Source organism: Corvus hawaiiensis, chromosome 30 (genome assembly GCF_020740725.1).
Source record: "Corvus hawaiiensis isolate bCorHaw1 chromosome 30, bCorHaw1.pri.cur, whole genome shotgun sequence".
NCBI classification, from domain to species: Eukaryota; Metazoa; Chordata; class Aves; order Passeriformes; family Corvidae; genus Corvus; species Corvus hawaiiensis.
The window spans coordinates 20,679,908-20,824,086 of NC_063242.1; the positions used below are offsets into that span (position 1 = coordinate 20,679,908).

The 144,179-nt window shown below is 39.7% G+C and overlaps 1 protein-coding gene and 1 long non-coding RNA gene across 5 annotated transcripts; one reads left to right on the forward strand and one right to left on the reverse strand.

Annotated features, from left to right (window-relative positions):
* The first annotated feature begins 4,444 nt into the window (after nt 1–4,444).
* On the forward strand, nt 4,445–14,316 carry LOC125318629. The gene is made up of 4 exons (XR_007200457.1): nt 4,445–4,742; nt 6,526–6,740; nt 12,189–12,356; nt 13,290–14,316. It is a non-coding gene; the product is annotated as an uncharacterized LOC125318629 (long non-coding RNA).
* Nucleotides 11,173–99,788, reverse strand: CHST9 (carbohydrate sulfotransferase 9). 4 transcript variants are annotated; one of them, XM_048289562.1, is made up of 5 exons: nt 99,190–99,788; nt 98,992–99,088; nt 92,543–92,751; nt 27,804–27,841; nt 11,173–12,716 (listed from the first exon to the last, which is right to left on the reverse strand). In XM_048289562.1, exons 3-5 carry the CDS (start codon nt 92,640–92,642, stop codon nt 11,619–11,621), a joined length of 1,236 nt encoding a protein of 411 aa, XP_048145519.1. In that variant the 5' UTR covers nt 92,643–92,751; nt 98,992–99,088; nt 99,190–99,788; the 3' UTR covers nt 11,173–11,618. The 4 variants fall into 4 exon arrangements, with proteins under 4 accessions (XP_048145519.1, XP_048145518.1, XP_048145520.1 ...); XM_048289561.1 differs by having other exon boundaries at nt 98,992–99,092; XM_048289563.1 differs by lacking the exons at nt 92,543–92,751; nt 98,992–99,088; nt 99,190–99,788 and adding exons at nt 33,341–33,467; nt 34,878–38,364.
* Between the last annotated feature and the right edge of the window lie 44,391 nt (nt 99,789–144,179).

Here is a 144,179-nt window from a genome sequence, read left to right on the forward strand (position 1 = left end):
TTATAGTCCTTCTGCTGTTTCTAAGCTCCTCAGCTTGAAATGCTCAGCCTCTTCCCTCACCACCACTTCAGAATTGAACCTCAGTCAAAGAATTGTGGGGTTCAAGACTAGACAGTAACATAACATTTTCTTTTTAACTTCGTATCTTGGAGACCATTACACTTTACCTCAAGACACATTTCACGAGTTCAGTAACTTATAATTGGTTAAATATATTTTGCAGAAAACATCCTTGCTTATATTTGAAAACTCATGGGAGAGAAAATCCACCCATTCCCTTGGTAGCTTATTCCCAAGACTAATAATTTTCATCACCTGAAATGGTCTTTGTCTCTAAACTGAGTTTGTATGAAATCCTCTGCCATATGGTGCTTCATATTATGCTGTTATCTGCCAGATTAAAAAGCCTCTTGTACTTCTATTGTCTCCCCATGAGGATACTTATATAATGTGAGCAATTCATCTCTTCATCATCCTTTTGATAAGCTAAGCAGACTGAGCTCTCAGTCTTTCCCTCTAAAGAAAATTCACTAACTTTATTTTTTTTCAGCTGTTGTTTGTGCCTTCGCCACTTTTCCAACATGCTTTTTCAAATGCATATTTAATACTGGTCTCCCAGAAGGCATATTTTGAAGTAAAGGCATTTCTTTTAGCACACCTGGGAATTGAATTAGTCATTCTTGCCACAGTATTGCACTGAGGAAGCCTTCTTTCTTGCTCTTCCACAGTAACTCCTGAGACCTTCTGGGGATATAGCCCTCATTCTGTAGATAAGTCTTGTTTCACTCTGAGGCATGCAATTTTGCAGACATTCTGTCTGACAGGCATCACACTAGAGCACAATCCAGTCTGCTGTGCTTGGCCATCCTTTTCTCAATCTACTGATTTAAGACATGTTCAAGCTCTACTGGCAGTGATTCTATATTTACTTCCAAACCTACCTGCTGAGGAAAACCCTAAAGCACACAAGACCTCACAGTGATCCCTTCAGATCCCCCAACAGCTGTCGTGATTAGTATATTAAGTACTTTCAGAGATCTCTCATCCAAGTCTGAACCCATTTACTGTTCCATGGCTAATGTTCAGTGGTAATGCTGTCAGTAAATCTAACTTGGTATAGCAGCAAAGGCTCTAGAAACACTGAAACACACTGCTCTGTACTGCTACCTCTGTCAACAATTGTGTAATTTTAAGAATTAAATCTGTCCTGTGTTGTTGTCCATTTTCTTTCTTTTTTTTCTTTGGAAAGGCTGAATCTCAGTGGGGTAGTATATTTGACTTGTGGCCAAATGCTAGGAATTTGTTCTTTGTTCAAGGTATTTTTTGTATATAATATAATGAAAATATGTTTAATACATACATAGCTTCCTATTAATAGGATTTATATATCTAGTGGAAATGTATGCCATGAATGGGCTTATGCAGCACATTCTGAGAAATACAGTTTTGCTTCAGATCATTCAGGTTATCTTTGTAGATTACTATAGTAACTGTTGTCTTAATACTATGTATTTTACAGGGGTTATCTCCCCTCTCAACACTAATACCTTCTAAAAGCTAAAACCTCGGGGCACAGATGTGAAGATGTAGATCCTTTTCCTATGCAGTGGTGCATCTTTCATTGAACTAACCAAAAAGGAATGTCTGAATATGAGTATTTACAAGACCAAGCTCTTTTGTCCATAAGCTTCTAAAGAAAACCTGATAGCACATTTTTCTCAAAATCCTTTATAGAACAGTAACTTTATTTCTGACAGATTTTTGTGTTTACAGCTTGAAAAAACCCCAACATATTAAGCTAGTGATACAGGTGCTGCATTTTTACTGGACTAGGAGAAAGGTTTCAAACTCAGAAATGGCAACTGGAGCTATTCAACCCCTTAACTAAGAACAGCACAAAAATACATTTATTGCAGAAGACTTTGGGGATAAGATTTTTTTTTTCTTTTAGTCATTTGCAGACAATTTAGAATAACTAGTCTGAGATCATTCTTCATGGCTTACCTCTTTAAACTCATCACTCATCTCTTTTCTTGCATTCATGTTTTGGATACATAGCTTTGCCATATGTTGCTGTTTAGAGTGGATTTCATAATTTTGTGGAGAAAACTATTTTTGTGCAGACAGGTATTGTACTGAATTAGTATCTATAAAGGAGACAAGGCAGGTTGGGACTCCAAAGGAGGGGGTTGGAACTAGAAGATATTCAAGGACCACTTCCAACCCAAATTATTCTATGATTCTATGACACCTCACCAGGTCAAAATAGTCTGATCCCTGTTAAAAACAGATGTAACTTTGTAAGAATGCATGCAGAGAAAGGGAAATTTCTGAGGGTTTAATGTGGCCCCTATTGTACAGTTTAACATGTCCAATACCTATCTGATTTTCAGTGTCAGCCAGCACACTCGACTGCTGGGAGCACGTTTGTCTTACCCGCAGCGTGGCAGAACCAACACACCAGTGAAAGGGATTCTTTTCAGCTACACGCCTCACCGGCACCGTTATCCCCCGTGCTCCCACTGTGGCTTGGCTGCTTCTTGGGGTGTGGGAGGGGATGGAAAACCGCCCAGCCTGGGCCTCAGCGCTGCAGGGTGGAATTTGCAGGATGGTCTCTTCAAAAATTAGCTTTGACTTCCAAACCAAACCTGTTTAGCACAAAAGGCACAGAAGGTTGCTCCCGCACAGTGTCACAATGCAATTTTTGCTGTGCAATGTCAGAAATTTGTAACTCATTCTTAGAAGTTCACCCTGATCCCATGTGCATTGCCTCAAAGAGTTGACTGTATACCTGAGAAATTGTAGATACTTCCAAGTTTCCAAAATCATGAATAGGTATAAAATGCATATAAAGTCCCTGTAGTCTGTAGCCAAAAAAGCTATTTTCCCCTTGCCTTGCCTTGCCTTGCCTTGCCTTCCCTTCCCTTCCCTTTTCATTTATTTAGTTATTTATTACTTTTATTGTTTACTCAAGTGATGATGCTGAGACAGAACAAAAATCAAGTCTCAGAGGAGAAAATGATCGCCTGAGTTACGGGCAAGTGTAATTTATTGGGAAAAACAGAGATTTTAAGCCACACACAGAAAACAATGCAAATGTAAAACAGTAGGGATCATAGTGTAGCCCAAGTAATTGGAAAAATGTGTGAGAGATTTCTATCGTGATCCTGAGCAAGATATTTTTAGACAGTAGTCTGCCCTGATTAAGTAATGAATAAATAAAAGACAAATCTTTCCCCACTGTTTCTTTGTGTGTAGAAGATACTGAAAGTCCTAGACTATTTCAGAAGTTTGGGCACACCATTGATTCACTTGGGTTTTGTGATGGGGCCAAAAAGGGGAAAAAAAAAAAAAAAAAGCCTGTGAAACCCTATAACTGTCCAGTCTCAGTGGTTTTGTTACTGTGCCAAAATAAGGGGTCAAGGCATAATAGCACTAGAAAAGCTGTAGATTTTACATAACAAGTTCCCAGCTTCTCTCATTCAGCCTGTGCCTGTTTCTGCAACCAAGGCAGCACAAAGAACAGATTTTAGCTATAAATGTGTCAGTGGGTAGAGCTTGTTTTCCTTTGGTAAATTAAAGAAATGCCTTGGTGCTTCGGGGCCAGGGGCGGCACAGAAAGTAAAACTGAAAATGCTAGAAAGAATCTCTCAAAATGTACCAAAATATTCCCTCTTTTTCTCCACCTCATGCTCAGAAAGGTATGGGTTTGGCAAAACAGACTCTGCTTCTTCCAAATATAAGTATGTTTAAGGGTATATTTTTGTACTAAAAGTCTGTTAGGCATGGCTTCCTAAGAACTGGGTTCTTAGGAGTATCCCTTAGGGCCATCCTGCTTTTCAGAGGTGGCCTTTGCAAATCCCAGAGATGTGCCTGGCAGCAGCACTGGCTCAGCCTGCCTAAAAAGTTTTGCCTGCTAACTTGCAGGTTGAGTAGCCTACCATACATGAGCTTAAGCTGAAAATTTCAGTCTTAGCATAACTTTTAAATAAACCAAGGCAGAAAATAAATTTGGGCCAGATTCTGCTTGGTAAGAGTGCTTCCATTAGGGGAGTTTCTGTACTTGGAGGCAGCGCGTTGTCTTGGACCCACTGTAGCCACTAGGCTGGAGACAGACAAAAAGATACAGGGAGAAACAGGAGCCTTGTTGGCAGCAAGTCTGAGACAGAAAAAAATTTTATCTAACTTTGGTTCAGTGTTTGTGTTTTCCCTGCTATTCAGGAGGACCTGCAGGGATCACGAGGATTTTGAGAAACATCATCCTCCCTTGGAGCTGAGCTTTTGCTCTGCTGCAGACTGAGAACTTTGATCAGAGATACAATAGCAAAGCAGCAATTTATTATTGTGCATTGTCACCTCCAGCCACAATTAACATTTCCCCTTCTCATTAGAGGTTTTTCCTCTGTCCCTTTTCTCTTGTACTTTTTTTTTCTTTTTTAAGAGAATAGCAGAAGTCATAGCAAAGGTGACAGCTTGTGTCTATGGCTGGGAGTGCACTATAGGGGGTAATACCATAACTTCCTTGAAAGCAGACAGATGCTATAAACCCCTGCCTACTTCCCCCCCACCAAGTGTCCCACCAGGAAACCTCTTCCCAAAACCTGTAGCTGTACCCATGATGAGAAGCAGGCACAGCTGGCAAACTGCAGACCCATAGACCTGGCAGCATCCTGTCCCAAGCGAGCTAAAGAAGCAAAACAAAAAGGCTGTGCAAGAGGAAAACTCACAGTCCCTGCAAGTAGGTAAGGTTTGCTTGGAATAGCGTGGTTCTGCAACTTGCTAACAGAATGTTTATGTGCCTGTGTTTTCATGCACATTTAAGGTCTTTAAAGTCAAATGCAGAACTTAAGCTATGTAGCTCCCACTACTGTTTTTGCAAAACCTTTGTCTGGGTGTTATAAGACTGACATACATACACTGTGTGTGTGCACATGCATTTGTAAAACATGTGCAGGCATTTATGTTGCATTTATGAAAGTTCGTAGGGAGGGAACTATGTAGTTGAACTCAGCTTTCTGAACACACATTGTTTCTCAGATGAACTGTAACTTATTATTGTTCCTAGAACTTAAAAATCTGTCTGTGTGTGTCTGCTTTTTTCAAGAATGAGATACTTCAATATGCAGGTCCTACTCTGCAGACATCCAGCTTTTACATCCAAGTAACTACCCTCAGAAAATTAAACCTTTAGCATTTCATATCCTCCTGACATGTATTTACAATCCACTGAGTATTGATTTACCTCTCTGTGTGCTGAAATGCCCAGATAAACCTGCTCTGCTCCTACACCTTATGTCTCAGGATGCTCTTTCTTGAATGCAATTTATACAGGCCACTTCAAATTTACAAATCTTAGGAAACGAGCAGTATTGTAAGCTTTTGTGGAAACTGTGGCTTCTGGAAGGAATTTGAGAGAAAAAACCCAAACCCTGAGATAGAAGGAATTTCTACATGACAAGGTCAAGACAGATATGTGTGCACAGATGGTGGCTGACAGTACCATACTCTCAGGCAGGCTTATTAGTGCAGCCTCAGTGCCATGATAACATAGATGTGCTGGACTGGAGGTGGCTTACACTTGACAGCTGGGAGCAACCTGGCAATTGGTCTCACCCAGTTGTGCTGATATAATTAGAGAGGGAGGGAAATTCTATGTGAGGAGACAGAGGAAAGGAAGTGACAATTACATATATTTAAAAAAACCATCATGGTCACAGCCTTGAGATTTTCCCTTTCCTTTTGTAAGGACTCTTCCCTCTCTCACAGTTATTAATCACATCACTTTTTGAAGACAAAAAGAAGAAAGCAACATAGTCTGTCTCAATGCGATCCCCATGTTATTTGTAGCCTCCACAGGGTCACAAAAACAGTGGCTATGTTGGCAGGAGATACATCCTGAGATGTTATAGCATTCCAGGTAAACTGGAGACTGTCACAAGTGGTGGCAGGACCTCAAAAAGGGCTGGGGGAACATGGCCCTGGGTACTGGGTCATGCAGCTCTGGTGTTTAGGACAAGGCAGGATTTTGCATACCTGGATGGGATCCACTGCTTCTGCGGAACCCTCTAGCTGAGCATCACTTTATTTACAGCTACTGCACCAAAATACAACAGCTTCTCTTTCATCTGGGCTCAGAATAAATTGAGACAGCGAGATTCTCACCCTGTCTGCTCTCCCAAAGGAACCAGAGGGACACTTTCCTCTGGTCAGACATCCTGGCACTGGTTTTATGCTGAGGCAGTGCCTGGATAGGCTTGACAGATGCACAGTGTTTTGAAACAGAGCTTGCATTCTTAAGGCTGCCAACTGCCCAGAACAGAGCTGAATGATGTGTTTCTCAGCTGGAGCAAAGCTGGGAAGTCCCCAACTTCCTCCAAGCCATTGGAAGTAAAACATAAGGAAAGGCAATGAATATCCTATGATTTAAATTCCATACTAAAACCTAATTTCTAACCACTGCTCTTTAGACACATAGTTTAATGATTTTAGGAGAAGGCACATGTTATAATTTCCTTCCACTTACAGGACCACTTTACCAGTGCGGACCCCAACACAGAGAGCATTTCATGTTTGTCCAACAAGTGCATGAAGTTACAGAACCTGGATGAAGATCCAGATCTCTTAAGTCCAAGTCTGTCACTCCAGCCACAAGCAGAGCTACGTCTAACATAGAAGAAACATGTGGGACTCACTGCAGTTAGCTACACTGCCAAAAGCACAACTGTTCTCCCTTAAAACAGGTATTTTTATGATAACCAATCTAAGAGAGTCTTACAAAGCTAAGTAATATGACTGTTTCCTGCATGCACCCACTTGGACACATTTCAGAAGGAAAAGCAGTCCCAGGTATCTGGGGATATAAACAGATGTCCTTTGCTAAATCAGATAGTTCCACCTCCCAGTAGCGTGTGTGCCTGCCCTGCCCTCGGAACTGTGCATTAATTGGTTGATACAGGACAGGTGCATCCGTATTTTTAATGAAGTATAATGATTTACATTCAGATTTCAGACTTTATGTTCCAAGACCAAATTAATTTAGTTTTGAAGGCATCACAGGAGTTATAAAGTTGATAAACTGGTATTAGCATTACAGTTAAAAAGAGTTTTCTGATGTATTGTTAGCCTGAAGGCACATACAACAAAGATGTTTATACATAACCTACATATATAATACAAAGCTCTAGAAAAATATTTTCCTCTCAGACTTACCCAAAGTGTCATATTGCAATTTTCAGTTAAGTTTAAACTACTTTTAAAATTAAAGTGGTGATCTCCAATGACATATCACCAAGTTAGCTCAGCCTGAGGCATGAGTAGCTCCAATAAATTTGGCCTTTTGGGGGAGTTCCACCAGAGGAAATTTCAGGAGTATGTGCTGTGTTTGATTGCACTGGGGCTGCACACCTCTGACTTTCAGCAAGCAACAGTTTAGCAGCAGTTTTAGAAGAGATGGGCACAATGGCTATGTCTGAGCTTTGCAAGCCAAATACTACCTGGAAAAAAGAAGCTGCCTTTTGTTGATGTATATATCAGAATTTAAAAATGCACAACTATGCAGTTTAACTTACTTAGATTTTAATTATTTGTTTATTATTTTAAAAAAATTGTTATGACATAATTTTGTTTTATTGATACTGATTCATTTTAGAAGAAAGGCAGAACAGTAGGTTCCAAAAATCAAGTTTTAATTTCAGGAGGGAAGCATGGCTGTCTGCTGTTTGGAAGAGACACGAGCCAAGGGAGCACTCTCCAGCCTTCCCAAAGACTCCCTGTATTGCCTTTACAGCACATTTGACTTGCTCTGACAACTGACCTGCATTAGAGAAGTGCTTAGAGATCTTAAAATGAAGAAATGTTCATAACTAAAAACATTTACTGTAATGAAGCCCCTTAAAAGAGGCTCTGCGCGTCACAGCTGATCTCTAGTGTAGATGTAATTGTACTGAATGCTGTGGAGTGTATTTTCATTCCTCTTCTGCATAGGTTCAATATAATTTTCTGAGTAAAGCAAACATCTGTGCACAATTGTGGAGATGAGATTCTATGCTAGTTATAGTGGATGACCTTCAGTTTTTGTTTGCGCCCAGGATTCTTACAAAATATAAACGAAGTGACAATGCAGCCTCACACTTTGACCTTTTAAAATTTACTTTTAAAAATAGAGGTTATCTTTTATGCTGAAAATTATGCCTTTATCTCTTATAATCCCATAAGTCAGATATCACAGTCCCACTTCAATTATGCTAAACTCTTATGTTAATTTTAAATCATGTAACTTAATTCCTGGCAAAGCAGGCTGGTGATTTCCAAAATGTGGTTAATGAGGCAAAGTACAATCTAGATTCTGCTACTGAGATCATTTGAATCCCTTAGGTTGCTGAAGATGACTATGGAGAGGCTCTTCTTTACAAAAGTCTGGGTTAGATTCTCAAAAAATGAATTTTTAAGTGCAGTTTGGGGCTATGAAATTTGAAGTTGAGCATACAAAGAAGTTAAATTACTTTCACTAGAGCCATAGAACAACAGTGCAGCTAAAACAATTACACCTCTGTGCACATACATGCTTTTAAGACCTTAACTAGTGTCCTCCCTCCCCTGTTAAATCACAAATGCAAACCATACCAGATTTTTAGAATGACTGTCTAGGGACCTGATATCCATGTCCATGGATGTATCCAAATCAATGTCATTTTCCCTATCATTTGCAGAAACCAAATATTTGCTAATAATTTCTTGCAAGCCCCTCTTGACTCAAACAATAGCTTTATCTAAGACCAGCTAGTAGATGAAATCTTATGAGACTGTGCAGCTTTTTCAATTATAGCTGCCCCCCCAATCTGTCATTCTCTGATCAGAAAGGCAGAAAGTTTGCCACTAAAATGAGCTCAGTGTGAAGCTTAAGTTCTTCAGAGACTTTGTCATTTACTAATATTAATTTATTTTTCTGAATAAAAGTATTCATACCAAACTCATATATAAATTGGCCTCTATTCTTTATTAGCAAGTTGCATTTCTTTCCTCATGTGCTTTTTTGAAAATGCTAGTACCACTAGTGTGCTATTTTTTTGTCTCTAAATTAGCAATTAATTAACATGCATCCACAACAGACAAGACAAAGCAAATATATAGACACCTAAAGGTTGGTGGACATTTTTTAAAATTTAAATATATTACATTCAATGGTCTTCCTATAAGGCAAGAGAGATTCACTCAGGATTTGAGGTTGAATTCAGTACTTAAAAGAGCAGAGAATCTAGGGGTCAAACCAAGGTTAAATCCGAGGAAGTTTTCACATGAGTTAGAAGGTTGCATGGTACAAAATCAAAACTTTCAGGAGCTGTTGTTTGATGTCCTGATGCATAGTCACACTTGAGAGCAACAGCCATGGAAGTGCATGGTCAAGTTAAATAAAAAAAAAAAATCCTGAGGGGTAAAGACAAATGGGAACTCAGTAACACCATCCTGTATTAAAAGTGGGAGATTTTTGTTCACCTGAGGAGAAGCATGCATGGGGGCAGTTAAAGTGTCAGCTATCCCCTCCCTAACACGGCTGCTGTTAACACCTGTAGGTCCATCCAGGCACAGCAACAGCTCACACAAACAACTGTGTGCAGGTTTACCTGCCCAAGGCATCCTTGCAACTTCTCATTGGTGCTGAGCACATGCATCTCCCCACACCTCATGCTGATGGATGGCTTTTTCCTTCTCCTCTTTGCTCCATGGCCCCAGGGAACAGGGTGGTTTAAGCTATGGGTGCTGCTAGCCACAGACAGCACAACCTCTGACTTGGGCTGCCCAGTGTGCTGTTACCTTTTCCCCTTGGAGTGGCTTGTCCTGCCACAAGGAGAGATGTGCAGAGCCTGTTTGTTTACACTCTGGCACCACAGAGACTGGAGGTGGCTTTTTTCCCCTCTTCTGAGGAGAAAAATGAGGGAGAATCAAGCAGAGAGGATACCTAGGAAATGATCTGGCCTTTCAGTTGGGACCCACAATGACTCCTGGGGAAGGACTGAATCTGTACATTTGCCTGAGATGAAGGAAAAGAAAACAATAATAGCACTAGTTGTGACCAGTGGTTGGGAACAGAGGAAAAGGGCATTTTACTTGCATCACTATCCCATCAGGATGTTTCCTCACTCTACAACTTGCTATATCAAGACACTGGAGCAAGATGCTCCAAACCATTCCAGAAAGCAAGGCATAGGTGACATCTTTATTGTGGAAGGGCACAGAGATTTTTCCCCGTCCATTTTAGGGATTTAATCTAGTGATGGACTTGGTAGTGTTAGGTGAATGGTTGGACTCGGTGATCTAAGAGGTCTTTTTCCATGATCCTATGATTTTGCAGAGATTTCTCCTCGTCCTGGGACACCCTGGCCACCCATTGGGCAAGACAGGTTGCAGGAACAACTGCATGTGTTGGTCAGGCAGCACTTGTGGGAGGAGAGGAAAGGGAAGGGTAGAAGGCACCTTTTCCTTTTATAACCAGGACTGTGGGATTCTGGACACATCTTCCTCTAGGACAAATCACCAATACACATTACAGCACATAAAACTGCAGCACCCACCTCACTCCTGGGGCTTGGTGACTGCTGGCAAGGCAGGCAGGACAGCAAAACACAGGTGACTTCAGGAAGTTCTGGGGGCAGAACCAGTTTATAGCTTTGGGAGGTGATGGGCACACACGCCTTTTCTGTAGCAGATTGCTGGGAGCTGGGCTGGTAATTGGATCCCAGCAGACTGAGAATGATCACAGCAGTTTCATTGCAGTTGCTTCTCAGTACAGACCTTAGAATATCCCAGACCTACCATGCTGAAACTTCATCCATTTCACCAAAAATGAAGACTACCACGAATATTGGGACCACAGGATGCATGTATCACATGTAATGATGCATCCACTGTACATTAAAATCTTAATTTTGTTGAATGCAGCAGCTCTCTGAAAGGAAGGTCATACTTGTCAACTCCAGTGCCTCAATCAAAATGAGATAGTGGACTGGTCCTTCACAGGTTTACCCAAATTTACTCATCAATGGAGCTGCTGCGTTATTTTTAGTTTGATGCATTTGTATTCAAGAGCATCCTTCAATAAAAAAATCAGGTCTAAAGTTGGCTTCAGTCTAATAGTAATCAAAAAGCCAAGCCTTGCAACTGAGAACACCACAAACATTTTAGAAAATTAGCCCATGATTCTTTATTAATAAGTGACAGAAAGTAAAAATACATTCAAAAGTTTTTTCAAAACCAATTTCTAAAGCAAAGACACCAAAAAAAGAATCATGCCACTCTGAATGATTTTTCTTAAACCATTAAAAGAACATTAGGTAAGCTAATGCAACAGCTAGCTGAGCTACTGCTTCCATGGTATAATCCATAATGGTAAAAGCCACTTTTCCAGGCATTTTAGTACAATTTATGCTGTCTACAGGACTTTTTTTCTTTGCATTCTCCATAATTTACTATCAATTGATATCACTCTAGCTTATAAAATCCCCACTAAGTCAAGACAACTCTACTTAGCAGTAACTTCGTTTCCTTTCAGGGCTAATATCAAAGTAGTTGTTTTGAATCCCAGAATGATAAATATCTAATAGAAGCCTGAAGCTATTCTGGTGCTATACAAGTGGTGATGTATAATTGAACATTAAGTAATCCAAGTGATAGAAGTCATAGGTCAGCTGTCTCTCCTCCTTAGACAATTCCTTTAAATATTGCCTCACTACTTCTGCACTTGTTCTCTCATCAGAGGAATGTCTGTCTTTGAATTTAGGAAACTTCAGATGGGCTGGAGCACCTACCAGCTGCAAAAAGTAATTGGCATCTTCTTCCAGGGTTTCAAACCTTCCTATAAAATCGTAGTTGATAAGGCAGGGATAGCAGAGCTTACTGACTTGCTCCCAGTGAATGTCCATTCCTACTGGTCGATGGGAATCTAACAAATATTGGATAAACTCCTTGAACTTAACTCCCGATCCTGTTTTCAATGCTTCTTCATCTGCATTATGTCTATACTTCTTAATTATTGCCTTCCCAAATACTGGATGGTAATAGCTGTTTGGATGTTCAAACTTATCCCTGAAGGCAGATACCAGTCTTTCCATAGGATCCCGAACAAATATAAACTTGGTGTACGTGTTCAAGCGTGTATATATCCCTTTTAGGTCATAACTGTCCAGTTTTCTTAGATGCTTTCCATAGTGCACATCATCATGGGAGATGTTGTTTGCTGAAGCAGCGAGTCCACTGAGCACCATGAGGACCCTTTTCCAGTTGGAGCAGCCCGCTTTTGGCACTTCGCAGTACAGGACCTTGTGCCTGTCCTCCACATAAATTCTTGACACCAGGTGCACCAGGTGGGTTTGCAGCTTCTTTCTGCTGTTGTATGTCTTGCAGAAGTCCTGCAGGAAGGCCCTGCGCTTTTCCTGGATGCTGTCTATGTCCTGCCACTCGTCACCCTTGATGAATGTCTTGTTTAATGGGTGGAGAGCAGGAGGTAGATACACCCCTCTGAACCAGCTGAGAGGGGACTCGCTCGTCTTCTGCTGCTCAGGCAGTCGGCTCCCTGAGGAGGCAGCCACCACACTGAAAGGGTCAGCCCTGCCCTGCCAGTGCCTGCTGCTCGAGACAGCCATCTCACGGCTACTGAAGCCCACAGGAGCGCTTCTCCTCCACGCTGCCTTCCTTGGCATCCCCGGAGGCTCGAGTGAGAAATCCTGCAAACATGGAAAGGTTCAGAACTTAGAGTGCAGTGACAGTCCAGCCCAGCCCAGTCATGCTGCAGCAGCAGCAAGGATGGTGGGGTGTGCTCATAACCAAGCCACATCTGGTTCTACAAAGTCCCTTTTGAACCACTCGATCAATACACCTAATTTGGGAACAAGCTGGGCTAATTACTGAAATACGTGTTTCTGAAGATTACCTGTTAGCACACAGCAGGTCTTCCTACAAAAATAAATAGCTCAAGTCACACCTCTTAGGAAATAAAAAATGGTTCATGCAGGGGGGCTGATAGTCCTGGTAGGGGTGGCCAGGTGCTTTTCTCTACTGAAGACATTTCCCCCTGTGACAGCACTGGCACTGGTGGAGTTGCATGCTCATTCTCTGGAGTGCACTGGCACAATCACAGTAACAGGTGTTGGATCTACTCCCACCACTGTGACTTGGAGCAGCCCTTGTCCCCCAGTGGTGGTAGGGGACAAACAAAGGGCTTCTAAACAGTTGAGCAGGGTAGTTGGTAGTTGGTTTGAGCAGGGTATAATGACAGACAAAATTGTTTCTCCAAAAAGGTCCTACTCATGTCCACCTACAGAGAGATGATGGATGTGGATGCAATGGACTGAATGCACATTCAGGTGTCTGTGACACACATTCCTGCACCTGAGCTGCTTTCACAGCTGATAAGGAAAATTAGATGCCTTTGGAGCCTATTCCATCTGACTTACTTAAACATCAACATTAATGACACCAACTAACTAAACATCAACTAGTGACCCTGCAAAGAATGTGAAAAGATGAGACTTTCCTCCCAAACATCTCTTTGTAAGTCCCCAGCCACTGTGCAATCCATGAACTGCAGGAACAGCAAAGCTTGCATCTGTGTTTTGACATCAAATTATTCAGGGTCTTGTATCACGTAAGCTGACTGAAGAGTTTCTTGCAGTTTGGGTATTTCTGCTCGCTCATTCCTGAGTGGGTTCTCATGTGTCTGCTAAGGCTTGTAGTTTTTTTCTCCTGTTAGTAGGCAAACCTGCTGCATTGGGACACCTCCACAGCTGCTTATTTTCATTATATGTCTGGAGAGGGAAGATGCTGATTGACACATTTTTAAACATCTTCTTACAAGTAACAGACAGACAAATGGTTAGATGGGCAGACAAGCACAGACTGCCTGACTGCTTCTATAAGTCTAACTTTTTTGGAAATCTACATAAAAAGGCTTTTCTGCCATAAAATGATTAAACATATACTGGAAAGTTGATTTGTGGACTGGCAGATCATAAGTGTGGATTTGGGGGGATGGGAAAGTTCATAGGCTGAATCAAATAAAGCTGTTAAAAATTCAGAGGAGTAATGTAAGAAATGGTAATGAATGGAACACATTGGTAATGAATTCCAGTTTGAAATAAAGCCTATGAAAAAACAAGCAGTTCCAAGAAAAGTTAGCATATGTTGCAGTGTAATAATTTCCCATAACAAAAACAAACCCAGGGGATCAGGCTTTTCTGTACTGCTGCAAGCCACTGACAAGCAGGTTTTTATTCACCACACTGATTTTTGTATTGGTGAAAACAAATAAAAGAAGAGAGTCGCGCAGGACTTGTGTGTCTGTGAGAGAGAAGGCATGTTGGTGTTTTTAGAGATGCAAAAGGATACTTGAATTCATTTGATTTGATGTGGTCAAACTATATTTCTAATATAATTTAAAAAAAAATATTTCTGTCAAATATTTTATTCTTTAAAACAAATGAAATACACATGTCTAGAGATTTGTCCCTTCTGCCCCAGGGTGGAAATAATTCAGGAGCTAAGTCAGTGTGCAACAACAGAAAGCAGTGCTAGTACTAAACCAGGGTATGACTATGAGCCTAATGGGAGATTCAGCATCACAGTGAATGGCAAAGAGCCATTCTTACAACTGCTCCTGCAGAACCACAGACTTACAAATAGTTTAAACGTTTTTACCTTAAAAGGGAAACCAGGAACTTAAAAAGGTGAAATGAAAAATATGGGATACTCAGAGACCAACCACACAATGCAAGGCTCAACAGAAGCAGGAATAAAATTATAACAATGCTAAAGTTAACTAAAGATTGTAATTTTGTCAGTGAGGCTCTGGGGAATTTGAAAATTTAGAAGACAGTCTCCAGTGATACATGACTATACTGGTGTTCCCCAATGCAGAGAAAACTCAGGAGAGGGCAGTACCTCATGACTTCCTAAGGTATGTCAGCTGAATTTAGCAGTTTATTTCTGTGCAAAGAAGCTTAAACCATCTGAATTTCAAACTAAAGCCACTAAAATGAACCCTACACTTCAGAGAAAAGTTCAGCCTTCTCAAGCTGTCCTGAACTAGTGGAAGATGCCCTTGTTCCACTAGAACAGGAGGGAAAAGGACAGACTGAAAGGTGTGCGTGGTATTGATTTTGTTCCATTTCAAAGAGTCTGCCTGGGATCTAGGACCAGCCTGAGGGGGTAACCCAAGATGCTACCAGAGGAAGATTGTATTTTAGTTGCAGAAACTGTGAATGCAACTGTAGGAATCCCTACTGAAATATTTTTCGTGGAATTAAAATCTTCAGAGAAGGATGGACAGAACTATTCAGAGGAATCTCAGTAACACCATAAAGGAACAACATATGCATAGTTGGAGTCAACTGAAAGGGGCTCTTTCCTAGTGAGATGAGGCAAAAGATGTAAGAATCTATTAGGAAAAAAGGCCCAAACAGAAAGCAAAAGGAAAAAAAGTCCCCAAACCAAAACCAAACCAAAAATCCTACAAGCCCACCCCTCCCTCCATAAACCAAACAAAACCCCCTAAACAAAACCCAAAAACTAGGGGAAAAGCAATGATACAGGAAGATCTGAGGACCAAGAAATTATCTAAATATGTAAAAGATTATAAGTTGCTTCTCTTTTCCATTTCTCCTTCTCTTTGAGACACTTATCCCACTATTGGCTAATATAAGTTTTTATGGTCTGCATGGGGGATAGTGTCCTTGCAGTGAATGCTAGCTGTAACTTGTTCTGGCTAAGAATGGGAGTGGATAGTGATATTTTCCAAAGGCATAAACGGCTGGTGCATTGCCATGGAAGTTTTCTAACTTAAAAAAATTGAATGAATTAATGAATGAATGAATGAGAAAGAGGGAAAGAAAGAGACAGAAAGAGGGGAGGAAGAGAGAAAAAGAGAAAAAGAGAGAGAAAAGAAAGAAAGAAAGAAAGAAAGAAAAAGAAAGAAAGAAAGAGAAAGAAAGAAAGAAAGAGAAAAAGAAAGAAAGAAAGAGGAAAAGAAAGACAGAAAGAGCAAGAAAGAGAAAGAAAGAGAGAGATCAAACCTTTCTATACACTTGCCTGAGTAACTAGGTTAGTATCTAATACAGGTGAGATGAATGAAAAGATGAATCAAGCTTTATTTTTGGTGAGAAATGTTTAACTAGAGAGTTTTCTTAGGAAACTAAGAGAAATTGTTTAATAGATAGCGCCCTGTTCCTTAAGCAAAGTGGACTGCTATTCTGACATCTATCTGCATGAGAGAGCTGAAAGCCACACATTCTGAAAGGATTTAAATATTTTATGACACCAGTCTTACATAAAGTGAGGCACCTTCTTTGGGTTCCTCTTGGTGCCAGTGATTTTTCAATGTTCATTTTATGACACTTTAAAGATCTGAATACCTCTATATCTTTTTTTTCTCTTTTTTCACAGTGGGAACCAGTAAACAAAAAACTTGCAAAAGCAATAAACACTTTTTTAAAAAACCCATGTCTATCATATCTACATTCCTAACATTCCTAAGATTTCCATCCCACATGCTGCTGAGCATTGTTGTTTTGGAAAACACCTGAACATCCACCAACAGCAGGCAGCATGCAGGTAATATCAGACACTAACTCTGGATCCAGATCTTCCCACACAAACAGCCCTTACCAAAGTCTTTGAGCCAAGTGTCCAAGGACAGGAATGTCCATTTATGGCTTTCCAAAGAGCTGCTAAGTTTGGGAACCAGCTGCCTGACATGGGAGATGAACTCCATGGTTACCTTGGAAAGATGCAAGGCTGTCCTTGAGACATGCTGACAACCTGTGCAGCAGGTGTGTACATTTTATCTGAGAATTAAAACCCAGTGAAGTGTTGCACCTTTGCCAATAATTGTGCAGAGATCCCTGTCCTCTGTTTGCATGAACACATTTGAGAGGAAGCTAAGAATTGGCCATGAGCACAATTCAGAAGAGTGTGCACATTGCCTCTGTTTCAGTTTAGATAGGCTGGAACTGAAGACAGATATGAAAATTAGTTTAAATTTGAGGAATAAATGGAATTTAATACAATAGTTGTGTGGTGTTTGGCTACTCTGAAGCTGTTGAAACAAAAGACATTTTAGAGTCATTAATGAGTCCATGGATTTTTTTTTTTTTTTTTTTTTTTTTTTTTTTTTTTTTTGGCATTTTTATTGCTGGAGATGCCCTGCTTCTCCCCATCCACAACAGGATTTTTCCTCACTGTAAAAATAAGTAGCCAATACCTTCTTTTATACACATTGAAGCTGTCTTTTCCTTTAATACCTCCGCAAGCCACTGGGGTAGAAGAGATTGACTACTGCCAAGAATGGCTAAGACTCATCCAATTATGCTTTGTGGTGATTTTACAATGCATGGGTGGGATCTCATCTAGGCAGTTTGCAATTAGAGCAACTCACCATACAAAAAGATAATGATGTATTGGAAAGGCTGATATTCCCGGGCTGATTTACAAAGATTTAATGGCCTGCAGTGCAGACAGTGCTGTGTTTCCTAAATGCCTTAGTGCTGGATATCCAATTTTACTAACAAGAATAATAAAATTACATAAGCCCAACAGAAAACGTAGCACAAAGAACAGTAAAGGAAAGAAATATTCTGTTTTCTTGTGCTTTTCTCTGCTGCCAACTTACCTGTTTACCTAGGATGTCTCTGTAGAAAACTGACAAAGAGTCATTAGAGACAAGGTTCATTTTCCAGTTCACACTCTGACTCTGTAATGATCAGGCAGCACATGGAGATGAGTCTCTTAACTTAGGTTTTTAGTTAAAGGCAGCCTGAATACTGGAGGACCATAAAACAAATATCCTCTTACTTCGATGGTAGGTATCTGTGAGCCTTCTAAAACTTTTTCACATAATGGCTGGATGGGGCTCTGAGCAACCTGATCTGGTTCAAGATGTCCCTGCCCATTGCAGGGAGATTGAAGTAAGTAACCTTTGAAAGGTCCCTTCCAACTCAAACTGTTCAATGATTCTGTGGTAATTGGTCACACTTAGAAGAATCTCTTAATCAGAGGACCATGATTGTGGCAGATACCTCAGACTTGGTATGCAGTTTAAATATGAGGAAAAGTTTGCGTGATTCCTGTTTTCAGCAAGCTAGTGAAGCCTGCATCTGTTACTACCTCACTTTAGCTGTACAAACACGTAGAGCTGTACTTGTATGTGCAAGTTTTCTTAAGCCTGCCAAAAGGACAGATTATCCTAACTTCTTTTGTGCTAGAAGACTATTTGGGAAACATAATTCAGAATGGCCAGACTCCTCTACTACTGAGCTAACATGTAAATATGCTAAGAACTCTCTCATATCATAGCAGCTGTTTAGTGTAATGTTAGTGAGCTAAACAAACTCCCACAGGATCTCCCAGTTGAGAGACTATCCAGGCTGGCCACAAGTGACAGAAAATATTTGCTGATGAGGTGCTTCACCTTCCATGCAGAGGAGATAAACCTCTTGATTCATCACTTGTGCTTGAAACAGCTACTCCAAAGATAATAGGCACCACTAACCCCTCACCTCCCAGTGGAGTCATGAATTTTTGGCTTATCTAATTTATTCAGGGCATATCACTGATGCTACATTTCTCAAAAGCCAGAGGCAAGACCTTACTGTCACAGAAACCACATTTTCCTATAAGGTATGTATCCCTACACCACATGTACTTGAACCAAGCATCTCAAAGATTACTAAACAAGTTGAGGGAAAAAAAAAGAAGAAAGAAAAAAAAGAGTGTACAAGATACTCAGAACTTCCAGCAGAGACTAAGAGGGAGACTTCATAGTTTGTAGATGAATTACAATTAGGTTCAAAGGAGATCCTTGTGAACTCTGAGCCAGACACAATATAGAATAACTGATCATAGTAAGAAAAAAAAATACTGCAGGTAAATTTTAATTAACAGATACCAGTAATTTTAAATACTGCTTTTCAAAACACAGCTTTGTGAATCAGTGACTATTGCCCCTAGAATCTGTTAGCAGAAAGTCCAGCATCTCATTGCATGGTGACTTGGAGTTATGGCAAGAATACAGACCAAGAGAGTGAAGAAGGAACGGGCAGAGGGAAAGAGAGTTGTTTTTTCTTTTTCTATGGTGTGACCAAGTGTCAGTGATTGGTGTGGAAAAATTCGAATGGAGAGTACCAATCCAGAGATGGTTTTGGAGAACAACCCAGGCCCACAAGCAGTGGAGAAAGTGGAGAGGCCTAGTGGGGTAAGACAAACAGTAAAATGATCAGGAGTACAGAATAGTACCATCCCCACTTCATAAGGGGACAGGAGAAATCCATTTCAGTCTTTGGCTGAGACCTCATAGATACCTGACTCCTGGCTTTGCACCAGGCTCCCCTCTTCTCCCTGCCCTGTTTTCATCTGCAGAAAGCACAAAGCCACGCTAATGAGGCAAGACAGTCTGCACGAGCCACTTCCAGGAGCTGATTCACATGGCCAGTGACTTGGATGAAGGAAATTAAGCTCTAATTTACTTGCCAATTCCTGTTGAAATCTGGAACTCTCTCCTGTTTCCACCTTCACAGTCAAAGCATTTGGTTTCTCCAAAGCATGCTTTGAATGGGAGGGATAAAAAAGATCAAGGCATAATTAATAGAAAAAGTACCAATAAAGATGCTGTTATTATCAGAAACTAAGTAACTAGGTTTGCATGACAGATTGAAGATTCACCAATACAACTGCAACCAAGTATAGCAAATATAAAAAGCACTCCACTCCCTTATTACAAATAAATAAGTAATAGTGAAGGTCAATTGATAGCAATAATAAATTGGCTTCAGGATAGTGCAATGCTGCTTGTCTTGCTTTCTGGTAACAGTTTTATGGTGCTGGTTCTTTGCACTATAATTTACAGACTTGAAAATAAGCACAGGGCCGCTGCAGCCCAGACAGCTTGTGTTTGGGCAGAGTCTGCAGCCAGTTTGCATGGAGTGCATGTCTCTAGATGTGCAGCTAAGATGCACTGTTAATTAAAGGCAATTTTCAGGTCATGGACCTCTTAACACTTGGCCATATTTAGCCCAACCTCCTTCCTATGCAGCAACACTTGTTTTGGGTACAGGTAAACCAGTATGTTCAAACTGTTTAATTCTGAGCTCAGTCCTCTGTATTAGTAAAACCCAAGTTAGCTGACAGTGGCCAGAAATCTTCACTGACACTCACTCACATTTCTACACAGAACAATCTCACAGCAAAGCAACTTAACCAACCTGAAATTCAAAATGGACTCAAACTAAACATGGAATACTCATTTTATGAAGCATAGGACTAGTAGGTTTACCTTATGTATACAGGGAGCTTAAATCTGAAGGTGAGAGTTTCGGGTAATCTCTGTATATTACATATTGATCTCTTATTTTAATTCTTTAAGTAATGCTAATGTGCCTACTTTTTAATAACTTAAAGCACAGAAGCAAATCCAATGACCTAAACAGTTCCTGCTGTTGAAAAATGCAATTCCCAAAATTGCGATTTTCAAGTGCATTTCAAATACGTATTTGAAAACAAATAATGCCTCTTGCATGTTCATAATTCAAACCAGGAATTTTTGAGCACATTTCGTATTTCAGACAACATCTCTTTTCCTCTCTAAAGAAAAAGGACACCAGTATTTTTTATCCAAAGGCATTAGGGGCCATGTCTCAGCCCTCACTGATCAACATGAGCCTGTGCAGGAGAGACCCTGTCCCCATTTCCCTGTCTGCATGAGTGGACATGTTTTTCAGGAAGGGGACCAAACTGCTGGGCATTAATCCTGAAGGTTAACCCTGCATGCTTGGACTGAAACCCTGGCTCCCCTTTTCCAGCAAGTGCTTTGAGAATAGAGGCCTGAAATCTAACCGTGTGCAGAATTAGAAAGCAGAATTCCTCACATTAGTGGCTATGGTGAGATTCACAGGGTTTTTTTTTCTGGTAAACAGAATCCATCTCTATCTTGTCTGCAGGTAAACACACTTATCTTCCAGCATAAACAAGACATTTTGCTCTTTTAGAAATAATAAGAAAACTTTCAAACGAAAGTAAGTTCAGATGAAGAATATTAATGTATATTCAGGCATGAAGAATTCAATTTCTCCCAAATTGCTTTGGAAGAGATACTAAGATCTCTAGAGGTCTCAAAGCATTTTCTCTTCAATCACGATTAGCATTTAATTCAAATTAGATGACTTCATTGGTAAATAAAAAAGAAATAGAATATAAATGCACTGTAGGTTGGTAAATACGTCAAATATGTTTGCCTACATTTGTACACTTTTAAACAAATTCATGTGGTTTTTTCTAGACAGAAATATTAATACTTGAGAATTGATTGCATTCATAAATTACTGTGGAAAAAAAAAATGGCTGTGAATTGACAAAGGGCATGATCCACTGTACACTCCATCCTCGCACTGACCAACCCTATTTCACTGAAGGGGGCTAAGTCATGTCTTTCACAGGTAAAAGAAAATACACTAGTTTATTCTGTAGCAGGTTTCTGTGTGGCTATCCCTCCAGTATGCATTAATCTGCAAGCAGTGCCACAGCTGATCAGTGTGCCACCCAAACTCTAACTACTTCAAGCACCATCCCTCTTTGAAGCACAGGGATAAGAGCAGCGCTGTGTTTAAGGGTAGGTGCACCTGCCAGAGCCACAGTGTTTGGTTTCATGCAAGTACCTTGACCTTCACACTTCATTTTTCCATGTCTGTGAACCAAGGAAAGATAATAATTGCCTAGCCCATGTGAATATTGTGATTCCTATTTTCTGATTAACAGTGGTAGAAAAACCTTGCCATTTTACAGAGCAAGAAAGGACACAGAAATCTGATAAGCAGGACTGCAGCCCAACTTCCCAGTCCTTGCTGCCCTTAATTGCTCAAACCTCACACCATTTCTTTCAATACTTCTGTTGAGCATTCAATGTGTTGCTTATTCTAATGCTTGCGGGTTTTTGCACAAAAAGAATAATTCTTCATAAAATTTAAGATATTTTTGTCTTCAGACACTGCACTTATGTTCCTGTCTATACAGCCTGAGAAACTGTTTCCTCCAGAAGGGACTGAAAAGGTTCTCATATAAAAGTGTCTGCTGTACTTATTTGAATAATATTTCTTCCTGCATTTTTTTCTGAGACTCACCATCTTGGTATTATATATTATTCACCAATCATTGAAGGACTGTTACCTTATCTGAACTTGAAGGGGGCAGAGAATGTTATCAGAAGCAGCCCTTATCAGCTTGGAAGAAAGAAAATGTTGCGTGTAGGGAGAAACTGAGCATTTTTTCCCGACTGATTTTTGTCTGATAATATATCAGATAAAAAATTAAAAACTAATTTTAAAAAAGGCAGCTTCTGCTTACTGATAAACAAAATGTGCAGGGGGAGCAGGAAGGATCTTATATTTGACCAGACAGGGCTCAGAGCTGTCTACCTCAAACAAGTGAACAAGTGAGAACCTGCAGGACACGACCAGGTGACCCACCTAGTGGGTCAGGGAAAAGAGGAGTGGCTGGAAAGCTGTCCAGTGAAAAAGAACTGGAGGGTGCTGGTAAACAGCAGCTGGATTTGAGCCAGTGTGTGCCCAGGTGGCCAAGAAGGTCAATGAAATCGTGGTTTGTACCAAAAATCAAAGAACAGCCCAGTTTTACATCCTGTGACAGCTTCCTGAGGGTACACTCCATCCCATCATCCTGGTATGTAATGAAGAAGTTAAACAGTATTTTATTCAGCTGTAACCCCTGGGGTACTCCACTGGTGACTGTCCTCCAGCTAGATCTCATGCTTCATGGATTTGTGAAGGGGAAATTGTGCCTGACCAGTCTGATAGCCCTGTACAAGGAGATGACTGGATCAGTGGTAAGGGGAGAGTACTGGATCTTGTTTATCTCAAATTTCCTAAGGCTTTTGACACTGTCTCCCATAACACCCTCATGAAGTACAGGTTAGGTAAGTGCTCAGTGAGTTGGATTGAAAACTGGATGAACTGCTTAGGCTCAAACCATTGTGCACAAAATGTAGCTGGAGGCCAACCACTACTGCCCCAAGGTCGATGGTGAGTTCATAAGTGTCCCACATCTTTATTACTGACCTGGATGATGAGACAGAACATCCCCTCACCAAGTCTGCAGGCAATACAAAACTGGGAGGAGCGGCTGATACACCAAAGGGTTGTGCTGCCATTCACAAGGACCTCACCAGACTTGAGAAATGGCTAAACAGGAACTTTGTGAGATCTGACAAAATGGAATGCGAAGTCCTGCAGCTGGGGAAGAACAACTCCAGGAACCTGTACATGCTGGGGGCTGGACAGTGGGAAAGCAGCTTTGTAGGAATGGACCTGAGGGTGCTGGAGAAGAAGCTGACTGTGAGCCAGCAATGTGCTCTCGTGGCAAAAAAGGCCAACAGTCTCCTGGGCTGCATTAGGCAGAGCAATTCCAGCAGATCAGGAGAGGTGATTCTTCACATTTGCTCAGCCCTGGTGAGATACAGACACACTGGGAGTGCTGTGTCCAGTTCTGGACTTCCCAGTGCAAGAGACATGGACATACTGGGATGCGCCCAGTGTCTAAATGGACGTGGAGGTAGACACTCTGGAGTGAGTTCAGTGACGGGGCAGCAAGGTGTTTAAAGATTAGGAGCATGTGACATACAAGCAATGGGCAAGAGCTGGTGCTGTTTAGCTTGGAGGAGAGAAGGCTTGGAAAGATCTTATCAGTGTATATAACCTGGGAGGGAGGAGGTGGGGGGAGCAAAAAAAGATGGTGCCAGACTCCCCTCAGAGGTTTCCAGTGACAGGACAAGAGGCAGTGGGCACTAAGTGAAACACAAGGAATTCCACATAAATATAGCAAAATACATTTCTACTGTGTGAATATCAAGTGCAGGCATCCAGGAATATCCAGGAATATCCAGGAATATCCAGGAATAGAGGAATCACTATTCTTGGAGGTACTTGAAATCCAGCCAGATGTGATCCTGGGCAACCTGCTCTGTGAATAAGAGGGTTAGACAAGATGATCTCCAGAGATGCCTTCCAACCTCAACCATTATGTGATTCTATAGAACACATGAGGGTGAAACAATAGTTCAGTTTGTTTAGTGGGCTAAATGCATTAGCTCTCTCATAGATTTTCAAACTCTTAATTTTGGGGGAATAAAGTATATAACACCAAGGAATATGACCCCAAACTAGGAAAACAGAAGCAAGGGACATACCTATCAGATAACCTCAAAGTGGCAGGACTTGGAAGCTGGCATAAACGGACTGAAGTTTTTTTAGCTAGGTCATTTGAGACGGTGAAGGGGGTAGAGGAGAGAACTGGAGTAAACTACAGCAGTGCACAAGGGCAACCAAGGAGTTTGGTCTGAACTGTGAAGTTTTCGCTCATATTAATATAGATTTATTACACCATGTGCCTGAAGCGACCTTCAGGTCATAAGCTATTCCTCATCGTGGTCTGAACAACAAACTTATATTGCCATTTAACAGAGGTTTGAGTTGTCTTTGACTTCTTCTCTTTGGCACAAGGCGTACACGTACTGACAGTATGTCAGAGCTGCAGTTATCCATGGTCCAAGCCCAGCTCTAGCAAGTACATTGCCTCATCACTATCCTTTCTGTGCTCCTGCTTCCCCAACCCCATGTGCAGGAAGGGAAATGCTCCCTGACAGAGATCTTAAAAGACTGAGGGATGGATGTGCCACTTCACGAGAGCCTGCCTTGACAAAAACCTCCTCAGTGACAGAACAGGGGGAGAGATATTGTGGAGCACTCTTACCAGTCTCCCAACCTGACCTGCAGCTTCACTACAGAAGGGACAGGCTCAAGTCTGAGCTCAAACACAGCTGGGTTTTTAACCCAAAAGTCTGACTGTGCGAGCAACTTCAACTTCCAAATGCAATTACACCTATTCTTGTCAGTCCTTCAGAGATTCAGAGGCACGGGACAAAACTATATGTAGGAGTATACATTAAGACCACAACACAGACAAATTTGAGTGGTAAGGATGAAACACAAAGGATTTCCCCAGACACATTTTGATTGGTGGTCTGTAATGTGTTGTTTTGCCAGGACTGTTACACAGAAACACAAGGGTTCTTCTTGTTTCCTTGCATTTTCCTCAGCAGTGGTCAACATGCTCAGTAAACAGGCTGTACATTGGTGCCAGGATTTACCCTTGAGGTGGCAAATGTTGTTAAAAACAGGTATTGAAAAGCAGAGTGTGTGCTGTTTCTGATTGACTGGTGGTGGTAGATGACCACTGCTGTTAAATGAACATACATATTTATATACATAAATGACAAAAAAAGGTGTTTGAGGAAAACCAGCAAATGTCTTATGATCAAATGTAGCAAAAGCTAGTGAAGACGGTAACTGTAGTGAAGGTTTCTGGAAGCAGATACTACCTTAGTGTTCTATCTATGGCATGTTTCACTAATCTTTGCTTAGGCTTTAGAAGAGCTAAGAACCACACAGAAGCCACAGTGGTCTTCAAGATTAGAGAGGTCCCAGATGCACACAGACAGTCAGGGGTTTATCCAGCAGGAGATCACTGGGACAGCAGCTTTATAATTTCTCCATCCCCTCTCTGTTTCACTCACCTGTCAACAAGATATTTCCTGCTATTTGCCCCTTTGCACTCTTGCTCCTGTCAAGTGGTAACATCATCCATCTTCTGCAGAGAACTTCTCCCTCACTTAAATTTCTGGCAGCCAGTTTAACTCCCCATTGCTGAACTGACTTAAAGGGAACTAAAGGATCTTACCCTGCCTCTAAAATTTTAAGTTCAGTATTGAAAACAAAAAGAATCCTTCCATGACAGATATTCCATCAGGATCAACCCCAGTACAAATTTTTTTGTTGAAGCAATAAAAGTACAATTCAAATATGAAGTGCCTCTGTAATCATTCCCTAAATGACAGTCTTGGAAATGAAATTGATTTCTGTTGCGAAACACTCTTTCAGTTCTTGGAAGTCCAAAGGAAATCTATATGAAAGGGAACATCACCAGCTTAAGTAGTATGCATTTAAATGGGAATGTGTACTATTTGTCTCCAAATCAACTTTTTACAGCTTTATTTATATATACCCCCAGCATATCAAGACAGGGCAATATTCCTTCAAAATTAGATGTTCTTAAGTTAACTGCAGAGAGACAGAGCAGGTGAGCTACTCAGTGAAGGCAAGACAGTGGCATGCAGGAAAAGACTAAGACTGCACACACAAAATACAGTACATGATCCACCTTTTGAAAATGAGGCAAATACAGTCTTCCTCAGAAAAGGGTAATGGCATCCACAGAGCTGATTTTGTCACACAGAAAATGTGCAGAATTAGGTCTCCAATCAACCATTCACACGCTGCCAGCGTTGCCTCAAGTTGTGGTTTAAAAATACAAGTGCCCCCCCTTCTGGCCAACAAGAACTCCCAAAAGTGGATTTGCAAGACATTTCTGGCTAAATTTAAAAGGCAGTTTTGGTTATAAAAGTTAATTAGACTTGTTCTAGGATATAAATTCTCAGTCAAAGCACAAAACTTCCATTAAATTCCAAAATATTTCTATAGTTATTTAAAAAAGTGAAAGATTTCCTTTGGTTATGCAGTGCCATATTCTGGAGAATGATAAATATCTATCCATCAGTTTCTCAACATAATGAGAATGTTGTAACAACTCTGAATATTACATTATGTCACAGGACCAGGCTTCCCGTAAGTGTCCAGACATGCAAGGGTTTACTTGGTGAAGAGCGGTGCCAGCTCAGGCTACCGAAAATGACCCACTGACATCTTTGCCATGCTCAGCCATGGCAGGGGAATTGCTGTTAGACCCAAACCAGGCTGCTTTAGGTGCTCAGTCCCTGTCAGGTTAGTCCTTCACCTTGGTGATTAGTTCGCAGGTAACAGTGATGTAATTACGCCAATGCCTTGATATATAGCTTAGAAGGAAGATGGCTTAAGGGAGGGTAATTGCTGGACTGCAAATATTTTAATGACTGCTTTTTAAGCAGCATTTCAAAATAAATCTCACGAACAATCCAGATGCCCATTTCTATGGCATCTGGATAACAGTATTCCACAAGAGGACAAGAAGCCAAAGATTGACAAGCAAGCACACTGCTTCTGTGGAGTTGGACCTTTTCAATCCACAAGAGCATGCAATTGAGGAAAGCAAACTCTGGGTTTCCTCCTCTTTTTCTGGTTAGAAATTTTTTCAGTTTCATTTCTGTATGCTTTTTCTGATGCGGAAATGACAAATTACAATATATAAAGGTTTTTTCCTAAGTAATTACTCTTGATACAGTAATAAAGACAAGGCAGAAAATGCCTCTGCAAGCAATGTCACAGTTTAGTGCAGCCTCAATGAAAATTCATGGCAGAAATAACCTAAGAAATACTGAAATACACTGCTTACATGTGCTCTTCAGGTATTTGTATCACTAGCTTTCTGCCTTTTAAAATGAATGCTAGCAAACAGAAGAAAAAAAAATATAATGTGCCACAAAATTTGATACCAATGAACAAATTACCTCTGGGCTTTGTCCTCAGCACCAACACGTTGGGAAGTAGATGAACTGAATTGCTTAAATGGCAGATCTTAGTGTTAAGTCAAAATGATGGCTACTTTTGTGAATTCAACACATCTGCAGAGTGAGCCAGTTGTCTGACACGTGCTCCTGAGCACACCTGTTCATTAGTATTAGCGTGTCCCATGAAGTTCTCCCTTTTACTTGCCACAACTCTTCTGCATGAAAAATTAAGTTAACAAAAAGTATGAAAGTTTCTAAATACCTGATTAATTGTCTCTTGTTGCAGCTTTTTTCCAGACTCTGAAAGGGAAAGAAAATAGTTGGTTTGTACATATTTTAATGAACATGACGGGACACGTAGAGCAGCAAACAGCGAATTAGTAAAAAAGTAATCAAAACCTATAATTAAGAAACAGAATTTAACATTTAAAAATTACTTGATAGTTTGAAATGGAAATACACCTAAAATAAAAGAAACAGAAGCCTCTCTTATAAAAAAAGATGTCATAGAAAGAAGATTGAGATAGGCAGCCAATCTAACCTGGAACCCCACAAGAAATTACAACCTCCAAAGGGGAGAAAACAAATTTCTAATATGTAGTATGAAGCCCTTAATGTTGCAAGATGTACTACGTGACCAAGAGACTGGTAGCATCCAGCTCAGGATTTGACCACTGGAGGAGAAAAGCAACTTCTGCCACTACCTTAAAATAAAATTACATGCCTGTGTCAAAACTGAGGCTTGGCACCAGCTGGCCCAAGGGAGAAATTCTATCCTGATAGTATCCACAAAGTGGCAAGTTGAATTATGGTCTTGTTTCCTTATTCTGGCCTTCTTCTGCAGCGTCCTTCAGTGTGCACCTGGAGATAAAATCAAAACCTAGACCAAACACTGCTTTTCTACACTCTGGGACTCTAACAGCAAGGACACCTCACACCTGTTTTTCCCTTTTCGACCAAAAGGGACAGTAATTTGCCTCATTTACTGCTCCCATGCACTAGGTGCCAAAAGGGCAGCTGGTATCAGTTTGCTGCTGGAGACCGTCCACACATATTGGGGAAAGTCAGGAATTTCACACTTGCCTATCCAGCTAGGCTACGTGCACCCCGAAGGTTTTTAAAAATAATAATGATGGGACAGGACTTACAACCTGTCAGTATCACTATTAACTGTCAGGGGAGCCTGCCTAGCTCAGGTGGCTGCCACCTCCAGCCCTGGAAATGATACTCCATTTCAACAAAACTTTTCCATATTGATATGTGTGGCACAAACAGAATTTTTAGAACGAGGTGAAAATATTTAAAGTGTTAAAATACAGTATAAAGACTCTACTCAAAGGAAAATGATCCTCCCTACCCATCCCTGAGACTACTCCTCTTTACAAAGAAAGCATTATAGATTATTCAGATGAAGATAATTACTTTAGGCTATATTATAAGATTGTCTCTTATGGTAATTACTTCCTGCATGCTTGTGTTGTGTTTTTATTTGCTAAATATAAAAATTATGCTTTTAAAAAACTCCACAGAGTTATCATTTAGGGGGGACTTAAAATGTATTCCCTTGCTCACCGAGTTCATCTTTAGGAGAAATAAGATTTATTCGTGTAACAAATATTTTAGCCAAATAGATTGTTGGTAATAGAAGATTAAAGGTGTATGTGTTTTTAGCATTCTCTAATGATATACAAGATGCTAGGAAAGCAGAGTGTTTGAAATCTCTGGTTAGATCAACACTATTTTGCTCAAAGGTTTGTGGACTTTGAATACTGATGCTTTCCTGTTTCCCAGTACATTTGTTTTTAGGCTATTTTGATTCACTTTAAAGGAATTTTAATAACTTTCTGTTGACAGCACGGACAGCTGGTCTTGAGAATTAGTGAAAATTCACTTGCTGACTGAGGAAGGAAGTGACATCAATGAGTTTCTAAAGTCAGCCCTGAGGGAAAAGTGTGCTCTGCCAGAGTAGCCTTTCATGCCATTGTATTTCCAGTGATGCCTCAAGATGCAAATTGCCTTATCAATCAGACTTGTGGTTTCTACCTTAGACAAATATAAAAAAAAAAGAACAGAAAGACTGGGAAAGACCTGTGCAGCCATTCCTGACACTGCTAAGAAAAAGGTGAAGAAGAATTTATGGTAGTTCTCTCCTTGTTCTCTCTTCTTTCTTTTGGTGATTTAAATGCACAGTATCAAGGAGAAGGCAGCTGCAGAAGGGGCTGTATGATACGACAGCAATGATGACATGGGTTAAACAGGGCAGAGATTGACTAGGCTCTTAGGGATAGAAGAGAGATCAAATTCAAGGTCACCACTAAATTGAATACTGAGTTCTCCATTTATTCGCTAGATGATCCTTGTCCTCATCACAGAACAACTATGTGCATTTGGCATAGGCAGCACTTGTGCTCAGGAGGGACCAAGGTCTGTAATAACAGACACATTGCAAATTAGGGTGGAATATATTGGCACCATTGCATGGGGAAGCCTGCAAAGTCCTGGTGTGTACTGTACTATTGTTTAAAAGAAACATCACAAAAAGCAGTGAAAAAACATGAACAAACATGACCTGCAATACTAAGAGGGGGTTCATTTTCCAGCCACCAATAGTTAACAGTAGGGCAGGACAAGGACATTGAAAGTGGGCAGATTTTTTTTTTGTCCCACTTCGGGGATTTTTTTTTTTTTGCCTTCTTTTTTTAAATCCCCAGTTTCTCTTATAATGACTAGTCTCTAATCTGTTACTTTTGGCACTCTCAATTTCGAGGAGGAGGTTTCTGTGTCAGTGCCTTGTCATCATTTGTGGTGACCATCAATATTCACCAGCTGGATTCAAGAAATGCCACTGGAGAGAGTGCTCCTAATTCAAAGGACATGAGGCAATGGGACACTGACAAAACCAGAACTGTCAGAACATGTCAGGCAGTCTTACGGGCAACACCTGTGTCAGTCTCATGGAATGCAGGTAATACTTGACACTTGCAAGAAGTTTCATTTCTGGTAAACCTACACATGTTAAATTTAAAATTTTTGACAGTTTTTCCTGAGCCACTGCAATGAGGTAGCAGCTTGTGCAATAACATCAAACTAACTGGGAAATCTACTACCATCTGCAAACTTACATGGAAGCTGCCCAGTAGGCAGCCAGTGCAGTCCCAGAGCATACTTTCTGCAAATCAGACTGCTTGTGTGTGGCTTGCTCTTCTCCTATATTTCTTCTGAAACTTCATTTTTCTACCTGTCATCTTGCAAACTGTTCCTAAATGGGCTCAATAGTGACACCTGAGCAGCCTTAAAGTCACAAGCAAATCCAAAGGCCTTAATCATAGACAATTAACTGATACTTTGTGATTCAAAAGTTGTATTTACCAGTACAAACTATGGTTCTTGTTTGCTGACACTGTGCTTTCCCAACGTGCTAACTGAGGCTAAACTGCTGCAACTGGATTCCAGCGATGTTTTTAACATCAGGACTGGAGACACATACCTCTCCCATTTAATTTTTAGTGATTTTCTTTTGTCTCTCTAGTTGCAAAAAGTGTAATGGGTAGTTGACTGGCTGGGATAAATGGCCTTCTTGGGTTGACCGCAAGCTATATCACTTTAGAAAAAAATAATTACAACAAACATAGTTTAAAAGATTTCTCTGTATTTTCATGCACTAATTAGTACACTAATTCCTGTTTCCAGGGCACGTTGGTTTTTTCAATTTTTTTTTTTTTTTTTTTTGGTTGCTTGTCTGTGATTAAAAGATTACCTTAGTGAGAGGAATAATGTGTGTTTTCTAATGTAACTATGTAACTGACAGCTGCAAGACAGGAGAACGTGCCATAATTGCTGCTGTCATGAGGAATGGCAACACTGACTCCTCAGCCTTGTGCACACAGCCTACACAGAGAACAACACGTAATTATGCACTCTATCCTGTGCTTACCTCCATACAAAGGAATGTGATATTTGTGCAGGTTTATAGATTAATCTGCTGTAATTCCCTTTAATATTAAACTACTTCCAGCTCAACTATAATTAAGATCACCAGGTACAAAAGATTCAGATTGGAAATATGAGTACAGTCCAACAAAACAAATAACAGCTTGATGCTGTTTTTTATGTTCAAATAGTTAGATACATTAAGGATTTTGACAGCATGTTTGTTTCCTAAGTATGTAGATGAAAAAACAAAGGTTTCATTTCAAAAGGCAAGACATTACTATTGTGTTTAATCAGAGAGAAAAATAAATATATACAGACTGCCAGTTTATGTGACGTGACTGCTATAAGACCTAGCAACAAAGGATTTTTTTTTCCTTCCAAAAATCAAATCCAAATTTATATATACTTCAAGCAACCATCATCAGTGTCAAAATAAAAGCTTTGGAATAAAAAGTTTGCTTCCTTAAGTCTTCAGATAATTCTACTAATATTTGTGACATAGCAGCTAGGCAGGCTATGAACAGAAATTCTGGGTCTGTCTTTCTGTTCCCAGGTATCTGAGGGTTTCCAAACAGACTGAGAATAGTGTGGAGATCTCAGGGGGCAAAGGGAGCCCTCAGCCTTGCTCTGAAACAGCCATGTTCACTTAACTTCAAGCGGGAATGCTACTTCTAAGAAATCAATTGTGAGGAGGGAATTTGATGCTCTAATACCAATTTAGTTTTGTTTTTCCAGTTTGTGACAGAAATATTAACAGCTTCATCTTTTGCTTTATGTTTCTAGACTTAAACACATATGCAACCTATTCAGTTGTGATCCACCCCACTTTGATTACTGATGTCCTGATCTACCAGCACAGATTCTCAGAAATATGAGTAAATCAAAGCACTCATTTTTGATGAACTTCTGCAGCAATTTCCCATGGCACCAGAGCCTGGGGAAGAAACACTCAGATTTGTTTTTCAGGCTTATAACAGACAAGGTGTGACACTAACAGATTATCTTCTGGGAAAGCCTGTAACTTGGCACACAAAGATTAAAATATTTAGGGCAGAACCATACATTTTTTCCTATAAATTATCATCAGAATTTCTGAAGTCTGTAAGCAACACAGCTCTTGCAGATCTGCACAGCATTTCCTCCTCCTTCTAACAAGGAATTCAATAAACCAAAAGTGCTCATTTTTATAGCATTGCCTTCAAAATCCAGTTTAGCTTATTGTTGCACCTCTGTGATAATTATGCAACTGAATATGACTACAGTGGCCTAAAATATATTAATCACATCTTCATGGTATTGCATAATCCTTCTCAGTTGTCACAATGCCAACTCATAAGTTGCCCTGGCAGAAGGAAACATAAAAAGGAACCCAAGTTGATACTGATTGAAGCAAATGAAGGAAAGTTGGCCATCTCAAAACACTGAAACTCTCACAGCATTTCAAGGTCTCCCTAGCTAATTTTTTGTGATTACTTTTGATATGAAAACAGACCTTTAATTGTCAGTCTCTAATAAGGATGCAGAACTGTTCCCGGGAGGTTCAAAGGACCCTGGGAAACTAAACATTTACGAAAGCTTGAGTAGCCAAATGTCTTGTGCTGATTAACATAGACCATTCAGTTTCCACCTAACAAAGTCATAACAAGAAGGAACCCCAAAGGAAAAAAAAGAAAATTGGACTGACAAAGGAACATTAGTCTTAATAAGACTGAGGGCTCTCATTCATTAATTCTGATGAGCGTAAAAAGGAGGAGGTATAACTCAAATCCATTCCTGGACCAAATCCTGCATTGACTAACACTGTGTAACTGTACTTAGGGCAATGAAATGTTACAATATAAGTTAATTAAAAATTCGAAATTTTACCTGCTCTCTGCCTCATCAGCAGTGATAAATATTTTCAAATGAGACCAAATTACCAGGATCCTCACTAATGGAATTAGTAAGCAGCCTTGTTTGCTGGTTTTCTTCTACAAGGCTGTGCTTTCTATAACTGGGAAAAGGGAAAGCAACAATTGGTCATATTTTTCCTTTAATGATGGAAGATTTGAGATAATGGAAACATGCCAGACAGTGTATTTGGTTGTAACGTCAACACAATATTGATATCATGGTTTGGATGGTTTCCAGCTGAACATGGTGCATATTTTCAATGCCTATTTGGCATTCACCCTGTATCTAACAAGAGTAGTTTGTTTCAATTTTGTTTTACAGCTCACTATGCAACTGCTTTGAAAAGTTTTTTTTCCTTTTATCCAACTGCTTCACTACTTTTTTCAGATTCCTGCACTCTTAAGGAACTGAATGGAGCAAATCACACAGTCCTATTCATCTGCAATAGGCAAGCAAAGATCAGTTAATTATGTCTTAGTAGGTGCATTTTCTCAAATCCTAGCACAATGTGATCCAAATCTGGTGGTAAAAACTCTCAGTTCCCACACTATAAGGGCCATTGGTTTTTCATCTGAACTCATACAAATCACCAGCCTTCTCTTTCATGTTGCTAGTTATGTATGGTGCTTTACGGTGCTTTATATTATGATCATCTGGAGGATAGGCCACATAATCTGTTAAAATACCTTTTTGACTGTGCTCCAGTGTCAAACTCATTTTCTTATGCAGTCATATTCCAAAAAATAGGTTTCCAGGCTTTGCCACAAAGGAAGTTGTTTCCACCCATCCACTGCAGTTTCCTATATCAGGGTTCTTAGTATGTCATTCTGTGAGGGATCATAAAATGGATCATAGAATGGCTTGGGTTGGAAGTGACCTTAAAGATCTTCCAGTTCCAACCCTGCTGCCATGGGCAGGGACACCTTTCACTTGAACAGGTTGCTCAGAGCTCCAACCAGCCTGGCCTTGGATGGTTGACTGATTTTTTTCCAATGAAGGAACACTGTCTGGTTTTTCTACTCTAAGAACCTCACAGTAAGAGCTGTCATGATAGAAAAGACCATGGAGAGCAACTAGAGTTTGAATCCACATGCTCAGACCCCACACAGAAATACAGCTTGCTATGGTCTTAGGCAGCTGAACCTTTGCATTGGGCTCACAGTGGACTGAAACACTGCAGTAGTCTGGCTTTGGTTTTGGTTCCTGCCTGGGTTCTGTCCATATTAAGAACATACTGTTGCCCCTGTCCAGATGAGGAATATGAGTGCAGCTGAAATTTGCAGTCCAATTAACCACCTCAAGGCAAAGCCACATGGAGTCATGATCATCCTGGTCATCATCATATGGTCAGCTGTTGGTTTTTCACTGGTAGCAAAGATAAGTTGATATCCATCCCTGGAGCACACTATTCTGATATAATCTTAATTAGAACACCCTGGAAAAGGCATATGAAGGTGCCAGTACTGATGGGAAGCAGCACACAAGCCCAGAGAAGCTTATTTTTACTCACCTGCTAGGACAACTGCACCACAAACAGCTGAGCTGCAAAGCTTCTCTAGTGTGAATCAGAAGTAGTAGAGTGAGCAAGTTAAGCACACAGCAAGCCCAAACAGGGATGGAAAAATCCAGCTTCTTGGCACTAATTACAAAGTAGAGTCCCACAGCAAAGTCACCATGGGAAGCCTTAGTCTACAGTTTCTGTATTTCAGAAATAAAAAGAAGATTAATTGTCTGTACAACATAAGGCCAGGATGTGACCAGTGGTGATGAGAGCAAATATTCTTTTAATTTACTATTCATTCTGAGTTATGCCTACAAAAACAAACTGTACTTGTTTAAATCTGCCCTGTTTCTTTGTTTGAGGTCTAAATGTGACACTCTAAGGCATGCTCTTAGCAGAGTGGCCTCAAACAACTTCTCTGAAATCATTCCAGTTAGAAGTAGAATATTTCCCAGTGAGAACCTGACAGTAAGAGAAAGACACTATTCACATTTACAAGGAGTAATCTGTAATTAATCCACTAGTAAAGAAGAAAAGGGGGAAAAGGAAAAGGTGAAATAGGAGCCCTATGAAATAGAACTTTAAGAACTGGAAAAGTAAAAAAAAAATCTGTAAACTAAATGATTTTATAGCGAAAGAAAATTAGGAGAAGAAAAGAAAAGAGAAACAAATGTAGAACATAACATTTTCTAATGTATGGCTTTGAATTTAAAATTGGTCAGATACAAACCAAAAACCTACAGCAATCAGTTGCTGCAGGGATTTCAAATTTGTCTACATTTTGTATAACTAGAATATGACCTTTTATGACCAAATCTTGTGGTTGACTTCAGCTCTAGCTATTGGAAGTCATTTGTAAAAGGTCATCCATGACTGAGAACATAATATGAATCCAAGATGCGTAAGCATTCAGGTTTGTGCTACTCAAAAGAAGTTGGCAAAAGACAAAGAGGATAGGAAGCTCATCCACTGCCACAGATTCAATTCTCAAATGGGTTCATAGTTTGGCAAGAGCATGAAATCTAAAGAATCAATTTCCGAAATGTGAATGCGAATTATGAGAGGATACAGTTTTTATGCTTGTCATTCATAACTATGTTACTTAAATGTTACCAAAGCGGTTTATATTATCAAACAAAGCTACTTATTTAATTAATGTAACTTGAGTCAATTTTTTGTTGTCTAGAGCATGGTAGAATATCTTCTTCCCACAGATTCTCCACTACAAGAAAAGATTATGGACCCTCAGTTTTTATTGTTATAAAGAAATAAGGTTCTTAGGCAAAGATCATTTATAGCCTTAATTAACATATTTATCTGACTTTCTGCATACACAACCTTAGCACTGTTTGGGTTTTTTTTTTTTTACTTTTTACTTGTTTTTTTATCACTAAAAGTACGATATTTTAAGGAGCTCCTTACAAGAAAGCTGATAATGATGCACCAGCTAACCTCAGCAGGAAATGTGCAATGACATATAAAAATATGTCACGTCTTTAGTCATGTTCTCTGAACATCGGAAAATTCAAACTGTATCATCCGAGGCAGTCGATTAGGGAAAAGGGGAAAAGGAAAAGTATACAACAATTTATGTATAGAAGTAAATGAAAATTAATGTTAGAGAGAACTGTCAGCAGTTATTTAACCAAGATCTCATGATAACACTTTCCCAGAAAACTAAAATCACCTCTGAAGGCCAGTCTGTAAAGGATTCACCTCCACTATATGAGAGTACATTTAAAATTACGCAAAAAAAAATTTCTTTTATGCTTGATGTCTTTAAAGCCAAACCTGTACTTCAGGCTTGCAATCTGCCCTACCACTAGATTTGGCCAGCTGTGTAGCAACTGGGTATATATTGCACCTACTATGGATAATTGCAGCTGCCTCCTTGCCTGCAGGTGAAACACCCTGATGCTCCAAGCCTCACAAGCAGCACCATACTGTCCTTGGGAGGAGCCTTTTGCTCACTTTAGGAATGCCCATTGTGCCTCCCTCTGTGCGCCATCCTTGCTACACCAACGAGGATATTGGCAGCTCTCAGAAGCAGAAAGTGGTGCGGGTGATGAAGAAAGTTCAGCTGGAGAAATCTTTATGAGAACTGAACTCAACATATGTCACTGAAAACATAGTTAAATTATTCTTTTTAATTAAACAGAGACTCAAAGAACAGCAGTAAGGTGGTATCCAGTACCCAGAAAATGCAAAGTACCTCAACATCAAACGCATAAATGCTGCACTGGATCATTTTGATCACTTGAGCAGAGTCTAAGTAGATGCTCTCAGTTACAGCACATCCTTTTCATGCACAGAGGGTAAAATAGGCTTTAAAACCACACCTGCAGGTTTTGTACATGCCAGCAATTTCTGCCCACAAAATATATTGCTGCTGCTTGTAAAGGACCATATGTACATACCAAAAGCTGGTACTGAGATACAATTTGCATCCATAAATGTGCAGGTGCAGTTCAGTGGAGACCTACGAGAAGAATGTGACCATATAGCACACAACTACTATGTACACAGCAGCCTTCAGACAACAATCTTCCCATAGGATGTGCCATGCCAGGCACAGCAAGGAGAGGCAGAATTTACAGCTGAAATTGCAGTCATGTTCATGACTGGCAGACTGATTTAAGAAACAAGCCTACCTGGTCCTGGTTTGCAGACCATGGGTGTGTACTAGTACTGGTAGTGCTGATGATACCCCAAACTGAGGGCAGGATTAATGTGTCATCTACAAAGGTGAAAAAAGAATTCTGAGGGAGTCCTTTGCATTTAACATGGTTTTTTATGACTGAAAAACCCACCTTGTTTGTTCTTCCCTAGTGAACCGCATTCTTTTTCAGGCATTAAAAATAATTCTGCAAGTCTGACATGAATCAGCATGAGAATTACTGACCAAGTCAGCTTCAGCAAATACTAAGCAACACAGTCACATGATGTGATGGCTTTATTCACATGTAAATTACTGATTTCTAATGAAGTGAGCACTCGGGATGAGACATTTTTCTTCTGACAGGAGAACACAGTCAATATTGTATGTGATTACCAACAAAACTTGGCATTGACTTCTTGCTAACTGCAGGGACAAGGTCTTCACATATTTCCACAGACTAAGGGAAAAAGGCATAGTTCTGTTTAGCTTGTTATTAGTATTTAGTTCTAATGAACATAATTCTTTACATGAAATCTGATTAAAGAATGTGAAAATAAACATAAATGAAATGTGGAAAAATTCTTCTCAGATTAGGAATTATTTTGGACTAAAGCCACACCAATTGCTATTGCTTAAATATTTAGTGAAGGGTAAAAAACCAGTTTGAGAGGACTGAATTTCCTGCCTTCCTAGGGATCTAGAAAAGAAAATGTGATAATTGAGCATCCACCCCCGACATAACTTTTGGGCATCAGCACTATTGGCCTACTGCTATAATTAAAGTAATTTGCATACTGTGGATTGTTGACAATTTAAAGGCTAGGTCCAAATGTTGCAAGCATGTGAGATGGAAATCTTCAGAGAAATTAATTTTACATCTTGATATTGCTGGCAGGGGGCAAAAGAAGTGCTCAGTATTTTTAAATGGATGGTTAATTAGATGTACAGTCAGAGACTCTGGAAGAGCAGAGATGCAAACAGCTCAGAGCTTCATATTTCTTCTCTTCATACAAGCATACCAATAATGTTCCCACTTTCAATACTTTTTGTCCCTTGGATTACAGATAACTAGCTCCCAGAATCACATTAAAAACCAGAAACATCTCTGGTTGCAACTGTATAGAACCAAGCTTAGGTTAACCACAGTAACAAACTTAGTATAGTAATGGAAACTAGGCTCATCGATCACAAGAGAAAGAAAGACGCAAAGAAAACAAGTTATAAAGAAATCCCTTCATTTTTAATTCTCGCTTCTGAGAAGAGACTAGACCAACTCTACAAATCCAGTGTGGACTACTACTTCTTTGCTGGAAAACTTATGTCATCATGCAACCTCCTACACACACCCAAGACCCAAATAATCTTAGTTAAAAGTACCCCTTCATACAAGCTACAGACAAACAACTTTTCTCAGGGTTTGCTTTTATGATTGGTTTAAGCTTCCCAATGCCCAGCACTTGCTGCAGATGCACAGATGTGCTGGCCACTAGTACAGCTGCAGTGCAGGGTCAAAACACATCACAGTCCTGACTCAGCTAAAAATTCTCATCTTGCCTGATAGGCTGACTTTCAACCATATGAGCTCAGAGCAGCCACATCAGCTGTGCAGATGAAGACACCTAGCTGGAAACAACAGCGGGGGCAATGACAAGTCCCCGTCTAGGGAAGCTCACACGTAGGTCAGCATAACCTCCTATAACTCCATATCCTCAGAGCCCTCATCTGCCCAGCTGCTACAGACCCCTCAGCATTAGAATACTCAGGTTTGTCACAAACCTAGTTCAGATGAGCAGTAATAACAACTCTATTGACAGCCAGCTATTTTCTTTTAGGGCTTGCATTGTATGAGACTCCATTTTTTCCCCTTTTTTTATACTCAGATGCATCATCTATTTGGCTTTCCAAAATGTATTTGATAACATCTCTCTCACAAGATCTCTTAAGGAAACCTAACAGGCACAGAATTAGAGTGAACACCTTTGCACAGATTTAGGAAAGCAACTGTTGAAAAGATAGGAGACAGGGCATAGGAATATGAAAGCGAACAGTCAGTTTCACTGTGGAAGAAAGACACCAGTGGAGTCCTGCTGCCTCATGTCGAGGATACACATGCTCTTCAGCCTGTTCTTGAAATCACCTGAAAAAGGGAGCAAACAGGGTAGAGACAATGTTTGCTGATGATATTAAGCTATTTGGGGTAGAAATGATGGAGGCTAAAGAACTTTCTATGAGGGTAGGTTTGTAATAAAATGACATATGAAGTGCAATTTATAGAAATTGATGCTAGAAATCTTTTAGGGGAAAACTTTTAGTTTAGACTCAAAAGTAGTGGATTCTGAACTGAGTTACAAGCACACTGCTGCCCAGGAATGAGATCTTGGGGTGGTACATCTACTGTGTGAACATCATCTCCCAGCTCACAAGTTAGAGAAAGCAAATTGAAGACCAGAGAAAAACCAAAAGGCAACTATTTTGTTTCTGCATATTCACATACTTGCATCTTAAATGTTATCTGCAATTCTGATCCTCCCACTCATGTATAGAGATGAAGAAGAAGTAAAGAGGGTGGACTGAAAGTACAGACTGGCTTCAAGAAGAAACAGCTACAAAACCTGGCAAAGCAATGATCCAGAGGAGATATGATAGCGATCTGTAAAATCATGAGTGACATGGAAGGGATGAATCAGAACTGACTGTTTGCTGCCCATTGTAACACAAGGCTGGGGGCATCAGATGAAGCAGGCAGATGGCAGGTGGAAAACAAACATGAGGAAGCAGATCTCCATGCAACTGAGAAAGGAAACTCAGGAACTCTTTGCCAGGGGATGTTACAGCTGCTAAAACTTTACATGGATTCAGGGGACAACTGAACAAGCTGAGAGACGGGAAATCCTTTTGGGGTTGATAAGCAAACAAAAACCACCTCTGGCACAGGAAGTTTCTGAAACACAAACTGCTGGAGTTTGAGAAAGTAACGTGAGAAGGTTTCACTTTACTGCTAGGATATTGAGCAAGACAGAGGTCTGGTCTCAGGCATTATTGCTGCTGTGTGCATGTGCAACAACACAAGACAGCTAAAAAAGAAAGGCACTGGTTTAAAATACTTCAGAGTCTGGACAACCTCAACAACAACATGCACCACCTGCACATGCTGTTGGCCATCCCTGTTGAACCTCCAACCACAGGAGACTGACCAGTACTTAGATAAATTTCCAAGCAATAGGAAGAACAGACTTATAAAGTATTAAAAGTACGAGACTCTGTGTGCAATGAAAAATAAACAAAATGATCTCAGTGACTTCCAAAGTTACCTGGAAAGCGTACTGTGAGCAAGAGATTGACCTGCAGCATCCTAAGGTAGATGCTAACACCAGACCATTCTTTTATGCCACAGGCTGGAAACACAAAGGGTTTAGAAGGCATTATAGGAATTTTTTACCACCTATCTATTTTCTGGTTTACTGGTTCTGCTTCCTTGGAACTACACAAAAATCACTAGAGAAAAACAAACGAGCCTTTTTGAGAAGTGAGCTGTATTGGATCTTTGTTCATAAGGCAGATATTAATTTAAAGAATACAAATAGCCCAACAGCCATTAAAATGAACTCTTAAGCACTATTTCTAATTATACTGCATTGATTAAACACAATTATATTTTAATTAAGCTTTGTTCATACCATCATCCTCCTATGTTTTTTCTCCTTCTAGAGGAGGAAATTAATCTCTTTTTCTAGAGATGCGTTTTCATGGCAAACAATGCTTATCACTTCATTTATCTTAAAAGCAAAAGACAAAATCTGCAGAGGACATGAATTGCCTCACTTGTGTTGGAAAAAATTAGCTGTCTGCTTCAGAGTCCACCTGCATGGAGAACCCCAATCAATGCCTGCACTCTTTTCATTGTTGATTTTTAAGTCCTACCAAAAGTCTCACTTTCAGCAGACTAAGCTGTTACAGCTCCAGCTGCTGAGTTATGTTAACAGACTGTGTGAGTGCTCCAAGTCTATTTCCATGTAAAATCAGGTTACCTACAATTCGGGCTGAAGAGCAGCCTCGCAGTTTGCCCAGCACCAGTACGGTGGAGAAGAGATCCTGAACGTTAGCACCTACTGCCCTCTACCTGCTCCACTTAAAAAACCTAGTCAGCAAAACTAGAGAAAACTTCTCTTTCAAATTTTGTAAATACTTGGTCTTACCACTTTGATGAGAACTGATTTCTAATCTATTTCTTTTGATTACAAGAGTAGGAGCTGTTACTCTTCTCTACATTCCAATCTATGTAGGCATTGCCATTACAAAATGTGCAGATATATATTGCCTGTGTAATTTTATCCCGTTTCCATAAAGCATCATTTAAAATTTATCTTAGCATTCAGTGGGATTATGCATTCAGAGGTTCACCATATCTTTCCAGGAAATGTGGTGGGAGGTGTACTCCATTGGAGTTCATCATGACAGGCAGTGAAGAAAGAATTCCAGCTTGTAAATCCTTGCCCTGCAATATGATCCACGTAGCGAAACTCTTATACAGGCCATCTGAGCACCTGGCACATGCTACAGAGGGACAGACCTTGATGCCTACACAGGTAAGACTGCACCATCAAGGACAAAGCTCCTATAAGCCATAGCAGACAGCCAGCACTATGAATGGGGACCCAGAAAAAGTCTGTCTCAATAGTCTTGACCTTGTATTCAGCTTAAGCGATAATCCACAGTTATCGACTCTGACTTGCACTTTAAACTCTCAGTTCTGACCAAGAGGATTGCTTGAAATTTCTTAGCTATAGAGAATCAACAGGAAATCTATTCTCTTGAGTTTTGTTAGAGGGTATGCTAACCTCTGGACTTTTAAGACCTTTTTCTCTGACCTATAGAATAGAAAATATTTCCATGTCCATTTGTGGAGAGACAGAAGCCATGCAAATGGCAGACAGAGAGCTAGACGTGGCCTCGAGTGCAAAGGCAGTGCTGGAGCCCTGATTAATGTCCATTAATCATGAGCAACATTTCTGAACAGAAAAGACCCAGGAAATCCTTGCAAGCTGTTACAATTCTATTATCCCACTGCATGTCTTCCAAAGTGCACCACAGTAACATTCCCCCCATGTGAGGCAGGAGATACAGGAAAATATAAAAGCCCACTTAGAGATGTAGCTACTTGAACATGTGTTTTCAAAACTGCTTAAACTTCCAAGCTTAAATTTCCAAGAAAGGCTTAACCTGATGCAATTCAGTTTAGAAATAAACAAACCATGTGCTTCCAGTATATTTGGTCCTTGTCACTACTTCTGCTTCTTCACGAGCTCTATCACCAGTGGTCTGGCAGTTACCATCCCTTCCCATTCCCAGACTCATTCATGTTCACACCTGGAATATTTACCCCTGGTTCCACCCACTCACAACAGCTGATTATTTTGATAATTAACCTGTCAGACTGCTCAGACGGCTAAAAAAACCCGCAGGTAACACTGGACCAAGGCCTTCTATGGGAGGCTTTGGTCAGAAGCTGAGGACAGAGCTGACAGAAATACCAGGACTGCACGCCATGCTTGCTGAAAGCATGTGTAAACTAATACTGCATACCTCAGCCTTAAGCTGGCCTGGCAGATGCGGTCCTGGAGTACCTTCTTTCTCTCTGTGATTGGCAGTGACAGCCAGGAAAAAAATACAGCAAACCCCACCCTCTTGGTTCACCCCTTGGGTCATCAGCTCTCCACCCCACTAGAATTGCTCATCCATCAGAGAAAAGATAAAATTATCAGAGCCATGAAGCCAGGAGGTAAAGTGCACAATTTCCCAGCACAAAGACAGCTTTACAGGTGTGCCAAGTGCTACCAAAATGCCCATGAGTGGCAGGGCTGCCAGTGAACCTTAAGCACCCCATCAGAAATCACTGGGATTCAGTGTCCAGCAAAGCAAACCACTGGAGCACAATGAAGCTAGATGGTCTACAGTGAAGCATCAAGTATGTTAAACTCACCTGTTAAAGTGAATTCCAGTCGGTATCTTAGGTACTTCATGAGTGGTCTGTGTAAATGAGGGCTCTGGCTTTGTTTGTTTTCAAAAACAGGAGTTTTTACATTTGTCAGTTTACAGCAGAGATATTGATACTCGAGAACTCTGTGTTTGTGAGAACTCTGTGTTTGTGATTATACACCCCTGCTGCTAAATATGGTAATTTGTTCCACTTCAGGTTTTATTAATTAAATTAATACTAATTGAGCAGCCTTTTGGCATAATTTTAGCCTGAGTGATTTTTGAACTAAGTCCTGTACACTATAGCCTCTCCTTAGCTTCCCCCTTTATCCCCTGTCCCAGAGGAAATGTTTCATTGCAGATCACTGCCCTGACACTCTTATGTTTACAGATAATTATGGCTATACTTGCATACTCTTAAATCAAAAATAAAATCCAGTAAAATCAACAAATATTTTAGAAGATATTTTAAAGAAAGAAGCTATTACAAAAAAAAAAAAAAAAAAAGAACAAACCCCAAAACAACCCAACCCAACCCAAAGATGGCTAATTTTATGTGACTAAGTGCCCTCTAGTGACAAAGTCCTACTCAACTTTCACAGCCACTTCCAAGTGTTACACAGTTTTAGTTCTCAGTATCTCAAATGTTGTGGGGTTTATTTGTTTGGTTTGGGTTTTCGTTTTGTTTTGTTTTATTTAAATAAAATAAAGCAAAGCAGCCAAGCAAAATCTATCAATAATAATAAGAAGAATAACAACAAACAACATCAATCACTGTGTTAGTCTAAAATAGACCTTATTTACTGAAATATAACAAGTATTTTTCTACATCAATGTTAATATTCCTATAACTCAAGGGGGACACATAGCTTTGTGGTGGGTTGTTTAAATTACACAACATCCCTTGAGCTGCTGTTGCTTCTAAGAACTGTCTGACACTGAGTAGTGATGCTGCAAAGTAGAAGAGAGAATTAACTCTGGGCCAGCCAGCAACCCTTGCCTCTTGTTACAAATCCCTCACTTCACACTGAAACCCACCTCAAATCTGTCATTCCTTCCCCAGAACAGCCCACCCACATGCTGGAGCAAAAGGCGTGGAGCTTCACTTGCTCCATTCTCTTCTCCAAAAACCTAAGTGGAAAACATGTACGTAGGGAAGCTTGGCTTATAAATGAGCTCTTAGAAAACAAGAAAACCCTCCAAAAGAAAAAATCCTATTTTTTTTGTCCCTCAATAATTTTAAATTTGTGAAATTGGAGAAATCATAGAAAAGATATGTACTGCTACTCCTTTAGCTGAAAGAAAGCTGAAAATTTACAAACTATTCTAAGCAGAGAAAAGAATGTATTATTATTATAATATGTATAATACACAATATATATTTTCTATACTATGTTATAATATATAAATGAATACATTACATGTTATAAATAATGTAGCATATATATATATATATATATATATATATATATATATATATACAACCAGAGCATTTCCATGATCAGATTTTTGGTTGCCACTTAAAAATTATTCATTGCTCTTCTGTAAATAACAGTCTTCCTATTTTTTCAAATGTTGTCTTTGGCTTTCTAATGTGGAGAATCTCACATTGACAATTACACTTCAGTATGTAAAACAGCTCTTGGTCATTTCTTCAAAGACCAAAACCGAATAATTTAAGTAATACTGTTCTCTGCTATGCTTTTTTTTTTAAATGAAAACACTTCAATGAAAACATACTTTTTTTTGTCTTCACACGTAATGAGCATGAATTATATTTTCCAGTTTTTTTAATGAAGTAATAACCTTACCACATTAATTTTCTTTGCTGTACTCACTGTCTTTGCACTAAGATAATCAATGATGTTAACCAGAAAAGCAGTTTGCCAGGGTGCTCTCAAGTTACTGTAAAACTGGGGATTTAGTCAGAAGAACTCCTATATTCCTCTGGAACATTAAATTGAAGGCTTAAAATACAGCCTTTCAGTAAGCAGTTTCTTAGAGAAGATAAAACCAGCTCATAAACGAAAAAAGGATGTTGCAAAAGAGACAAATTGTTCTCATGCACATAGCATAAAATGAACTGAAGTAAATTCAAATCTCCTAAGGAAATTTTGCTTCCTTAAAAACAACAAACACCAATACTAAGATGCTCTGAATTGCAATGTAACCTTTCAAATTACTGTCAAAAAAAGGGTACAGTTTTATTGTTAGTACCTGTTCTCAGGTTTTATCACAGTAGTTACATTTCTACCTCTTTGTCCTTACTCAACACTGCCTAACATTGGTTGGAATGGACATAAAATATCAAGGATTGTAAATGCAAATTAACTATCTACCCAGTGGAAGGAATAAACTACCCTTAAGTATTTTCTCAGTCATGACAGAAACATCCAGTGCCTTCTTAAGGCTAATAAAGGTAGACAAGAAACATGTTACTCTTACACTTTCATGAGACATAAAGCTCTGCAGTTCAGTGTCTGTGGAAATTTCTTCTGAACATATTAAAATGATCTGAGGGCTCTGCAGAAACCCTGATCATAAAACAAAAAAGCTAGGATAGTTAAAATTAATACATCATAAATAAAACATGCATTTCTGTATATATTAAGTGACAGGTCTCAGAAACTCCACCAACACACACACGTTCACAAAGCAGCAAGAACACATGCAATTCATTAAACCCACTCAAGTGTGCTGGTTCTTCCTGGCATTATTCATAACTGAAACATTTCAATTCTAGTTAACAAAAAAAAAAAAATCCTCTAATTTAAAAGTAAAACAAGAAAATTAGTTCTGTGTTTCTGGATGACAATCCCACAGTGCCTTCAACTAACCACATTAAGCCTTAGGGGAGCTACTTTTAAAATGTTTGGGGGGGTTGTGTGGCTGCTTTTTTTTTTTTTAATAAAGAAGTAATGCAGCCCACTCCAACAGAAATCTTTGCAAACACAGATCTCTTAAATATTTTTTTCCAGTATGCCATACAAAGCCAGACAGGAAAACAATGAAAAGTGCCAACCTATATTTTAATTATATACCCTGAAAATGTCATTCCTTAAATACGAGTGCTCTTAAATAAGCATAAGGAACAGATGGGCTGCAAAAAGCAGAGTAAGAGCAGCGTATCCTGCAGGATATAGTACTGAGGTGACAGATGACAGGATGGGGGTGACAGTCCCCCCTACTTTTCACCTGTTTTAACCATAAAAGCTCCCTGCCGAGCACCTACATGGTTAGGACACCTCACCTGGACTGCCTATACAAAAGGAGGCAAAGCACCCTGAATGAAATGGACTGGTTTGCTACAATGAAAATAAATGGCTAAATAAAACTGCATCTCAGACTCAATATCCATAAGCCAGAGGTGTGCATGTCACCCCAATCCACCGTTACTCAGCATTTGGCTTGATCTTGCTCACAGAGATGAGCACGGACAAAGTGTATTTTCCTATTCTTGTACTGTTTTAGCGGCTTACTGGGGCTCCATGCTGCTGTCCTCAGACCACGACCCACCATCTCAATGAAAAAATACAAGAAAATCAGCTGCTTGCACCTTTCTTTAAAGCCTTGTTACATTTTAGGGCCATTCCAACAAACACCACCAACTTTTCTCTACTCTGGGCCCTCCAAAGAAAAAGGGTAAGTTTTTTCCCCCAAAGTTATTCTGTAACATCTTTAGAGCATTACCTAAGTGGAACTGGAAGAATCTTGGGGGAAGGGACCATGACTTACTGCTTTCTTCTTGCATTCTTCACTCACAATCTGCTTTTGGTTACCTGCTGGAGACCAGATAACCGTACTCAGCAGAACTTCAGTCTGGCTCCACATGGCCCATCAGAATTGGGCAGACAAGAAACCTGCTTACATAAAACCATATGAAAGCTGTTTCAGTGCAACACCAGATGCAGGAGGAGATCATTATTCTGGGTTGCAGCTGGTGAATTCCTGAAATACAGATGTGTGTTGCTTCTGTTACTTTTTATCAAGGTGAAAAAAAAAGGACGCAAAACATCAGCAAGTTCCTTCTGAAGACCCTTAAAAACCTGGCTTATCTTGTTTATAATCTCTTCTCTACAAGAATCTCTTCTCTACAATCATATTTTAATGATTTGTACAGTGGGACAAAAGAGCCATGCAGCCTTTTCTATTTGCATGATGAAGGACTGATTTTACCTGGAAGTGGGGTTGCAGTAACACTTGACCTCATCAGTTACATGGGGCCAGAAGAAAACACACTTTTACCATGCTAAACAGTTCCAGCTTTTAAGTTTTGGAAAATTAATTATTATTATTATTATTATTATTATCATTATCCCATAATACAGAAATATCAGAAAATCTTTACCCAGATATCTACAAGCCTTTTTAAATTTTTCATTCAAGAGAATAAATTGTTCTGAAAAACAAACCAGCTAAAATAGTTATCATGCCATTGTTTAAATAGCTCCCACCACAAATAAAACTATGCTGACGAGTCTACACACGTCCAAGGTCCACGTCTGCGTAAATCCAAGAGACAGGTGAAAGTCATTCTCTTCTTTTAATAGTCACACCGTATAAGAAAGGAGAAAAAAGCCTATACTCTTAAATTTGTCTCTGTCTCTTCATAAAATCATCCTCATGAATTCAAATAGGAAGAAGCAGCTTGCCACTGGAAAGCCAAGTGTCTGAGTGCCATGGCTGCAACGCACCAGCAAGGGGAGTAGTAACACTTTGAGAACTTCTGTCTTCAGTGACACTCAACTATACATAAAGGCAGCAAGGTATAGAATGTGGATTCCAGGCTGTATAGACAGTGCAAGGGATATAAATTCTACTGAAAGACTGAGAAATTAAAAAAAAAACCAACCCAAATCCCACACAGACTCTTGAAATGCTATTTGGTTTTGAAAAGAAGGTGGAAGCACACATAAAGGGTCTCAGACCAGCCCAATATGCCACTCACCAAACAACCCAGGGCAGCAAGCTAAAATAAAGCCCTCTCAAATCTGAGACTGCTATTTCCATTTAATGTGTATATATATATATATATATATATACACATGCACATATATAATTTGGTTTTTGTATTTTCTCCTATTAAACAGTAATTACTACATATTTCTATGGAAGAAGAGACACTTTCTAGCTTCCTAAGAAAATAAACACATGGCACCACTGGAGTGGTAGGTAGGAGGGCTGAAGCATTCTCAAGCCTGAATTGCAGCCCTTGATAAGGAAAGTAGAAGGTGCAATTCCTTAAAGCAGGATTTCTTAGGGACAGATAACTGAGCTGGCACTTTCATAGAGGAGTACATTTTATAACTGCTGGCAGACTGACCTTTTAAATGCTTGTGCCTGCAGCACTGACACAGACTTGCCCCTGGTGGTACTAAAGACAGGGCTGGACATCGCTGAGCTCCCACCACAGCAGGAAAAAAGAGGGAGCACTGACAGTGCCTCTTTGCTGCCTCATTCCCACTCTTCCTTTCCAGTCCTGTCCTACCACAGGTACCTCTGAACAGTGGCACTGCCCAGCCACCACGGAGCAGAGGACCACAGGTCCCTACCAGAGAAATGCTGTAAAAAGAAGCAAAGATGAGAAGGAAAACTGCTGCCTGCACCAAGTTCTTCACTACAGCCGAGGTTCCCACATTCATACCTTTTGTGCAGCAGTGTGAACTTTTTAGAAACAAATAAGGATCCCTCTCCCTTCAAAACACTGTAAATTTTTAACAACTGCTATCCAAGTAGGTAACCAAGGCATTTAATCAACTTGTAAATGCCCAAGTGTGAAGGCAACCTAAGTACTAATCATGAAATTACTATGCATGACAAAATTCAGAATAGTGTTTTGCTGTAATTGTGCATAATTTAACTCAAAAAAGCAAGAGGAGTTATATTTGGATATAGAAGAAAGAGGTCAATTTGATGAGGGGGAAAAAATGTTGTCATTTTTACTAGTCTGAGAGAGAAATCCTTCATCCAGAGTAAGAATTTTGGGATGTTGATTCTCCATTGTGATGCCAGGGGGATAAGTCATAATCAAAGGAGCATGTAATAGAAAAAATGGTGTTCCAGAGCCACATTTTCAACGAAAGAAATCCGCCTCTGTTACCTTAAAGCGCATCTATAAACTGCAGCTTCAGCCATTGGAGGCAGATAGAGACCTGCATGTTACAATCCCAAAGCACAGCTGTTTCAATAAAAGCAATACAAATGTTTTCCTCCTTCTGATAAGAAGAAATGGAAATATTAAATAAAAAACCCGGGATGGTTTCAACAGTTTCCTAATGATTTCATAACACTTCTGGACAATGGGCTCAGCAGATTTCCTAATTTTGAGTTTGTAAGTGGATGTGCATAGGGTCAAATCCAGACCTGTTTTAGACAGTTTCTTCTTTTCTTCTAAAGGGAATGACATCCCATGCAGGGTGACATCTGTCCTGGATGCACTGCTACTGACATGGGCAAGGCTACGTGACCTACACAGAGCCTTTCAAACCCAGATACAGATGAAGGAATGTGTGGATAGTGGATTTGGAAGGTCTGCCCACCCCGTCAGGTCAGCCTGTGTTCCCCTGAACTCTGTTAACAGGGCACCAGCCATGAAGAAGAGCCATGGGCCTCATACTACAGCACTCAAATGCAGACTTTGCCCTCCTTTTGTACTCTTCCCTTCATCAGCACCAACCCAAAACAATTACATCTAATCCCTTTACCTGGCAGAAAACCAGCAGAGAAACACGAGCTGGAGTCGAGCCTCAGGACTTGTGTGACAGAGAGGAGAAGGAAACCAGAGCATGAAGTGCCCTTCACCATGCATGGCCCACTGCATCAGTCTAAGCAGCCTAACCCATGTTCTCTGAGACTATCCTGAGGATATCTCTCCTTGGGACCAAATTTTTTGGACCAGAAGTAGAAAGAATGTGAGAAAAGTGATATTCTAATATCAGGAATAAGTCTGCTTTTCTGGTAACCAAGTTCAAAAAGGGTGCAGAGGGCACAGAGGCTATGGTGAAGAAACTATCATAATGTCAATGCCAATGGTCCGGGTTTCTTCCAACACAGACTCTTGCACTTGACCTTTAAGGTATACCTTTCCAAGGAAATACTCTTATCAAATCACAGTAAAAATTCCTTTGGGCTTATTTTAAATACAACAAGTAAATTGCATTAGCATAAACACATCTCCATCTTAAGAGGCAGATTCTTTGATAGGTAGCTTTTGATGAACACAGATTGCAAAAATAGGAGGATGGCTTTAACAACAAGCCTCTAAACCTCTGTAGGATGTAACTGGGTTGGTAACTCTCCTTAAAGTAACAAAATGGATGTATTTTTCCACTGAAGGTGTACATCTTCGCAGCTTTTGGTGACTAAAAATATACTTTATTGATTTTGAAGACATCTGGAAAAATAAGCCATTTTTGTTTATTTGGACAAGGTAGTAGTAACAGGATATATTTCCAAGAGAGAAGTATGTGTAAACACAAAGTTCTCCAGGCAGGCAGGATATACAGCACAGCCCTGTCTCAGATCCCATATGCATTCTATAAAGACTTCGTTCATAATCTAAAATAGATCACATAATGTTCATGTGACCACAAAAGATTTGCTTTTTCCCTGAAAGGATGGCAGCTTTAGATGTTGTGCTAGGTTATTCTATCTGCATATCAACAGCCCCATCACAGAAAATCCACTTTGTTTTGCAAATATTAATTGGGACGCCTCTGGCCATGGGCCTTGCTGGGTCTGCCCAGCACAGACAAGACCCTACTACCCTTGGGTGGGAAACACCAGGCATGACTAGATAAAAATCTGCTAATCTTTCTTTTGCCCATTTCGATCTTCCCAGTTTTCAGTCTCTGTATCTCAAACAGGCTCAGGGTAACCCAGATTTCCCTGTGTTAGTTGTCTTCTTCCTTATGTTATTAAGCCCGAAAGGATAATTTAATTGCAAAAAGAGAACAAATACTCAAGACCATAAAGAAAAACAGGGTGCTGGACAGAAATGCTCTGGGATGAAGCTATAATATGAAAATGAACACAGCCATCGCTGGCCTTTTGTCTTTCCATCATCATCCTAAGAAAGATCCCTCTTTTTCTGAGCCTCCTGGTTTGCATATGTGTGCCTTATCCTCCTCCTTTCTCTTTAAAGTAGCAGAAATTTTTATCTCTAATCCCTGTGTCATATGCTAGACAAAAATACAAATTCGATGTCCTCATTTATTTAAAAAAAAATGCACTATTATCTGAAATGTTGCTAATTATAAGTTATTTTGAGAGCTATGAAACACTTCTCCTACCTTGGGAAAATATTTGGGGTTTTTCAAAAACTTTTCTGCTCAAAATCAGGAAGAAGAGTATAAGATTAGAATGATTTTATAACCAAAACCAGAGTACTTTTGACTCTTTTGACTAGCTGAATCTTCCAAATAATTTCAAAACATGTTGTCCTGTTACTTAGGATGCAGACTCTGACAAATTCAGAATAACTGAGAAAGGATTCTTTTATTCAGAAGATGTCAAAACAATAATGTCAACAGAGTTCTCCAAAGAAATAAATTTAAATAGAAAATTTATTTGAAATTCTCTTTCGCACACACTGTTCTGCAGTTGCACTGGATCAGCACTTCCTTCTGAAGAAGAATGTTCTGTCACAAAGATCCCTGACTTGCTCTAGGGCTCTGTGCTAAAGCTCTGTGCTTGTATTTTAGCACAAGGACAATCAAGGCCTGAAAAGATGTTTTTTTGCAGTAAGTACTGTACCCTTCCTCCTTGGGGTCCAGCTGCCTGTGATCCCAAGGCAAGGGTAGGTATAGCACAGCTGTACTACCTTGGCTCAGATTTCTGAGAAAACTGGTAATTTGTGAGGCAGAGGTGTGGGAAAGTGGGGTAGAGCCACATAAGGGAAGAATGGGAGAACTGCAGGCCGAGGTGTGGTTTATTCAGCTGAGGATGGATGCTGCTATAGGATTCAAGAGAAAAAACACCAACACGAGAAAGTATAACTTAAGGGACTGGAAGAAAAATACAGCATCTTACCTGTTTCTTTCTGTTCTCTAATTCCTGGCACTAATGAGTATTCAAAAAGAAAAAAGCACAAAACAGACAACTAAACTGAGTGCAGTGAAAGTTCAACTATAATCTCAAGTATTAATCTGTGTAATTTTAACTCAGTTCCCATTGCTAAAGTAGGTATTCACTATATAGGAATGAATAAAACAGTGTTTAGTATTATCCTCAAATAATCTTTCTGTAGAATAAATTTTTGAGCTTCATGCTTCTATGTGTCAATGGTCTAATCTTACCTGATTATTCCCATTTTACTGCTTTGTTTATCCTATAGCCTCATTTAATAGCTTGGAATGAATAATGGTAAATCTGTACATCTAGTGGCTTCCTGGTAAAACACATTTTCCAATACTATTTTTAAGCACTTACCATGCAGTGTGGCTAGGGGCACTGCGTGACAGATGCTGTGGAATCACTGAACATTTGAATATTACTATATTAATTTTATAAGAAGTGTTATGCATATCCACATGGGCTTGTTAGTGATTGTATTACAGCCTAAGTGATCAGGAGATGAGTTACCACAGGAACAAGTGATCAGGGCGGGTTGGGGATACTGATACCTGGAAAGGCAGGTTCTATATCATACCCACAGTAGTCTACAACAAGGACATGCATTATTAAACATGCATTTATTAATTCTCCTGCTGCAGGTGACCTACTCTTAACTAAGCATACACATAGCTTGCTTATAGATAACATGTTTCTTTTTTTGTTTTAGGAAAGCTTACTTCTCATGTCATAAACTTGTCACTTCCAAACCTGGTTGAATGTAAGTGAAGATGGTGTAGTACAGGCAAATGGGTTGATGACCACCACATGGTCCAGGTCATGAGTCATTCAGATTTAGCTGCGAAAGCGCAGCTTGTGGTGCTGAATGATACATGCTGCTTCTGGCCAGGGCTCTGCAGCATGTTCTGCAAAGGAGGATACTTCAAAGATTTCCCGGAAATAAGGCACCTTCCTGATCAGGGGAAAGGTGCATACTGGAACTGTGACACTCGTTAGGGCTGTGGCCCAAAGCTACACTTGGCTGTGCACTAACAAAAAAATTACTACATTTGCTCTCACAGATACAGTTCAAGAAATAGGATTTTCATGCTGTTGGAGCCAAGACCAAAATGAACACAGCCAGTTCCTTTTACTTATTACCAAACTGGAAGACTTTTTCCAAAGCTTGCTCAAGCAAACAGGCACACTGAGCACTAGCCATTGTGCATCTCCACAACTCCAGCTGATCTCAAATGGCATCTCATCCGCAAGCCTCTCTAGCCTAAAAGAGATAAAGAACTAGTCTGTGCATTATTGTATGCTCCAGATTCTTCAGAAACTATGAATACAGGACTGAGCAGCATCATCAGAACCAAATTTGTAGAAATAGTAGTAATTTTCTTTTTAATTCCAAAGGATGCAAGGGCAAGGTGTACAACAGGACCACATCAGTTACTGTCTGCCATTGGTATGACAGTGGATGATAATTGGTTTAGTTTCCATGAAAAAGAAAGCAAAATGTTCATGCTAATTTATTGGATTAGACATCAAGTTGTTTGCATTACAAAGTCAAGGAACTTCTTCTGATGATGCCAATGTAAATTATCACAAAACAAAACATTCGTTTCACAAATGAAATTGTAGAAGTGTATGGTACTAACAAATACACTTGGAACACAACCCAGTTGCCACTGTCTGCCAGTCTTTCGAACTAATAATTTAGTTTCCTTGTGGCATTAGAGTGATGCACAACCTGTATGCAATTCACATATTTTACTAATTGTATTTTTTCCTTTTCCTAAATTCAAGCTACACACAAGACTAAAGATATATTTTCACATCTGATTAATTTCATTATCATTTATGTTAAGTCTGCTCCAACTGAACCTGAAAAATGTGGAGGAAAACAGTTTTGTTTTTCTTTTAGCTTAGATTTAGATTTAAGAAGACAGGTAGCAGCAGCAGCATGAGACACATATAATAGCGCTTAATTACATCTCATACAGGCTTAATTACAAGAAGTGGCAGAAAGAACCTGCAACATTTCATCATTAGAGAAAAGTTATCAACCATGTTTCCCAAACTTTTAGTACAGAAGTGCTATTAATTGCTTACTGCCTGCATACAGAATTCGCATTTGTTATTCAGGCTGATATACATATCACAACTGCCACAAGAAATGGATAACTGAATTAGTTTGATGAATTTCTTAATAATAAACATAGCATTTCCACAAGAAGCTTAGGGAATTGGAAGCCTGCATTTATGAGTTCTGATTTCTGCAGCAACTGGTTTGCCTTTTCTTCTTCTTATAAATTCAGGATAAAATATTGCTATTGTTATATACTTTGATATCCTTATTTAATTCCCAATGCATAGAGAGGATAGACTATATGCCCACATAAGTAAAACAGTCATTTCAGAACTAGTTGAAATACACAATTTCATCCACAGAGGAAACTTTAAACAAGTTGGTTTCTGGGCACAGAAACTGAGAAGAAATTTAAAAAGGTATATTTCCACAATATCCCATAAAACAATGTTATGAAATTTTTTATTGTCAATTTCAATTTTCATTATTTCATGAAACATCAGTTGCATTTTTACACAGTTATTTAGATGCAAGTGATGACTTTTCATTGCAACCTGAGAGGGATAGATTTAGGTGAAAAATGCCAATACTGTATTGATTATTGTACCATTGACAGATTCACACAGACTTTTATCTAGACCACTTGTAACACACCATTATGTGTTCATCTTATGTTATGTATTACAATATTTTGGAGATACAAACAAGTTCCAGAAAAGCTGAAATCATTATTCCAATGCTTGGTGGTGAGCTGTCAAAAAAACCCCAAAAGATTTTCCGGTGATGCTGACTTTTACAAGAAATGAGCATTTCACTGAAAATAACCTGACAAAGCAATTTGGAGCGGGCCTAATCCATTCCTGGCTGCTTTTATGGTATTTAGTACAGGCTCACTTTCTAGACATTCTGCTATATTACTGTTGTCAACATCTCTGAGCAACAACACTCCAAAACTGGTTACTCAGCCTACACTACTTCCTGGCCATTCTTCGTAACACAGCTGAGCACTTCTGCTGTGCTGCACAGAGCATGTATGACATCCTAACTACATGCTGCCATTTTCTGTTTCTTTCCATGTCTTCAAGAAAGAAGGTGTAAACACCAGGAAACAACCACCAAATACCTGGCTCTGCTATAGGGCATCACACCCAGTGGCCTCAGAGTCCACAGGAACGACAGGACCATTTGGGGGTGGGAGCTTGTGTGGGGGTAGCATTTGCTACATGTAGGACACTCTTGGCCAGCTATCTGGGGTTTAGACCTGTAGAAAAAGACTACAGAGACAGAAGTTATTCACACAATCTTTCTTCAGAAGGTACATTTTGTTGCCTGTTTTCCCCAGTACAGAATGTGACATCTCAAGCAGCAGAGCTTGAAGGAGCTTTCTTTAGCAGAATCTTTCCATAGCTTGCAACACATCTTTGACAGAAGACTAAACTCTTTTTAATTTAAGGATTCTTGGAATCCAGCTGAACTTTGCTGCTACTCCTCAGTCACCCAGCTTCACTTTGCCTCTCTATGGTTATCAGTACTAGTGCAAATTAAGTCTTTTCTCTTGCAATAATAATAATTTTGGAAAAATTATTTCTAAGGTCTAAGCACGTCTAATAAATACTCATTTTTTGTACTCTGTCTGAGGCTAATCCTAGCAGGTGTCAATATTTTACTTATCTCACTGTCATTTTTGGCAAGAGGGGAAATCAACAGCAGGCTGAAAAGATGCTGTAATAAAGATGTTAAAGAATAAAAACTTGAGCTTAAATCCTGACTCCTGCAGAGCCTCATTAGTACAATTCACTCTGACTCAATTCATCACCATTCATCACAGCTCATTATTTATAGTCCTTCAACTCATCTACAGGCTGTATGATCATGTTTCTATCCAAGCCAACATGTATTAGTCATTTGTGTATGCTTTGGCAAGACGCTATCAAAAGGTTTACTAAAATGCATGTGTTATACCACTTGCCTTTCATCTGCTTATTTTGTAATCTTATCAGAAAGGTAAAAAAAGCAATCTGACTAGATTTATCCTTTCTAAGCCTATTTGTCTTATTGCTTATGGTTCCATTATTAAAGCTGATGAAAATGATCTTCTTTACTCAACCTCGCAATGCATTTATCATTTGCTTGCTTTTTATAGTTATAATTTCACTGGCTCTTCCAGTTACAGTCACAAAACACTCCCAAAAATGGACCCTGGCATGGTAAAAGAAACATGTGCACAGTGGGGATAAGGTTTGTGGAAAGTAGTAGAAACACAGATTAATTAGAAACAGAGCACAAGGTATAGCAAATTTTGTTCCTAAATCTGCCTCTTCTGACCACAATAAACTGCGTGTGCTAAAATTCAGTTCTGCAGCAAGCACTACAAATCAGCCAGCCAGAGCGCTTCAGCACTCCCTTGGCTTTAACCACATGAAAAGCCCCTCTTGACTTCAGGGTCTGCTCAAGTGTCACAAGCTAAGCATATGCTTCACAGAAGGAAAAAAAACAACCACAGTAAATCACAAGCCTCATTTATTAGCTCTGAGGGCCTACATCCTGGAGATGGAGGAAGCGAGAATACAAGGTATGGATATTGGTGCCACTGAGGGGCTCTGAGTTCCAAACATGGCTTTGCACAAGCCAGTGCTTGTGCTTTTTTTTCTGCTATGCTTCTTGATCAGCATTCATTCGTATTCCTCACTCTCTTTATTATTTCCTGTTTGGTACCTGAGCTTTGTTTTTGACATTTCATGGGAAGACCTTTTATATGAGGTTATAAAAGCTCTTCCCTTGCTACTAAGCTGACATGCACAGAATTGCCCTCTGCACCAGCAAGTTGCAAAAATGATTTGAGACGTTACTCAGTACACTGCAGATCAAGTAGAGGTTCTTTAGTCACCAAAGAATCAAAAGTAAAGGAACTGGCAGCCTCTGTTTTAAACAGGCATGACAGCTTTGTCCCCAGAATCTTTGGGTGTGATAGTTAAGAACTGCATTTTTAATATGTTATTTTTCAAGTCCCATTACACACTGAGACTTACTGAGTGCCTCTATAATATTTTCCTTAAGTATATTTTCCTCAAGCCAGCAAAACCCAACCCACCTCAGAAAAAACAACCACAAAACCGACCTTGCTAAAACTCCCAAACCCACTCCAACAGTCCAAGACAAAGCCAATACACCATTACTGCACTGTAATGTTATGATGCTGCTTCACAAGAGGTCAAGTAAAAATAAATAAAATAAATAAATTGTTAGCAGCTGAAAGGGTAACAACATTTGCCAGTTCATTTTCTCATGAAAAAATAGCTTCTCCTCTCAGTAGTGGAAGGATGATACTGTCATAGGCCAGTTAGAGAATCCCTGATCAAAAGCTGGATTTTCAGCAACAGCAGCAAATATCTGAAAGTGTTCAGCAAAAGAAAAGTGTGAACACAGTAGGGGAGGTAAAAGGAGAAAGAAGAGTGAAGAGGAGAAACAAAAAGAGATGTGATTCTTAATAATAAGACATTAAAAAAATCACGGTGTTAAAAATAGTCATGATAGAGACTACTCCAGAAGAAAATGCACCCAAATAAAAGGGAATACAGTGCAGGAACAGTTGAAATTGGGGAATATTAAAGCAAATGCTGATGAACAAGCAGTGACAAAAGAGGAACAGCAGTGTTCAGCCTGAATTGGATGCAGAAGCAATTTGAATCACTGTGTTTACTCTCTCTCTTTTTTTTTCCTCCCCTTTTGTTTTATTAAATAAGCCACTTTGCTTATTCCAAGGGAAAAGAAAAAAAGCATTCAACATTTCAGACATCTGTGAAGCTGAAAACTCTGTGAGGCCATCCAGGAACACTGTGGATATGTGGAACAGGGTTCAGTGAACAAAATGGATTTGCTCAGACTTCTGTGAATGTCATTGACCTCCACAAGAATGAAAATATTAAGATTAATGATTGCATCAGGAGTGCTACACCACCAAATAGATCAGGAGACCCTTGAACAGATTTTAAAGAGAGGAGCAGCTCCAATTCTGTTTCCTGCTATTTAAGACACATGGGGTGTGGGGTCATGCTAACAGGTAACAAGCAATTTAGGAAGTGGATCACCTGGCTGGTGCAATTCCTTTAACTGCATAGGGATCTTGAGGGCATTTTGCAAGACAGCAGTTGCTGATTGAAACACAGGGATACCTTTTTCACTCATGGAAGTACAGAGCACTTCAGTGCTAGTCAGAGATGCGTGCTGTAATGTGTTTTGGCAGCTGAAGTAGAGGGCAGAGAGGGCCTAACACACATGCACGCACTGATAATGCAAGAAATCCCACTCATAATTCCCTCTACACTTCTCAGCCAAACAATTCTCCTTACTCCTTTCAGTTCTGTAAGAGAAAAAGACTCAGAACTATGATTCATACAAAAAGGTGAAAAGAATTCAGCTTCACACACACCACTTTGCCTCAAAATTCAAGTAAGATTTACAGAATTTTCTCAATTGAATTACAAAAGAGACAGAGACATTCCAGGTCACACACGACTTCTGAAAATCTAGACTAGGTAATGCGCAATTAACATGTAAGCACTATTTCATTACTAATTATTCGGAGGGCATAGAATTTAATTACACTTTCATTGATGATTATTGCATCCACCTTCTCAAATACAATGGCTTGTGGAAAAGATCCACACATAAAAATTTTCAAATCTGACTTTAGTCAATGTGCAGTTACATATATATTTTTTAAACAACAGTAATTTTTAATTGCAGAACTGTTTTGCTTGTTTAGACATACTATGTTTCAGAGCTGCGTTATGCAATAAAATGTTATGCATTTGCAAAATTGCAGTGCACAGCTGTTTTGTTACTTATACTCCATCTTAAAATTGACTGGTTGGAAAATGAAGTTTGTCTGAAAACAATCACTTCTGAACTCATTTAAGCTTACAGAATTTGCTATGAAAGTCTCTCTTATTTGAGCTGAAAATGTGATTCACTGAATAAATAAATGCTACACTAAAACTGTAGACCAGGAAAAAGGGGTATTTTATTTTCATTCTTTTCTTGCCTGGTGGTTTTCAACCAAACCCTAAAAAATGTATTTAAGGGGAAAGACCCAAGCAGACATAGCTGAGTCAAGCTAGAAGGTCAGGAAAGCTGGGAAACAGCTGCATGAATATCTTATACTGATTAGAAGCTGTAATTCTCAGAAAATAAATAATTACCCGAGATGCAAGTCAAACTAGTCCTGTGAACCGTCTTTGCTGAAATGTGCTTTTAAAGAAGTAAAAGCACCAAAAGCTGTTTGCATAACCAGTTAGTTAGGGTAGGCTGCAAGCAGAGAGCTAAAGAGACTGCATTCAACAAAACTAGAGGTATAAGGGCACCATCATGTAAATCTCAGGTAAATCAGTGGCACAACTTACAGTGATTTCAAAAAGAGGAGACTTGAACCTCAAGAGTAAGGATGGAATATGTTTCCGAACCAGCAAGTCTTTCTACTAATACTAGAGAGACATTGTTGGGGTTTTAGGAGTTCTCCTAGTTTTTTTCTGTTAAAGGAATTTTCCCCCCATACTGTCGCTAGGAGGACAAATTGTTGGGTAGTTACGGAAAACAAAGAGCTACCAACTGCGGGTGGGGTGCACCTGGCTACTCTTTTGTTTCACCTGGGTGTGTGGGCAGTTCAGTCCCGGAACGCCAGAGAGGGAAGCTGTTTTTTCGTCGGCTGTTTTTTTGCTTCTGCGGAGAAAGACCCCAGGATCCCTGGCCCACCTTCCCTGCCCCTCTGGAGGCCGGGCTGTGGCCGCCCTGCCCCACCGCTGCTTCAAGCCTTCACTACATTGTAGCCGTGCTCACCCTGCCTGCCCAGACCTCTGGGGGGTTCCCCGTTTGGATACACCTCGTCTGCCACCCGGGATTTGTGCTCGTCCCTGCCGTTCCAGCCTGCTGTTCCTGAGGGTCTGGCCAGACACCGGGATCGGCTGCCCAGGGGTTTGTGAAGCCTTTGTTCCATCCCTTCCCGGGATCCCAGGGCACCGGTGCCGCGTGCTCCCCGCGCTCGCTCCGGAGCGCCCCCTGCAGCCGCGGGGGAACCATCGCACCTGCCCTGCTCACCGGGAGCCGCCAGCGCCCCTGCCGGCTGCGAGCGGAACTGCACCCGAGGGGAAAGGGCCCGACAGCCGAGAAGGCTGGCACTGGGTTTGTGATTGCTGTTACTGCCAGAGTTATTGCTGTTTGTTTGACTGGTTATACACATAGAGATATATAATAGTAAGGAACTGTTATTCCTATTTCCCACATCTTTGCCTAAAAGCCCCTTGATTTAAAAATTATAATAACTCGGAGGGAAGGGGATTGCATTTTCCATTCCAAGGGAGGATTCTGCCCTTCCTTAGCAGACACCTGTCTTTCAAACCAAGACAGATATATTAGAAAAATCTCTCAAAAATGATGGCTTTGGTGTTTATTTAAACGAAGAAAAAAACCTAAAGACGTGCCTTTAAGCCTGGGTCATCACAATAAGTGATATATTCACAAGGAGTTAAGAAGAGATGTAGCAGGTGGTACTGATTCAGGTGATGACTCAGAGGTGAAAGGAGGCAGGGGAATCTTACAGAAGAAGTTTTCCAGCAGAGAAAACTATCAGCCATAGCCAAAGTCAAATACTGAGGCCTGATATGTTGCAGGAGGGAATTTTAGCTAATGAGGGACGAGCCTCAGAAGCATGAGTCAGAGATCTTTGTGTGGTAAGTTCAGGTGGCAGTGGTTAGAGAAAAAAGCAGCAATTTTCTTTTGAAAAGAGTCTGGACTTAAATAGACATGTTTGCTAAATCAGAACACCCACCACACTTTAACAGTAGGTTACCAACTGTGAGCGAACCAGGGAATTGCCTATTAAATGCAAAAATCTGCCCTCTCTGTTTTGGCAACAAAACCTGGAATACTACCAGGCACTAAAGAATTAGACTGTCTAAAGGAAAAATAAGTAAAAACCAAAATGATTGCTGATGGATGTTAGCTCATGAAAATGCATCAGGACAGCTACAAGGGGCACAATCGGCAGCTAACCTTTCACAGCCTCTCCCCCTACAGCTACTGCAACACACTGAAAGGTTCACGTTGTCACTGAGCAGCAGATATAAATACACACCTCCTGATGAACTGGAATAAACATCTCTATGGATTTCACACAGAGGACAGGGCATGACCAGTATAATTAAGTAATTTGAAAATAGAAAAAAAGCAGGTTTGGCAGGTTTTAAAGCACAGGACAGAAATATGTGCTTCTGCATTGTAATAGGCTATTTCTTCTCTCTAGGCAAATGTTTATGCTATTATGCCAGTCCATGGGATTGTCTCAAGATAACTAGTTCTTCTACATTCAGCACACAAATATATTACTCCATTTTATTCCTATACAAACAGCAATTTCCCACTATTACAAAATGAGCATACAATGAATCTCATATTCACCCTACTCCCATAGTGTCTCTTCTTTATACAGAATGAATACAAAATGTGAAAGAATTAAGCTTGTGTGGTCAACTCATGTTCTAACACCTTTTGAGTGCTTGAAAAGTAAATGTCTCCAACATTTTATAAATAGATAATATTAAAATATGTATAAATAAAATTCGGAGTCCTTTTATTTTCATACATATACACACATGAAGTTTTAAGGAAAAGCTAGAAAATGCAGTGCCATTTAAGACAAAATGTCCATAGCGGCTCCCCCTTCTTTTCTCTGCTAGAAAACTGTAATTATAAGCTTAACACCATATCCAATGTTTTGTGTATTTTTTAAGTACAGCACTCAATACAAAAGTCCATTTCAGGCCTAAAAATCTTGGTACGGTACTATTAAGCCATTAACTCTATATCAAATTATACTACATTTCATTTTAGCTGTGATGGCCCAGTAATTACTACTGATTGTTTCTGATCTCTCACATATGAAAAAGCATGGCTGGTGAATTAGTGATGATAACCAAAAATGAGAAGCAAGGGCATTTATACTTTTTCTTTGTACACCCTTCAATTGTTATTAAAAAAATCCATTATGCCCTGTATTTTACTACATAAGGCAGATACAACCCATTAAATATATCTTTTACTTTCTCTCCTTTTTTCAACAAAGATCACAAGATATTATCATATTACCTTTTCTCTCTCACTGCTCTGCCAGGCTCTGGCCAGCCAATTCTGAATTTGCTTTCACTTTCAGACATTTATCTGCATACAGTTAGGTGAAAGGTATTATTAATCATATCCTGTTGCTAGGCTACTTGGAGATGTTCATTTAAGCTTAATGTTTCTCTTTGTTATAAAGTGCCATGAGGAACACACAGACATGAGACAAGAAAACTACCTTGCCAAAGCTGCTTAAAAAAGAAAATAAAATCAAGACTCTCATAACAGAACACACATTAACAAGAAAAATAATTTAAAAACCCCAAGTATAGTCTACAGTTTGCATAGTGGAGCTTCATTTTAACATGAATCTTTTAGCTAACTGATGCACAATAAGAATTAAAACATAGGTTTAGTGTTCAGCCTCAGCTGTTGGAAGAGTTTTAAAGACACTACAATGTCTTTATTAGAAATAATTCTGCAATGAGAGCATTATCCAATATTCAGTGAAATGAACAGAAATGTATGAATTACACACAATTTAAAGAAAAATACCATATATACCCATGTAAATGAACATATTATTTAAAAGGTTTTTGGCTCAAGCTTATGTGAAGATTCAACACCTCTGCATAAAGATTCATATCCATATCTAGGAAGAGTTACCAAGGTCTTGACGGGTAAGCCAACAGGCTTAAGTTACATGTTACAAAGTTCTGTGTAACAAAAGAGATGAAGCAGCACAAGAGTAGGATGTGACTTAAATGGCTCTTTTAACCTAGTGAATAGCAGTCGTTCAGTGGAATTGGAAAACATGAAGCAAAATCCTACCAAAGACAAGGCCATGTATAATTTTACTCCAAGATAGCAGGATGAAGTTCTCTGACTCTCTCAAGGTCTCTATACAACCAGCCACCTCATTTGAAAATCTGCAAAAGGCCTTGTCTATGTTACAGCTTCAATCACATTAGTGAACTGAAGCAAGACAATCCAAATTGTTTCCTTTCCACTCTGCTCCAGCTTGTCTAAAAAAAAGGGATGTGCTTGAACGACTTTCCAAATATTTTGGCATACTGATACTCATTTTAATTCTCTGTAGGATCCTTTTCCATTACTGAAGACAGAAAGCATCCACTTTGAGAGTATCAATATCTGGTGAACACACTTGTTTGGAAATTTCGTTGTAGCCTTTAAAAACATATAAAGCAGAAGCACCCACTCAGCACAGTGGTCCCTCATAACTTCCTAATCCATCCATTCTGTTGAAATGCAAACATTCTGAATACCAGCATAGACTGGCAAATCTTCTCTATTTCTGGGGAAAAGTAAGCCTTTTTCTGAAGTTCTGAGCTGCAAGCTAACACAGCACTTTGACAAAATGATAGTAAGCAGTGTTACAGAGTTTTCAATACAGATTCCTGGCTTGGATACTCGTTATCACCAGAAACACACATGGGTTCAATAACGAAAGTAGTCTTCACCCTTTACAGAGTTAAGAGAACAAAAAATTTTTTTTCAGAGACCAGCAGTGACACTGGACTCCTTTTTTAAGTCCTGCTACCTTGGTTCTTTCCAAGTAATGACTGCAAACAATTTTCCTGATTCTTCATGTGAAAAATAGATGCAAAATACTTCTGGAAGGCATTACTGCAGTGCATTGATATGTCAGCAAAAAAAGAGTACAAAAATGCCTGTAGTATAGAAGAGTAAGTAATTTTCCAGAGTTTCCTTTATTAGAGACATTATTTCCAATTAACTTTCATTTCTGCACTAATATTATAGGCATAGAAAGTTTTGCATTCAACATTTTCAGAAGTATTAAACATTGGATTTTTAAGTCCATAAGTAGAGATTTTTTTAGAAGTTGGATCTATGGCATTGGGGTTTGAAGTATGTACTGGTTAGCTTAAGAAGATTTTGTTTCAATCAATATTCAATTCTATCTGTTCTTTGTGGAAAAAGACAATAAAATGTTGTCCAAAACAAACCTAAAAGCCAGCACGTAGGTTTCCAGCACCAATTCTGGTCTAAGATTCCTAACTGCAGTCATGTTTTCCTATGAGAAAGCTGAGATGAAGCCAAACAGGCAATGCTGCTGACAAAGCTAGTGCTGCTGATATCATAAGATGCAGGAAAAATTGCATCATAACTTTAAAAGCAGAAAACATGAGGACAAGAGTTAACTGAGAAATTTTTCATAATAGAAGCTTTTTTCCACTCATGTTTGGAGAGGCCCAAAATATGACTGCATCTGCTCTCAAGAGTAAGCAGAACCACAGTGAACAAAGCCAGGCAATGTCCTGGACATGACTAAAAGATTAAACTGAAGTTGAACCATGACTACCACATAGTTAGGGAAATAGAGAAAGTCATGAGCCCCAAATGATTTCATGCTGCAGCAAGGCTGCTACTTACACACAAATTACCTGGTTTGAAGCTAGCCCAAGGCATCTCCAACACAGGAAAGTCACTATTTGTGAATGTAATTTAGAGCACAGGGTGGTTGCCAAATATCCAGCTCCAAGCAACCTGGTGCCTTGCATCCTTCATATACAATTAAATAAGTTTTGCAGCCCAAAGTAACACAAATATAAACAAACCATGTAACTGAAATTCCCCATATAAAAACTATTTTGCATACAATTCTATAGAGGTATCACTAGTTAGATTTAAAAAAGTAAGTTGGATTTGGTTTTAAAAGTGGATCTTGCCAACCTCAGAATGCTTTGTGGATCAAGCACTTCTGTATAAATATCATTGCTGACATTGTACTAAAAGTTATATTGACGAAGACCTGTACCTCTGTCACTATTTTCTATGGTGCTGTGTTAGACCAGATAGTTGTTTCTTCAATGAGGATCTATTTTGCTTAAAACCTTACAAATAAATTGTTCTGACACTCCAGCATTTAAAAAAATTTATTTAAGAAAGACAAGGTTCAGCTTCATTTAGAAGACCAAGCACTTTTTCAGAGAGAGAAAAACACCTAGGACAAACGTGGTACTGCTTTAAGTTTACAAGACTATGCGTTCTGGTTGGGTAGTTCTGCTTTAATAATGCTTTGTAGCAGTACCTACTCTACATGGTTACCCATGTGGAGTTACTTTTCCCTTTTACTTCAGATTTGAGCTGGGTAGGGGAGTTAAAAAAAAAAACCAAAACAAAACATTCCTTCTTGAAATGAGGTACAATTATAAAAAAGCCTCTGGTTTTAGTTTATCACAGTTTTTTAAGAAAAATGTAACTTAATATCCCACTTGTAAGAGTTAAAAAGGATAGCTGTGAATATATAACCCAGTTTTAGTTTTGAAGTTGGCAACAAATGCATTATGGCAATTACATCTCACCAGAAGGAAAAAAAAAAAATCGAAATAAATGAATAATTTTAAAATTGTGCTCAGCCTAGTGAGCACAGCTGCCACACTCATGATGTGAAACATACCTGTCCACATGTCCTGATCCCTCAACTCTTGTAATAGGAAGAAATTCCATGCTTCTGTACAGCAGAGGGAAATCCTTACTGCATAGATGTAGGGTATGCCCAGCCACTGCCCTGGAGGGATGTCTGCTGAGATAAGGAGATTGAGCAATCTCCCAGCAGGACTCTCCCTGGGAAGGCAGCTACTCTTCAGTTACGGTGAGAAAGAAGACAGAGCCAGAATCCTCTGGGAGACCCTATGCAGATCCTTTGTAACCCATTGTCCTTTACCCTTTGACACCCATCCCCTGTATCCCTATAAGAGCTAGCCCTCTGCCCCTGCGAGGGAGAGCCGCTCGTCCCTGGCCTTGCCCTTCGCCAGAGTACAGACCAACAATAAAGCTACTTCGTGTGGAACCAGCTAAACGAGCCTCTCGTCTCTCCCTGGTCTGGCCTGGAGGCTGCCCTGCAGAGCTGGGCTGGAATCACGAGCTGACAATCACTAAAGAGCTGACAGCTTCTGCACGGGCCCTCCTAGCCGGCAGCTGAGGGAGGACACCGGGCCTCAGGAAGGTGATTCCTTATGGGACCATCTCTCCGAACCGGTCACCTCTTCCTGGGCCAGAGCTACTTACCCCTCACCAGCTGTAATACATAGATAACAGTCCTACCATTTAATTTCATACTCTTTTCCTGAGTTTCCACTCCCACTTTGAGAAAACTACTTGATATCCCTGTTTTTTGGCATGGCCTTCCTTTTCTGAATTGTTGCCTCTGTTTTTCCCAGCAGATGTTCTGGACAGGTCAGCTGATCTTTAAAAAGCCAAAGAAAAATTCTTGCTGGTATAGTGGGCAACCAGCCTGGATCCAGGGTAAAACTTCAGAGTTTTACAATGTTAAGTTAAGAGGCTGCTCCCCCCAACTTCAGTAGCACCCTGCTTCCTGTGCAGGAAAAGCTAAACAGCTTTTATTGGAAAGGATTTACTAATTTGGAGAATGGAACCCTAAGATTCTGTATGCAGATTTTTTACCTTGTTCCCTAAATTTAGGGGGTTTTGCTACCACACTATCTTACAATTGTGGCAGCTGTTTCATTGATGAGCCACTAGGGTGGCAGAGACTGAGATGACAAGAGCAAGACTGAGATGACCTTCAAAGAGCAGGTGCTGTGAAACCAAGAAACATCAGTTTGTCAAGAAGCAGCAATGTCAACGAAGTAGCATCTGGTGTAAGGCACCCCAACTAAAGCATGCAGGGCGGATTCAGTGAAGGATACATTTGCTGTAGCCTCAGCATCCTCAAATATAATAGAAAGCAGTGGCTAGTTTCCTCCCCAGCCAGAAGGTAACTTCTTCTCATCTTTCAGTGCCCTACATGGGGACCACCCAGTGAAGCACTGCTATAGGCAGTGTCACATGGAGTCTTCGGTAGCCCATGAACATTGTGGTAACTTCTATACCCCTCCAGAACTACCCAACTTATGGCCAGGGGTTTCTCAAAAAAGCATCCCTCAATCAAGTGTATGTGAGGGTGATTTAAAGCTAACTGAAATTCATTTCCTAATGAGCATGTAGTTCTTTAAGAAACCAAACATACAGCATCTACTATTTCATCTAATGAGATGAATTATTAATGGAATTAATGAGTAATCTCCCTATTGCTCGTATTTTTAACGACCAGACCTTTTTACTCCCACACTCAGCTGCTTACAACACTATGCTGAGCATGCAGTTTTAGTGATCACTTCTGCAGTTTAATGTCCTACCTGAAAGGACTCAATTTTGTGCTAACATGAACTGCATTGAAGTTCTCCACACAAGTAATGATGCCTTATTTTCATGACACACTTCTCTTCTTACAACTGACATTCAACTTTTTGCTGTTCAGCTAAAAATAACTACTTGCTCTTTCCTAAGGGCTAAGAACAGCTTTTGTTTCACAGGCATCATGGAGACACCTTTCCACCTTTGTTGCTCTTTATACTCCTCATTTAACCAGTCAAACATAATTCTGCTTCCTGTAACAATGCATTCAGTCTTCACATACAAGCCCTTTCCTTGTGGGTAGACTTTGTCTAACACATCCTCATTTCTCCTATAGTACCCTTCACTCTTTCTTGGATATACAGGAGCCTCAACACCTCCTGTCTTGCTAGCTCAGTGCATGAAGTCCCAGTTTCCTGTAACAGAAGTAAGATTTTAGCTAATACCACCAGTGGATTTTCCAGAGCTACGGTCCATGCCCATCTTACAGCAACACCCAGATATCTTGGCATGCTCCAAGTTTGAGAAGTGTTTCTTTTCTTCTGCCCTTAATTGAAAATGAGTTATCTAAAATAAAATTTGTCCTTCTTAACCTCTGTTATCTTCATCCCTCATGAAATATGTCTCCTCATCTGGAAAACTCCTTCCGCTTGAATTCCACTCTGGTTCCACCTGACAGCATCCCTTTGTATTTTCCATCCAAACAACCTCTGGCTCAAGAGATCTGGCCTTGAGATATGGCATTTGAGCTCTGATGGCCATGTACAACTGTTCATACCAGAATAATTGCAGTCTGAGCTGATGATTGTACTCCAACCTATAAATATTTGTTATTAACTGGCAGAGGACTGTAACAGAACCCTTCCACATAGTAAAATAAATGAAAAAAAGATTTTTATCTCTGCAGTACTCTATAAGTTTTAGGACATGCTTTGAAACACACTTTAGTTTCAATTATTGCTAACTGCAAAACATGGAGGTCATAGCATGGGCTATATATCTTATCTTCAAAATGTTTATTGAAGTAGCATTGATGACTAACTTAATTAGTCATAGCTGCAGTGCTATTTTTCTTCTGATTACTTCCTTCTTTCCATACATTTTCAGATTCACAGCAATTTTTTTCAGTATTCCTCTGCAGAAATCCTACAATTCATTAATAGTAACGAAAATGCCTAAAGAGCAAAGATTTTCAACTTTTCTAGAATTTTTTCCATAATAGCATCCACCAATCTGTGCACCAAATAAGTGGGGGGAAAAAAAATAGGAGTGAGTCTGATTAAAGTACTTTTTAAAGCAAATTTCAAGAATGAACATCTATGTTGCTGATACCTGCCTTCAGGTAATGTTTGAAACTCTGCTGAAAACCAAGTATGCCAGTTGTAAATAGGTGTTAATAACAAACTTCTATAGTGTTCTGCAGAATTTTCCAAGCTGAGAGTTTCCACTGCTGCGATAGCAAAAACCACAGAGATTTAGAAAAAAACGACTCTGAAAAATAAAGTACTGCAAAAATACAACTCTAAAAAATTATATATGTAAATTAGAAGAAAATTCTCCAACACAGCTTGTCCCTTATAGTCTGTTGATGACATTCTAACAGGTATGGAGGGGAAGAACAACAAAACAAGAAAAACAACTAAGAGAACACTAAGAAATCCACTTTTTATACTATGGCTTAGCTGTTCCCCAAAGAGCGAAAGGGCTGTGCCACCATCTTCTGAAGGAAAGAAAGGGGGAGACTTGTATTCTGGGGTTTCAACATCCAGTTAGGAATTTAGCAACCTAAAACCTTCATGTCCATGTATCGTAAACATGAACTTTGTTGTCTTATGCTTTTCAGGTTTCTTTTAAACATGACTTTTGAGGTGATTTAGATCTCAAGTGTCTTGGAAAGCCTGACTCACTACTAAGAAGTTTTACCCAAATTACATAATTTTAAGATGCCAGAGTATTGAATGCAGAAATTATTTATATTTGGAGACACAAAAAAAGTAAGAATAACGAGTAATTGCTATGTTTCTATATACCCTCACATTTATGCTCCAGTGAAGTTGCAGAAAAGCTTGGTAACACTCGGAGAATGCAGTACAATATAACAAAGCATCTGCAGAGAACTCCATCCCCATTTTCTGCTCTTTGGTTTTATAAGGAGTCACAAAAATACTTTACACTTCATTATTTCTATAGCACCTACAAGCAAAGCGTACTCTGTTTTTTCATGTCAGCCAACCAGCCATTAAACTACCAGAAGTTAAATCTTTTAGTATCTTACATTCAGTTCTGGAGGCTCCATACATAAAGCAAGGGTGTGGGAGAACAAACCCTGCAATTACTAGCCAAAAGAAACAAAGCATACTTCTGTCTGCCAGCCTCCAACTCTTACATCACTTGCAATACTTCACTTACTCTATTTTTTTTCTTTATAAAGAGTTAGAAACACAGCTGAAGCTATCTAATGCTTGATAAAGAATAAACACTTTCCTTCAGTAGGCATGACAAGATAATGAACTATACCCACTTGTACACAAAAATAAAAAATAAAACAAATCACTGAGGAGTTTAAGTCATAGATGCACCAGAGCAGAGAAAATAAACCATGAACATTTTGTGCTAAACCCAAGCTGACCTGGATAGAAAAGTCAAAAAGTTGGAAAAAAGTTTTCCATCTCTCACCTGCTGCCAAAAAGATCTTCTCTTCACAGTACCCCAAGACCCTATTGCATATCCAGGTCAAAGGAACAAGAAAGATTGTAAAAACCAACAGTGTTCATATATATGTATTTTTAAAAAAAAAAAAAAAACACTATGAAAAGTAAGAGGAAAAAATCCCCAATGGCCCAGCTATTTTTGCTTTCTCATGTTTGAGACAGTTAATGGAATTTTCCTCCTACTCAAAATTAAATCTTCTTCTTGTTTGCCCATTTTCTGAATTAGGACAACTATTTCTACTTCCTGCTTGTAGACCCAACACATCCAATATCTTTGATGCATTGTTTCATTTAGTGACACTGTCCATCTCTCACCACCTTTTTTTCCAAAATGAGAAGTGTGGGGATTACCTGCAGAAAATGCCAAACTACTGAGGTTTCCACAAACAAGCAAAACAGACGTGTTTGTAGGAATAATATCTGCATTTTGTCCCCATGAGATGGAGTGCCCTACTGTACTGTTGCTCATTTCTGAGGACATTGGAGACTTTCAAAACTATAAGAAATCTCTCAGCTACCTCAAGCTGACACCAAATGGCTGGTATTAGAAAAAGGTTGAAAATACTCAAAGCAAAACCCCATTCTAGTTCTAATTAAGGTCTGTGTGTGTGTAAATCCTCAGTATCATTTCATGCTCTGTAACTTAACAAGTAAATTTATTCTGGCAATGGTTCCTAGGCACAGATTTTTCTGAACTTCAGTACCAATGACAGTGGGCATTAAAATCCGTATTTTCAGCTAGCAAGAAACCAGAAGCTCTGAAGACCTTTCACCTTACATCACCAAGCTGATGATACAGAACTGGCAATAGGAAATCAGATTCAGAGGTCAAATATTATCTTTAATTTAATGACAGAATTAGTTGTCCTGTGCAACAAACCAGGGCTTTATGATGACATTACTTCCGACAGCACAAAAGGATACATACAGACAGCAATGCTTTGTATCTTTGACCGCTAATAAGAATATAATTCTTTTCCCCTACTCTGGACTCCTTTTTTTACTTTAGCTTATATTGTAAACATTCACTTTTTAAGTCTTTTTGGTACAAAAGAACGTCCTGGCAATAAATCATTACAACATTACCTCCAAAAAGGAGGTAGTTTGAGTCTCTGGAGTGCAGATAAGAAAAGCGAAGGAAGTTAATGCATTTAAGCTAACTTGCTCTCCCTTATTTATTTGTGCCTATTGGTTCTCAATATTTTTCTTCTCCTGCTTTAATATACCTTATTATATATAGCTTTTGGAATTAAAATTGTAAGAAAAGAACATTCTGCCTGAGGGATTGCAAGAGAAATGTGAGAACAAAAAGAAACAGTGAATCTGTCAAGCTCAGATAAAAAGAATACTCAAAAAATAATGGGTGGTAGTTTGGATATTGCACAGAAAATTTAACAATTTTGTCTTGGGATGGTATTTCCTTGATAATAAGTATCTGTAGTCATGTCAAATTGATGTGTTAAGACAAATTACCGTCTCTCACACTGCATTTTCCACTGTCTTTACTCCACTCTTTAGAACAATCTTTCATACAATTGAGCAGTTTATAGCTCAAGTATGTAGAACACATGAACAAATCCATAACTCTTTGTATGAGGCTCAATAAACTCCCATCAAAAATACATCTACTTTGCTTTAGATAATGAGAGGCAACAAAAAGGGAAATAGAATATAGCAAAAACTTACATGCAGAAAGATTCACACTCTATGAGGACTCTTAATATACCAGATGCAAAACACTTAAATATTAACATTAACCCTGAGAGGTAAACATACAATACAGATCTGTGATATGTAAAGAAGAATATATCAGGGTTATAAAACAATTCTTGGTTAGACCACTGTGATCAGCATTAATACCCTTAATATAAACAGCACTGGAACATCTCCCACCACATCTTTGGAGAGAATGGATGCTGAAATACAAAACTGTAACCTTTGTACACATTTCTAGCTTAAATCGTTAGCGAACTGTAAATTGTATTTTTCCACTTATTTTGGCTCTTATATATGTGAATACTCAAGTTATATACAACTGCCTTACAGATATTGACATAATATTTATTGAAAGCCTATAAATTGTGAATTTATTAGATGTAAGTTTTTTAGTTCGCTGTTTAATTTATTATTTTAATTAAATATTCAATATTACTTAATATTTTAAATCAATATTTGTTGAGGGTGTTTTTTATTTTTAAATTTTGCTTTATTAAGCCAAATGTAAAAGAACACACAGACCCAGAAAATCGGAGATGGTGAAGAGACTCGGCTTCCAAATGCAGTAAACTAAATACTCATACTGACAGACTGGTTAGTGATGGATCTTAAACTAGGATAAATTGGGAAGTATCCTTATAGTTTAGATTTTATACACCACCTGTCTGCTTTGCAACCAGGACTTCTGAGCCTGAATGCAGTGACCACTGTCATTTACAAGAAACCATTTTATCTGACTGAACAATACATTTTGATAATATAAATGAATTGGTTAAAGGAATTTTGTAAGTAATGAAAGAAGAGCACAAATCTTGAGGAGTGGCAAAATTCTATCTCAGGATTAAATTCATAATGACACAGGTTTTCAGAGTTATTAAGAAGAAATGGAATAAAGAGAACTTAATCTTTCTGTGAGGAATGTTCTCTTGCCTTTATCAGAAGGGTCTCAAAGTACACCAAACATGATACAAGCTTCCATTGAACCTGAAATGCTATGTCTCTGTTAGCACAGGCTTCTAATACCAGAAGAAGCCTCAAAGTAAAACATAGCATCACCTCTGCTTTATAGACAGAGAATTAGGGTATAAGTTTTCTGTATTATTGAAGATTTCTTAAGAAATCATTGGCAAACTCAGACAGAACATGTTATCTTCCACCATATCTAGGACCTTGAATAAGAGATCACCCCTCGTCCCCCAGGAAAGGGAGGCAAAAGAGTTCGATGCCATAAATCCCTGAATTTCCTTTTTACCAGGTAAGCGCATCACATGTAAAGTAAAAGCCATCCACCTTAATGAAACAGAAAGAAACTTCCTCAATGTATAATGGCTGAAAGAGGGTAAAACACACCATATAACTCTTCTCCTTGAAGCATTTTATGTGGCAGGTAATTTTTCCATTATTTTTCTCCTATATTCACAGAGAAGTATCTGCACTTTGTTGATCAGCACCTGAACTGGTCTTTCAAAAGGATCTTAAAATGTTAACTAGAACTTGCCTCGGTTTCTGCTGGGATTGCATTAACTTTTTTCCTAGAGACTGGTACAGTGCTGTGTTTTGGATTTAGTATGAGAATGATGTTGTAAAAACACTGGTGTTTTCAGTTGTTGCTAAGCAGTGTTTATACTAAGGCAAGGACTTTTCAGCTTCTCGTGCTCTGACAGCAAGAAGGCTGAAGGGGCAAAAGGTGGTAGAGGACACAGCCAGGACACTGAGCCAAAGGGATATTCCAAACCATGGGGTGTCATGCTCATTACATAAACTGAGGGGAAAGCTGGCTGGGGGCCACTGCATGGGAACTATCAGGGCATCAGTCAGCAGGGGGGTGAGAAATTGCATTGTGCATCACTTGTTCTGCATATTTTATTTCTTTTGTCAATATTATTATTATTTACTTCTTTTTCTGTCCCATTAAACTGTTTTTATCTCAACCCTCTCGAGTTCTCTCCCTTCTGCTCTTCTGATTCTCTCCCCCATCCTGCTGTGGGGTGGAGTGAGCTGCGTGGTGTTTGGTGTCTGTCTGGGGTTACACCAGGACAGAAGTACACAACATGCAGAGGGTTAACTAAGCTCAAGAACCACGGAAGAACCTGGCAAACCTTTGCAGTTTTATATAGCCTAGCAATATGAAACCCCTTTCTATTCTTGGCTAGATTTCCTTCACACAAGCTCTTTAAAAAGTTTGTAGAGAGAGAACACAAACTGTAGTACCTCTAAGGGGTATTCTCAACACTAATTTTAGGCAGCGGAAACCAGCCTCTTTCTAGATTTTCTCTTGAGCCCATGGAAAGACTGTGACTCCATAGAAGATGGTCACAAAAGGATATTTAAACCGGATTTGTAATTGAAACCATCCAAAAAAAAAAAAAGAATAAGAAAAATAGCCCTGTTGAAACCAGTCACACACCTGCACCTGTACCCACCTGCTCACCACTCGTTTTTAGCTTCATCCAGACAAATGTTCCTGTTCCTCCCAGTCTGCCCATGCTCCAAACAACAAGCATTATGAACTCTCTGTTCCAACCTAAATCCAAACCAATGTGTGAGGCCAACCCCTCTGACACTACACCACAGTAAAGACTGAGAACTGAAGTTACCTTGAAGGGCAAAAAGGAAGTGTCCCCCTCTCCCTGGCATTGATCAGGAAGATCAGCCTACCAACCTCAACATTTCTCTTTCAATTCCCTCCTACAAGACTTGTCTTCTTTTTTCTCCTATATTTCATGGTTCACATCCCTATGCTTAAGATGCAAATTCTGAATTGAAATATTTTTACATCTTCTTTGATGAATCTCCACACATAATTTACAAAGCCTTATATAAATTCCCTTAGACCAACACAAATCTTCTTCCTTATTCATGTATCACCACCATGGTTTAACAGGACATGAAAGATCTTGATCTTCTGCAATTAAACTCAGGGTCAAATGACTCCGCAACCATAATCGACTGATGTTTGAGGTGAAAATAATACAGTAAAGGTCCATTTAAAAAAAAAAAAAATCTGTACAACCTGTAGGAGTAACAGCACGTACTTGAGCAGGAAGAAGAGCACTACCCACTACAGAACTATTTATCTGACCATTCAAAGTCACTCACTTTGGAATTCTATAATCCAGGGCTAAAGGCATTCATCAAAAGTATTTTGGTAGCAACTGCCACGTCATGTCCAGTATCATGTGGGAAACATGTTACAACGAGTTATTGCTCAAATCCAAAATACCTCAAACTTTTCAGACTAAAAGTGAGCTATGGAAGTGGTCTTATTTGCTTAAAGCATAAAAAGCATTACACTGAAGTAAGTTGACATTACCCTCATTTCCATAAACCACTACAGCTACTGACTGACATTTTGCAAATTAAGCAAGAGAGGAGTCAAATTCATGCTGGCATTTCTACTGTCAGGCAAAAAAGTATGAGGAGTGCATAAACCTGCAGTCCCATCTATTTCTTGTCACCGTATCCCTGAGAAGCAAGTGCAGATGTCGCTTTCTCCTCCTATCTGTCTGCATTGCAAATAGGGAAGGCATGATGATCTGTACCTTCTCCAATGGTGTTTTATATTCAACAGCGAGCCTTTACCGTTTCAGAATAGTGCCCACTAGGACAGGCTGTTTGATGGAAACCATCAGGCTAGAACTCATCCTCAAAGCGGTTACCATGTGTTTAGGCAGCAGCTACACTTGTGTTTTTAAATGTACAAAATATCTGAACTTCTTTTTCAGAGATTCAGCAACCTGAAATTATTGCACCTCCTAACTGGATGGCAACCAAAAATAGACCTCTTGATGGGTTCTTCCTCCTAGAAAGTTTACTCTTGAAGAAGTATGTATTTAGTTACAAACATGAGGTTCCTCCAAACAACAAATGCATCAAAGAAAGGAATAACAGAGTGAGATGTCTTATACTGCTTTTGGAAAGCTTTAAAATGTTTGATTAGATCTGCTTTGGAGATTACATAATCTGTAACAGAACGCTGTCTTTTTCTAACTTTCAGGAATTGAATTAAAATGGAATGTGACCTCTATCTAACAGTTCCAACAAAAGACATTACAGTTTCTATCAGAAAATATTACTTAGTAGAATTAAAATAAACCCCTCACAGGCTTAATAAATGATGGAAAAAATGATTTCATTATCAAACTCTCCAACTCATGCTTCAAGAAACTGCACAGGCAGACTTTGCTCACAAAATTCTGAGGACATTTCTTCTCAAGTCAAGGCTTAATCGATTGACGTTGCAAGGTCTCTTTATGGGAAATCATTCTTTAAAGGACAGACTGCAAAATATTTGCTAATAGTCTATGAAGTACTGTAGCTAATTAAAGAAAGTACATTTGTCAAATAAATTAAGTGATACATTACCATTTGCCTTCTCAGTAATCTATAATGCATCTCCAATATATCAGCATGGCTTTAAGGAGCCTTTGTTACAGCTAGTAAAAACCTCAATTACTCTTCTGAAGAAAAGTCTGACATTCTATTTTTTTTCTGTTCTTAATGGGACACTGTACTTAATCTATATATCATAAACATCTTTGAATCAAAAAGTTCCTTAAAAAGCAAATTCAGATATTAAATAAAGTAATTTATCTTTTTATTAATTTTTGCTTTGAAATAAACAAGAAAGAGTCTTATTTTTTATTTGTATTTAGTTTCTACTTTAATAAAATTTATACTTTCCACTAAAAAACTTCCTGAAGTTTTTCAAATTAACTCAACTTTAATCTATTTAATCATTATTCTCCTGGGATGTAAAAAACCCCCATATCCTTACAAAATGATTTAAAACATCTTTACTATTTAATTTTTCATTTTTTTTTTTCAACAGTAAACTCTTGCCAGGAAAATAAATGATTTTTTTTTTATGAAAGCAAATATAGGCAATTGCGTCTATTTAGTGTTTACATAACTTCTCCTAGAGCCTTTCTTTGGCTGGGCATAGAGCAGGCGATAGGGGATACACATCATATAGTCACCCCCAGACATCCATCTAGCTTGTGGGGCTTTTAAAAAGTCGTTAGAGCTAAATTGCTTAAAATTAGTAAAGTTATTTTTCCATTCATGCATCCGTCTCAGCTGAGAAAAATCATTCAACAGTGAGCACTTGACAGCGCAGCCACTTTCTCCATTAATTGTTGACTAAGACAAGAAAATTGAAGTTTTGTCTGCTAAAGTTTAGGCAGCGGTTTCACGGGTAGAACACCCTCAGCTGCTGTCAGATGCTCAGTTTCTCGAAGCTGCAGAAGTGAACTGGCATACCTATACCCGCTAATGACAGACAGCTCTTCTGAGACAGAATGGCAGCAGGTTAGTTCCTCTAAGCAGTCCACAGGGCGATGGCAATAGCTTCACAAACACTGCTTAATCGTTATTCTGCTCCCAAAGGTGTTGCAGCTGATTGATACGCTAAAATTTCATTCTAGATGGTGAGAAAACCCTAAGCTATCACACAATTCTATTTGCTATCCTTACCCAGAAAACGTTTTGCCCAACTCAGACTGTCAGCTCCATTTCTAATCACTGTACAAGTAATATTAAACAAATGTGGCATTTGGAACACTCGATGCTTTATACAAAAAACGCAGAAATCCTCACTTATTTCTCTTCCTTTCAATCTTATACACTAAGAGATGCATGTTTTGCCAAATGCATGGAGAAAATATACATCTAATAAAAATCTAATCATTTCAGTCATGTTACTGACCTGACTGGCAGAGAAGTGAGTTCTGCTTGTTACTCCTTTAAAAAAGATGCTAAACTTTGTCTTATGGGGAAAGTCCTTTATATCTAAATCCCTCTCCCCTCAAACATCTATCAGATCTCTGATCTGCTCTTATGAAAATTTCTCTTCTTGAAAGACAGTTTATTTACACATGTGGGAAGTCAATTCCAGAACAGTCATGACTACAGTTAAATAGATGTCTCCTTCCCTCTTACAAAAAAAAATTATTGAAAACCAACATTCTGCAATTTACTATCAACATTTTGATAGGTACAAAGTTGAAGTGATACAGACAATCATTTCTGACTAGTTTTAGTTAAAGAAAAGAACAGAAAAGTACCAAAAATATAAAAAAGTAGCCAGGATGTTCTGCTGAGCCATTCATTCATTAGTCACTTTTTAATTTTATGATTAGTAAATGACATTCCACAGAAAGTGGCAATGTTTTTTAGTGATCCAATGATAACACATTCTGGAGAATATTTCCATCAAATTAAAGAGCATCATGGGAAAAACGCTACCAGTAGTATCCAGTATTCAATCTGGACTTCTCATCAGAGGAATCTCAGAGGAAAGGCATCAGTTAAGACAGCGCCATACAAACTGACAGAAGAAGGAATAATTCAGGACTACTGAACACACCTCCAATCTAGAAGGCCTCTAAATTATATAACACAAAGGACAAAGAAAATTCTCTGAATTACTGTTATAAACTTCTCTTGTTTATAGTCTAAGCACTGTTTGCAGAGACAATATATGAAGCTTGAGAGACCTTTGGACCTGACCTGATTTGTTGCTTCTTCTTCTTCTCCGCCACAGAAAATTGGCTTCATAAGCCTCTGCTTGAGCTACCTGAAGGTAAAAGTGACCTGATATGTCCCACATGACAGAGGGTGATCACCTCGCTACCACGCTTGCTTGGCTGAAGGAGCATTTCTCTTGGAAACTTACAACTTTCAGGTCTCTACCAGTCTGAACGTCTCCCCTCACTGGTATTCATGGCAGTCTAAGACTAAATCATTAGATCCTATAAATATCCCTCATCCAAAAAAGTATTTATGATTCACTTGATTACACTGTTCTCCTATTCAGAAAAGAAAAATCATAGCAGTGTGATTTGGGCTTTTTTCTTGGACTCGTTGAATGTCACACCACCAAAATTTTAGTTCCTTTTCAGGCTCTGACTTCCCTTCTTTCTGGCATTCCTCTTTCCCCAGCTCACAGCATTACACCATTACGAGGCTTCCACATACAAATGTTTACTGTTGGTTTACATTAGATATTTAGACATAAGATTAGGCCTTGCTCCCTCACAACAAATATTTTGTTTTATTAGTAACTGGAAAAGACTCCTAGATAGGAGTTTCAAGTGAACATTTTTGATAATACAGTATTTGGCATTGCATGAAATGCAAACATATTTATTTGCTCGGTTTTATGGCTATTTATTGAAAAACAAAATGTGACTGTCTGTAGCAATGTAACTACCTGAAACATTACCTCTATGCCACAAACACTTGTTGTGCAAGTGCACTACCACATCAGAGGAAAACAACAAATGTCAAAGAAAAAGAATATCTAGGAAAAAAAGCAGGAACGGACACTTAGGTACTTTCACCTGGTCAAACTTCAGTGTTCCACACACAAAAAATAACTTTGTTAATTCTACTGATCAGATGTAGGATCAGTAAAAGCATCCTCATTCTCTGAAGCACAGATCTTTTTGGCAAAGGGTGATCTTAACATGAGGAAGATATTATTAAATTGCACCATGGAAGGAGACGCTATCCTACAAATCCACCCATTCAAAACCACTACAAACTGCAGTCGCATTAGCTGCTTCCAGATATTTGGAGGGCAAGAAAAGAAATATCAGTGGGAACCAGAGCTCTGGAAAAACCTGAAATGTCAGAATTAGGCAAAACCACGGTTTTGGCCAGGATACTCATAATGAAAGGCTTACTGTGTAATGACAGACTTCCTTAGATGGTGTCTCCAGAATATGATCTTATCATAGAGAATTTTTTAACTGATGATTGATGTGTGACAAACAACATAGTTAAAGGACAAAAACATTTTAGTGATAGGAACTGCCAAGCAATAATCTGACAAAAGTATAATATAATAATAAAAAATATTAACATGTACAAAAAGTATGTAATAATATAAAATAAGTTTAGTGCATTTCTTGTAACAGAAGTCATAACAGAAGGTAGAATTAAACATCTATAGCCTACACTCCTTTCCTATCATCAAGGACCCAGAAACCATTTGCTCTTCTCTGCCTTTTTGTTTCCATTGCTCTTGTTTTTCTATGGCTTACCTCAGGGGATAAACAGTTACAAAGCACATTTTTTAGTGAATGCGTCAGCTTCAAGAAACACATTATTGAACAGAATGAACAAACGGTTTTGGTCCTTTCTTTGGTCTTTGGCCCTTATGGAGAGATGAAACTAAAAAGGTGCTGTGCTACCAGCTCTAGAGTTAGACATTCTGGCAGCCCTCTGACCCAGGTGAAATATGTGGTCCTCAGCCCCAAATGAAAGCTGAAAGGATAGCAAAATTTTGCAAATAAACATCTGACTTCCCCCAAGTAATTAATATGAATGCCTTAAGTGGATATTAGTCCACATGGATTAGCTCATTTAAAATACCAAGATCAACCTCTAACTTTCCAGAAAGGCAGTTATTAATTTGTGTGTGCATTGGTCATCACAGACTAGACTTCGCTTAAACTGCTTCCCAGCTGCATTAAACTGCATTTTATTTACAGAATATTAATACCAGCTGTCCAATATGCACATTTTAGTGGCTGGAGAGTCAAGGCTGAGTCTTCTTGCCAAGAATACCTTGAACCCACCTGTCAGTCACAGCATCTGGCAGCTTTATCTGCATTATATTTATATGTACATCAGTCCTAAACCTGATGCCAATAGAGTTTTGTTATATTGCATGATCAATCATAACTTAAGTGGTAGCACACCTCAGCTATTTGCAGATTAATTCTACCAGAAAGGAATTTCTGCTCAAAGGTTAAATAAATCATGAAGTATTTATACCTCACTGCAACTACCTCAGCCTACATAAGCCCAGTCTCATCCTCCTGTTCGTCTTCAAAATAGGCACACAGAACCAGAAAAATTATAACAGAAAAGAAGTAGGGTGAAATTAATTTTGCCATCTGTAAGAGGATAAAGCAAATTAAAAAAAAAAATCCCCAAAGTCCATATTATTTGTTATATTTCACATATACTTTGTGCTGGCCCCCATCCCATGAAACTAATTTGAAATCCAGAAGCAAAGCCAGGGGGGTTTTGAGATGTTTTTCATTGCCTTCTACCTGCCATCAGACTGCAATAGCAAACCTTTTACATAAAATTGCACAGAGGAAGAAGAAAACTCATCAAATAATTATTGGAAAAAAAATTAGTGTATTTCTTTTACAGTTTGTTTCTTCATTGGATATAATTTATTCGGTGAGCAGTCAGCCAACTCTCACTCTAATGATTTTGATCCTACAAGTAATTTCTTTAGTGATTAGGAGTCTATTCACAACAAATGGACTTTATTATTGCATTAATAATTCAGCAGCTCCCACAGCAAAAGCCTAAAAAAGATGAAAACACATCCAAGTAAATTTCCATCCTTCTACTAGGCTGCCTGACCTGCCTCTTTCCCTCCCATCACACAACATGACAGATTTGGTTCTTCCCCAGTGTCAGAATTTTACATATTTGATGACCTCTTTGAGGACTGCTGGTAGGCAGAAAAGGTTAGACAACTTGAGAATCTTAATTCCCATGGAAATTTCATTTTCTAAGCAAAACAAATATCTGTCACCTTTATTAACAACTGTTCTGTAGAGCTACTTAGCATGAGTGTTTCCAAATAGTTTATAAATCAAGCTGAAGTTCATGAAAAGTCTTGATTCTTTGGCCCAGCATCAAGAACAGAACTGCTTTCTGGAAAGTGCTCCATAATTCTTGACTGCAAGTACAGAATCATTTTAAAGCAATGACATTTAATGAATTATATGCATAATTTTTAAAGTAACAGGCTGCATTTTACACACAATTCAATGTGTGCCATGACCTGTGTCAACAGATTGTAGCCCATTAGTTCTCAGCAGTGGACAAGGCATACTGTGCATTAATGACTCTTTAATGAGAGCAAGAAAGAGCCAGAAACAAAGAAAAACAAAAATAAAATTAATGCATCTATGTATTTTCCTGATTTGTATTGCCAGAATTCACTCGAAAAGTGTAGTGTAACATTTCAATATATTGTAGTATGGTTTTTTTAATGCAGTAACATTATTGCAACAGATTCCACTGCATTATTTGTCCACTAAGTGTTCTTCCAGGAATAAAAAAATTATTTTGCACAGATGAGTGGAGCAGAAAGTGAAATTCTATTCACCCAGTTCTATTAAGATTTTGCTAACTTAAGCTTCTTCTTCTCTGCCATTGTTGCAGAAGTCAAGAAGATGCCAAAGTCAAGAAGAACACATTTGAAAAGTAACAGGGCTCAAGGACATTTGGTGGAAGAAACCAAAATCTTCGATGGCTAGCAGCCATCGAGTAACTAAAGAGCTGCAGTTTTTCATAATCCACTACTGTCTCCAAAGCCCTCTGCAAAGGACAAAGCTGGTGGTCCTTCCCCTGCCAATGCCCATCAGTAGCAGCTTTTTGGCACTCTACTGTTTGTGTCCATCATGAGCACAGACGTGACGTTGTGTCCCCTCCAGGTGAGTAGCTGATCCTCCTGTGAGGGCACAGCACACACCCTGCTGTATGTTCATTCCCTCTGAGATGCTGACAGGAGCAGCCACAGCAGACAGCTTCTCCAGCAAACAGGAACAGTGGGAACCACACTGTGACTCCCAGCCAGGCAGAGAAAACACTGCACTTCCCAGCAAATGGGTGTCTTCATTGGAGATCCACTGGCCCTCATCCGTTAGGAGAGAAAGCAAGACCCTTGTTCACACTAAGGCTTGCACTGTCTGGGGACCATCAACTGCTGCATGGGAGCAGAAATGTACTTCTTAAACAAAACATTATCTCCCACCTTTACCAACTGAAAACATGGTATGGTTATGCAAAGTCAAAGTAACCCCTCATGACATACACCTCTGAACAAGAGAAACATTATGGGGGTATGGCAACAATTCAGGAACAGCTGCTTCCCTCTCTTCCCAGGAAGAAGCTCTTTTAAAAAATTAAAGCAAGAATATAAAGTATAATAAAAACTGTCTTTGCAAACAATGTTTACCATACTTATTATTTCCTGTTAGACATATTTTCTTTCCTTAACAGAGCTATTTTGTGGATGAATGGCAAAGCATGAGGCACTGATATTTTCCTCTTTAACGCAACTGAATGTTTCCAGCTGCAACTAACAGAACTCACGCACCACATCTCCCTAGCTGACCATAATCAAAACCAAACACCTCCAAACCCTCATTTCTTTTGCATATAATTTACTGAGAGGCAATATGCCCATACCCAGGGCCCAGCTACACAACTCTAAACAACCCCAAGTCCACTCGAGCTGATCCTAAGTGCAGGCTTGTATTAAGCCTAGATCATAATATATCTGTCACAGAAAGTATTACAAACCTTTAACAGATTCTTCCCCCATCTATGCCCTTACACATGTCCATACAGCTGGGCAAGTTCTTCTGTTGTTGGACTATAATTTGTACTGAAATGACCTGCTCCATTCCAATCACATTAAATATAAAATCAGTTAACACCTCATCCTTCACCTGGCACTTACCCGCAGTGAAATTTAATATTGGTTCTGATTATTCCTAACCTTAGGCTGCTGATCTTCAGTTACGTTCCTGGATGTTATCCAGTGTCTATGACATGCAGAAGACATCCCCTGAGGTGCATGTCGAAATCTGTGGCTAGTAGGCCATCACCTGTTATGTTCTAGGGCAATGAAATTCTTTGCTAGGAGACAAATTTTGCCTCGCTATCTTTGTTACTTAAGAAAGTCAATTTTCCAAAGCCAAGGACTTTCTTAAGAGCTCCTCCCCTTCTTCCCTCTTTGTTGTCTGCTTGAATCATAGGCGTTTTTGTCCATGGGAACTGAAATCCTTGCAACCATTGACTCAACACTGTATCCCACCCCTGCCATTCCAGAAGCTTCTGTGCTGCAACATCCCTGAAAAACAAAAAAAAATCCCAGCCAACCAACCAACCAACCCAACCAAACAAAAAAGAGTCATTGTTCATTTGGAAAAGTCTAACAGTGACCACGTCTTGGGTTTTTTTTAATCAGCATACTATGGAACTGTAAACAGGAAAATTATTATTATCATTCTCCAGAAAAAAAAAAAGAAGAAGAAAGATGTCTATCATTCCTCAAATATTTTGATAACTCATGTCATTGTCCCTTGTAGATGGTGCCAAGAGACAAAAACTGTGCCCACTCAGCCTGATCTTGCTAGAGGTATGTGCTGTGAATTCCTGGCAGGATTGTGTGATAGAAAGCTGAGAGGTCAACATAAACAAAATCATTTGAAACAACAAAGCTGAGAGGGAAAAACTGTACTTCTATCACACAGCTTTCACACAGGTTTAATAGAGGTCAATGACTGTCTTGGATGTTGTTACCATGGGGAGGCTCTCAAGTGATAAGGAAACAATCATTTTTGGTGGATATGAGTGGGACTGGAAGGAGTGAGAGTTCCGAAAGAATCACTGTAGGCAATAATATTTTCTAGGTTGTACTCGCTGCCAAATATGGCTTTCCAGGCAGTACAGGATGCTGCTGCATATCTTCACTAAATCAAGATCAAACCAATCAAAATCCAAAGCAATGGATGTGTGTGGTATTCTATTCCCCATCACTTTACATCAAGGGAGGCTCATACATGCCTGAGAACGGTTTCATCTATATACAGGGAAATGCTTAAAATACAGCATATTTTTCAGTTTTCTTGAGTAATGAATATTTACTGGTTTACAAAAAGCAGAATCTTTAAGCTGATTTGATTATTGACCCTGACCTTTGATAAAAATGAGTCAATTTGGAAGGTTTGGAAGGGGCTTGCTTGTTTGTTTATTTTAGATTTTGTTGTTGTTTAAACGTAGCATCTGAGAAAACTCAGCTAGTGCTCTCTTCTTTGTGGCTGAACACAGTAACATTCACTCCCACACATATAGCCACAAGGCTCAAGGTTGGAGGAGCTGTGAGGAAAAACACTATGTGCTCATGTGTCATGAATCTTCCCAGTTTCAAACTGACAGATAGGAAATGTCTTGCACAGGAATATGGTAGAATGTAGAAACATTCTTTTTCTTTGAATATGCTATTAACATAAATTTAAAAAAATACAAAAAGTGAGACACTCCTCTGAGGAAGTAGGGACCCAAATTTGAAAGCCCAGCCAATATTTATGCTGCTGTGAAATAATGATTACCGTTAAAAATAAGAAAGAACCAAAAATAAAACCAGGTTTTTTCACATTAAAAAAAAACCAAAGGCACTTCTCTTCTTCCTTGAATGTTTTGCTCCTTGATACAAATCATGTTTTTTTTCTAGCTAAATCATACACATCTGTCAGACATTAACTCCTTGTACACTGAAATGGCTCCTATTACTTGAAACCTGTCAGCCTCCTGATCTCTAAATGCTTGTTTCACACACATTGCAATATGCTCCAGAAATATCCCAAATTAACACCAATAACCTGTTTACAGTAAGACAAAATGAGTAAAATGGAAGAAAAAGACAGAAATGAAGGCTCTAGAATGTGAATACAAAAAAAATGGTTCCATATAAACTCATTCCCATGTATCCCAATAGCTGACTGTGGTAAGAAGATAGGTTTCCATCTAAAATATTTCTCCTACCAGCAGTCTCTACTCCCATAAAAAGAAGGAAAATAAAGGGGATACTTTAAACAAATATATATGCATACCTGTATGTATATACACACACTTAAAGAACAGAATTTTCAATTTAATTCCAGTAAGAAACCAAAGGTTTCCCTTTGAATTTTGCAGAGACCACACCACGTTTTAACAGGACTGTTTGTAATCAAGCAACATATCAAAGCACTTCAACATCAGACACAGAGGTAAGCAGTCTTAAATATACTGCAGCAGTCACCACTTGCTCTTCTGAAAATGTGCAGTGCACGTAAGGAAAATGGAACAAGCCATGAAAAGGAAAACATTCATCTTTTCATCATCGTTTCTAGAGAGTAAATTGTATGAGGAGCAGCTGAGGGAGCTGGGGATATTTAATCTGGAGAAAAGGAGGCTCAGGAGAGACCTTATCACCCTCTACAACTGCCTGAAAGGAGGGTGTAGCCAGCTGGGGATCAATCTCTTCTCCCAGGAAACCAGCAACAGAAAGAGAAGACATAGCCTCAAGCTGTACCAGGAGAGGTTCAGGTTGGACATCAGGAAGAATTTCTTCATGGAAAGCATATTTTAGAATTGGAACTGGCTGCCCAGGGAGGTGGTGAAGTCATCATCTTGGAGGTGTTCAAGAAAGACTGGACATGGCACTTAATGCTATGGTTTAGTTGACAAGGTGGTTATTAGTCAAAGGCTGAACTTGGTGTTTTGTACCACCAGAATGTGGAAGTTGGAATTTCTTCGAAACCAGAAAGATTTCTAAAATTAAATGTGATTTAGCTATAGGACTGATAAAAATAAAATGAATGAAATGCAAGATGAAAATGAACAAACAAAAAATGAATGAAATGGCTGCTAAACAGCCAGACCTGGGAAGAATATCCTCAGAAACAGATAAATACAGCCTTGAGTGTTATAAAATATGAAATTTTAACATTTTATTCTTAAAGCTTCTGGGGTTTGCAACTGCTGAAGACAAGGTGATACTCTACAATCAGTAGCTCAGAAAACCATCTTCTCTTATATTTAACTTTTACTTGTGTTTTTAGACCATTGTGGTTTGAGAAAATATCGATTTCACCTATTTCTTAATAGCTTTTTTTCCTGCAAAGGCAATTGTTCTCTCCCTACAGCTTCCATCTACTGAAAACTGGGGCCAGGGGGAAGAAGGAAACCCATTCTATGTTATATGGAGAAATTAACCGAATAAAATTTTGTAGCATTTCTGGGATTTCAGTACCTCTGCAGTCGTTAACCAATCAGCATTTACTGATCCTATTGAACCCTCTTTCTTTTGTGCTTCAATCCAATAATGGGGTAGATTTTTAAAAAAGCAAAGAAAGAGAAACAATTTACACAAAACCCACAGCATATTCCAACCAGAAAGGTAAAACCTAAGTACCCTCAGGCTCATTAGAACAGCCTCATTAGTAGCTGGGCATTGTAAACCAGCAAGAATTGTTTGCCATACCAGTGATGCTCTCCAGAAGACTTAAAAGACTCCCATAAACCACCCAGGACTTTGACAGCAGAAATATTTCAATGGTACTAGAAGAATTAAATTATTCATAATTAATAACCATTATTGAGCAGTGTTTTTTTCTTCTTTATTTACAAACCTGTTTTCTACAAATATATTACTTTGAGGTATTTTCTGAAGATTAATTAATAAAAATTATGACTTCTATGAAACAGTTGCCTTTGCAATTCATTACTTATGAACTATTCTTTAAGACACATCAGTGTTTCTTCACTTTAGACAAAGTTTAAATAAAAATCAAGCCAAAAAACCAAAAAAGAGTAAATATTATTGTGTGTACATACACATTCAATTGCTAGTTAGAGTGTCAAGGTAAGGAAGAAAGTCACTCCATGGACTCAAAAAAATTCACCAGATTACTAAAGGACCCAAAAGACCCCCTTGGATTACCAAATCTGGCAAGGTGGGGAAAAAAGCCCACCTGTTTATGCCAAGGAATATGTAGTATGGATACAGCCTAGGTGGTTACAACAATAGCAGACTAAATTGTGAAAGCTTGTGCTAAGAATTGCATGAAAGCTCATGGAATTTAAAACTTATTTTAAATTGTGATTTTTATCTGAATTTTTATTTTGTTTCTTTACAAAAGAAGACCCGTAGCCTGAGAAATGAGTGTAAGATCTGGGTCATGAACGTCCTCAGGAGGTAGATGCACAAATTGCTGGAAAGCACATGGACTGCGGAAGGATGCCTGGGCAACCAGTGATGCTACAAAATTGACATCCTGCAAAGTGAGGAGATAGCATGCAGAAAGATCTCAGTACCCTTAAGGCGAGATACAAAACTGCTGGGAAAGAGAAGATGCAGACTTTTTCACCCTTGAGAACCAGAAATCTATGGCAGGGCAGTGCAGACCTTAATTAGTGGAAATACTACACTGTTCTTAAGTAGTCCTTCATAATCATGGACTTACTAGGCACACTTCACAACAGAAGAAATACACAAATTTTGAGGGAAGGGAAAAACCAATACATGGCAAAAACTCAAACAACAAACCCAGCACACAGTTCTAATCTCAAAGATATTCTCAGATTATTTTGTACTCATCAGTCACACTAAATCACAACAGTCCCCCTAAAAACAAGGTGTTTCAAAGTACAAAATTAGAATAACTATCTTAAAACTCCAATTCAAATCTCTAATATTGCAGGATTAAATCACAAGTGTCCTTTGTACCCCACAACCACTTAATTCAGGTGATTCATGGTACAGAACTCAACATCAGCCCTGGAAGGCCCAGCAGTTTGCTTCCCCTGAATAAGATTAACAGTGCTGGAAATTTCTAAGCATGTCATAAATAGTAATTGCTCCTTAATCAGTGCCACAATATTTGATGCTTGCACTGCATAATTCAAGATGGTATGGAGAACTGTCAAGTAAAGCTGTAGGATCCAGCTGAATTCACGTCAAGCTTCATTCATGTATGTGAATTTATATACAAGTGGATATATTTATATATGGAGAACATGAAGGGCTCCATACATATTGCATCATGTTGTCAACTAAATTTTCATCCAGAAGAAGTCTGTATGTATTGATGCTCACACCAGTCTATTGACAAGTTTGTTCCCAATTACTCCACCGAGGTGAACTGAAGATACCCAACAGAAGTAAAGATCTATCATCCTGTCTTTATACACTCCATGCCCAGAGCCAAACCAAGAAGCTCCCCTGTTCTCTCAGTCTGCTAATGTCTCTGAAAAGCCATCAGAGAGGACCACCACGTAGCTAGCAGCTGTTTCTTAGACATCTCTAAATGAAAGATTTTCCATTTTTTAAGGTATAGGGATGATAAATATGACTAGAAATAATCTGAAGAGTCCAAGCACAGTGGGAGGGAGCAGAAGACATGGCTGTGCTGAGAGGTACATCCAGCTGCTGAGCCTGCAGGTGCATCTGCAGTAGATGGACAGAATGAAAAATTAGAGGTGTTCCTGGGCTGGATACATTTGAGTAATGAGGGAAGTTTGTAAAAGTAAATCAGAGAAAAACATGCTTAGATAAGATCAGTCTAGAGCAAAATAAGACAAATGGGACTCAAATCGCAGTTGAGATCTCAGAGATGTGAAAAGCAAGTAGAAATAAGAGATCCAAAAAGAGAGAAAGCAAACTATGAATAAAAACTCGCATTGGATATAGGGTGAAAAATTATGAGTAGCTAGAAAAAGTAGCAATAAGAATGGTGAGTGTGAAAGAAAATAGTCCAACTTTAATACAGTAGGACAAACATTAAAAAGGAAATGGAAAACTACCGTATAATTTTCCAGTTCCCCCCAAAAATCTACATCTGATTGGGAATAATTCACACCACAGTTAGGAGAGCCTGAGAAATAAGCATGAACATTACAAACAACAACTGAGTAAAATTCACTATCTTTTCCAGAAATTGTGATTTATAAAGGCTCCAGATATTCAGAGGAACAGGGTGGTAAGGAGAAGCATTTCACAAGTGCAAAATAGACACTTTCCTAAACTCAAACACATCCAACTTTCCATCCCTTCAGCAACCAAATGCAAACATGAATGCTGTAGGTCTTGAGCAGGGCACCGTGGAAGATAAAAATAGTTCTGCCTACAACAAACACTTGTCTCTACAGGCTCGTAGCACGGCAATTGAGAAGCATGAGGCGCACTTTCCATTTCCGAATAGAGCATCGCATCACATACTCAGCCACTTGCAGATTAAAACTAGCTGTCTTACAGCTGTGCAGCTAGCGAGGAGATTAAAGGAACGCATAAAATCCTTGCAAAGATACTTGTCAGTTTAGGATTCTCCAGATACAGCTCATCCCCAAAAAAGCCACAGTGCACAACACATGGCAATATGAAAAACACAGCAGAATGGGGGAAAAAATAGATGGCAAAATGCCCATCCCGAAACTTATGTATATTGTGAATATGCAAATATGTTTTATTTCATATTGACTCTTAAACAGCATACAGGAGGGGAGCATTAGAGAATTGAGCTGCAGAAGGTTTAGGGGAGATACAGGTGTTTGAAATAAAAAAGAATGGCTCCTAAAATGTTAAGTTGGAAGAAGAAGCAAGAGCAGACACCAAAGAATGAGTTTTTGCCATGTTCTTGTCAACGTGCATGACCACATACCTTCTCTACTGCTACTGTAGAGAATGCCAAAATTCTTTTTTTTGGATCTTGCTGAAGTGCTGTCACAACAGCAGTCTAATGAGGTAAAAGGGCACTCAGAACTGCAGTCACACTTTAAGCCCACGAACCATTATTTTCTGATAGTTTCCATTTTATTAAAGAAATGTTTCCACATGGAAATGACATGTGTGCAAGGAGAAGCCTCTCTCCTGAAGAAGATTATAGTAATATATCAAAGAAAACCCCAAAGAAAGCATCTGGTTGGCCAAAAGAACAGAGTATTTATTTTATTTTTCCTGTTTCTTTTTAATGGTAGAGAGATACATACAAAAGAAAGGAGTCAAAAAAACCTGCAGTGAGAAACAGCAACAAGGAGCAAGGAAAGAAAGGTTAATTACAGCACAAGAAAAGATGCGAGGAATGTGAAGAATGTCAGCAAGTAAATAAATCAATAATCTACAGTCATGATCTACATTCCTGAACTACCTTGAAAGCAAGGATATCTGCCCTTAACATTCCTGACAACAGTAGAGATTTTCAAGGAAGACCCCCTCCTGCTTCATGCTCAGTTTCTGCCAGCACCCTTCTGTCAACAACTGATTACAAGGGAACGTTTCCAAAGGGAGCCTGTATTACCTCTTACGAAAGTTTTGTTAATACAAGCTTGTGAATACCTTGGGACAGCCCAGAAAAACTAACAAGCCAAAATTCATGATGTGATCATTGCACTTAGCTGAAAAAAACCTCAAGGTCACTGTCAAACAATTGTAGGAATGATGCACTAGATTTCCCCCTCAACACTGCTCTCTAAAACATACTGGAGTCTAGCAGCTCGTATGGAATAACAGCACAGATCAATAAAGCCAGAGACTAATGTGGTTTTACAGATGTATTTCTTCACAATGGTATCAACATACGATAAAGTAAGAGTTTTACAGAGGAAATGAAAGCTGAGTGATAGAGACAAGAGGATCTAAAAGTCAAGACTTAATAAGTTGGAAACAAACAAACAAAAAACCACTGACAAAAAACCCCCAAGCAAATAAACCAACCAACCAACCAAAAAAACCACCAAAAAAACCCAACCAAAATCAAACCATGAAAGCAAAACCCTAACTCCCCAGTACAAGTATACAAGTAAAATTAAGGATATGCCTTTGATAAGGTGACATAATAGAAGTGGATCTGCAGAGCAAAGCCATGGCTGTTAAGGACCTTACTGACGCCCACCCCTTACACATTTTGTGGAGGGTTACTTCAGATTAACTCTAGACTGGTCCCATGAAGTGAGCTTCCAGTAGGGGTTGAGGTAAATATCCTGGTTTAGTTTTGTCCATAAAAGAATCTTGATCAAGCTGGGGTGCAAACCAAAATACCATAAATGGGGAACAACAGAAATACCATTCAGAAGTATAATCCTGAGCCAATGCTAACAGAGATTTACCTGAAGTTGCAATATGACTCTGATGCTACATATAAAAAGTCTTGTAGGCTCAGTCTCAAACAAACAACACCAAAAAGAAAGGGAAAGGATGATTCCACAAGCACTGTTGTTTAGAAGACCATTTTTGTCTATAAAACACAGCAGTAATTCTCCAAAAATTGCTTTACCATACGAAATGTAATGTACAAACCCCACAACAAATCATCATAGAGAATTATTTCTAAATTGGACGTGCAGAATGCTTTTGCAACACTTGCTTTTGCAAATGAAGCTGATACAATACGATTAGGTAGCTGGGGGCATCTTTTCATGTGATTGAAGAAATTTCTTAATAAAGTGTAGCAATTAAAACAAGACTATTTTCAAAGCCCTTCTATTGCCAAAGGGGGGGACTCTACCCCTAACTGTCCTCAGCAGATTTTACGGTCATCTTAAAATAATAGATGCAATTACATTAAAAAAAAAAGAGAGAGAAAACTTGGTGTACCTGTATGTTGTCCTTCAATCCAAGCTTGCAGATACATGAAGAGGAGTAGACCAGCTACTCCAAACAGCAGTACAGACACGAAGACTTGTCTTAGGTTCATGACCCTATAAGGGGGCTTCTTTTCAACTTTCAGAAGGACTCATTGCTCACTTTCCTGAAGTTTTCAGCATGCCTGCATCTTCTTTGGTATCTTCCCCAGAGACAGCAACCTGGAATAATAAGAGAGGGAGTTTGTTCTCGTGTTACATTTTTATTCTTCACCAGAGACTGTGTAAACAGCATACTATATACAAGCTGGAACTCTCACAAGCTATTACATTCAATGCTTGTATTTCTGCTCACAGTCTTGATGTTCTTTCTACCCCCAGACGAGTTCCAAGCAGATGTGTTTCTCGAAGTGGCTGAAAAGACCATCCCACCTCCAGAACAGCAAACATCACCTGCTGCCATAACAGAGGGAGGTGATGACCCAAAGGAGATCATTGAGTGTCACACCAGTACCCCACTCTGCTCACCAACCATCACAGCTGGGAAGCTATAGCAAGCAGCTGGAGCCTCCCAGGTGGCTGGGTCACACTCCAAGAGGCTGCCAGCCCCCTGTGATGGGCAACCCAGCACCTCTGTTTCTGGACTGTATAATCATGTGCCCCTAAGGATGGATCACCCCACGATGTGATCACTCTGCTCGCAGAGCCTCGGCATCGGTTCAGCCTGCACATCGAGGAGTTATACCATGATGTTCACCCTCAAATAAATCCAAGTTTAGTTTTGCAGGATTAGGAAATGTTGGCATAAGATGGTATCAGTAACACAGCAGAAAATGAATTAATGGATCATCTTTTTACTCAGCTGTTTTGCTACATGGAGAGGGACTTGTCAGGAACTCAATTCTTGCTACTAAGTTTAATGGAAATGAGCTCAAATGTAAAAACTTATCAAAAAGATTACTTTCTTGTACAGCAGTGGGCCCAGAGGAAGTAAGTAATTTACCTGATACCCTGCACTTGCCACAAAGGGGCCATAAAATTCATTTTATAACATCAGAACATGAAGACACTGTGGATCACTAGAAGACAACTCCCTAACCTGAATGAGAATGTGCTCAGTTTGAAAGTGCATTATTAGAAGCTGAAGAGCAGTTGTTGGAACTGGCCTGCACAGGAAAAGAAAATGCATTAAAACTCAGCATAATGGACAGCCTTGTCAGTGCATATGACAGAAATGTCTGATGAACTACCACAAAGAATGCTAGGAAAGACTCAAGCTTTTAAATGAATACAGCCTACTGGAAGATATTTGAAATATAAAACGGTTGAACACACAGAAAAAGAAAATGCAGGCACTTAACAATTATTCTGAATCATACAAGTACTCCATGTTCCACAAGTTTGTATTTTTTAATAACTCAGCACTGTTATATCTATAATTGCTGAGTTTCTAAAAATACAGTACACATAAAGCTTAGCAGGAACTCCCATTAAAAACAGCTGTTGAATGAACAAAGTAATTACATTAGAAAGACAAAAAAGATTTCAAGAACAAGAGAACTGTTCAGGACGTTTCAGATGTTTTTCCAGTTCCGTGCCATTAAACTATATACTTCTCTTAAGCACAGACTGGCCGGCAGAAAATGTAAGCCACAGTTTAAATATTAATCATTTTATGTGTAATTGTTCCATAGAAGACAGATAGCTAGACTTTAACAGAATGTAAATGTTCTGTCTGAAGTCTTTTTTGTAAGGGTCATGAAGCAACTGGTTTGAACCAGGCACATGAAATGAAGGTGAGAGAGGCTTTATTCCACTTTGGCCTTTCTGCTTTGATTCTACTGAGAGAGAATTTCTTACGTGTTATATACAAGAACCTGTTTGTGGCTATTGTGGTGATGCACAGTGTTGGAAGGAAGCTATGAAGATTGGGCAAAACCAAAGAAAATGCTTGGTGAATGCTGTGAAATGGTTTTTGTATAGGTATGGGTAGTGGAGCCTCCTTTCACCCAGCTCTTCATTAGCTGTTATCACTTGTACCTTCCTCTCCTACAGTGCCTTCTCTCAGCACTCTCAGATCTGCAATCTTCTTTATCTATGCTACAAGGCTACTTAGGTCTTTGCACCTAACTTCAGTGCTGCAGCAAATGCACTGTTTGCATGTCTTCAGAAGTCACTCTGCTAATGAGACAGAGGCTTCCCAGTGTAAGCAATGCTTCAAGAGCCACTAGTCATAGAACCAGTGAATACAAACCTCTTCTGTTTTCCCACAAACAAAAGCCATGTTGTTCATGTAACAGGACATTGAGAGCAGCTGGATTAGGAGGGAAAAAAGGCAGCAAATAAATAAGACGTGACTGTCTGAATAAGAATCTTTGAAATTAATTACTTAAGTTGGAGGTACAAGAAAGCAGGAATCAGTTGCTTGCTGTTTGGGATTCACAAGCTCCTCTCATAATAAAAAGGTGAGGAATCCAGACACACACAATGACAGTGCATGCCTCCAAATAAGCCCACTTTTATGATGTTGTTACTTTTTTCCATCTCTGACTACACAAACCTCCCATACATTTAGCCCTTCTTTCTGAAAAACAGTGTCCTTGAGTGGGCAAGAAAAGCTTTCTCAGGCCACATGGATGATGCTGAAAGCAAAGTGTCTCATACCACATCTCCATGAACATTTCTGACACATGTAGGCTGGCACTGCTGCTCTCTCCAGCCACTTGCTCTCATCCTCCCTGACTGCCCAGCTCTTGCCACCACCATGAGGGCTTACTGACCAAGTTTAACACATTACAGCCCACAAAGAATTTACCCAAGGGACAGTGGCAGTCATTTTTCCTAGAGCAGGAGCCAGTATCACATACATCCGTGACCCATGACAGCACAGGATATACAGCTCACCTTGCCCAAACACCATCATGGTTGCATGCAGCACCATCTACAAGCCTTGAAAGGTGATGATGCAGATGTATAGTAAAATAAGGAGCACTATTAAGCAATTTAATTTGTTAATAAGAAAACAGATGTTTTTCTACTAGGTTAGTTTTGGTTTTGAGTGGAAAGAAGTTTGTAAAAGGAAACAGCAGTTCAAGGTAGTTTGTTTTGTTTTGTTTTGAGCTACCAAACACACCCTAAGGCAAATTCACTCCACCATCACAGTCACTACAATTAGCTTTGTATCAAGAGTTTACATGCTGCTTCCAATTAGTTTAATTTATTTAAATTTAATATATATGAAACTGTATTCCTCATTTACATATTGGCTAAGTTTTAAGCTTAAACAAGAGTAACACTACTTTTAATTAAGATTACTGATTTTAGCTCAGGTTAGAATCTAAATACATCAAACCAAACTCTTCTGCTACCTTTTAAGATTTTAAAGGATTTTCAGCTTGAATGAGTAGTTTAATTTATTTAATACAGTGATTTGTAACCCACATATGAAAAAATTATAGTGACATTTAGAAAAGTCTGTGTCTGTGAGTCTTCTAGTAGAACTTGAAAAATGGCTGCACAACACTGACAAATTTGCTCCTTTTGTATTAAAAAGCAACCGTCATGGATTACACTCTCAGGCATCCTGGGCAAGAGGAAATACCTGCAAATATTCTTTAGTCAAGATAAATGTTTTCTTGTGGCTGTGAAGAGCCAAGAAGCTGTTACTTTCAACCCAAGTATTTTTAAAAGAGATCAGCCATATACAGACAGAAGTTCAGCATCCCTGCTTAAGCTGTCAATCTTTTTTTTGCTCCCTGTTCTGGGCAACGTGGCTCCCCTGGGTGATACCTGGACCATCCTGCTGGGTGGCTCTTGCTATAAGGGAGCTAAAGTAGCCCGAGAAACTGCTCTGTGCCTTACACTTGTGCTGGACTAGATTCTTGCTTTTGCCCAACATCACCCCCATCTCTTTGGGATGTATGTCCCATGTGTTTCAACTGAAGCCACACACCCCAAAATTTCAAGTTCTTTTGAAGAAACTTGAAACTTGAAGAAACTGGAGAGACACTACTGCGTATCCTTTTCCATCATGGAGAAGCAGTAAGTCTGGCAGATAATAGCACAACGTGCCTTAGATGACAAACACAAAAAATATTTAGAATTTTTACGGGTCTAGAGTCATTTACTTCTGAGTCCAAATTGTTTAGCAGTTGTCAAATATTAAGAATTTCAAGAATCCTCATTCCACTGATATAAAATCCTTGCATTTTCCCCATTGTGTTTTGGGTTCAAATAGGTATATTCCTGTACAAGGCCAACATAAGCAACTGAAATAACACAGCCACCCAAAAATGGGGAAGAGTGCACCTCCTGCTTTTGGCATGATTCCTCCTTTCAGTACATCATCCAACTTTTTCTTCCTTGCAATCAAATATACCTGCAGCTGAGGAGAGGCACCTCAGCACTCAGGTACCATTCTGGCTCCTTCCTATTCTAGACCACACAAAACCAATGGCATCTGGTCAGTATGTTTGACTAACTTTAGATTTTCTTGCCACTGTGACCCTCACCATCACCTAGTTCCAAAATCAAGAACATATAAACGCAAAACATTAGGTTGCCTCAAACTATTTAGAAACCTTTCTTTTTAATTTCAGCTTTTTTTTTTGATTCACCTGGAAAAAAATAATATCAAGAAGCAGGGTTAACCAGCAAAAAACAGATGAAAAATCCCAGACAATCTTTATAATGGTCAAAGCATTCATATTACTGTGGGATACCACAAATTCCCACCCACTCAGTGTCTCCTTAGACACAACTGAATTAATGAAAACAAAATGAGAAAAAGAACACAGAAAGCTACTGCAACTGCACAGTTTTGTTGTTTTTTTTGTTTTTTCATTTTCTTCCCTCCTTCCTTTTTTACCTCAAGAAGCACTACATTTTGTGATACCTCCACTGGAGTTATCATGGCAAGAAAATCTTGCAGTGAGGAATGTTGTGCTGGACACTGGCCCAGACTACTTTCAGCTCACTCAGTGGAAGTAGGCAAGGATATCTTCTCACTTCAACGCTCCCCCTCCTCCCTCACTTCTCATCTGTTAGCTCATGTCCCACTTCACACGCAGATGATCCTCCAGGATCACCTTTCCACTGTCCACATCTCATCTTTCTGGCTTCACAACAACTAGCACAAGGCAGAGCTCCAGCTCTTAACAATGCTCACACAGTTCCTCAGATCAGGCAGTGCTACTTTTCATTCTGGTTTATTACAAAGGCTGCTAGAAATAAACATTCAGTATTTACTATTTTGTATCTCCAGCAAGTTACGCTGTTACGGCTGGGTGAAGGCAAAGGCCTTACAGAAATTTGAAGTGAGTAAGAAGATCAAGATAGTCAAATAGTGGTGCTGAGAAAGTTCGTAAAAATTAAAAAACTGAACCAACCAGCCACTCATCAAACACCCCCCAGAAAAAAAGCCAAACAACAGCACCCAAAAATCACCGCAAACCAAACCAAAATTCCCTTTAAGTAGATTTCCTATCCATAGGAATTTACTAGGGGGATACAAACATCATTACAGGCCCACTGTTACATCAGTCCTGCTGACACCTCAGCAACTTCTTCACCTGAAGAGCTGCTTATAAGAAGGCTGTGTTAAAGTGTAATTGAAGACACCATCTGGCCTGCCCAACTTTTATTACTGGCAATAACAGAAGATTACTACCTACCAACATTGCAAATCAAGTTAAGAGAATTCAGTTAGAGCTCCATAAGACACAAATAATGAAATTTTTTTATGAAATGTATAGGGATTTCTCCTCAAAGGAGAGATCTGTTTTTATCAAAGTGAGCATTCTTCACTCACCCACTGCCAATTATGAAACAATAAAGCCCCGCTTTATTTTTTCAATATTATGAAAAAATAAAGCTTAAAAATTTGAAATTTTAACAGCAGTCAGGAAATTCCAAATATCGACATCACCAAGGCAACTTCTCACCCAGTCAACCTGTACGTATTTAACATTTTTCAACTCCACTCTCCCTTGTTACATAGAAGACCACAATGTTGTTATAGCAATTACATTTTGTTATAAATGCACTTTATAGCATACAACATATTATACAAAATTAATAACATGGCGAAGAAAATATGGTTTTCATTTGATTTTGCCATTTTAATCTATTAACATCATTAGTTCATCATTATCCTTTTGATATACTTCCAAAGAAAAAATATCAATTTAATGAAACAATGGACGTAAGCAAGGCTCAGTGCTTCTGAGAACACGTGCACCACTTACCTGGTCCTGCTTCTGAACCATAAATCCTACTAAACTTCGGACCATGTTGGCTTAATGCACATAGCAACTTGCCTCAAACACTTGTAGGTTAATTTAAAGCTGCAGTTCTAAACAAACAAAAGTTATGCTTGTGTTAAGAACATATAAATGCCGAGTTGCGCTACCCATGTGTATGCAGGTTGACACATCAGCATCACGGAAAGTTTTGGTTACTTACGGAGAATAGAGAAGACACAGAAAGCATCAAGTTTGCAACTTCACCAGTTCACCAGGATGCTCAGTTCCAAGGGTGTCATCCTACAGCTGCTGGACATCTCACTCCAAAAAGGAAAAATCATTATTATTAATAACATTTCCCAGTCAGGACCGAAGGACCTTAGCAGAAAAAGACGAGTTCGGCATGCTTAGGTCTTACCTGTCTGAAGCACTCCTGGGAGTCAGTGAGCAGTGCCATGGAAGTCGCCAGGATTTTGGAAAGTTAAACAAAAACACTGCTCGCAAGACAGAAACTTGATTTCTCTCAGTCTTCTAGCAGGATTGTAGGTGGGATTTCTTCCCACTCTCAGGATAAGGAACGTTAGCAAAAGGACTGTGTCAAAGCCAGATCTTCCCTTTTCTGAACTGTTGAAATGACACAGTCTTGTTTACGGACTGCAGGGAACCGAGGTGCTATCAGCATGCCAACAAGACTCGCAGCCTGCCCCAGTCATTCACTCTACTGCTAGAAAACGCACAGGCAAAATACCAGCCCATTTTTTTATTCTGGAGACGTGCCACGAATTCCCGATTCCCGGTGTGTGACGACGGAGGGGTGTGTGTGGGTGTGGGGAGTCAGCAGAAAAGTTGCTCGGCGTGCGGAGCGCAGCCCCGCGCGGTGCCGCAGCTGGGGCTCTGCCATCCCCTCAACTTCTGGGGACGCGCCGCGCCCCGTCGGGGCCGCTCCCGGCGCTGGAGCCCCCTCTCCTCGGACACGGCAGGGGCCGGGGCTGATCCTCGTCCCCCAGGGCCGGTCCGCCGTGCTGCCGCTGCCGCCGCCGCCGCTGCCGCCGCCGAAGGTCCCGACGCCCCGGGGCTGGGCGGTGCCGGCGGGGAGCGGCTGCTGCCGGGGCCGCGGAGCAGATCCCGCCGCAAGCTCGCCCACCCTCCCGCTCGTCCCAGGTGGGTGCCCGGCGGCAGCCCCTCACCTGCCCGCTGCTCCCGGGAGGCGCTTCCACAGCGGCGCCTACACACAAAGTTTCCCCGCCAAACTTTGGGGCCGGGCGGGCTGGGGAGAGGCCCTGGCGACACGGGACACCCCGGCCCCCGAGGGCGGGTCCCCACGGGGCAGGTGAGTCCCCCTGGCCGCCCCCCGTGCGTGCCAGCACCGCCGTGACATCGCGCTCCCTCGCCGGCTCCCGGAGATGAAGTGCTTTGCTAACAGGTTTTGTTGGTGGTTACATATCCAGGGGACGCTCTCCCTGTGCTAGCGAATAAATATGTCTAAGCTGCCAGGTAGAGGCACCTCATAGTTTTAATTAGCTACTAAAACAGCTAGTGTAGAAACTTTACTGTCGTCTATGGGAAATGGATGACAGAGAAAAATATTTAATTAGTGTTTATTGGAGCTTCACATGTGCCTTGCAAACCTTATCTGCTTATTGTGACAATAGACCAAACATGTACATAAATGGCATTATCTCTCTTTAACGGCAACATTGCTTTGCTTACATTTCTTCAAGGAAGTCCTTGAAGAAATAGCTCTGGCCCTTGCTAAAGTGGGGTAAGCACAGAGGAGTTCTGACTTTCCAAAGCTGTGCTCAAACGACTTCTATCTGTCTCTCTCTCCGTTAGGCATTTCACTGCAGTGCTGTGTTCCCAGAATCGCCCCAGCAGATAGGTACTTCAGAAATGCTCCCTGATTCACTGCCCCATGGCTCACTTCTGGCGTTGAGGCCTCTCCTGGAGTAGCAGTAACGTAACCCATTCGAGTTTTTGCAACATCTTTTACTCCAACAAGTCTCAAATCATCTCACACGGTGCTGAGGCAGCACACAGGGATCTCTTCCCCAATCAGTGCAGCACAACCTTCGGCAGGAAGCTGAACATGGCCCACCAGCTGAAAACAAGTGTTTCAGAGCAGAGAGCTGGTGTTGCTCAGATTTCCAAGGGGGCTTGGGTAAGCAGACTGTAATTACCCTGTCCAAAGCTTAGATGTTCACTGAAAAGTGCTCCAGGACCTGCAACAGCCATAGGCAGCCAAGACCTGTGTGCAGGAGTGTTCCCTTGGATTTTCAATCCAGGTGCTAAACTGTCCTGTTCCTACTTAGTTTGGGTTGTGTGAATACATGTAACCTCACCGTGGTGCTATAAATTTTCTCTGTTTTGTCTCGCTTAAGGGTCTCCCTAGTCATAGTTCATTATAGGAGCCAGCAGCTCAGAGAAAGCCTAGGGAGAAAAGATTTTCCATTAAAGCCAACCACGGATCCATTTTAAAGTTCTAGTGAGTAAAGACTGTCCCTCACACCTGTAGCTTGTCTGGCTGCCTAGTAGAAATAAAAGGGAAGGAAGGAGAGTGGGAAGTAGAATATGGCAGTTGTTTACTGTTTCAGGGGAGTTGAACATATTTCCCCTTTTAGACAACCTGGCAGGGATGTGATCCTATGTTAACCATATGCCTCAACAAAAAATGCAACCTCATATTTAAATTACAGATCCATTAGTCCCTGATGGCCCGTGAGATTTTAGAGAAAAACAACATGCCTACTAAATTTTATTTTCCTGATGTAATACACTTGGAAGATTGTAATGAAGGTCACTGAAGCTTCTAATAAGGATATACAGATTAACCTTCTGGGTGTTGTAGATTTAATTTCACTCAGTAAGTACATGCTGTAAACATATTTCTTCAGATTGATCTACTCAGGCTGTATCCATCAACTAATTAAACTTATATATAACACTGAATAGATCAGATGTCTTTATTTTTATTTTTCTTCAGTTAACGGAGTAAATTAATTGCTTTGGGATAAAGCCAGGTCTTGTTTTACAACTTAGTAAAAAAAACAACCAAACAAAAAAACCCCATACCACAAAGAACTCCAGACTAGTGCACTTAGCTTTGATAATACTTGTTCCACACTGATTCTCCTGGTGCAGAGGGTATAGTCCAGCTATGGATATAAGAATCTTTACCAGATTAAAGATTAAAAATTCAACATGCAGGTGAAATTAGACACTGGATTAGGAAGCTCATCAGCTACGTAAATGTAATCAGCACCTTCTGAGGCCTGACATGTAGCAAAAAAGAAACAAATTACAAAAGGCTGGCGGCAGTCTGTCTGTGTCAGCAGAGCTGGTGCAGAGCCACCGCCTACATCAGAAACTCTATTCCTGGCAGGTTTCTGCATGTTTCCTGTGAATTCTGGTAGATGAGTAGCTCAATAGTTAAAGTAGCAGCATCATCCTCTGAAAGCAGTGAGACAGCAGCCGGGTGGTGATGCCTTCTCGTAGGAACAGGAGCGGTCAGTGCACTTAGGGGAGAAAGATAACAGGTTGTGAATTGACACTGCAACCTGCCAAATATTAGAGGTCAATTTGCTACGATAAAACCGCCTTTACTCTACCAGAGTAAGACCAGTTTAGGCTCTTTACACACATTTCCTGTGTAGATTTTCAGGAACAGCCATGGAGGAAAGTTTGGTGTGGAGGGTAGGTAGGTAGCTCACAGTAACCCACACTCAGAGCTGCTTCTCCATGGACTGTGCACTGTGTATGGCCCCTAAATTTGTGGGTGCTCAAACCATGGGGCAGAAACCACACATATCATTGCTGTGAGCTGTTAAGAAACCCCCCTCACTTGCTGACTTTTCCACCCAGCCTAGGTTTCCATTTATCATTTTTCAAAATTTTCTGCAAAGTTAGGGCAGCCATCTGCACAGATACACACATTTCAAGGAGTCAGAATTTGAGATTCTTATGTTTAAAGAAAAATTTAATATAAAAACCCTGGCTCAAGTAGCAGCAGTGACAAAACTGCCTGATTGGCCTGATCTTTTTCCAAAGGGGAAGGATTAGACCTTCAGAGACATTTTTAGATGAGTGCTGTTATCATTTGCTGCACTGACTTTTAGGACAGGCCACACTGGCATAGTTTCAGTGCGTTACATATAAATATAGAGCCCATTAAAAAAGCCTTTGGTGATTAAAAACATTTTATCATTATGAAAGTGTCTTTTACTCCAGGGTAAAAACCATTCAGCAAGTAGTTTCATTTTATTTCCTTGAGCTTTTTTCATTTTCAGCTAATTAGGTAGAAATACACCACCTACAACATTCTCCTTTCCTCAGTTAGGAGGCTAAAATTTGCCTCTACCAAGCATTGCTATGGGGCATTTGCTTTGTTCTTCAAAAAAACTGCTAGCAACTTGGTATAAAATTCATTTGCTCAGTAACTGGTATGCTGGGGTGATTATCAAAGCCTTTCTAAGCAAGCTGTGTGCTCATTCAAAAATATTAGGCAATTCAAAGTGTCTGTGGTTCTTCAGCTATTACAAAGTTTTGTTTTTAAGCAGTCTCCAAAAACTTGACTTAAACACTTCAATGAGTTGACTGTGAAGCTATTTTATCCTAATGGGCTCCTGTTCTCAGAAAACAGTCAAAAGTAAACAGTAGCAGCATTTTTTTTTCAGAAAGTTGGTGCATTATCTTACTCCAATTCTAAAATGTTCTTCAAATAGCAGCTACTACCATGTCAAGAGCTGCAGGGCGGAAAAATGCCTTAGAATATCCTGAAAAATTTATTTCTGAAAAAAAAATGAATTAATTCTGTATTTGAGTGGCTGGTGAGGAATTCCATTAACAGGTGTAAATGGAAAGGTTGAGATTAACTCCCCTTCTCTTACTCCCTCTGCCCTAGCTCTGGGTGAACAGGGTTATGTGAGTATTCATGCTATTACACGATGAATTTAAATCTTAGAGGAGGTGTATCCAATTTTACAGGCTCCATGCATAGAGCCTTTTCAAGACAAGACTGGATAGACCCCTGAGCAACGTGGTCTGACCCCATGGCTGACCCAGTCATGTGCTGGAGGTTGGACTACAGGTTTCCTGTGATCCCATCCTGTCTGTCTTCGTGGATAGCCCATCTAAAAAGCAGGAGGTCACACTTTCCCCAAAACGGTCTCATCTTGCTACAAAAATGAGATTTGAAGACTGCTGCCCTCCACAGAATCACAGACCACAAATGGATGAATGAGGTCCTTAATTAGCATCAGAAGGCTTTCTGTTCAAATGTGGTTTATAAAGGAGGAAGTTCCTCTGAAAAAAAGAAGTCTGTTCTTCCAGGCCTTTTGAAATATGTTTGTAAAAGCTATGTAACATTGTAATTTCTAGTTTGTCTGGTTCTAGAAAAGAGGAAACATTCATCTTTGTTCTACCAAATAATGCCTTATTATGATACCTCCTGGAATAGAATAGCCTATTGTATCAGAGTGCTAAGCTGGGAGACAGTTTCTTTGGTCTTTAAGTTATTGGTATCACACAAAACGAATTAAAAAAAAATCATAACTGTATGATTTAAATGCTTTAAAAGCATCCATAAAGATCTTGAAGGGTATGTTCTTGTCTTTCAATTTTCACTAAGGGATACTGCAGATCTTCTCCATCCTTACTGTGGTGTCTGGATTTCTCAGCTACAACTGACTGCTCCTAGATATTAAAAAACTGAAAAAAATCTTACCAAAACCTCTCTTAGAACAATTTTACTATCTTCACATGACTACTAAATGTCAGAGAAGTAAATTATACATATTGCACTTCGGTCTCTACACATTCCCTGAATGTAAGACAAACAAAATTCCCTTACTCCCAACAACACTCTTGATAGTACAGAGTTCTGCACTGAATCAACATCTGTTGACAAGCTCTCTATATAAATTGACAGAGAAACAAACTGGCTCATGAAACTGGGGGGTACCTCCAAAGCAATTCACAGTCTGTTGAAGCAAGAGACCATACCAGTAAATATGCAATACCAGTGTTCTGGTTCCTCTTACACCCTAAAATACCTGGAACAAAAAGCAGAAATACGGTGACATGACAGTCTGGCAGCTGTCCTGAAGCTAAAAGAGGATCGAATGAAATGAAACAGGGTAAGTTTTTCTTCACCAGTGTCAGCACTGTACTAGGTGTTGGATGTTTGCATTTCTTATTAAGACCAATGGACATATTTTGAACCCATTCTGACAGCTTGGATTCAAACATTGAGCAAATTATGGCATTATGATATTCACATGTGCCAGGAAAAAAATAAAGTTTCTGAGAAATTGTGGAAAAAATGAAGGTGGAAAGTAGAATAAATACTAGGCAGACTGACAACCATAGAATGTGAAAGACAGAAAATGAACTACAGATTAAAAAATTCTTAAAAATCTAGTGTGAGCATTTGTCCCAAGTGTTTGGTCGTTGTGTAATAGTTCACATATGGCCAAGTGTCAGTACTGTCCCATGCCTTTGCACCTCCAGAAGGTATTATTACAGTGTCAGTCTAAGGAAAATGAGATCAAATATTCTATATTGGATGTAGGACACATGCTGGCTGGCCTAAGATTTGCGGGAAATTTTACTGCTCATCACACACCTCCCTTTAGCTAGAAGCTGAGGTACGTATAAAACAAAAGACAGTTTTTCAGGGGACACAACCAAGATGCTTAACCTGTTATTGCCTGTTTTATGCCAAAAAATACTCTCACAGCTGGGTTTGTAGATGAAGATATTTCACTGAGACAGTGGTGAGACTGAGACTGCTCTGGTGAGCCATCTTTTAGCTATAAAATTTTAGTCTAATTACCGTGCTAATGTAGCTGATCTGCTGGTAGTATTTGATGGAGCTGACCATCATGTGGCGCTCTTTAACATAGGATTTAGCAGGGTAGCTAAAGCTGCACATCTCATTCTCTTAACCCTTCTCCTAGCCAGATCCTTGTTTGGAATTGCATTCCTCCTTCTGGGAATATCCTCATGTATTTGAAACTCTTTGTTAAGACTGGGATATGAGATGGATTTGGGAGTCAGCAGCATGCATGGGCAATAAAACTCAGCATCTTCATAATAGCATGATCGAGCTTTCCAAACACTAAAGCGTATAACTTTACACACTAAATGGAAAAGTAGCCTGGGAAAACTAAACATGCCTCTAAAGTTGGACTGTTCAAAGAGAAAGAGATCTGGAAGAGCTGTGTCAGCTCAGGCTGGGAACTAGGCTTGGAGCAATTCTGGAAACATGGGTAATGGCAGAAAATTCTCTAGCCAAAGGCATTTCCCTCCTGTCACATACCCACAGCCATTTTTCCTGCCTTCAGGCCCCACTGCTTCAAAATGCTGTACAAAAAAAAAAAAAATGCAAGTGAACGCCATGATGGAGCCTCAGGATCATAAAATTCTAACACATCACGCAGGATTCCTGCTAATTTCCCTTGGCTCGGCTCAGCTCAACTGTATATAAGCCACGCTCTCTAGGATTTGGCTTACTTTCTCTTAGTAATTAGGTTTCACAGGAAGGTTTTTCTTTATTTTCAGGAAACTTTTCCTCATAACCAATATAGTTTGCCCCTGTTTATTTCATGCCCCTTTCTTCTTGTTCTTTTCCCAAAGGACACAGGGCAGTTCACTACCTTTTTTGTGAGAACCTGTTACATGGTAAATTCCTACTAAGGAAACCACAGCTCACAGCAGATTGTTCCCTTAATAGGAAGCCATCATCCTTCACCCTGTGTTTGATTTCTGCAATGAATTTTTCTCACTCATTAATCCAGTGCAAGCCACCCTTTTTCTGCCTCTGTCTCATTGTAACCTGCTGAACAAAGGTGACTTTCTCAAGGATGATTTAACTAACCCATTCTCCAGGACTTTCTTTAGGCTTGTGACTACTAAACTCATCTTTTCCAGATGGTATCATAATTTTCCACCGTTCCATCTTTGGAATGAAATGTAAGAATACTTAATAAGTGACTTGGGACAGATCAGGAACTTCCACAAATACACTCATACAGTGCTTTCATTGCTAGAGACTGTTATTCCACATCTGGAGAGGGGAATGTGATCTATCACCCTGTATTGGGCTAGCATGGCAATATTTGGGGGCAGGGGGAGGCAGGCTACAGGGATGGCTTAGTGAGAAGCTGCTCGAAGCTTCCCCCATGTCTGACAGGGCCAATGTCAGCTGATTCCAAGACAGACCCACCACTGCCCAAGGCTGAGACCATCAGGGGCAGTGGTAGCGCTTCTGGGGTAACAGAGATAAGAAGGGGGAAAAAGTTACTTCACAGGACCAGACTGAAGCTGGAAAACAGAGAAGGGAGAATATGTGAGAGGAACAACGCTGCAGGCACCAAGGTCAGTGGAGAAGGAGGGGGAGGGGGTGCTCCACGCACTGGGCCAGAGATTCCCCTGTAGCCCATGGTGCAGACCATGGTGAGGCAGCTGTGCCCCACAGCTCATGGAGGTCCGTGGTGGAGCAGAGATCCCCCTGCAGCCTGTGCAGGACCCCACACCGGAGCAGGTGGATGCCTGAAGAAGGCTGTGACCCCATGGGAAGCCTGTGCTGGAGCAGGCTCTTGGCAGGACCTGTGGAAACATGGAGAGAAGCCCACACTGGAGCAGGTTTGCTGGTAGGACTTGTGACTAGTACACACCTGATCTGGGCTGCACAAATGGAGTGGTTGTTTATACTGTTGGAAGTGTTTTTTTAAAAAATATGTGCTTGGGAATTTAATATGATTTTGGAAATGGAAAAACATTATTGTTTCTGTTTTGTAATTTTTGGGATTATCTTAATTACTATAGGAAAACAGCTAAAGAATAAACAAAGCAGCCTGTTAGTCTCTTGTTTGCTTTACAAATAAATGCTCTGCTTCGTAATTACCCCTTTAAAGCTAAATGCTTAGATACAAAATATATTGTTTAGGAAAACTTTACAATCATCATGGCACATATTTGACAGTACTTGTAGAACTAAAACACAGACACCACTATTTATTGTTTTGTTTATAAACTGCGAAGTTCTTGGTCAGTAGAGATGGAAGTCTTTTTATTCAAATATTAGACAAGAGCAAGAAATGTGGGCCCTGTACAAACATAGGTACCTCCTTGACCTAACATTTGTGGGTCGTTATCAAACTATTTTCTGATCATTTATATTAAGGTCAACACACATTTAAGTCTATATGCATACATGATGCATTTGTACCCAAATCTTTTTATTTATAAATATATCCATGTGTTCCCTTGTTTCAGATTTGCAAGTCATCTAAAAAGAGCTTATCTTATAAAACCAATTGAAACTTCCACCAGTGAATTAAAATAGCAGGAATTTTTGTTTGTTTTGCTTAATCTCAAATTGGTGTGAGGTACACAATTGCTGCTTGTGTCAGTGCAATAACACTGACTGCCAGGTTCTGTTTTCAAAAGCAAATAAATTGAAATAGTCAGGATTTTCGGGGTCATCTACTGTAAAGAAAACCACCCCATATGGGTTAGGTAGCTTACAGGGAAACCATTGTTAGCAAATCCCACAGACACCCTGCTGTCAGAGGTCTGTACACAACACAGAAGCAAATACATTATCTCACTACAGTTTGGATCTATTAACGTAGAAGTTCAAAGCTCCACAATGTGAAACTTGACTGCTATTGTGCCTGCAGTTAGATTTTTCACCTGTGATTCCTCTTCTCCCAGCCCAGAATCTGCACAAAATTACTGCCACCTCCTTTCTTCCAGGTGGACTAACTAGCCAGCTGCTGGTAGCCAGCTGTGTAACAATAGATTTTACAGTGGACTGACACCAAACCATCAAAAGGTGCTAAGAAGATGGAAAAGTTCAGACTCTCACTGAATCACCAGTCTTACTATCATCAACTGCCAATTTACATTGGGATGGGGGGGGAAAAGAGAGGTTTTAGTAACGGAAATAAATGATATTTAACAAATGAGATAGAGGGCAGTTTTTTCTTCAGATAATATTTTCTTTCCAAGCATCTGCATATATGATTTCAGAGTACATTTTTAATATAAGGGTAATTTATCCTCTATAGGCAGTCAGAATAAATGAGTTAACAGAGTTTGCTCAGGCCTCCTTGTCCCCAACAAGTGTGTATGCATAGTGCTGTAATACTATTCTGGGTCTGCAGTCTGCAGTTACAATTTCCATTCTGCCACCCTACCAGCAAAATGGGGCCTCTCATTTATCTACATCAGATCATGGTTTCCAATTGATAGATCAACTTCAAATAAAATGTATGAAATTCACCTCATAACATAAATGTATCTTGTATTCAGCACCTGCCTTCATTATGGTGCATTCTGTAGCAGCTGCCTGTAAAGATTACATTGCATAGAAAAAGAGACTTCTAAGCCATCAAAGAGGACTGAATTCAATCCTTTAAGAAGATGATGAGAGTGTGAAACCTGGTCCCTTTCAATAACTGAATTACAACACCTTTCAGGTATTACACTTGCCCCGGAACATCCTTTTTCATTTCTGCATTGTTATGTTCACACCTTCTGCTTCACTAAGGTCTTTTCTTCCCCTAGCTTAGTGTTAGAAAGCCAGAACCCCCACCATTACCTCTATTACCACCACCACCACCAAAAGATGGGATAATTTGACAGCAAAAGCTGCTATATCAAGTACACCCAATTTAGTATCCTGAAGTGAACAGATAAAATGTATTCTCCAGAGTGTATGGGTAGGTTGAATATTCAGACAAAATGGCTTTCTTCTAGTCACCAGGACCACAAAGACTGATGCTTCATAGCAAACGTTTTCTCTTTAAATGAGTTAATGAAATATTCTGTGTTCCAGAAATACACACTTTTTCATTTGAGGTTCTATTAAGCACTGATCAGAGCAGGTCAATGAATTTCACATTTCTGATTTTCACTGCCTACAGTGATCTTGTAAGTCAGCGTAAATATTTTCAAGTGTTTACACACCTCTCTTGCAAAACCTATGGAGAACACATGTCATGGCAGAAGCAGCAGCTTATGGTGCTGGGAGAATGAGATCCTGCTGCCAACGAGAAGCTTCTAGTGGGCACAGGTAAGGCATTTTGTTCTGGCATGTCTGTGCTCTCCTGCCTGAGCATGACTAACAGTCAGGTTAATGATGCCAAAACCTTTGGGATAAGAGTCTTGAAGCCAGTGGTGGCTGTGTCTCACTGTCATTACTCAGCCTAGTGTCCTCCTCCATATTCATAGAGACTGAGTCGCTATTTCCACAGTGGCAGCCACTGCAATTCCTTGCTACTTCCTCTTTGAGAATATCTAGATCTTTACCTGTTTCTCAGAAGGAGTGTAAGCCCAGCTGATGCTATGATTATTCAGAATTTCCCTTTAGCTGTTGTCAGCCGCTTTCTCAAATAGCAAAGGAAGAGATCCTCAGGCTCTCTCCGATGAGATAGTGGCTGGCCAGGAAGCCAGTGTAAAAAGTCTAGAGCTTCCCAGTACGCGTAGCAATCAAATGCTAAGTGCTTAATGGAGCTGCAAGTGAAAAAGTATTTTATCTGTGAGTAACTAACCCACATTTAGTCATACTTGTGTAAATCTGCAGAATCTCTTCTGACAGGACAGCCCTAGAATTACCTCATTTAGCAGAGCTCCACATATGAAATGGGGTGCATGCTCAGGAGGATGGTGTCTCTATCCAAAGGTTAAGGTATACAAAAAGATTTCAGGAGCTTGAGGAAGAAAATTAGTGTGTGAACATGAAAACCTGAGGAAGAAATGGTGAAATTAATTACCAGACTAAAGGAAAAATGAAGAAGCATGAAGAAAAACAATTAGTAGTTGAAAATGCTCTTGAGTCCAGTAACCTTGGAGAATGCATTGAGCTAGTGGTTGCTGTCACTTTAGGCAATTATTGGATATCATATAAAGCTTTTTTCAAACAAAGACAGAATTGTTTATGTTTTAGGAAGCAGCCGTCAATAGTGAAATTAAATATCTGAATGAATGCAGGAGCATGTTCTAATAAAACATGAAGGAAGTAATCAGGGAAGATTATCTGTCTTGCCCGCCTGATATTTAGCAGTGATAAAAAAAAAGATTGTTGCCAATGTACTTTCCTTTTTGCAAGCCGAGCCTATATAGTGTAATATTAAATGGCAGAGACTCATAAAGACTTTAAAAGCCTCTCTGCAGGACAGAGCTGAAGACACGCACAAAACCGAGATTTATATTAGATTACTAAAATGGTTACTCTTAATGCCAACCCGGGGCATCCTGGGATCAGCAATAACTTCCCATGATCGCACAGAGCAGGCTCTAGTCACGCGGCTGACCTGAATTGGAGTCTGATGAGTTGCAAAGAAGCAAGGCTTTATGCCCTGGACTCAAGGAAAGAATCGCTTGACCAGCCCAGGACAGAAATTCAGCACTCACTTGCAGCCCACTGATCTTTTTTTCCCTATCCCCAGGGTAAAAAGGGAATTATAGCAGGGCCCACCTACAAAATGTTGCCTCTGTCTGGAGGTCCCTGGTACAAGTTCCCATGCAGAGAGCTGAAAAGGAGGTCACTGCTCGCAATTACAACCTTACACTCTACCGTGGGTACAAATAACACCCAGCGACAGAGTACAGCCTCTGCCTGCTATTGCAGCTCAGCAGATGGAGTAGCTGCTAAGCTTAGCTTGCAGGATTGAGAGATGGATTTTTTGATTTATAAGCAAGACCATGTGCAGATGAACTGAGGATCACCTACAGATCATAGAAAAAAAATCTATTACTGAGCAATTTTTCTAGGTCTACATGCTACATGTCACTCTCTTCTCCCATCTCTTTTCTGCTTATTTTATTCCAGGGACTTGTTTACCTGCTTTTCTGCTGCTCTCCAGAGCTGAATTTCAGCAACTGAAGTTGGTGGGCCTTGCTCAGAAAGCCTCCCCAATTTATTATTGCTCATATTTAAGGAGATGGCTTAAAAGAGATTGTACAATATATTTGCATGTAATTTCACATGGTTTTTCTGTGCTTTTATTGTAAGTGGGTGTCATGGGCTAGCTAGCATAGTCTCGGAAGTGATGTTCTCGCAAAGGAGTGCTTACAACTTTCCCCATGATCTGACAGAATCTATCAGCCGGCCAGTTTGAATATGGACAATTCTTTAAGCCACTTAAAATTGTGACCGCCTCTGTGATCCACACTTAAGAATAGACAAACTCCCCCCCAAGCTCTCTCTCGTTTCCGGCGCTGGGACAGGTGGCTGCGGGCCCCGTGTAGGGGCCAGGCCACGGCCATCCTGAAGCTGATGGGCCCTGTTCCATCCATGGAACCCCCCCACAGCCCTGCTGTGGGCAGCTGGAGCGGCTTGGCTTCCCCCCCCCTCCACTGCGATAAGCCACATTCCAGCTGCAAGGCTGAGGTGAGATTAACCCTTTTATTTCTGTGAAGAGCTGAAAACCTGAGGGAAGAGAAAGAGGAGATGCTTAAAGCTGAAATTCTGTTGTGAAGCTATGATATATCAGAGTGTCCCGTTGTAATTTCATGAAGATATGGGGGGTGGAGTGTTCAACTCGTAAGCAAAAGCACCTGCGCTGAGATAGGCAGATGCTGACACAGCTGTAATTTCATGAGAAGTTTGGACAGGGAGAGATGGAAGTGATGAGGACTTTTGCTCCAAATGGAAAAGGAGAAAACCTCAGTTCCTAGAGATGCTCCCAGAGATAGTCCTAAAGATGAAGAGGAGGAAGACCCTTTGCTCCCAGGGAAGGAGAAGGGCCTCTGTTCTTAGAGATGAAATGCTCCCAGAGATGGGTAAAGAGAAATTTTGTTTCTGAACGGCTCAACCTTAAAATTGTACCCCAAAAACCTTCAAGAGCGGACCCTCGAAAGCAGTTGTGGGAAAAGCTGCAAGCTGGGGGAAGGGACTCACATGCGAGCAGAGAGACCTCTTCCTAAATGGACTGAACAAAGTTATTTGGAAGTGGGCAGCTGTCTCGTTGTGATAATGTTTTCATAGCATGGACAAGAGAGACTCTTCTTCCTAAATGGACTGAACAAGGTTATTATGGAAGTGGTAAACAGACTGAACATCTCAAGGGTTGTCTTTTTACATTGTCAGTAGGAGAAGGGAGAAAGGTGGGGGGAGGAGGAGAGTTCTGAAGGTATGGTATAATTTTTTTTCTTCTTTTAGGTCTGTTAATAAACTTCTTTCTATTCTTTCAAGATTGGTGCCTGCTTTGCGTTTCTCCTAATTCTTATCTCACAGAAGATAAACAGTAATGAGTATTTTGGACCAAACCACTACAGTGGGATTTGTATCAAAACCCAAAAAATAAACCACAGAAGCTTGTGTCAAAGCTTCACTGTGAAGCTTTGATGCAAACATCTGCTTCTCAATACATTCTCCCTGAGATCTAAGGAGGCTATTTTAACAGCTTCAGATATTGCACACTTTGTATTAAATTCTAATGACTTTCTACACCCAAGTTGCTGCCGTGATGTGGTAACTATTTTAGTTACCATCTCCACACCTCTAGGCCCGTTATAGACCTTTTAGAGTCTCTAGGCATGGCTCTAAATACCTGAAATACCGACAGAACAACTTTTCTGACAGAACATCTTCGAACTAAATCTTTGCATTTACCTTAATGGTTAATATAATTGTTAAAGTGATCTGCATAAGTGAATTCTTCATTTGCATGAAGAAAACTGTCTTTGAATTTACCTTTTTTTTTTTATATTAACATTTTCCCACATTTGACCAGAACGTTAAAATTGCTTATCATATGCCAAATTTCCATGATTAAGGAAATAAAATTTAAGTACAGCTAGAGAGAGCTTTGTGTGTCCTGGGTAGATATCCACAGAGGGAGTGAAAGATGTAATTATTTGGTCATCTTAAAAGTACAGAACAGGTTGCCTTCTGAATGTAGCCATTGCAATTTATGATTTCTGCCGTACTATATATTGATTTCTCTGTCTTAAGAATCAGCACCTTTCCCTGTTGATTGAATTCTAATTATTCACTCCATAGTTACATTGATTTTAACAGTCTTCTGGACAATTTTGGACCAGGCTGGTTTCAAATTACACATGATGAATTCATCACGACTATTGATATACAAACTTCCATTCTCCTGCATCTTGAAAAAGAAAAAAACTGCTTTTTCTCCCTTCTGCACAGTCCAAACTTGTGCCCCACTCACTTGTCCTGTAGCAGTCAGCTGGCCTTTGCCTGCACCTCATGACAACTCTGGGGAGAAAAGGCAGAAAAAAAGAGTTAATTTTGTTTGTCTGAACCCAATGTTGAGTATGTCTATAGGGGATGGTGATTAAATTAATTGTACTTTTCATATATTTCATCAAAGACGAGAAGATCTTCTACCTGCAGGTTACATCCAGGTGCTGGTTGGGTGCTGTGGGCCCATCTTTGCTCCCTGAAGTTGTGATGCATGGATGATGGGCACCAAGGTGCCTATTTCAGCCACCGGGGATTGTCCCAAACCTCTCTGCCTGCTCCCAGGGTCAATCCCTCAGTGAAATGTACCCCTGCCTGTCTGATGCACATACAGGAATGGGCATTTGCATAGATCAATACCACAGCCTGACTGTTTTGCAATTAACTTCAGGGAATCATTTTTGGCCTCATGGTTTTATTTCCACTTACCTTGGGCAATGACTCCCTACTCTTTTGAGTTATTGCTGTATAAAGGAATATTCAGTATTCAGTCAGGCTGAAAGCTACTGATTACATTCATCAGCTTTAATAAGATATGTTATTAGGTCTTATTTTCTTGAATTATCTATAGATCAAAGATATGATCAATGGCAGCCTTTAAATATTTCCAATTCAATATTTACAGAGATTTATTCATTCAAAAAGGCCTAGAAGTGTTTTACAATTGAAGGTTCAGATTCTACTTGTCAGCTTTATTTAGCCTTCATTTTCTTTCTTCTAAAGTTCATTAATCTGGGTCCTGAAGTTCTGGTGCCAAAAGTGGTTGAAGCATTAGGATATAGAATAATAGAATCATGTAAGTTGGAAAAGACCTTTAAAATCCTCAAGTCCAACACTGCCAAGTCCAGCACTAAACCATGTCCCTAAGCACCATAATTATAAGACTTCTAAATACCTTCAGATATCTCAGGCCCTTAACAGCCTGTTCCAGTGCTTGGTAAATCTTTCATCCAAAAAACTTTTCTTAATATCCAATCTAAACCTTTCTTGATGCAACGGAAGGCCATTTCCTCTTGTCCCATTTCTTGTTACCTGGGAGAAGAACCTACTCCACTTAACTACAACCTTCTTTCTGGTAGCTGTAGAGAGCAGTAAGATCTTCCCTCATCTTCTTTTGCTCCAGGCTACACAACACAGCTCCCTCAACCACTCCTTGTAAGACTGGGGCTCCAGTCCCTTCACCATCTCTGTCATCGTTCTCTGGATATGCTCCAGCACCTCAATGTCTTTCTTGTAGTGAGGATTGAATGGAATTTGATGTGTGGTCTCATCAGTGCTGAGTACAGGGGGACAATCCCTGCCCTGGTCCTGCTGGACACACTCTTGCTGATACAGGCCCGTGCATTTCTTGGCCAAAGCAAGGCTGGCTCATGTTCAGCTGGGTGTTGATCAGCACCCCCAGGTGCTTTTTACTTCAGACAGTTTTCCAGCCACTATTCCCCCAGCCCTCTGCATGGGGTTGTTGTGACCCAAGGACAGGACCCAGAACTTTGCCTTGTTCAACTTCAAAAAATTGGCCTCAGCCCATCAATCCAGCCTGTCCAGATCCCTCTGTAGAGCCTTCCTAACCTCCAGCACATCAACACTCCCACCCAGCTTGGTGTTTTCTGTGAACTCACTGAGGGTTATTAAACAGATCTGGCTCCAATATTGAGCCCTGGGGAACACCACTTGTGACTGGCCACCAACTGGAGGTAACTCCATTCATCACCACTCTGGCCTGGCCACCCAGATGGCTTTTTTACTCACTGAAGCATTCACACATCCAAGCCATGAACAACCAGTTTCTCCAGGAGAATACTCTGGGAAATAGTGTCATAGGCTTCACCAAAGTTGTAGGTTGACAATATCTGTAGCCTTCCCTTCATCCACTAAGTGGGTCACCCTGTCATAAAAGAAGACCAAGTTAGCCAAGCAGGTCTGCAGGTCCAGACCATATCTGATGTTTTTATTATTATGACTATATCTAAACTACCAAATGCACTAATATTGTAGAGTCCTGTCCACAAGTGCATGTGATTTCAAGCCCGCTTTGGGATAAGATATGGATATGGCCCTGTCTGCTTGCACCACCATCATATCCATTGGAGGGAAGTGGGGCATGCAGAGCCCAGGGAGTTGTGTCCCCACTGCTCTGATCTTGTGCCTGTGCTCCAAAAGGACTCAACTCCTGCCCTGAGCCTGCTGTCCTTCTGGGATGGACTTTTATCTGCTCTCTGCTGGAAGAAATGTGACTTTTGAGTACAATTTTCAGTGTAAATTGTAGAATTGTGGGTGCATCAGAGCAAAAAGAAATTAATGGAGAAAATTAAATCAGATGATGATTTTATAGCACATGTCTATTGTGCATTCAAAAATCACCCACTTCACTACATGTACCCATTCTAGAAGTAGCATACAGAATTTTTGCTGCAATGGCATGTTGTTTTCTTTTCTAATGAGGAAATGAACAATGAGTTATCCTCCTTTAACCTTGCATGTAGAAAATAAATCCAGCAGGCAGGAGAGTCTGATGATTTCAGATGTTATTTTCTGAATTATAAAGCTTCCTGTGGAGATGAACTTTCTCACAATCTCTGACAAACTGGTGATTACTGTGATAAGAGTAGTAAATGTTCTAAAAATACATACATCATCTTTTGAAGTAGAAAGGAAAATTTACAAGAGTTCTTTAAATCTCAGAGCAGAGTCGTTTGTTCTCTGTTAGGATAAACACATCAAGTTAGGGTTTACCCTGAGCAGCCTAGCAGAAAACAATCTGCATAAATAGATGAAATTTTATCAAACAATGAATAAAAGATTCAAACAGAAAATTGGTTTTCTTTAGTTTCTATGAGGTCTAAAAAGAACAAAATTACTGGGCTATTTCTTTTCCCTTAAAATCTTTTTATAGATAATGGTGAACAGATGATTCTGTCAAACTTCACTTGCGATGAATTCAAGACAAGATAATATCATCATCCATCTTCTTGATGAGCCTCATCATTTTATCTTCAGTCTAAATCCTGGAGAAAAACTTAACAAGCTCTACACATCTCTTCATTTAAAAATTACAGTTGAAGGAGAGAAAATGTTTAAGGTCAAACTTCTAAGCTACCATCTGGAGCTCATTTAACAATTGCCAAGAACATCTGCCACTACTGCACATGCCTAAGACAAAACTTAGCCAACATCACCTTTTTTTTAAGGACAAAATCTTAGAGTCACAGGAGCATTGACTGAGATGTCTTTCTGCCAGCAGTCAGAATTTAGCACATATTTAGTGCGGTTTGCCAACCCAGTGGAGCTCTTAATAGATAAAGACAGTTCTGTAGTTCACAACACAGAGTTCACCGTCTAAAAGCCTGGTTTCACAAATAGTAGTGTCATTTACAACTTTGCAAGACACATCAAAAACCTTGGGGGTAGGGTGAGGTGGAGAGGTATCCCCTGACTGATGAGAGCTGAAATGCAGTTGTGGGGTAGTCAAAGAAAACTCCCATTATTCCCATTCTTGGAGTCACGCCTCTGCTTTGGCTCTCAGGTTGCTGAAGGCAGTATTTTTGGAAAGTGCTGTAAGTGAAATATGAATGTAGACACTTAAGTGATAAACAAAACATGTCCTCAGAGATGGGTATAATATTCTCTGAACTTTTATAACAGAATGGAAAGATATAAAAATCTGAAAAACATATGGCATACAAGGTCTAATTTCTCAGATAAATGTCTGTATCTTTATTCATATTTCAAGATATAGCAAATCCCACTGGCTATTAATTCTTTACATTGGGGAAGACATTTATAGTCTTAAAAATAGTGTAAGGATGCTACTCTTTACTCACATGCATGAATTCCTAGTAGCAAGATGTAGATAGGAGATGAAGACCTGTATAACTAAATACGGGAGAAATGGTTTGGGGTTTTTTTCATAGCTTGTATGGAAACTATCCCCTCTAAATGATGGGCATGACATATAAAATGCCTGTTAAGATATGGTGAAAATTTTAACTAGAAGGAGACGTGTTACATGGTTGCATCATTAGTTTGATGATTTGACATCTGACTAGGAAAGACGCTTTCAGACATGCTTAGTGTATCAAATTTCTGTAGTTTGGTAAATGTCATGCACTGGATTATTTTCCGTAGGTGAAAAAGTAATACAATATACTAAGTACTTAGTGATTTTTCTAAACTATGCAATAACCAGTGTGTGCAGTTCAATATAATGTATATGTAGATTAATAGGTACAATGAATTATTTCATTCCATTTATAGAACACTGAATCTGTATTTTAATGGTGTCTAGAATGCAGAGAAAATTGAAATGATTGAAAAACTGAATGTGACTGAAATTCCCACATTGATTATAGATTAATTTACCTTTGAAACTGAAAAACAGGAGTAATGCTTCATGTCTTTTTCTATGTGTGTTTTTAAATTGTGCTACATTTTGTATTTTAACAGATGGCAGAATTTAATCCTTATCAGAGTGACAGGAGTTATGTAGAAACTGGTAATGTTTGTCTCATGGTGTGGAGAAGATTAATGAGAAGTATTATACTTTGGGGTTTTTTTATTTTAGCTAAACATAGGTCTCCTAAGAAATTATCATAAAATTTAGGTCTTTACAGAATTTTTCTGTTTGTATGAAAATGAAGAGAAAGATGCCTGCAGCCAAACCTCTAATCTAGCAACTATTAGCTTTCCAAAATTCAGAGCACCATTATCAAACCCATGACACAAAAGACATTAAATGTGATCTCCACCCAGGCTTATCTTTCCAGTTCTATTCAAGAATTTTAACTGGCAGAGGAACCTGTCACTTTGAATGTGATTTTACATTTTTTCTTGATGCCTAGAAATTGTTTATCTTCAGTAGGATCTAAATGTTTTCTTTGCTTTTGAAATGCCTCTAGTCTGAACAGTCTGCTCACAGCTGAAACAGAATTTCTAAGCTGGCTGGCATTCATGGTGTGAGTCTGAAAACACTTTCTCACCTGATCCAGATTAATTTAGATTGCCACTGAATCCTCAGTCTGCAGAATCTCCCTGGAGTAACTTCTCTACATTATGAAAATTTAAAAAGAACTTGTGCTTTTAAGAATGAATTGACAAGAGAAAAAGCGATAGTTCACAGAATACCCACAGATGTAAAGCAAAATGTCTCCAAAACCTTAATTACAGTACAAGGATAAGAATGCTGAAATTGGTGGTAAACTACACTTATACAAACAAACATTTAAAATTTAGGAAAGCCTAAAAGTTAAGGTTGACAGTCAAAGTATACAGGATCTTTTTGTACATTTTTCATAATTTAAAATAGGAAAGAAAAATCATGTTTTATGCTTAGCATGGAGCCAAAGAAAGAGAAATCAGAGTAGAAATGTGCATGGAATTTGTATATAAGAATTCAGTCTCATTCTTTTCAATAGAATTCTAGCTCTTCATTGGGCTATTTCAGTTATTAATTTTTATTTTGCAAATAATTCCATACCTCTAAATTGTGGAAAAGGCTAAAGCTATGCTTTGGTTATTTGTTTGCAGTTGGTAATCATACATATTTGCTGCCCATGTTTGCTAAGCTGTATTTTTATGTGTTGTTGAAGCAATATAAAAATTATAATGGTTTATTGTGTTAATGCATGTCTTGTGTTTTAATCCCAAAGGCAACAAAACACACAGCCGCTTATTCATTCCCCCCTACCCTGGTGAGATGAGGAGGAGATTCAGAAGAGGGTAAAAACCATGGGCTAAGACAAGAACAGTTTAATAATTGAAATAAAGTAAAATAGAACAAAACCAGTAATTGTAATGAAAAGGGTGACAAGAAAGAGAGAGAGAGAAACAAGTGGCACACAATACAGTTGCCCACCACCCACTGACAGATGCCCAGCCTGTCCCCCAGCAGCAATCAGCCCCACTGCCACCCCCTGCCCCAGTTTAGGTACTGAGCATAATGTCCTACAGTGTGAAATATCCCCTTGGCCAGTTTGGGTCACCTGTCCTGGCAATGCCCCCTCCCATCTTCTTGCACACCTGCTCACTGGCAGAGCACGGGAAACTGAACGCTCCTCAACTCAGAGCAAGCACTGCTTAGCAACAACTAAAACATCAGTGTCTTATCAACATTATTCTGATACTGAATCCAAAGCACATCACTAGGAGGAAAACTAACTATTCCAGACAAAACCAGGACAGTCCAATAGCAGCCAGTGTAAAGCCGCTGCACAAAACCATGTTGGGCCCTCAGCAAAACAGGGATGAAAATACTGTTTAGAATTACTTTATCTCAATGCAGTATGGTGCTCCTTAATCATGTCCTATCGAGCAGGCACACTTAAGCACTGGAAGTCACTGAAGAAGAGGGGAAAAAAAGAAGTAAAAGAAAGAGCAGGACAATTTGGAGTTAAATTATTTTGGCAGGTGAGGGAACTTTCAGCCTGGGCCAAACTAATATCAGTTGGATGATTTGGAAAGAAAATCCTCATGTGGGAAATATTTTCCCTTTGCTTTTATAGAAGATATTTATAGGTTTTAATAACTGTAAAGACTCACACTCAGCTCTAATTTGGCAATCTCTGTTGTGGTAATAATGCTGATTATTATATAATATATAATATTAAATATAACACTGATTATTATGTTAATGCCATAGATAAATGCAGTGGTTTGGAGCAGCTCAAGTGACAAAATCATCTTTTTTCATTCTTCTTGCTAGCCCAGTTACATCTCATGGTGCCAGCAAAGGTGGGCAGACTTTTGAAGAAGTATTATACAGATTCAGGTGAGGGATGAAAAGTCATGCCACATATACCCTCCTGGCTCCCAGCTGCTGAAAGCTGGTGTTCCAAGGTATTTCCCTCCATCATTAGGCAGAGGCTATTATGGAGATAATGAGGTTTGTGGTGAGGTTCAGTTGAACTGGAGGAGAAAATGCATGGAAAAATGATCAGGGAGAAATGGGCAAAGAGAACAATGGTTAGAAGAAAATTTTATATTGCAAGAAATCGTGGAGAACAGAAAAATGAGAGACAAAAAAGTAGGTTAAAATGTCTAAGAAAAAGGGTTGGGAGGGAGGGAAGAGAAAGGAAAGGAAGTATTGAAGAAGTTTGCTGATGCTCTCAAAAAATATGTAGTATCAGGAATTCCCCAGAACTCCCCAACTCTACAAACAGGAGAAGACAGGCAATGGCTGAAAAAGCTGGTCTTATTTTAATTAAATGTTTATTTAAGTCTAACATATTTGAAAATTATAATTGGTTTCCTCCAGCAATGCCCTTAACCAAGCCCCTTCACAAAGATCTTTGAAAAGCAGTCAAGTCACGAAAAATCCCAGTTGGCAACCCTTTTTCCCTGAAAAAGAAGCTTACCGAAATCTTCAAAGGCCAGAATCTGGCATAGTTTTCTCTTGAGTAAAGTTAACTGTGCGAGCTGAAGCCCCGCCTGGAAGTGTGACGAGCTCCAGCTTGCTGCTCGCGTGGTGTCTGCGTGCCCAGACCCACGGGCAGGAGTGACTGACCCTTCTGCACAGTGACACCTCATCCCATGCGACCTGCCCCTGCCCGTGGAGCCTCGCTTTTGTGCACGGCCCAGGTGGCAAAGTGCAGCTGCAGCCGGGATGGATGGCTGAGGGTAGTACAAGGCAGCTGTGCAGAGTAACCCGTCCCTGCACGAGCTGTTCAGTGTCCAGCTGCGGCACCGCAGGGCGTGTGCTGTCAGCAGGGTCATGGTCCCACAGGAAGAACGAAACACATGAATTTTCAAAGGGTTTTGTTCTGCCAAAGCTGATCCCCTTCCACTGCCGTTCGGTGTGGGCAAAGATGCCCTGCAGCTCCAGGTGAAAGACAAGGTGCCATAACCGTGCACCTGAGCAGGCTGTCACCCAGAGACCACAGAGCTAAGGCCTGGTTTAAATGATTTTTTCTTGGACAGGACTTCTGATGACTGTGATCAGTGTTGATGAGTAAGAACCAATCTTTCAGAAGAAAGAATATCACTTCCTATTACTCTGCAATTAAAATCTACAGGGATATTTAGAGAAAATGAGAATTCATGTCCTTGCTGCAACCTGTGTAAAAATGTATGGAGTGACTGCCTAAAAGCTCAAATGAACTGCAAAACTTCTAAATGAGGCTGATGTTGGGAAACCACAGCCACAGATCTCTGAAATTCAGGCTCTTTTAATGTATTCTAAGTAGGGTACTTAAATATTCACATCACAGGGTCTTTGCAAGTCTGATACTAGAACAGACACAGAATAAAGGTCAACAGAGAGAAAAGTCTAATAATAATAAAACAAAAATGCATATGCATTCATGTCTTTAACAAATACACAATGAAGTTGGCTGGGCGTGTTTAGAGGAAGTCATATTTCAGAGAGAAAAAACAGTTTGTGAAGGAAATCTTTCATCGATACTTTATATACAGTTTCTGCGTGGAAAGAATTCCTGGTGAAAGTACCTGTACAACCAATTATCCACTGACTGCAGCTGCCTCTGGGGAGAAGGAATAGAAAGTCGTTTCTATAGCTCATTTTGTCAAGGGACCTGGCCCTCTGGCTCGAGGGGGAGTGTTCAGAGTCCTGGGCTGCAGTGGGAAGTATTTTGAGGGGCACACTCAGAGTGGGACAATGCCCTGCCCCAGCTCCTCTGCCCCACACTCCCTTCTTGCCCCCAACCCAGCCCAAACCATGCCTGAGATAATGGCACTTTTCTGGAATACGCATGGGAATCTAAATGAGGATGTTTACCATGCTGCTGCCCCCATTGAACCTCCCAGAAGCCTCTTAGTTAGAAGCAGCCTCTGTCTCTATCACTCCTGATGGTAGTTAACAGTCAAGAAGTTCATAAGAGGGAATTGAGTTTTCCATTTCTGAAGAAAAATCAAATTATTTTCTTTTCAGTCTGAGACCTAGGCAGACACAAATATACCAAGTACAATTTTGTGATATCAATTTAATTGCATATTTCCTTCAAACTATATGACCACCTGGATGCAGTCAAAACAATAACAACAGCAAATCAATGTTTGTGAGGAAATGCAGTTAAGTATTAAGATCTAATAATATGCTCTCTTGGAAGCTGCTGTAAAATTCTTTGTTTCCCTTTGCAAACGAGTGTTAAGAATGCCAAGAACCAACAAGTGTCTAATATTATTCTTCCCCAGATGAAATGAAAAGATATTGATTTCTTTGAAATAGATTCCCCGAAATGTAAACACATTATTCCAAGTCTTAGAAGAATCATATACTTTTATTTCTCCTGTCTTCTGAAAACACTTGGAGGAAATATTTTATCAAAAGAATAAAATAAAGTGTTGGGCATGTTCCCAGATAAAAAACCCATGAAACATACAACTTATATTTTCACGTTGTGGACATATACATTCCTAACTTTACCTTATATTTACTTAAATAAAAGGCATCTCTGAACACTAAAAGATGTGAATCCAAGTGGTTTATTCCGTGTGAAGTGGCACCAAGCATGTCTGGAGGACACTCAGTCTCATGGTTTAGTGTAAGGTAGGAGAGGAGTGAGGAGTAGGGATTTGGACTTGATGATCCTTATGAGGCCCTTCCTGCTTGAGATATTCCGTGATTACATCGTGTCTGATCATGAGATAGAATATCAGAAGAGATTCTCCTTCTTACCACTTTCAAAGAGCCCTCATGTGCTCCATGTTTTAAATGGTGATTCTACTGCTTTATGGCAACACAAGTGACCACTAAACAGGTAACGAATAGGGATGAACCAGTACAAAGCACCTCCTCTTACTGAGTGGTTTTGCAACTGACACTTAGGGTTCTCCAATCCGGTTAATCATTCCTATCATTTCATTGACTAGGGAAATGGTTAAAAAGATTATAGAACTTCATTAACATTCTGTTAGTCCTCAGGTGCAATCAGCTACTTGAGGCCCTGCACTCTTTTTTACTTTGTCCACTACAATAAGAATGTCAGGAAATCTGTAACAGATAATCTAGTTATTTTTATATTTATATAGAATATATAAATATGCATGCACATGTAATAGATAAGAAACTTTATAAATTTATATATTGCACATATATCTAAAATTATAAGCTAATGTTTATAATTATTTATATATTTATATATAAAAATTTATATATATAAATCTAGTTATTTCTATATACCCAGAATGAGAGAAACTTTCCAGATTTAAGAATATTAGATTGTAGAAATATCTTTTACTGTGTTTTCTTCTATCTTTTCCTCAGAATGGATCACCATCACTCAGATTTAATTGGGGCACAGGCTGTTCTAACTCATCAGCTGAAGTACCCTTCTTCAAGAAGCTTGGCCATGGAGACTACCATTTCATAAATATCTTCCATTTCCCAGCAGCTTTGCCTTGTCTTGAGCATGCACAATGGAAAAGGAAAGGCCCAGGAGTTACCAACTGCTCAATAAAGGAGAAAGAACATTCCTGTGTCTGCTATGGAACAGTGCAAAACAGCAAAGAAGAAAAGCCTGTGTTGTATTTGTGGTTAAACAGGACAGTAAAAGGAGATGAAGTCCCAAGATTAACAGAAAAAAAAAAAAAATCTGTGATGGTAACAATAACTAGATGGAAAAAAATCCCGTGTATTTCAATTCAAGTTAAATAAAAACCTGTTTCTGCCTGATACTTTTGATAATTTGTCCATGAGCGCTTCGTTATTTAAACAGCGTTCATGTGGTACAGCCAAGTTTAGAAAGGATTTATTTAACATGCCATTACAGCAATTAGCCCCAGGGAAAGTTCAGCTTGCATACCCAGCTTCTAAATATGTCTTGAGTTTGTATTTATCAAGTGAGTTTCCTTTTTCCCCCCTACTGAGTATAAACTTTTCCTTTTTTTTCCTCACCTCGTGGCTCCTCTGAAGCTTTCAACCTGAGCTCTTTTCTGAGCACCTGGCATACCGGCGCTCCAATCCAGAGGTCCCCTTCCACCTTCCCTCCTGAGGACACCGGCACAACGTCCGTCCTCAGTCAGGTGCATCTGTCAGGCCACATGTGTCAGTTCAGATCATGACTGCAGGAGTAAGTAGATAAAGACAGGATGTTTGAGAGGCAGAAAGGAGGTTCAGGACATTGAAGTTCAGTTTCTAGCTCTGATGTGACTTGAGGCAAGTCATTTACCCATAGCTCAGCTCTCCAAGTCTGCATGGTGATAGTTGTAGTTTATCTCCACCTCGGTTATTTGGTCCATAGTGGATGAGCTATGACTTGCAGTATTTAATTACAGCAGGTAGCACATCAAGAGTCTAGTCTCACTTTGGGGGTCTAGGCACAACTGTTCCTCAAAAAGCTTTTTGAATCCTATGACTTTGATCGGATCTTCACAAACAAGTAAGAATGACATTCTGCACAGTGGAGGAAATGAGTTACGGTGCTCAAAAAAATCTGGGTTTGAGTTTTCCAGGATATCATACTAAAAGAAAAAAAAAAAAAAGAAATCATATTTTCTCTTATAAATAAAAAAAAAAAAACAACTTACTATCTTCTGAATTCAAGACACAACTTTCTTTGCCTGTACACCTCTCTTGATAACAAGGAGCAGACACAGCACCTGTCTCCCTCACCACAAATACCTCTGGGCCTCCTGATTTCATTTTCACTTTTCCTTTACTACCATCCATAGAGGCGACTCTCCAGGTTCCCTTGGGAACAGGGAAGGAAGCAATTTCTTACAGGTTTCAGCTGAATGCAGCGTGTGCAACCAGCATCCCAATGCCACAATCCCACTTCCATCTGCCATCGGCTGATAAGCATCTCACAGACCATGTGGCAGGAGTTGCACTTTTTGCCCTCCAACATAGATTGGGACCAGTTTCTGCTGCATTTTCAGCAGGTTTTCCCACAACATTCAATGCACAAAACAGAATGCAACTCTAAATCTTCTCCTTCCTATGTCTTCAACTTCAATTAGGTTTTTTTAGTGGTTTTTGATGAGCACGCGTTTTACAGTCGTAACGAACTGCAAGTGTTACAAAAGAAAAATGGTGCTTCAAAGCCTCTGCTTGCTGTACATATTAGCCACAAGAGTCTTAGGGAATGTCACTGCCTGGGTTAAAAGAGTAATGTTGCTTTCGTTTTGCAATATGCATAAAAAGTCAGCCTTTTTAATTCTGCATACTCTTTCTGCACAGCACACTGAACATTCATTCATTATACACCAGCTCTGAACAAAGCATAGTGATACCAGTGAAAAATTTTTTCTGAAGCATCAACAGGATTGGCCAAACTCTGATTTTTTGGAGGCAAAATTCCCCATCTAGTTTAATTTTCTAGCACTTATTCTGTCTGCATCATATAAGTGAAGCAATGTACAATAATACTTCTAGCAAATGGCTCTACAAACCCTTAATTCCCTGACAGCTTTAACCACTGGACTTCTGTTTTAACAGTATTTTGAGCCTTTTCCTGCAAGTCTGCAATAAATTGAAATTTGAATATTTCCAAGTCTGCTTCCCAGCATTACTTCTTTTGCATTAAATCTGGACTGTTCAGGATGAATGACTACAGCAAGAAAAGGTGAGAGGAATTTCAAGGGCTCCATGAACACTACCTAATGTACTGCTGCAGTATAAGATTAACTGACATCAGCTTGAGCTGCTACTTGCCTGAAGGAAAATGGTCAGATGGTATTTGGTAAAGTTTACGAGATGCAGGTCCCCACTGTGGTGTAGTAAGGTCTTTAATTTGCTGTCATTTATGACTGGAATGTTCCCTAGGCGTACAGATTCGTCACAGAAGTGACAGAATCAAACTTCAAGTCAGGGATCTATTTTTTCCCCACTTTTCCCCAGCATCCTTCAGAATGAAAGGAATGTGATACAGAGAACAGTGCAAGTGTGATGAATAGTCTTCATGGGGCAGTCATGAATGCAATAGAAAACAGTTACATAAGCATTTGGAGAGAAAACAGATGCAACTGCTCTCAACTACTTGCTTAGTTGCAAGGACATACGATTTAATTTAATTTAAAATTTATTTTAAATTCAATTCTATTAATTGAGGAAGAAAAAAAATAATTCTTCAAAACCTAGTTTGTAAGAAACAAAAATTTTTCTCCTTGATCATAAATCCGTGCCAAGTTTGAAGCACTCATTCTAACAAATGTAATGACCAGGTACAGAGAAAAAGTTATCCTGGAAAAATAAATGAACCCCAGCTTTTGAACCCCAGCTAACTTTGATCAAGAGCAAACTTCTATATGATGTTAGGAATCCACTCATATATTTTAGTGGGAAAAGCTGTCTGGTTATAAAAGAAAAAACAATCACGTCTGGTTTTCCCTCACTGAATTCCTGAAATTAACAGGGAATGACATAGTGGCTGTGAGCGTTTCATAGTTTCTGGGGTGGTGAGAGAGGGAATATTTCTCACTGATTTCTACTGACCCCTTGTGGTAACCTAAACTGCATAGCATTGCTGCAGGAGACTTCGGCTTCCTCGTGTGGGAAGTGTTTTCCATGGGCAGGAAGAGTCTGAAGAGCTGACTCTGACCATCTCAATGTCCTCTTAAGAGCAAAAAAATGTGAGGTTGTCAAGAATCCAGAAGATGGCCAAAATTCAAAAGTTTTCTTAGCCCACGAGGCGAAGCTTTTGGACTACTTGGTGTGTAATAGGGCTGCAATTCCATAGGACACGAACTGACAAACCTAAACATGAGACTGAAATTCAAGTAATTAACTCCGTCCACCAAAATCCCACCAGAATTAAATTAGAGGCAAATGTATGCAACTTTTATCTTGCACTACTGGGGAATGCAATTGTCTATGCAAATGTCTTTCTAAAAACTAAATTCAGTGCTAAGATGGGCATTTATTCAAAGATGGGCATTGCCCCAGTGTTGGGTAATTTAGTTTAGATGTCAGCCAGAATAAGAGATGGAACAAGCTGCAAGAGGGATGATTAGAGATATCCCAGATTTTTGCCTTTCCAAAGTACATATTAAATCCACTGAAAGACAAGAACTTTAAAAATACTTATTTGGAAAAAAAAAAATTATTTTAATATATGCTCACCTTCAAGTACGTGTAAGTACTTTATAAATTATATGCTCACTATACAAACATTCGGTCACTTGGGAACAAGCCAAGGTTCTTGCTACTTCCATTTGGCCTAACAAGAGAGTCACTTGCAAAAGAAAAATATAAATAATGGAAATATTAAGGATGTGTAGCGAATTTTACAGTTTGATATTTATACAGAAATAGTACATCCGAATCTCACATGATCCATATACCTGGGAATTGTACTTTACAGATTTTGTCAGCTGTCAAAACACATAATGAGTACCTGAAAGATAGTTATTGTTTATTGATGAGAGAAAACAACCATAAGCAGTTCCAAATCTCCGGTTACGTTTCCCTAGAGTTTGAAAAAATTAAAAGTCTGCTACCTTATCTGACATGCCTTCTCTGGAGTTGGTGGTTAGTTATATTAGTTGGGAATATGTTCCAGGCTATTTAACACACATGGAACCAATTCAATTAATTCAGTATTGCTGTCATTCCTCCCCTTCTTAAGAAAAAAAAATAAAGAAAGAAATAGCTGGAACTATGAATAAATTTTATTCATAGTATGGCAAAGCATACCATGCACTATATACATAAACTCCTTTCTCCATATGTTTTCACTTGTTTCATGTGCTTCCTCTAAAATTGCTTTAGCTTGTCCATGAAAATTTAGGGGGAAGAATTTCCATGAATATTTTCTGTCCCTTAAAAATGAAAAAGAAGACAACAAAAACTACCTTAGGTGAAAACAGTTAGTTATAAAATCTGAGAGCAAGTAAATGGAACTTTCAAGCTTCAAACAAAGTAAATGGGCAGCAATACCACCTGGAAAAATATATTTGCTTTAGACATAAATGAATCAGGCCTAAACTAAATTTCCTTGTCTTTCCATATTAGGGAAGCATCTTTCAGCTTAACTTTTGGAAATGGGAATAGTACACAATAGTCATGCCTGATGGGCCACCCACAGCATGAGCACGGACCTCTGACATGAAAAGAAACATGGAAATCAGGCACGCCTAACTCTTCTCCTGTGATTGCAGCAGAAATAAAATTAAATGTCTGAGAAAATAACCCTGAGCAGAATTTAATCAATCTTGGAACATTGCCCTGAAAAACTGCAGTTTTGATTTTTCTAACTTAAAAAAAAATTCATTGGAAATTTCCCTGTGGTTTCATGGACTCGGCAAAACAACCAAGCCATTCAAGGGGTTGATGAGCAATAAGGTTGGGGCCTAATATTTTTCTGTTTGAGCCAGGCTTCAAAAACAGTTACTAAAATATTTATTGAAATCGTAAAATCTAAAATCACAAGCTCTACATTTTCATAAGTTTATCTTTAAAATATTGTTCTAATGTCTGCAATGAAATTTGTTATCCACTTTTCCTTCTTAAGTGTTTCATATACCAGTGGCCCTTTAATATGCTTCAGGGTGTTTTTGGAAGGGGTAAGTTTTCCTTTCAAAACAGTTTAAATATCTGAACAGATGTAAAATTAGCCAACACTGACAGTGTAACCAGTTGTGTACTGCAGACAAACTTGTCAGAAAATTCTAATATGATATTTATCAGCTTTTAAATGAGAACACGACTATCAGCTTCAGCACAATCTAGGATAATGTAATGTTTACAGCTGAAGAATTACTGAATGCTTATACTTACAGAAATGTTTGCTTTTAATGGCCACACTTTCCATTCCCATGATACAATAGTCCAGAAAAAACCTTTCTGTCTCTCAGATAAGCTAGGTTATAACAACAATTATTATGATTTTTATATCTATACAATGATGCCTACAAAATATTGAATACCTAAGCAGCTGGTGCACTGCGGCCGATGCTTACTAAATGAATAAATGTTTTGTCTTGTGTTTCCCCCGTGTACTTGCATCCATCTGTTGTCTTGTGTCATTTTTGATTGAGGCCTAGAGGCACTACCACAAAACAAATAATGTCAATTTTGTTTTCATTATTGCAGGGCCAAGAACCCTATTTCCAGCCTGAGAACACTCTGGCACTTGGTGCTGCACAAACACAAATGCAAAGAGATGTTTTCATGCTTACACCCCATGCAGTAGGACGACTTTACAGTACAAAATTTTGCACGAGAAATTTAAATTGGTATTCATTACAGGACAAGTAACTTTATCAAGCATGCAGCCTGAGTGAAAGCAGATTTACCAAGCTGACAGAGGAAACTGTGGTTCCTCCTAATGAGTACTCTAAAGTGAAGCGTGTTCTCCAGGTTAAAAGACAGGCGGGCATCTGTTTCACCTCACATCCACCTCATCCTCACCATGCCTGCAACCTGCCCTCTTCCAAGACAAGAGCTCACCAGCTCTCACCCAGAGACACTGGGGGCCATGGCGTGCTTGTGCTTAGCCCTTGGGTGTGTTGCACTGGCTGCTGCTCCTCACTGCAGGGGTTAATCACTCTGTGCCACTTCAACACAAGCCCACAGAGCTGATCTCCATGAGTGCGTTCTAAGGACAGCTCTCATCAACAGGGCTTTGGCAAACAGTGCTTTTAGGGTCTGGGATGGTTTCTCAAGGGTGCCTTCTCATTTTCATTGGCTGCAGAGGGAGACTGCCTGGCTAACTCAGCTGATTAATTCATGTGCTTGAAGTTGGCACCCTAATACTCTCATAAATGTTTCAAGACAGCTATTGGGACAGAATGAAACCTTAAGGGCTTGCCTGCTCAGCCGCAAGGTACATAAGTGCCTGTATTTGGGTAGATTTCTACACCCATGGAACCATATGTGCAGATCCATACAGTTGTTCTGTTCTTCTACAGCTCCTGAAAACACATCAGTGAGGGTTACAGAGTAGGTACTTCCTAGCACGAAGAGGAAGTTTCTTCAGACTGTGTAATACCCAGAACAATTCAGCAGCCTGAGCCCCTGAAACCCAATCTGTCTGAAATCAAACGCTCCTCCTTTGAGACAGCAGCACAGAGGAAAGAGAGTTGCAGCAAAAACAAGAACAGAAATGACAGAGAAGAGCAACTGAGGGTTGCAAATTCATGGGAGCCTGTGGTTCTGTGTGTTTGGACAGTGAACTTAGTCCGTGAGTGCAATCTAGCACTGGCCCTTTGTTCAGGCAATACCTTCTAGGTCTAAGCTTTGCTGACATTAGCTATTTAAGCCCAAAGAATGATTCGTGTAAAGGCAAGTGGGATTTCATCCCAAATGTGAGTATTTTCGGACAGGTTTGTTGCCAATCTCACAGTCTGTGAGCTCAATTTTCTCGAGAAACATCTTGGAGTTGTCTGTCTCCACTGAGCAAACAGCTTCAGAGCTGAGTCCTGGATTGAGTGAAATAGATTGTCCATGACACCTCTGTCAGGACAAGTTTCTCTCAGGAGAAGGACATGATCTCTTTTTCTTGGAACTGCATAAGACATCATTTAGTACAGCCATATTTGACAAGTAAGAGAAATACAGCTGTATTCCAGAACTTCAGTTAAGCACCTTGGTATCACAGAAATTTTTAGAATTGCAGTTAAAGCTGATGACCCATTTTCCATTTTCTTAAATCCCAAATAAGGTGTATTAAATATTCATTTTCTATCTGTTCAAGAATGTACCTCTGAACTTTGAAGACCATTCCCCTTGGGGTAGAGAAAAAGGAGAAAAGGGAATTCCCTCATATATTCAGAAGAAAATTTATTCTGTTTTGTGTAGTTTCTGGCATGGGATCAATCCTTCCCCTCAGAAATGGCTGCATGTCATATAGTGCCAAGTTGTCTGAAACGCTAAATTCAACTAAGTAAGACAGATACATCTCAGATATGGAAATTTTGTAGGAGAAACTGGTGAAACATCTTGTTCACCTCTGACCTCTTTCTTACATATCATGAGGCCATGTGACAGACCTCGTGTTAGACTAAATGGTACTTGGGATGGAGTAATCTCTGAAGACCTTTTGGGTTTCCGTGGGTCCGTTTTTACTGGACTGGTGGTGGAAACTTGGACTTCTGATCCTTACTTTGCTGCTAATGAAATGCATGGCAAAGATTTTTAAGAGTCATGGATATTTTCTTACCTCGCTTTCCCCCTTTTTTTTAATACTCTAAGTAAAAGAATAAATGAATGGTTGATAAGCCCATGTAGCGCAAGTGCCTCCTCAGAGCTCTTCTTGCATCACTCAAGTGACCCCAAGCCTGACAGTGAGGCCAGACCTGAATTCCTGATTATTTGTATGAGGCCATCTACCCCACTTACAATCAGAGCCCCCAAATTCCAGGCACTACACACTGCAGAGAATCATAGAACCATAGAGTGATCTCAGCTGGAAGGCACCCACAAGGATCATGAAGTCCAGCTCCTGGCCCTGCGCAGGACACCCCAAGAGTCACACCATGCGCCCGAGAGCATTTTCCAAACACTTCTTGGACCCCGGCAGGCTGATGCTGTGACCATGAGCCTGTTGCAGGGGGATTTGTTATCCCCCAGGGACTTCAGCTTAATATGAATAACAAACGAAGCCAAAGGCTGTTCTTCCATTCATCAGGGAAAGAGACTGAGCAGTTGTGCTCCGTGGATTTTGTGTGAGAAAAGCCTGCATTGCTGGTCTTTGTCTGATCCTCAGAGCATGACTAAAAAAAACGGAAAAAAGGTAGGAAGATGAAGGTAAAGTCAGTTACAAAGTTCTGTATTTGATAGAGAGCTACGTGGGGAGTAAAAACAAAATCATAAAATGACAGGACACAAATGCAGTGGGAGTTAGGGAAAGATGAAAGAAGAAAGGAAATTGGATAACAATAGTGATCAGAAAGAATAAAGGCAAAGACAAATAATGACAAGCAAGAGGGAAAGAGGATTAAAGGTGAATGATGAAAGCTATGGAAATAAGGATGGTAGCTGCTATCAGAATTACAGGAAGTTATTTTATATAAGATGTCATTGCTAGGAGTCAGAAAACATATTTTTGTTTAAATATAGATGATCCTGAGAAGAGGAAGGTTTCAAGGCAAAAGGGACTTTGGGGAAATGTAGAAAACAGCTGACAATATGTTTACATGGCACCAGCAGCTGCTGGAGGATGGCCTAGCTTGGTGTACTGGCAATGGTACAGCTTGTGTTAGCACTGACTTTCACACAGCCTGAGCAGTCCTGTTAAAACATGGGGAGTTATAATAAAGTATCTGAAAATATTCTCTCAGACTGCTTTTTTTTGGCTTTTGAAAATTTCATTTGAGAAGGACACACCATCATGAATTTTTATAGTTTCGTTCTTTTTAATTATTTAATAATGAAAATTTTTGTAGGGAATAAAAGAAATCACACAACATCATTGGGAACATCAGCAAATTTTCTTATGAATAGCTGATACACGTAGCACAGGTTTTGGGGTTTGTTTTACAGGCACAATTTGGGCTGACTTCCACGGAGTCCAAAACTGAACACATGCAAGGAGCTACAGGTAGAGCTCCAGGCCTTGAGAAATATCCCTGTCTCTTCCTCTCTTGCTATTCTCTGTCCAGCCCATATGGACATCTGAGATGCTCTTGCCAACAGGCTGCGCTTACACTATTTAGAGCTGAGTTAGTGGTTTGGGAAACAAGCACCTGAAAACCCAGTTGCCACATAAATAGAGCTGGGAATACCTTCACCCTCCCCAGGCAGCCAAGACTATTCCCTACATTGCAGCAATGAGCATAAGTGCTGAGACCCAGTACTTCCCAGAAAGAGATGTCAGCCCAATCTCATTATTGTCTTGATGAGAGATTGGTGGGATGAGGAAAGCAAGGAGACAGAGAGCTAGACATGGCAGTGAGGTCCCTACCAGGGCAGCAGTGGAGGAGCCTTGGGGCACCATTGGGATGGGACCCTGCCATGACTGAACCAATTCTAGTGTGTCTGTGTCCGGGGGACAGAGGAGTATTTGAGATCCAGGTGCTAATCCAGGTTTGCTTCCAGCTGTCTTTGCCTAACAGCAGCAGCAGCACAATTTTTGCAGCACCTGGTTTCTATGGCTGCTCAAGAGTATCTCCAAATTCATCTCCAGAAAGGACTAATCACAGTTGATGTACCTGCCATACTAAATTAGAGAAGTCCCACCAAATGTTGTTTCAATACCCCACTGCTTAGTTCAGTAAAAGATGTATTCTCTAATTCCTTGTTTTAGCGCTTTGTTGCTCCCAGAGAAGAAGCCTCCTTAACTTAATAGCAGTACATGTGTAGTTAGCAGCTTGTAACACCTTGCTCTGTTTCCCTGAATGCTGAGGAACACTGAGTTTCTAAGTGGGACTGGTTGCCACAAGACCTTGTAGTCTTACTGGTTAAAACAAGCCTATTTTTTTCTGGGACCTATATTTCATTGGTTTTTTTATGGTTCAGGCTCTTCAGGTGCCATCAATTTATTATGAAGGTCTAATTCTCAAGACCTGACTCCAGGGTTTTGGTAATTCACTAGGACTTATGGTGCAGGACAGCCATACTTTTCTGTGACTGAAATGACACAATAGCAGAGATAATATCTGCAGATTCTTTTCAGCCAAAGCTCTTGCCTAGAAGAGCTCACAGAATGAGGGATATCTGGTTGCAAAGAGATCCATAAACAGTAATCATTGGAACTGGGTGGAAAAAGATAATTTCAGCTCCTGGAGGATTTCAATATTTGATGACTGCTTTCATGTCGATTTAGAATGAAAGCTCAAAATGTCAAAGTTCTTCTTAGTCAGATTCTGAGCTCAGTTCAAAATCCTGGGCAGATGCAAACTGTTTCTAAAACCCCCAAAATTCTGAAATATAGACCTTGATGATTAATTAATCTTTCATGTGAAAGGTTTTCCCACCAGGAAGGGAAGGATTTCTGAGGCCAGGCTCTTTAAAGCCCACCCAGAGCTGGCAACCTTACCTGCACTGCTGGTGGCCAGCAGTGAATGATCTACTCTCACCAGAGTTTTTACCAGTGAACTCCAAGCCTTCTTAAACTGACTTGAGGATGATTCTGTCTCTGATGAAAGGAGCCTCTGTGAACCATCACTATTCAAAATGAACTATCTAGAAAATATGTTCCTTTCAATTTAGAATACAAAGAGGGTACAGAGAGTACCATGTTTCATCAGTATAAATAATTAACTGCAGAGTGACATGTAATATTCATATTTAAAAATCATTAAACAAAATAGGCTGGAAAAAACAATTCTTAAACATGGACTGATATTAATCATTTAGTCACAAATTCAGCTTAGAGCTTCTCTTTTGTTTAATTTAATTATTATTTTAAAAAATCTATTCACAGGCAGATGTTGCTCTGCAAATCCACAGAACTAATACTCACATGTGAGACAGTCAGCCTGAGGTTTAGCCTCTTGCAGTATTAATTAACATCATGAGGCATTGTTAATGATAGTGGACAAAGTAAAAATGAAGACTTTTTTGTGCTTGGTAAAATAGGGATGAAAATGGGTCAAAAGAACAATGCTTTTCATACAGCATTGCCTTCTTAGCTGTATTGTACTCTCACAGCTGGTTTAGCTCATGCAAGGTGAAAAAAAATCCCCTCTTTATCTTTTCTGTATCTCCAAGCATGCACAGCAGGATCCTCTCAGAATGGAGGTATTTAAAAGAAAAGAGAGCCCCAGAAGATTCATGAGGATTTCCTAGACAAGCAAATGCTACCATGTAAGAGCTGAATTCATCTCAGCAAGTGGAGTCATCCAGAGCTGTGCCGCTGCTCTCACTGAGGAGGTGATGCTATGGCAAACCCCAGGAGCCAGCATTGTTTGGTTCACGGCCTGGAGGATAATCACACACGCATTCACCATGTCAGATCTCAGTGACAGTCTCGTTCTTCCTTCCTGGCATCTGCTCTATCTTTCCTCCCCTTTTCCCCAGCAAACAGAGCTCAGCCTGAAACTGGACTCTCTGTGAGATGGCTGCAGTACTGACAAGTAGGGTGATAATTTATAAAATAAGAGTAAAAAGTGTAGAGGTGGACTGGCTGGAAAAAAATGTCCTCTGGCTGGAGATAAGAATGTCTGAATATTTGCTCTGATGTGGACTGTCACCTATTATCCATCAGGAAGCTACCAGAGCCTCAGCTTAAAGAAGAATATGTTTTTTCCCTCTGCTTTTTTTTTTTTTTTTTTTTTGATGCTTACCTTGAGTTTCTGGAATCACTGCAGCAACTTTAAACCATGACCTGTTGTGCCTTTTGTGCTGCACTATGTTCTCAGCCAGCTCTGAAAGGCTTCATTCACAAACTAGCCCCTGCGATGCAAAGGAGCCTCTGCAGAGGGAGAAGACACTGTACACTTGAGTTTTGAAGTGCAGCCTCCTTGAGGAAGAAGACATTATTCTCTTAGGATTTCACTCAGTTCTGCAGCCCTTTCAAGTACAAAAATACAGTGCTTGTGAACTGTCCTTGTAGAGCTATATATATACTTCGCAAACTTAGACTGGAGACACAGACAGGCCTTGGACCCCACACAAACTTCTTCATGCCACTAGAGATACACAAAAAGTGACTTAAAGCTACTCTCCTGGGGAAGGCAATTGTTTCCCTGAGCCTTGAGCATGGTCAAACATACCAAGGACTTAAGGCGTCTTACAGGCTCTTGTCTTTTAATACATGCATGTTTTGGAAAGTAAGTATGAAATCTACCCAGTGATGATTCTCCTTTCTCTCCCGCTTCATGGTTTTGTTTGTTGTTTATTTCAGTCAAAAGGCTGAAGGGGACTGCACAACAGCAAAACAGAATAAGGGCTTGTGCACTTGCAGGTCATATACAGTTGTGCCATGAAAGGTGCAATCATGTAAAACACCTACAGTTAGGATTTCTTCTAGCAAATTGCCTGTGACAGTGAAGTGAGATACTCTTCTTCATTAACTTGTTCATGATGACCTCATGTTGAATATTTTGTACATCCATAAGGGAGTTACAGACACATACATGCTTTTCTGTCTCATCTGAAGGTTATTCAGTCTTCAAAAATAAACGAGAAAATTGTGATTATCCTGCAGTGATTTACTGTACCATGTTGAGTAAATGTACATTTACTGCACCATGTTACCATCACTAAATTACATGGAAAAGGATTTTTTGTTCTGCTTTAAATGAAAATCATAACACAGCTACATAGAGGTCACCAGTGTCTCCATGGCAATTCTCAGATGTGTAAACAGGTAGTCAACGAAAATTTTCAGTGAAATCATTTTGCTGTGAGTTTGTGATTTTCCTTTCCTGTTTAACAGCCCTGTCTGTTGCGCTGCCATCTCACCTGAGCTGTGAGGTCTCTAGGGCAGGCTGTGTGTGTGCACAGTGCCTAGTGGGATGTCCACTTACCAAGATCTTTAGCTCTCACTTAGAAGAAATAGGTCAACCAGTATGATAGGTGCATACCAGGATGGTGACCAGTGAAACCACAGTGTTAGTTTGCTGCTATAATATGATCCAAGGGAAATATTCCTACTGTTAAGTGACATCAAATGTGAGAGCAAAACACTTTTCCTTGCTGGGAAAGAAATGCAGGATTGGGGTTAGGGTAGACCTCTGGATGGCAATGAGTTTTGTAGGCAGAAGAAGTTGGCAGAAATGCATGCATCGTTTAGCACAAATTTACTTGATCAATTAATCTGGTATAAAGTAAGACTCTATTTCTACTATCAAGATCTGAAGGCATAATTACATGAGCCACAGCACTTGTAAGGGTGTTCAATGTAGAAACAAATTTATTAGAAAACAGGGCAAACACATTTGCATACTGAGTTCATATTTCTAGAGGAAGAATTGTATGCACTATGCCAAAATAAGAATTTAAAGTATCTAATATGAAATTGTGAAACTTAATGAATGATTTAATAACATCATTGGCACTAGCACAGATGGCTCACCATGCTGGTGCTTCACTCTGTCTTGTATAATGGGAATGGTTGAGAAATGCCACACATTTCTAATACATAGTATTATCCTGGGCGCCTGCACAGTGTTCCACTGAAGAAGTTCTAGTGCCAAAGCATGAAAGTTATCACTCACGTTTCAGCTGCAGAGGAAAAGCCTTGTTGATTTATAACAACTGCTGAGTGGTTTAGAACAATAGAGAAGCAATCTTTGTTGTTCTCTGGAGTCATACATTGCCCTAAAGTCATACGAAGCAAAGCAGAAATCCCTGTGGAACATTACTGCTAATAAAATATTTCTTTCTGAGAAGGGGGAAAAATTAAAAATGCGCTCTAAAGCTGGTGTATTGGGCAGCAGTCTAACCCTAAAAAGTAAATAGCGTTTGAGTGCTTTGCTGTAACCTTTAGCTTGACTTCAGTTATCTTCAAAGGATACAAGTATTTTAAAAAATGGCTGGACATATCCTAAAATATCTGAAATTTGCATGTGCTAGCAATTAATAAGATGAGAAGTGATGTGTATTTAAACAGAAGAGAGGCCAAAAATCACTATGTTTAAATCTCTAATTTGCTTAACCCTGTAGTCTTACAAATTAGCAGAACGTTCTTTGGGGAATAAGTAGGAGAAGGAGGAATGGGGATTGGTCACAGGTGCAAAAGTGTGAAGGCTGGACTGTTACCAAAATAAATGTGTGGTAAATTATGCTCTTAAAATCTGATAGATAGAAATCTAGGTAAACCAGAGGACTCATTTAATACCATTATTTTGTTATGAGAAGAGTGGGAACAAAGCTCCGGCTGCCTCAGGTTGGGTACTAATTTGTCTTGGCGTTGAGAACTGGCTCTTTAGCAAATTCAAATGTATCATTTATGGTTAGAATATGAGGCACTTCAGAAAAACTTTTCACAAAATTTGTGAGCATGCAGATGACCTTTCTGTTTCAACCTGAATTGCGGATTGTCTAAACAAGCAGATAATTGTTATTATTTTAATGTTTTATTCAATGATGCCTTTTCTGGTTTCATCAGAAGAGGGAATTGGCATAAAAAGCAAGAGAACAAGGATAAAACCCTGATTCTCCTTAAGTTCTTGACAAAATTGTCATTGATTTAAAGAGGAAAGAGTTGTGATATTTTTCCCAGTGCTTATCTACATCCTTGCAAAACAGAAGTTTATTTTAATTTTGTGCTAGGATGCATCTAGGACTATCAAGCCTCCTTCAAACAACGTCTCAGCTATTTCTCTGTGCAAAGGCAATTACAGATTTGCTTCTGACATCTGTGTGTATGTTTCAAGGCTGAACTAAAGTGAAACTACACCGCTCATGGCAGTGGGGTTACCTTGCATGCGACAGCCCTCACCTCCACTTTCATCTCCCCGTGAGAGCGGCCCCTTTGATGACTTCCAGTAGAATGAATTATCCCAACACCTTTTCACACAGATTGCACACTGAACCCCAGAGCAGTGAACCAGAGGGTAAATTTGCTTTCTGCAAGAGTTTGCTTTTGTTGGAGAGCATGACTGAGACAGTGGGTCAGGAGAAACTACTTCCATCTTGAAAGCACTGCTACTTGGTAGGGGCTTATGACTAGTTTGACAAGGCTAGATCAGACATTCAGTGTTGTACATCATTGTAGTTAGCAAGTTAACTCTTAGAAGGGGTACTTTAACATAGTTTAAAGCCAGCATTTGACCTACCTTCAAAGGCAGTAACTGTTGTCTTTTAGCACACAGGGCCTTTGGAAGTTGGACAACTTTTATCTTGGTGTCATGGACAGTGGTGAATGTGTTGTCTCTTTCTGACAAATGTAAAAAGCAGCAACAGAATAGTGAAGAGTTCTCCCTGAAGTCTAATGATCTGTTATTCATCACTGTTTATATCAGTGCCCCTACTGTATATTTGCTGTGCTGTCATGGAAACAGCCGTTCCACCAACCTATTAAGAGAAAATTAAAGCGACACTGTCAAAAAAAGCATATGTTAGAAATTCATTTCTTACCTGGTTCACAAAGAATAAATCCCCAAAATATTTTTAATTCTCAATAATCCTATTTGCATTCATCTTTTGTGAAAAAAGTAAAGACAGAAGCTATTCCATAAATTCACAAACCAAGAAAAAAAAAAATAGATCACAATAGATCACAACTGACTTTACAAGTGAATTTAATATAATTAGTTAATTATACTTTGGCTGTTTTCCAGTCCTCCCACAAGAGCAGTCAACTCTACCTAGGCGTGTGTGCTACCCTTTTTATACAGCAAAAAGGCACGGTAGTGCCGTTTTGGCACATGGGCACAAAAGGGGACCTTATCCCATACTGGCTCTACACTGTCCCAAATAATCAGGATACTTGCAGTAGCTTCTTCAAGGGTGCAGTTTTATAGCAGCATTGGAGGTACTCTCTTTTCCTTTGTCTATCTCTCTGTTCCCAACCCATCTCCAGCTTTGTCCCACTTTTTCCCTGCACTGTCATAAGTATGTATTTGATCTTCCTGTAATGTGAAGAAACTATACTTACTGGGTTAATTTTTTTCCTGAGCCTGGTCAGATGACCATCAATCCCACTGTATAGAAAATGGGGACAGCATGTTACCTGGAATTGCATCCTCAACTTAGGTTGTGTATCCACAATATAACTGCAAGGTCAGGAAGGCCTCCAACATGAAGTCTGGTGTAGTTTAAGCCCTCTCACCCATCTAATTCTTAAAAATTATAGTATTCCTTTTACTGGAAAATTGTTCTACTCCATCACCCCCAGCAGAGTTCCTTGAGTAGCAGCCTCCTCTGCCCCATCTCCAGCGTGTCCTCCCTTGCCACTGAAGTATATTCTGTCCCCTACTCTTGTGGAGGCAGGTGGATATGCAGTGGTAGAGTCAAGCTGTGCAGATTTTCCTGTCCTGAGGGACTCTGCTAGCACTTTGTGGCTCTGTTAGAGCTTCTTGTTGCTGCCTTAGCAGTGCAAAAAGCTATGCCGCACAAGGGAATCTACCCAACTCTTGCTAAAATGTTGCTCACATGAAGACAACACAAAAGCCATCCACCCAGTCACTAGAGTCAAATTCTGAAACTAGACAGAAAATAAGAGGAAATCAAAGCCTGTATGGATAACTCTCCCTGCACTGTTGTTATATTCAGATGAAGAAGGTGAGGCAATAACTTAGTGCTAATATGTGTGGAGACCTGGAATGTCCTGCATCTTTCTCCAGCGATCTATGGTCAAGAAAAGGGCTAATGAAAGTAATTATTTATAGCAAGCATAACAGCACTAGTTAAAGCTCAATAGCTGTCACCATGACTTTAACAAAATCTTGTAAGAGTCATACCAATTTGATGGTGTCTTAAAGTGAGCTGTACTGTAGAGAACTGCAGTTTTGGGTTTCTGATACCAAGAAAATCATCAGAGTAACAGCAGTAATCAAAATGAATGAACCCTACAGAGATATAATGGCTATGGAGCTGTCAGCACTTTTTTCCTCCTGCTCTGGTAGAACCCAAAGAAGAGAGTACTGAGTAAGAATCCACTGCAACTATCAAGCACAGTGCAGTCTGTGTGGGACTTTCACTTACTCTACTCACCTTGGAGTACCTAACCTTACCCACAGAATAAAGAGACATTAAAAATAAGGGGTTTTTAAATTATCACTTGGGTTTATGACCTATATTTATAGAAGTATTTTGGTTTTGCTTATGCTATGGCTGAAGTTCAATGTGTAACACTCAGTCACACCAAGTGCCTTCACCCACTCAGAATAGATAATGTTGGCTTACTGCTGTCTCCATGTATGTGAATTCTTGTTTAACTCTCTCAGCAGCAGTCTAAACTACAATATCACACATACAGCAGCATTAATTTACTTCAGGAACAGAACAGTGAAAATTATGCCCCTGCAACAAAGTTCTCCTCTGGTCCCAGCATAATTCTTAGGATCCCTTTTGTCCTCTCCTGTTGTGTCCCACGATCTTCACCAAATGACCTCCACTGATGCTCCCTGCCTTCAGAAGCTTCAGACATCTGTGTCACTTTTTTTATCAAACAACACAGATGCTGAATTTATTTCAAAAGGTAATTCAAGAAGTCTGTAGGGACTTTGTATGGCTTTCAAAGCACTAAACATATTAGTTTCATCTAATGTAAGACACCAGATCTACAGCTTGCCTCTTATTCAGATATACTTTGCATCTTTGAAGCCTTGAAGTAATCTAATCATGTATGGATGTGTGCAAGTCTGCAGGAGCCAAAACACTCTTAAACTTTGGTCTGGATTCTTCATAGTGAATCAGCCTCTGAGCTTGTCTTTACTTTTACAGTAACTATTTTTTTGAATATGAGCCAGTAATGTGTGCTTGCAGTCAAAAAAGCCAACCATCTCCTGGTATGCATCAAAAGGAGTGTGGCCAGCAGAAATAGGGTCGTGATTCTGCCCCTCTGCTCTGCTCTGGTGAGGCCCCACCTGGAGGGCTTGTTCAGTTCAGGGTCCACAGTACAGGAAAGACATAGATCCTGGAGCAGATCCAGAAGAGGATCACAAAGGTAACCACGGGGATGGACCACCTCTCCTGTGAGGAAAGGCTGAGAGATTTGGGGTTGTTAAGTCTGGAGGAGAGAAATCTGCAGGGAGATGTTATTGTGGCCTTTAAATATTTAAAGGGAGCATATAAGAAAGATGGGGATAGTCTTTTTATTAGGGCTTGTTGAGACAGAGGATGTCCCTGCTCCTTGTGGGGGATGCTGGACTAGATGACCTTTAAAGGTCCCTTTCAACACAAACTATTCTATGATTCAGTAAATATCAAAAGGGATGAAAATGTCATAAATCTGTATATAGTTCAAGCTGATATTCTATTTCTACTAGCAGTGTTATAGTATTTTTGCATTAATGATATCTTGAGATACTTACAATGATGATTAGTCATTCATATGCTAACTTCTTTAACTCTGTTTCACAACATTACACATACATCTATTTTTATACAGTTTACGATCTCACAGTCCATTTTAACCTTATTTTTAGAACCAGGAATTTTAACAAACCAAACATTAAAAAATGCTGCAAGAGCTGCTTGACTGTCAGTATTAATTGTAGGAACATAGAATTCATCAACTTGTATCTGTTGTTGCTATGTGATATCAACTGTCCTTGAAATATTCTTCTCTTTTGCCTTGAATCTGGGTGGTGTGTCACCAGTTTTGAGCTCCCTACTGTGCTGGAATTTTATTTCAGAATTAATTGCAATCCTGCCCTGAGTTCTGAGGTATTGTCTTCTCTTGTTAAAATTAAACTATAGTAGACTACCTGCCATACTGCACCCACCGCAATTTTTTGTAAGTGTATGTACACAGACAGCTTATCAGTGGCCAGACTTCATGCCAACATTTATAAAACAGTACCAAGTCAGAATATTCTGCCATTTTATTAGATAAGAAGGTGTACGTTAGACAGAAAAATGTGGAGGATGCAAAGGGCAGGCTACACTGTTTCCATCACCCTGTGAACACCTCTGCAATGTTACTTATTTGCTGTTGAGGATGATTAACTCTCAAACACACTGCCTGCTGTGAGATCACCTGGCTGCAGGATGAGAGCCCAGGTCTCCTTGACCCCTTCCAAGGGTGTTGTGGCCTTGCTGCCTTGCCCCTTGTATCAGGCACCCTGACAGCATCCACTTCTCCAGCTGCAGCCAAGGGTTTTACAAAGCAAACACACCGTGTTTTATAGGCATTTTATATTAAACACTAGATGTCACTGGCATACTCTTAACACAGTTTGTTGGAATCGACTGCACAGTGCTTGCTCAGCCCCTCACCCAAATGCAGAAGCTTTTTCAGTGCCTGCACCTCACTGGCAGAGACCCCACAAACCCTCTTCAGGTCAGGTATGGGGGTGTTTTCAATGCTCTCATTGCTCAAACTATGTGCTTGTTTGGGAAGCAGCAAGTACAAGTGTTTTCACAAAGACAGGTTTTGCTGCATTTGTATATTCTCATTGGTCTCCAACAAACATGTAAGTACAGGAAAAAACTACAAGTTACCCAGAGAGAAAAGAATTAATTACCCAGTTATCGTACCATTAAGGAAAAAAACTAATCGACAGAGTCCTGTCCCTTCTCTGGAGGAGAATGGCTGTCCAGAACAGCAATCAGGTCATACCTGTTTATCCATGCTGTGAATAGCAAAAAAGCACATTTGCTTTGGAAGAGCCATAAACAAGAATAGCATTTTAGCTCCAGTGTAATCAAATTCACATATTACCAGAGACTTTAAAAAAAAAAAAAAATTACCTTGATCATGAAATAAGATCTGAATAAATCATCTTGGTTATTTTTCTATCCTTTGGGC

Bases quoted from the DNA above. Each gene is read 5' to 3' on its own strand.
- CHST9 (XM_048289562.1), bottom strand. From the start codon at position 92,642: ATGAACCTAAGACAAGTCTTCGTGTCTGTACTGCTGTTTGGAGTAGCT. The intron at 27,842-92,542 runs GTACACCAAGTT...TTTCCCTTTCAG, and splicing joins GATTGAAGGACAACATACAG to AGTCTGGAAAAAAGCTGCAA. The intron at 12,717-27,803 runs GTATTTAGAAAC...CCATGTTTGCAG, and splicing joins AACAAGAGACAATTAATCAG to GATTTCTCACTCGAGCCTCC.